This window comes from Phocoena sinus, chromosome 15 (assembly GCF_008692025.1).
Source record: "Phocoena sinus isolate mPhoSin1 chromosome 15, mPhoSin1.pri, whole genome shotgun sequence".
Taxonomy (NCBI): domain Eukaryota; kingdom Metazoa; phylum Chordata; class Mammalia; order Artiodactyla; family Phocoenidae; genus Phocoena; species Phocoena sinus.
The window spans coordinates 27,092,999-27,237,177 of NC_045777.1; the positions used below are offsets into that span (position 1 = coordinate 27,092,999).

Here is a 144,179-nt window from a genome sequence, read left to right on the forward strand (position 1 = left end):
GGAGCACCAAGGGTTTTGCCCTTGCGGACGTCTCATTCCTGTGGGGGAGGCAGACAGCAAACGTGTGAGTACATGAGTGTATGCTACAAGCTCAGATTCGATCCCTTTATGTTACAGATGGGAAAACTGAGGCCCAAGAAGGGAAGAGAGTTTCCTAAAGTTCTCCAGTGTCTTAATAGGGCAAATACTCCCAAGCGAGTCTTCACGGTCTCAAAATATCTTACCCTAAACAAACTCTGGTTTCCCTAATGTTTTAAGATGTGATAGCAGGAACCAGCATTTCCTGAATCTTCCTAGACACAGAAACTGTTATAAGTACTTGACACATCTTAAGTCATTTAATCCTCACATCAATCCTGAGGGAGGGAATTGTCATGAATCCCATTTTATAGATGGGGAAACTAAGGCACAGAGAGATGGTTGAATACTGACCCCCTGGTTTAGGGCCCATGCCCTCCACCACTGTGCCGTCTTGCTGTGTTGGCTGCATACTCACCCCTGCATCTAGTCTGCACTATTTCTTTCTTTCTTCCCTCCCCTGCCTTCCCCCAATCCCGGTCTCAATGATTTCTTCCACAATCTGAGTAGCTTTGGGTACTCCCTTTCTGGCCCTCAATTTCCCCATCTGTGAATTAAGAGGATTATTTTCATGACCACCCTGATTTTTAGCACCCTATCAGTTTGTAATTATTTTAATCATATACGTGTTTTCTAGTCTGTTTTCCCCACCAGACTGTGAGCTCCAGGGAGCAACACCCTACTCCTTCTTCACCACTATGTCCCTAGAACCTGGCACTGTGCTCTGCACTTAGTAGGCCCTCAGTTAATATTTGCGGATGAAGAAAGGAAGGAATCACGCTGATTGTCCCCAGGTTTTTCCAAACCAGCTCCTGCGCTCTCTCCCTGGCCCTCTTCCTTTCTCAGCCTGTGGGGCCTCCTCCCTCCCTCCCTCTCACCTCCCAGGGCCGGCTTGGGCCCTCCATCCGGCCTGCATTTTTCTGGGTTTGATATCATTTTTTCCACTCTCCCGGGCTGCTGCCGGCTGCCTCTGCCAACTTTCCACAACTATAGCCCCTCCCCCATGACCACAGGCCTCCAGAGACAGCTTAGGGTGGGGGAGACCCTCCTCCTTTTCCCTTCCCCGGGCTGGAGTTGGGATAGGAAAGTAAGTGCCATCAGTGCCCTGCTGGCAAGACTGGGGGGTCACAGCTGGAGGATGGCTCGCCTGCTTGGGCTCTGGTGTTCCTGGCAGCAGGGACATGGCCGATGTGGGGGGCTGAGGCATCTGGGCAGGCAGCTGGCTGGGGGCAGGGGTGTCAGGCATCAGGGACACAATGGTCCAAACTGTTCGCATCATGTTCTCCTCTCAAAGTAGTGACACCACTTCCCCTTATGCTGGAAACTCCTGACCTGACCCCCAAGGCCCATCCCCAGCCACAGTGCCTCACTACCTCCTACTTCCCAACAGACATAGGAGGAGGCTGGGCCCTGAGGTCTGGTCCTTACCCTTACTGGCTGGGCGACTCTGGGGTGCTCACTTCCCCTCTCTGGGCTTCAATTTCCAAAGCTAGAAAACGGAATGAGTCGGACTAAATCGGGGGTCCATCCTGGGGATTAATGGATTGAGTTTCATGGAGTCCACCTGCCCCCTTTCAACTGTGTGCAAAATTGTGTTTGAAAGTCCATTTCCCTGGGAGTCTATAGTTTTTTGTTACATTCTCCAAGAGAACTGTGGATAAGCTGGCCACAGACTCTAGCCTCACAAGCCTGGGCTGGAATCCTGGCGACTTCACTTATAGCTGCTGTGTGATCTGGAGCACAAGGCTTCACTGTTCTACGCCTCTGTTTTCTAACTAGTTAAACGTGGGTCGTGAAGATTAATAGTTGTGACAGCTTAGCACCCAGTCAGCTCCCAACAAACACCAGCTATTATATTGCTAAGATGAGGGCGAAGATTTTTTTTTTCAGAGAATATTTTGTGAATTTATAATCTAAAAAAACGAGTTAATGAGAGAATAGGAGGTCATCACACTAAACTGTGGTTGCTTGCGCTCCACTGTGTCTCCCTCAAAGTCGTGGCGCAGGGGCTGTGCCCAGTGGTTCAGAGAAGGGCCTGAATGCATAATTGGTCCAGTGATTTTACTGACTAACCCTGACACCCAAGTCAGCAGGCCAACCCAGTCTGCAGCCCATGTAGATGGAAAAGCGGGAGGTGGAGACGCCTAGAAGAGCCCAAAAGAAGAGATCTGGGCACTCAGACAGGACATCCTTCTGGTCCGGTTTATTGTGGGGGAATTTCTGAGGGTTGGCCAGAGCCCAAGGACAAGGAAGACTTTTTACAAAAAGACACGCACTGCATGAAAACCCCAATTTAGGCTTTGGCCCCATGGTCTGTCCATCACTTGCCCAGGGCAGAGAGGTCCGTGAAGTTGCGACTGGGGAGATGCTCTGTACGTTGGGGGAGTGGGCGGCCAAGGCCCACGATGCAGACTGCAAGCCACAGAGACTCTGCCTCTCCGTGGCCCTGGTGGGGATTAGAATGCACCCCAGTGCCCCCCACCCAGAGAGTGGGTGGGTGGCCTCAGAGCACGGCCAGGTTGTGGCAGGACTTGGAGCGGGCCTTGAGTGCCCGGCGGCGGGCGCTGCGGGCAGTTAAGCGTGCCAGGAAGTGTCGAGCCCGCTGGCCTAGGCTTGCCCGCCGTCGGGGGGCCGGTGGCTCCCGGCCCGCGCAGTTCCTGCGGCGCAAGCGCAGTTGGCGCACTACGCCTTCGAAGAGCTCCGCCACGTTGTGCTGCAGCGTGGCTGACGTCTCGATGAATTTGCAGTCGAACACCACAGCGCAGGCGCGGCCCTCTGAGGGGGCGGGGTCAGTGAGCCAGGGCGGAGCCACAACCGGAAAAAGGAGATAAAGGTAGCAGGAGGTGTGTTCAATCTCAACCGGAAGCACGATTTTTCCTTTCCCCATACCTTGTGCTGCGTGCCAGGGGACTCAGAGATAAATCTGGCTTTGAGGAGTTAGTTCACAGGTTAGTGATTGATAGTGATAGCAGAATGAGCCTGGGAAGACCGGGAGGTCCCCCGGAAGGGTCTTGACCGCCAGGGAAGGGGTCTAATCTGTGCATCAGAATTGTCTGGGGGAGCATGTTAAAATGCAGGTTGCTGAGCCCACCCGCAGATATTCCGATTCGGTAGGTGAGGCCTGGGAACTAGCGATTAAACAAAATCTCCTGGGGATCATGTTGCAGAATTTTGGGACGTCTGCTCATAACGCATATGGTCTTTCGTCTCCAGGATGCCACTGGGCTGGATGCAGGGGCCTGGGTTCTAGTCCTCAGTGGCTGGTGACCCTGTAGAACTGGCCTCCCCACTCTGGGTCTCAGTTTCCATATTTTTTAGATTTCGCCCTGTGAGTAGGGCCATTTTTAGATCGTTATGGGTCCCACCTGATACATCAATTGTATTAAAATATTCCCCATCCCACTTTAAATACAATTTAAGTATAACTTTAAACATTTTGGTTCGCAGTTGCTGGCTGACACAATATTATGTTTTGTACACAAAGCTCTGTGAAATTTGAATTTATCATTTTCTCACTGTATTTTGGAGTCAATAATTGTCTTTTTCAGGTCTCAGATGTAAGCCCTTGGAAAGCTTACAGGCACTGAGCCTATCATGCCTGGTGAATAAAGTGTCTCAGACTAAGGGCGTTGGGGCACATAGGGGCATTTTTAGGCAAAGAAGTGACAAGGTCAGCTCTGGTTCGGGAAAACTCTGGCAGCTGGTGAGGAGAACCGATTGAGTGGGGATAGAGAAGTACCGGGGTTGGCCCAGGCTAAAGTGGAGATGCCAGGGTGGGGCAGAGGCTCTGGGCATGGGGACAGGAAGGGAATGCGGGGTTAAGGGAGGTGGACCCGACAAGGTCTGGGGACTGGTCTGAGGGAATGAGAGAGGAGGCAAGCCAAGAATGGTTTCTAGCTTTCAGGCTTAGGCAAGTAGATGCAGGATGGAGGTGGCCGGGGTGGGGGTGGGGGGGCACGAGTCACTGAGATGGAGGAGCACTGGAGGAGACGCAGTGACAACAGGGCTAAGAGAAAGGTGGAGGAGGAGGGTGGAGTGGAGGGCTCACCTTCCACGGAGACTTCCCGGCAGCGTGCCAGGTCCGCCTTGTTGCCCACCAGGATGATGGGCACGTGGTCCGCCTGATATGTGCGCCGCAGCTGAATGCGGAGCTCAGAGGCACTCTCGAAGCTGCCCCTGTCTGCGATGGAGTACACGATAACGTAGGCGCTGCCCACCTGCAGGCACGACTCCTGGCTCCAGCTTTCATCCTGTAGGGGAGGGAACCCAGGCCCATCCTCAGACGGTACCTAGGCCCTGGCTGAGAAAGGAGGGGCTGGGATGGTCTGATGGGTGGGATGGGACTGAAGTTGATACTTTGGACAGGTTGGGGGACATTCTGCCAAAATTCCCTGTGTCACCCTGGGAGACCACCGATCTTCTCTGAGCCACAGTTTCTCTGCTTGAAAAATCGGGCTAATGACACTACCTCACTCCATTCTCTCATTCATTGGTTCCTTCTGTAGGCCGGGCACCGGAGACAAAAGATTTATTGGGTTCTGCTAAGGAGAGTTCGGGCTTTGCCTTTTCAGCACTTTTGTCTGGTTTGAGGAGGGTTTGGTCTTGCTAGACAGTCCTTTTGGCTTTTTGCAGTCCAGAGTTAAGAAAAAAAAAAGGAAGGGAGAGAAGCAGGGACAGGAGGCTGTCTTCTGGGGAGGTTTTTTTCTGGATACTCTTGAAGAGAGAGTTGAAGGAGCAACTGTGGCGTGTAAGGGAAGGGGGCATTTTAAGAAGTGGAGTCCATTCAAGATGTTTGACAAGGAAAGGAAAGAACTGGAGTAATTTTGATATTGTTTTGGATGACGCTCTTTTGTCAGGGACAGCACTCCGAGACTGAACCACCTAGGTAACAGCTTTCTAAGTGTTTCTAAGTGTTTAAGGAGACACAGTACCTGCCCTCCAAAAGCTCATGATTAGGAAGGGATGCTATGAAAATGGAGAGATATAATGCGGTGTGATAAGTACCATTAAGAGGGGCATATGCAGGGACGTCCCTGGCAGTCCAGCGGTTAAGACTCGTGCTTCCAATGCAGGGGGTGCGGGTTCGATCCCTGGTCAGGGAACTAAGCTCCCACATGCTGTGCAGCTCAGCCAAAAAAAAGAGAGCCATATGCAAGTGGCTGGAGGACCCATGGGGCTTGGGGTGGGGGTAGACCAGGAGAACTCAACTGGGCAGAGTGTGGGAGGGCTTCATAGTGGACTGGTGAGTGGGGTTAGAAAGGATGAGCAGGCTGAGTAGGGGGGAAGAGAGTGGGCAAGAGTGGGAAATGCCGAGCGTGGTGGAAGTATTGTTTGTGAGGGGAAAAGAAGCCAGAAAAGTTTTCTGATAACTAAATAAGGTAGATAAGTAGGAAAGCATTAGATCCATGGTCAACATCATTGTCAAAAGGGGTAAGTTCTGAACAGCTGGACTGATCCTTCCCCGGGGCCAAATAACCCTGAACTGAGTCAGACAGATGTGGGTTCTTATTCTGGGTTCTTAGCTGTGACTATGGACAGGTTCCTTCCTCCCTCGGAGTCTGTTTTCTCATTTGTAGAATGAGAGGGTGGGTCTTGACCATTCATTCATTCATTGCACAAATATTTATGGAAGATTTGCCATGTGTTAGCATCACAAAAGCTGGTTGGTACATGGATTGGTGGGTAAGAACCCTTTGGGGGTGTGATTAAAAATATAGATTCCAGAACTCCACTTTTATAGGTTCTATTTCATTAGGCCTGGGGTGAGACTTGAGAATCTGATTTCTAATACTCTTCAGGTGACCCTGATGGTCAGCGAGGCTGGGGTACTACTGGATGAACCAAAGGCCCTCCCAGTTCTGTCAGATTTTGCCTCTCGGACATCAACATGGACCCTCTCTGCATGGACCCTCTTTGGGAACTGCCTTCATAGACACTGGCCAGGGAAACTGTAGGGAAATCAAGGGCCAGAGAAGAGAACCCTTTCTCAAGGCCACTTAGCCAGCTGGGCACAGAATTCCAATTCCTGCCTTCTAGTCTAGTCCCCAAATGGGACTTCCAGTCTGATCGCTCTTCTTAATTCACTGGACTCTGTCCCATAGGATTCTCAACTGCATCCAAAAAGTAGACCCTCCTTCACCAGTCTGTGAGCTCCATGAGGTCAGGAGGCATGTCTGCCTTAATCACTGATGGGTCTTCAGTGTCCTGGCCCATTATAAATATCCAGCCAGTGTTTCTTTTTTCTTCCTTCCTTTCTTTTTTTAAAAATAAAGCTTGGGTGTGACCTGGCCACTGGATCCCCAAGGCCTTCCGCTGGCCCTAGGATGTGGGACCCTCAAGGCTGCCACCCTCAGGCTGGCCCTGAGGCTGGCTGTGTGTGATTGGCCTGCAGGGACCTGATGTCGGACCCCCGGGCAGACCTTGCATATCTGGGTTTGGTCATGGTGCCCTCCCTTCACCCTGGCTGAGGTGGGGACTAGCCAGCCAGTGTTTTTTTTTTTTTTTTTTGCGGTACACGGCCTCTCACTGTTGGGGCCTCTCCCGTTGCGGAGCACAGGCTCCGGACACGCAGGCTCAGCGGCCGTGGCTCACGGGCCCAGCCGCTCCGCGGCATGTGGGATCTTCCCAGACCGGGGCACAAACCCGCGTCCCCTGCATCGGCAGGCGGACTCTCAACCACTGCGCCACCAGGGAAGCCCCAGCCAGTGTTTCTTAATAAACAAGTGAGTGAAGGAGTGGAACCTCAGATGGAGGTTCAGAAGGTGATGCTCCCAGTGGGGATGGTCCTAGTGCATAAGAGTATAAGCTTTGGGCTATTATAAATCTGGGTTTGAATCCCACTTGCTATCTGAGAACTTGGGACACATAACCTCTCTGAGCTTTGATTTCCTCATTGGTAGGATGGGAATCAGAAATACACTCATTGTATAGTTTTTGTCTTGACTGAATGTCAAAATATATGTCTAGTGTTCAGCACAGGGGCTGACACTGAGGAAGAAGGTGCTCCATAAATGTCAGCTGCTCTTAGGAGAACCATCATCATTATTCTGATGCTCATTTGGACCTGGGTTTCCTTTTATGCTAGTTAAAAGGAATTGGTCTCATAGCTCCTTCATCCCTAGATTTGGGCCTATCTCTGGAGCTGTCAGCCATTCTTGTCAATCACCCAACATTGCCCTCCTAAGCCCCACCCTGTGGGCAGGGCCTCCCTGAGTGTTAGGGGAGGGGCCTACCCCCTAGAGCGATGGGAGCCCAGGTGATTTTTAGATCCTTTTTGCTTAGTTGCATTTCTTCAAAGTTCTACAATGAGCATGTGTTACCTGTATAGCAAGAAAAAAGACTCAACAAGATAAACAAAGGTAAGAAAACTCAAGCAAGATAAGAAAAGCATAATGGGGACATGTCCCTGCCCAATGCTCTCTTCCTGCTTTGGAATGGGCTAGGGAAGGACATCTTTGGTGTCCTCTTTTTACTAGCTACGAAGTCATGATCGGTAAGAATTATCATTATTTACAATTCTTCACTCACGTTCAGCATTTTTTCATGCTCCAAACTGTGCTTATCTCTGTGAAACTGCATAAGAAGTTTAAAAAAACTAGCTGGTAAGGAAGGCAGGAATGATCCACCCATTTATTAGGTGAGAAAACTGAAGCTCAGCGTGGGTAATTCAGTTGCACAAAGCCAACTGGTAAGACAGAGGAGGAGGGGGTTCAACCTCAGGCTAAATCTGGTGTTCCTTTTTCTGTACAATGTGGGTGGGTGGAATGGGATAAGGGTGCTCATGCGGGGAAGATTTGCAGGGGGAGAAGCACATCTTGGGGGGTGGCTGTGAGGAGAGGATGAATGGAGTGAGAAAGGGGGGTCAGGGTCATGAGGTTCTCCTGGCTTTCGTTGGAAAGGCTGCTTAGGAGCTGTGGGTTTGGGGAGGTGCTGAGGATGGGCCCTGCCCTGTCCCTCCTCTGTAGTGTCCTAGGAGGGGACAGGAATCTGGTACTAGCCTCAGCACCCCTCCCCCCAAATCCTGCTTGTTGTGCCATACCAGTTTCTCAGCCTCCCAGGTGTCCATGACCAGCAGTGTGGTATCCTCTCCATCCACCGTGAGGGTCCTCTCGTACACATCTTCTGCAACTGAGGAAAGACACGGATTTCAGGGAGGAGATGCAGGGCTGGGGAGGATGCAGGCCTCCCTAACCCCTCTTTCCGCCCCCTCCACTTCTCCTTGAAGTGCTCACCATATTTGTTAGATGTCTGTCTCTCCTGATAGGCCAAGAAACACCATGAGGAGCCCCTGTCCCACCAGCTGCCAGCACAGTACCTGGCACACAGTAGGTGCTGAGAAAGGTTTTGTTGGTTTGTTTGATTGAATGAGTGTGGGGCGGTGGGGTTAAATTTGGGCTGGGAGTTCTCCCTGGCTTAGTGTATGCTTCAGGCAGGTCCCGTTACCCTCTCTGGAACTCTGTCTCCCTATCTGTCATACATACCGGTGTACGTGTGTACCTATGGGTTCACACTCTGAGCAGTCAGGGCTGGAGAAAGGGCGTGGTCAGAGTGTCCCCACCTCCTCTCTGCCTTTAACCTCCCCTCTCCCCCCCACTCACCCTGGGTCCTCTCTGCCAAGTCCTGCAGGGACTCATCTTCATTTCCTCTGTCCAGTCCCTGATCCCCATCATTCTGGGACCCCAGGCCCTCTCAGCTCACTGCACCTCTTGGGAATAAAGGAACCCAGGGCCCAACTTAAGAGTCTGGGAGTCTCCATTTTGGGTAGGATGTTAGTTCGGCTGCAGGTCATGGTGGGCATGGATGGTTGTCTGTGGGGCAGGGTCTGAGAGTTGGGAGGAAGATCACCATTTCTTTATACTTGGGACTTGTGGAACTCAGAATTGCTTCCCTTACGACATGAAAATGAATCACACACCTCTCACCCATGAGAAATTAGCACAATTCTCATTCACTATTCAAGGAATTTCCCTCCTGTGGATCTTTGTGCAGGCTGTGCCCTGCACAACTCCAGGGGGTGATCACTCACTTCATAGTCTATGTGAAAGATGCCCCTCAGGGTTGAGCAGTGCATGAGTCGTACAACCGTTCTTGGCAGCGCCATGCCCCAGATAACAGGGATTTCACTCCATCGACCGCATCCCTTCCCAGCCCACAGGGTCCCTACCTCCCAGCTGTTCATGGAGATCCCGCTCTTGTTTTCCTGCAAAGAGGTTGGCCAGGCTGGTCTTCCCTACACCAGGATCTCCAAGCAGTACCACACGGTAGAGGGCCTCCCAGGAGCCTTCAGAGTCGCTGGATTCAGAGGACCACCCACTGGGGGCAGATGAAGGTTGCCGGGTGGGGGTGTTGAGGGAGGCTGATTGGCCCAGTCGGGGATGCTGGGACTGTGTAGAAGGTGCTGTGCCCAGGAGGCCAGGCTGCTGGCCCCGGGTGGACAGGGGCAGTGGAGTACTGGCTCGGCGACGCAGGGGGGTCTTTGCCTCTTGCTGAGTATTTAGTGTCATCCTTGGGAAGGGGGGTTTCCTTCTTTCCTTCGGCAGGAAGGGGGAGTGGGTGGTGAGCCAGGTGCTTTGAGCCCCTTCTCCTGTAGAGTCCTGATGAGCTGCTGCGACGGCTTTCTAGTCCTTCTAGCAGTCCTTCCTTCCTTTGAGTTCAAATGGGAGGAGGAGGTGCCTCAGATCCTCCCTGTGGGGGCTTTCTGGCTTCAGGCCCAGAGAGAACCTGGGTCAGGCTGGGAGGGGTGAGTGCGTGTGAACACACACATGCATGCACGCCCAGAGGCCATTTCCTATGCCTTGAGGATAACCCACTCCCCCGTGATACACAGATAGGCAGAGGGGCAGCAGCCAGATAGGATGTCCACACAAGCATGCACACAGAGCTGCCCCAGCCATTCAGAACATGAGATCCACGTTCACGAAAGACACCCGAATTGCCCCCTTCTCTTCTTCCCCACAGATCTCTTCCCCACGGTTCGGTTCGGGGTTGGGAGGTACGGAGGAGGGTTGAGAGCCCCGGGGGTATTCACTTCCGCTGCCCGATCCCACGAGAGCTGAGGAAGAGGCAGGACGGGCAACTTGGTCCTGCTAAAGGCTAGGGGGTCTGGGGGTTCCCTCCAGCTGAAACCTGAGAGCCCCGGTGCCATGGGAACAGCGTGTCCGGCCCGCCCCCTCGGTGAAAAATTCAGAAGCGGCTGGCACTACGGCCTCCAGCTGCTGTGGGGGCGCGGGGGCTTCGAGGCAGCCGGACACCAGATTTGGTGACAGGAAGGGGTCCCGGTGGTGAGGCGGGTGGAGAGGAGACCTACAGGGCCCAGGAGGGCATGCCATTCCCGAAGTCCGAGCTTCCCCGGCCCGGGGGTCCTGGGTGTGAGTCCCCAGATCCCGGGAGGGTTCCCTGTCTCAGGGAACAGCCCTCCGGGCCCGAGATCCGGGGGCCCTCACCCCGGGACGCGGGTTCGAGGCCCCCCTCTTCCCTGCCTGTGCCGCAGAACCCCCCGCCCCCCGTCCCCCGTCGCCCCATACGGGCGCCTGGCGAACCCCGCACCAACTTGACTAAGTTGGTGGCGGGCTGCGCGGGCCTTTACCTCGGTGTGGGGAGGGGTCCAGGGTCCCCGGCCGCCAAAGCTGCCGGGCGCACCAGGCTGTACCACTGCCTCGCAGCATTGCCCCTCAGGCCAGTCCCGCCCCAACGCCCGGGCCGGGGGAGGAGCCGCGACCCCGCCCCGTCCAGCCCCGCCCCATTAGGGCAGCCCCGGGGTCTCCGCCCCAAGGCCTTGGCCGCTGAATGACTTTTCGCAGAGCTCAGCTGACCCGCCACTTCAAGTACTTAGCCAGGGGTGGGGGGCGAGAGAGGGGGAGGATACGGGTTCCGAATTCCTGAGCCTGGATCCCCTCTGCGTCTGCATCTATCCACTCCGGCGATGGGGCACACCAACTTTAGCCTTCACAAAAACCGCTTGAGGAACTTGTTAACTCTTCAGATTCCAGGTCCCACCCTGCGAGAGAGGCAGATTCAGCAGTCCTGGCAGAGAGGATGGGGAATCTGCATTTTAAACAAGTGTCTACGTGAGCCTGACCCAGAGTTCATAGACCCCGCTTTGAGAAACTCTGCTTCGGATTGAGAATTAATTTTGGGAAGTGGCTTGAGGGGCGGAGGGAGCCCAGGAAGTCTGCACTGACGCGTTCTGAATGTCTTGTTTTGGCAGCGGTCATTCATTCTTTCAGCAGATTCTAGGATAAGCGCCCTTTATGCAGCTAGGGCTGCTCTGTGCCTGGAAGAATGGCTGTCCCCTACTTGATGAATACCTACTGGACTCCTGTGCTGTGCCTGGCATGGTTGAGCACTTTGCCTGGATTATTAGCTCATTTAATCCTGATACCACACTAAGAGGATGAGCAAACTGCGGCTTACCTGGGCTTGGCACTCAGGTCTCTGCCTATTGTCCCTTTCTATCACGGTCTGTGCTTCGCCCGCCACCGCCGCCCCCCCCCCCCCCGCCCCCTCAAGTCTTCCTAGGCCTGCAGGAGGAGAAAAGAGACACTGTGAACTTGGTACAGAAGAGAAGCTGGCTGTAGGGAACTTGTGATTTTGGCCATCCATGGGTCTTTGAGCAAGGTGCTTCCTTTTAGGTCATGATGGACTGGGGCAGGCATGTATGTGGGCCCCATGGCGACCAGCCTGTACCTGTGGTTGGAGCTCATTGTCATGGCTGAGGGGGTCCAAGTGTCCAGCTCACAGCAACTCCCACAGCAGCCTGGTAGACTAGCTCAGCCCCTGCAGGTCTTTGGGCAGATGCTAAACCCCCTCACGCGTGGTTTCCTTCTGTGGCTTGGCCCTCTAAGCTTTCCTTTGCCACCTACAAGATGGGCTGTGAGTGGCGCAGCACTGTCTGGGAGTGAGACACTCAATTGCTGTATGGCCTTCGGCAAGTCACCTCCCTTCTTTGGGTTTCAGTTTCTCTATCCAAAACTGAAATCTGAACAGTTTACATCCTTGCTACAAAACTTACAGTTGTCTACAATACAAAAGCCTGAACTTGGCATTCAAGACCCATTGTGCTCTGGCTTTGGTCCTCTACAAGGTCATTTCCAATCTCTTCCAACAAACTCCTTGCTCTAGCCAATACCCTACTCTTTCAGGCACATTCTGTTCCTTCGGCCTGAATACCCTCCCTGCTACTCATCTTTCAAGATGCAACTCAGATGCCTGTGTACCAGACACCGTTCTAAGCTCTGTACCCATATTATCGCAGTGGCCTCAAACTTTAGTGGTGCATTAGAATGACCTGGAGGGCTTGTTAAACCATAGCTTGCTGGGATCCACCCCCAGAACTTTTGATTCAGTGCGTTTGGATTGAGCTTGAGAATTTGCATTTCTAACAAGCCCCAGGTATTGCTGCTGCTTGCTCGTCTGGGTACCACACTTTGAGAACCATTGTATTATTTCCTTTAATCCTCTAAATGAGCTAGGCATCCATTACTTTCTGTGCGGTTTGCATTATTACTCTTCTCATTTTCTGAGTAAGCCTAAATACAGTTGGCCCTTGAACAGCACAGGTTTGAAGTGCGCAGGTCCGGTTAAGTTTTGTTTTCAGTACTAAATACTGCAGTACTACATGATCTGAGGTTGGTTGAATCTGCAGAGGCAGAACCTCGGATATGAAGAACTGCAGATACAGAGGGCCAACTATAAGTTATAGGTGGATTGTTGACTGCCGTTGAGGGTTGGCGCCCCTAACCCCTGTGTTGTTCAAGGGTCAACTGTACGTGCTTGTTTGAACGCGTCCGTGAGTTCTGGTTCCGTGTCTTCGGCACGGGAAGGGAACCTCCATGTATTTAGTCTTGCAAGGGAGGCTTGTCATCATTTCCTAGATGACAACCTGGAGCTCAGAGAGGCTAAGTGACTTGTCCAAGGTATCATAGTGATTAGAGGGAGATGCTGGCATTGAACCAGGTCTCTCTGAAACCAAGCCTTTCCCCACCCTCTCAGGTGGGGAAGAGGTACAGTTTCTGACCCCAAGCATTGCTTCAGGACATTCTGTCCCCAGCTTCAGAGCTCAGCAACCTCCAGATGGTATGGCTGATCAGTTCCCCACGTAGCTGGCTGAGATCCACTGTATCCTTGGGGCCACAGGGCCTCAGGCTCCCACTTAGGTCTCCTGCTGCCCACACTCCTGCCTTGATCTGCAGCCCAATAAAGCCTGGGCCATAGGCAGCAAGACTCGGTGTGCTTGGTTCCTCTTCTCTTATGTTCTCCCCAGTGGCCCCCTGCCCCGCTCTAGAGCCCTGTGGCCATGACACAGCTGCTTCTGCTTTTTGTGGCTTTCCTGGTCCTGGTTCATGTGCCACCAGGTAACATCACCTGTGTATACGCGTGTGTGTGCGTGTGTGTGTGCGTGCATGTGCGTGTGTGTGCGTGCGTGTGTATATGTGTATGTGTAGAAATGAAGGATAGGTTCTCAGCTTCTGGGGGACAGAGGAGGCCTAGGCCAGCGTTTAAGTTCTGGCCTCACCACTGACTTACTGGGCAGCTTAGAGTGTGTTGCTGAATCAGCCCATATACCTCTGGTTCCTCATTTTTAAAATGGGATTCACTCAACAAATATTCATTATAAAGATATTTTCTGTGTTCCAGGCACTATTACAATGTCCGGGGATCAAGCAGTGAAAGCAAACAAGGTTCTTGCTTTCATGGAGCTGATATTTTAGTCAGTAGAGACAGAAAATCACCAAATAAACATGTAATATGTTAGAGATAAGTATTGGTACTACGAAGAATAAAAGCAAGACAAGACGCTAGTGTGTCAGGTGCATGTGGGAAGTGATGGAAGAGCTGATGGGGATGGTTGAAAAAGACCTCTGATACTTTTTTTTTTTTTGCGGTACGCGGGCCTCTCACTGTTGTGGCCTCTCCCGTTGCGGAGCACAGGCTCCGGATGCGCAGGCTCAGCGGCCATGGCTCACGGGCCCAGCCGCTCCGCGGCATGTGGGATCTTCCCGGACCCGGGGCACGAACCCGTGTCCCCTGCATCGGCAGGCGGACTCTCAACCACTGCGCCACCAGGGAAGCCCCTTGGGATCTCTTTTAATCCAGAGTGAGGCAGGGAAGCTTTTTCCCTCCATCTCCTACTCAGTCCCAGTTCTTCCGAGTTGCTGGGTATATATATATAGAAATATCATATATCTAGAAATATCACTGTGACAGGCCTAAGTGGTCCTCCTCTCTCCTCACTTCCCACACCTGCCCTAATTGCATCACAGCACCCTGATCACTTATTTCAGGGCACTTACCGCAACTCTACTTATTGTATTTATTTGCTTGGGTTTTAACCCCCTTCCCTGTCAGGTGGAAGCTCCTTGAGGGCATGGACCATGGCCACCTTGTTCACTGTGATACTCCCAGTGCCCCATGTTTACTGAATGAATAAATGAAGGAGGTGCCCCACACCATGCTGTGACCAAAGACCCTTGAAGGGGACATTGACCCAAAGCCTCACCTTTTTCATGGCCCATGGTTGGAAATTTCTTCACTAAATCGTAACATTAAACAGGTCCCTATGTGTGCAATGCAGTTTGAATAATGGTTACAATTCTGGGCTCTGGAGCCAGGTGGCCTGGATTTGAAGGCTGGCTCTGCTCCTTTAATGGCTGTGTGACCTCGGGCAAATTTGTTAATCTTTCCGTGCCTTGGTTTCCTTAACCCATATACTGGGATTATAATAAGACGAACTATAATCGAATATTGTTTTTACGAAAGGTGCTTAGAGTGTACTTGGGGTGTGGGTTAAACTGACTGAGAAATTCATCTCTGATTTGTAACCAGTGGTTTAAATTATGATGTGTGGGTTAACCTCGACTGAGACCTGTGGTCTAAATTATAACTGATTGTATTATTTATGGCTAGTGGTCTAGCCTGTTACCTCTAGTCTAACCCTTGACCTGTGGTCATAGCTCTTGTTCTGTGGCCTAACTTATGACCTGAGGGCTGCTCTATGACCAGAGTCTATCTAACAAATGACTACAGAGCTAATTGGTAGCTTGTAGTCTAACTTGTGGTCAGTGGTCTAATCTGTGACCTTGATCTCTTGTTAAATCTGTGACCAGTGATATAACCTGCAACCCCTGGATGGCTCTGTGACCCGGAGTCTTCCCCTGCATAGGGAGAAGTGAATTCAAACGGTGCTGGAAGGGCCACGGGGCCTGCCGGCCTTACCGCACGAAGTACGAAACCTACATGCACCTGTGCCCAGATGCCTCCCTGTGCTGTCTCCCCTATGGACTTAAGCCTCTGGCCTCCAAGCCTGAAAATGTTTAGCTGGTTCTGGGGCTGACATCCTTGCTCTCCAGTAAAGCACAAGCTGCCAGCTGTCTCCTCTTGTCATTGCCTCGCCACCCCTGGGGCTGGGGTGAGGGGCGGGGGAGGTCCAGAATGTGGGAGGGACGGAGGGATGGTTGATGGAGGGAAGTGAGGTATCCGAGGAGAGTGGGCATTAATGACCATTGTAAATGGTTCCGGTCCAGCCTGTATCACTTTCACTCTATCTATCTAACTCTGGAAAAATTACTTTACTTCCATAAGCCTTCCCAGTCTCCTCATCTGTAAAATGGGGATAATGATAATATCAGGAGATTAGGAGTTTATAGAAGGAATGCAAAAAGAAAGATAGAGTTAATAGTAATGATAACAAGTTAATAATGATAATAATTAACTTAATAATGGTAATAATTAATAATAATAGAGTTAATAATAAGCCCCTGGTATTCAGAATGAGATGGTACATTTGGCTTGAAAGGCAGGGCCTGTTGAGAGTGAAAGGATTTTTCTATGTTCATTTATCCTCTACGTTAGTATTTCAAGAGGCTGTCCAGGTAGAAAGGACCATGAGGATTTTATGAAAGCGAAGTTTTCACATATGCAGGGAGGGGTGACAGAGGAAAAGTCTGCTTCTCCCAGGACCAAGGAACTGGGAACAGCAAGGCAGGGAGAAAACGTGAGCAGAGTCCAGGAAGTGGGTAGACAGACATGCATTCTAATTACCCCGTATCAGGATTGTGTTTGGCTGAAAAAAATAGGAAACTCAACTTGTAAGGGCTTATGATTCTTACATCAAGAGAAATCTGGGAGTAGGCAGCAACCATGTTACCTCCAGATTCAGGGCAAACATCTGGGATCCTCTTGGGTAACAAACGGCTACCAAAACCTCAGGCCTAACGTCCTTGTTTAAAGCAGGAAGTGGGGGAGGGTTGGCATGGGCTAGTTTCTCACTTGCACCAGAAAAGCAAAAACTTTCCCTGGAATCCCCCTCAGCAGACTTCTGCTTACTTCTCATGGGCCAGAGCTGTGTCACATGGCTACTCCGGATGTAAAGGGAGGCTGGGAAAGAAATTATCCAGCTGTTTTAGCCTCTATAGTAAACTTGAGCTTGGGAGAAAAGGAGTTGGAGAAGACCCTCGGTGTTTGCCCACCTTCTCTCTGGGACTGAGCCCGGAAAGGGGCAGGCACGTTGCATAAGTTGAGGGGAAGGCCAAGGGCAGAAGGGCTCTTGTCCACTGTCCTTTCAGAGTTTTTGGAGAGGATCAGGGTAGCCTTGGAATAGGAGAATGGACCTTGCATGGCCAGGCTAAGAGAGGAGTGGTGAGTTTCAAAGTACTTAACCTCAGAAGGGATGCTGAGCCTGAGGCTGGAGCACAGTCTTGGAGGCTGCCTGCTGTGCCAGGTGTTAACTCTTTAGGTTCTGATATGAGAGGGATCTGGGGGTCCCTAGGTCAGACAGAAGCAGCTGGAGTGGAGGAGGAGACACCCAAGGGCTTGGGGCAGCACCTTTTACCAACCAGGAGGGAAGCACTGCAGTATTTAATAACAAAGCATACCACCGGAATATCAGTCCTGCCTCCGTACCTTCCTTAGTTTCTGGGTGGCCTAGACATTGAACTGATTGCCAGTGGGCCTGTTTTAGGACCCAGTGTGGTGGGGGCGAGGTGAGCTTGATGTTTAGAGCCTCGAAAGAGGATAAGAACCCCAGACAAGGCCACAGAATCACAGAAAGCTGACATGAAGTGACATGTCAGTCTCCTGTCCCACTAGGCCTCAGTGAGTCTGAGGGATGCCAAGACCAGTTCACCAGCGATTTGACCTTAGCTGGAAGCAGTGGGTGTTCTCAGTGACAGACTCAACCTACCCAGACTCCAGCAGATGCCAGCCAGCACTGGACCATCGCACCTCCTCATTCCTGGCCACCATAATTGGGAGGAGCAGGGAGAGGAGAGGAGGAATCCGAAACTCTGAGCAATTTTACCGAACAGATTAAGTCCCTCAGAACTCAGGAAACCTCAAGAGACTATTTAAATTGTTGGATTAAGTTGGATTGAACTAAATTTAGTTCTGTACTCAGACCCCTTCCCCCTCAGTTGTTTTACAATGGATAAAGAAGCTGTGTTTTCTTTGTATATTCCCAGATGTAGTGCAAGGGAATTTGTGACCTTCATGCGGTAGAGATGGCAATGATTTCTAGGAGTGAGGAGTCAGACAGACTCAAGTTCATACTCCGACATGTTCCGGCCACAGACCCTGTGATTGGGACAAGTCACTTCCCCTGTCTGATGCCAGGATCCTGCTCTTCAAAATGGGCATAATGACAGGTCTTTGCAGGGTAGCTGTGGGGTCAGATGGGAGCATCTGGCACATTATAAGTGCTCAGCAAGTGAAAGCTGCTGCAATCGCTATCACTTCTGTGGAGCAAGAGGCACGCTGCTGGCCTTCTCCATGGAATTTCAGACCTACCGAAAATCTGCAGGAATAGCGCAACGAATTCCTGTAGACCTTTCACGCAGTTTTTCCAAATATGAATATTTTACCACTGTAACCTTTTCATTTCCTCCCCCACATATATATACATATGTACACATACATATATAATTATATGCGAATATAGTTTCATATATATATATGAACACATATATATACATATGCACACATACATATGTAATTATACATGAATATAGTTTCATATATATATATATGGCAGATATGATACCCTTTATACCTAAATAGCTCAGTGGATTTTTCCTAAAAACCAAAGGCATTTTCTTATATAACCACAGTACAATTATAAAGATCAGGACATTAACATTGACAAATTTCTATTGTCTGATCTTTAGATTAGCTGCAGAAAATCCCTGGATCGCATATTCCATTCAGTTGTCATGTTTCTTTGATCTCTTTTAATCTGGAATAGTTCTTTAGTCTTTCATGACATTGACGGTTTTGAGGCATCCAGGCCAGTTGCTTTGTGAAATGTCCCTCAGTTTGAGTTTGTCTGATGTTTCCTCATGATTGGCTCTAGCTTTGGCATTTTTGGTGGTAATTCTACAGAAGTGATGCTGAGTTTCTCTCAGTCACGTCAGAGGCAGCCATTGTCCTTCTGAAGGTTGAAACAAGACAAAACAGACGAGATAGTTTTCTGAAGCTTACACATTTGCAGGGCTATTTCCCACCCAGTATCCTAATAGACACTCATCTAAGCCTATGACCAACCTTCTAAATCCTAAGAATACACCTAAGAAGCCAAGGGAAACAAGGCAATTCTGGGGTGGAAGATTCCTTAAGATAATTTACAGATGAGGCTCCCAAGCCCAGAGAGGGAAAGTAACTTGTCTAAGGCCACGGAGCTCCCAAGGCACAGAGCTAGGACTTGGACTTAAAGCTTTGGACCTCAAGCCAAGACCAGTTCTGACACAAAAGACCCTGAATAGACAAAGCAATCTTGAGAAAGAAAAACGGAGCTGGAGGAATCAGGCTCTCCTGACTTCAACCTATACTACAAAGCTATAGTAATCAAGACAGTATGGTACTGGCACAAAAACAGAAATATAGATCAATGGAACAGGATAGAAAGCCCAGAGATAAACCCACGCACATATGGTCACCTTATCTTTGATAAAGGAGGCAAGAATATACAATGGAGAAAAGACAGCCTCTTCAATAAGTGGTTCTGGGAAAACTGGACAGCCACGTGTAAAAGAATGAAATTAGAACACTTCCTAATACCATACACAAAAATAAACTCAAAATGGATTAAAGACCTAAATGTAAGGCCAGGCGCTATAAAACTCTTAGAGGAAAACATAGGCAGAACGCTCTATGACATAATTCACAGCAAGATCTTTTTTGACCCACCTCCTAGGGAATGGAAATAAAAACAAAAATAAACAAATGGAACCTAATGAAACTTCAAAGCTTTTGCACAGCAAAGGAAACCATAAACATGACGAAAAGACAACCCTCAGAATGGGAGAAAATATTTGCAAATGAAGCAACTGACAAAGGATTAATCTCCAAAATTTACAAGCAGCTCATGCAGCTCAATATCAAAAAAACAAACAACCCAATCCAAAAATGGCCAGAAGACCTAAATAGACATTTCTCCAAAGAAGATATACAGATTGCCAACAAACACATGAAAGAATGCTCAACATCACTAATCACTAGAGAAATGCAAATCAAAACTACAATGAGACATCATCTCACACCAGTCGGAATGGCCATCATCAAAAAATCTACAAACAATAAATACTGGGAGGGTGTGGTGAAAAGGGAACCCTCTTGCACTGTTGGTGGGAATGTGAATTGATACAGCCACTATGGAGAACAGTATGGACATTCCTTAAAAAACTAAAAATAGAACAACCGTACGACCCAGCAATCCCACTACTGGGCATATACCCTGAGAAAGCCACAATTCAAAAAGAGTCATGTACCACAGTGTTCATTGAAGCTCTAATTACAATAGCCAGGACATGGAAGCAACCTAAGTGTCCATGGACAGATGAATGGATAAAGAAGATGTGGCACATATATACAATGGAATATTACTCAGCCATAAAGAGAAACGAAATTGAGTTATTTGTAGTGAGTGGATGGGCCTAGAGTCTGTCATACAAAGTGAAGTAAATCAGAAAGGGAAAAACAAATACCGTATGCTAACATATATATGGAATCTTTTTTTTTTTTTTATGGAATCTTAAAAAAAAAAAAAAAGGTCATGAAGAACCTAGGGGTAAGACGGGAATAAAGACGCAGACCTACTAGAGAATGGTCTTGAGGACACGGGGAGGGGGAAGGGTAAGTTGGGACAAAATGAGAGAGTGGCGTGGACATATATACACTACCAAACGTAAAATAGATAGCTAGTGGGAAGCAGCCGCATAGCACAGGGAGATCAGCTCAGTGCTTTGTGACCACCTAGAAGGGTGGGATAGGGAGGGTGGGAGGGAGGGAGACACAAGAGGGAAGAGATATGGGGATATATATATATGTATAGCTGATTCACTTTGTTATAAAGCAGAAACTAACACACCATTGTAAAGTAATTATACTCCAATAAAGATGTTAAAAAAAAGAAAAAAAGAAGAAGAAAGACTAGTTCTGAAGTAGAACAAGAGCCACCCATTTGTAGGACAGGCCAGAGTGAAGGGGAAGCTTTGGGAGGAAGGGAGCTCCATGGCACTGGAGATGTGCAAGGTGAGCCAAGTGGATGGGGGATGCTAGAGAGGAATTTTTGCTCTGTACAGGTGCTTAGAAGTACTACTTAGAGCATAGACATTCCCCAGAGAATCACTGAATGGCTGAGCTAATGATAATACATCAGTTTAGTAAGTACCAACAGCTTTACTTACATCATCTCACTTAATTCTTACAGTCGTAGGATATTATTATCCCCTCTTTTTCTATAAGGCAACTGAAGCTCTTAGTTAAGCAAGTTGCCCAGGTTGTACACCCAGTAAGTGGTGGAGCTGGCACTCCACCCTGGTCCTCTGGACTTGATTTTGTCTTCCATGCTCATCCTTTTTGTACTTTTTTTTTTGCGGTACGCGGGCTTCTCACTGTTGTGGCCTCTCCTGTTGCGGAGCACAGGCTCCGGACGCGCAGGCACAGCAGCCATGGCTCACGGTCCCAGCCGCTCCGCGGCATGTGGGATCCTCCCGGACCGGGACACGAACCCACAACCCCTGCATCAGCAGGCGGACTCTCAACCACTGCGCCACCAGGGAAGCCCTTTTTGTACTTTTAAAATAACATTTTTCTTCTAATTGTAAAAGTAATACACGTTCAATGGAGAAAACTTAGAAAACAGAGAAGCACAAATAAGAAGGCAAAAGTCATCAGTATTTTTGCTATACATAAATACCCACAAATAAAAAAATACATAAAATGTGATTTACAAATAAAATGGAATCAAGCTGTACATTTTTTTGTGTCTTGGTTTTTTTTTAGTTACCAGTGTATCATGAACATTTTCCGTATGTGCTTAGTCTTCCAAAATAAGATTTTTAGTGCTAAAACGCCTCCTGAAAATTTTTAAAATTTTCCAATTTTTATAACTTGAGTAATATGCTTAGAACACATTATGGGAAAATAAAACATAGATGAGCTTCAAAATATTCACCACTTTTTCATAATCCCTGTTAGCTTTTGTTACATATTTTGTCAGAATGGATATATACATTTTTATATAACTTTAAAAATGTTATATGTATATTTTAAACAGTTACAATATGTTTGTGTATATATAGTGCTCATATATAAAATATGCAATATTCATATATATGTGTATTTTCACATGCTTCAGAGTTTCTTCAGTTAGAATAGATGTTAGAGGAGTTTCTCATCCTGCTGATCAGCTGGATCCCTTTGGGCTTACAAGAAAGGAAAGGACAAAGTTACAATGATCGATAGTGTAGGAGGTTCAGGGCGGGTTTTTGTGACTCCCCACCCCCTTCCCCACCTGGGTTTTGATGGCAGAGCGCTGAGTGGAATTTTTTATTGTGCCAGAGCTACATTTAAGTCTGAGAGCCAGGCGACAATCACATATGGCCCAAATTACTCTTGAAAATGGTTCAGGAAGTTGCCTTTCTGGAGACTGACATAGAGAGATTTCCTCCATCAATGGAGCACATTGTGTTTCTCTGGTGATAACACCAAAGGAAGTAATAGTTTATGTTTAGGGGCCATTTTTATGAAAGATAAATATCTCTGTGCAGTGGAATCACACAATGAAGTGTGATGTCTTCATTGACAGGTACCTTCTTTGTGTAGGGATTGAGACAATTCCCTTCTCCCACTCATGCAGCCACTGGCTCAAGGAGGGATTCTCCTGGTTTATTTGGACTGCTATTGTTCATATTTGCAAAACATTTATCTGACAAAGGACTCATTTCCAGAATATTAAAGAATGCCTACAAATCTGTAAGAAAAAGGCAATCTAATAATGGAGTGGCCAATATTTAAACAGACATTTTACAAAAGAAGATATACAAATGGCCAATAAGCCCATGAAAAGATACTCAAAATCAGTAGGCATCAGGGAAATGAAAATTAAATGGGATGCCATTACATACCACCAGAATGATTAATATAAACAAGGCTGGCCATAGAGAGTGTTGGTGAGGATATGGAGCAACTGGAATGCTAATATATTGCTGATGGGAATGTAACGTGGACAACCACTTTGGAAAAATAGTTTCAGAGTTACTGACAAGAATAGAAATATGTATATACAAAGACTTCCCTAATGTTTGTAGTGGTTATATTTATAATATCCCATAACTGGAAATAACCCAAATGGATTGTTTTTATTTATAATATCTCATAACTGGAAACAACACATGAATAGATAAATTGAGTTACATCCATATGGTACGATAGCAGTAAACAACAATAACAATACACTGAAACATACAACATGAGTTAATCTCAAAAAATATTATGTTAAGCAAAAGAAGCCAGATACAAAGGTGTACATTCTGAATGATTCCATTTATGTGAATATTTGAAAATCTCCCAAGTGCCCATCAACAAATGATTGGATTAGGAAGATATGATATATATCAATGGATTATTACTCAGCCATGAAAAAGAACAAAATACTGCCATTTGCAGCAACATGGGTGGACCTAGAGAATATCATGCTTAGTGAAATAAGTCAGACAGAGAAAAACAAATATTATATGATATCACTTACATGTGGAATCTAAAAATTAATACAAATGGATGTACATACTAAACAGAAACAGACTCACAGACATAGAAAACAAAATTGTGATTACCCAAGGGGAGAGGGAAGGGGGGAGGAACAGATTAGGGGTATGGGATTAACAGATACAAACTACCATATTTAAAATAGATAAGCAACAAGGACTTACTGTATAGCACATGGAATTATACCCATTATCTTGTAACAACCTATAACAGAATTTAATCTGCAAAAATACTGAATCACTATGCTGTACACATGAAACTAACACAATATTGTAATCATTTCTACTTCAATTAAAAAAGAATTCTGCTTGAAGGGTCAGGTAGACAAAGGAAAAAAAAAGAAGGCAAAATTAATTTGATTTAAAAAGTAAGAAAATATCAGTAAGTTGAATAAAAAATCAAAACCCCCCTTGTCTCTTTCTCTCTGAGCACGCGTAGTTGAATTTGGGTAAGTTATCTTGTTTATGATGCAGCTCCATTTGTCTCAAAAGAATAGACGATCCTGGGAGAGAGGACTCTGTTAATGGCTAGATTCTCAATGGGGAGGTACTGCCCTCTAGGGGTTACTTTGGGAATTTTCCGGGGGCATTTTTTGATCATCCAAATTAATGGATCCCCTACTGGAATTCGTAGATTGGGGACCCGGGAAGCCAAACGGAGGGGGAAGGGTAAGCTGTGACAAAGTGAGAGAGTGGCATGGACATATATACATTACCAAACGTAAAATAGATAGCTAGTGGGAAGCAACCGCATAGCACGGGGAGATCAGCTCGGTGCTTTGTGACCACCTAGAGGGGTGGGATAGGGAGGGTGGGAGGGAGGGAGACGCAAGAGGGAAGAGATATGGGAACATATGTATATGTATAACTGATTCACTTTGTTATAAAGCAGAAACTAACACACCATTGTAAAGTAATTATACTCCAATAAAGATGTTAAAAAAAACAAAAACAAACGGCATGCAACATGCGTGACTGTCCTGGAAAATGAAGTATTGATCCATTTCCTCCCCAAAATTCAAATGTCCTGTTAGATACTTATGTAGGTGAGAGCCCATTTGTAATTCTCTGAGCCCAGAATCTAAGGCTGTTTTGCAAGTATTTTTGCACATTGAATTTTTCTGGAATGAAATTACGGTGTAAATCAAGGAATAATTATATTCTGTTTGGGTTAGAACTTTACCGTTTTGGAAAGCTGTTCACCGTTTTGGAAAATCAGGACACGGATAGCAAGCACTTTAGGTTGTATTTGAATTTGCACACGTAACACACCCATTGGGGCCTGCATTTGTGTTATTTTTTTGTTTGTTTGGGTTATTTTGCGGTACGCGGGCCTCTCACTGTTGTGGCCTCTCCCGTTGCGGAGCACAGGCTCCGGACGCGCAGCCTCAGCGGCCATGGCTCACGGGCCCAGCCGCTCCGCGGCATGTGGGATCTTCCCGGACCGGGGGCACGAACCCGTGTCCCCTGCATCGGCAGGTAGACTCTCAACCACTGTGCCACCAGGGAAGCCCGGGGGCTTGAATTTGTAGTTGTTGCACTCACGCTATGCACAAGATCTGACTACTTCATTACATTTTTAAGTGTATGTACACAGTGAAATACATATTATTATAAAATAAGTTCTTTTCTCTCTTTTATTTTATTTTATTATTTTTTTTTGCGGTACGTGGGTCTCTCACTGCTATGGCCTCTCCCGTTGCGGAGCACAGGCTCCGGACGCGCAGGCTCAGCGGCCATGGCTCACGGGCCTAGCCGCTCCGCGGCACGTGGGATCTTCCCGGACCAGGGCACAAACTCGTGTCCCCTGCATCGGCAGGCGGACTCTCAACCACTGCGCCACCAGGGAAGCCCTCTCCTTTTATATTATAGTTTATTTTTCTTGAAATTTTGTGAGTAGATAGGTTACAATATTTATGAATTTTATTTTTTAGGACAGAAAATATTTATTATAAACAGGAGCACTGGGTTGAAGAGGAGTGAATGTCAAGCTCTTACTTAGTGGGATTTCATGAGGGGGATGAAGAGAGGGGCTATCCCCTTCCTCAGAACTCCATCAAGAATCCCATGTTTCATTGATGTTCATTTCTCTCTAAGCATAGGGACTCACTGTTTCATGGGGAGAGGGGCAGACATACGTATTCCTCCCTATAGAAGTCATTGCAAGGATACAGGGAAATGTGAAGATATGGGACACTGTGCATGTGCCAGCCATTTATACTCTTCTCTGCTCAAAGCCTTGGCTGAAGTGACAGTCACAAGTATAACACAAGGTCCCCTTCCCCTTGCTCCAGACACAGTTGATTGGACATGAGATGTGCAAGCCAAGCTAATCCCATAGGCTGGCCAGTGACCTATGAGATGGGTTGGTACAAAATGATCAACTGGATCAATCAGATTCTCTGTTACAAGAATTTTAATTGGGAAATACAGAGAATAAAGCAGTTTATAAATGGAGTTGAAGCTGAAAAGATGCCTTGGGAAAAGTCAAGACTGAAGAGTAGGGCGGGTAGTGGGAGGAGGGATGGGGTAAAGCATATATGAGGAAGCAGAAACTGTGAGTAAATACAAGTGATTGGAGGGAAGGCAGACAGTTCTCTACTTTAAAACGTAAGTTTGTTCCTGAACTTGTCTTTTAAATCCAGATATCAAAGTATTGTGTGATCTACCACACTGCCTGCCTCTCAGATCTCATTTTGTATTTCTCTTCCCTTGTACACCTTTAGCCACACAGCCATTCTTTCAGTTTCTGGAACAAGCCACCCTTCCCTCAATGGCCTGAGCACATGCTGCTCTACCTGAAATACTCTTCTGCAAATCCCCTCCCAACTCTTTGCAAGCACGATTTCTCATCCTACAGATCACAGGTGAAATGCCGCGTCCTCAGAGAGGGTTATACTCGTTGCTCATGGAGATCCACCTCCCCCCCTTATTCTCGATCACTATACTCTTCATAGCCTTTACCACCATATGTAATTTGAATTTATTTCTTGTCTCATGTCTTTTTCTCCCACAGGTTGTAGACTCCATGATGGCAAAGACCATGTTTGTCTTATTTACCAACATGGTGCCTGGCAAATCGTGGGTGATCAGTAAATATTTGTTATACGACTAAATGAACAAATGAGTATATGTTTTATGGAGATCATGGTTCAGTAGATCTAAGACATGGTTAAAAAAATCCTTAGTTTGCCAACATTTTAGATGCAATTTTCAATGATATATTTCAGCAGTATGTACATGTTCATTAATTTTGCTTTACTTTTTCCTAATTTGAACCCACAGTCCGATGAACATCTGGTTGAGGCTAAGGCTCCCCTGAGTTTGGCATGCCTAATGATTTCCATTGTCCCAGTTGTATTAAGCTTATGATTCCAATCTTTTTTTTTTTTTTTTTTTTTTTTTTTTTCGGTACGCGGGCCTCTCACCGTTGTGGCCTCTCCCACCGCAGAGCACAGGCTCCGGACGCGCAGGCTCAGCGGTCATGGCTCACGGGCCCAGCCGCTCTGCGGCATGTGGGATCTTCCCGGACGGGGGCACGAACCCGAGTCCCCTGCATCGGCAGGCGGACTCTCAACCACTGCGCCGCCAGGGAAGCCCGATTCCAATCTTTCATATCACTAGCATTAGCACTCTATTTTTTCTGTTTTCCATTAATTCAACCAATATTTATCGAATACCTACTGTGTGCCAGGCATTATTCTAGCTACTGAGGATTCAGCAGTGGACAAAACAGACAAATTTCTGCTCTGATGGGAAAAATCCCTTACTGATTTGCCTCAATAGAGAATCATGGCTTCTCCCTTAAATTCACAAACCAAGAGGCCCTTGGCTGAAGTGGAGACTGGTCCCTTAGAGGAAGGAAGGACTCTGTAACAATGCTACAAGTATATACTGAAAATCTTCCTTCAGGCTAAAGCACCTGTGGCCATCTACCAGGGTGATTTTATACTCGGGAAAGGCAGTGCTGTTTCTGAGTTGACACTAATAACTAGGGACCCAAAATGCCATGTGTCAAAATTGGAGGATGTATGGAGGTCAGATGATACATACATTTTTGGACCAAGAATATCTCACAATTGAACCATTGAATGCCCCTGAACCCTTCGGTGAGTCCACTCCATCTCTGAATGTATAATTAGAATAGATATATTTTGCAGTTGGCAGAATTTCACATTGGCTCCCTGACCTATGGAGTGAGGGCTACTATTGTAGAAATGGACAAGTGGAAGCCACTGAAACTTTCCCTACATACTATAGTAGAGAACCAACAGCAATATTGTTTCCCTGCGGAATTGCAGCGATTAGAGCCACCATCAAACACTTGAAGATGCAAGGGTATTGATTCTTATCACATTCACATTTTATTTTTCCCATTTGCCCTGTGCAGAAGGTAGATGGAGCTCAGAAAATGACTGTGAAACGTATCTATATATCTACCTATATCTAGATATCTAGATCTATCTATCTATCATCTAGCCGTCTATCATTTATCTATCTCTCTAAACAAAAAATGATTTATTTGCAACATAGCTCAGTCCTCATCACTTCAATACAGCACAGGAGTAGAAAAGAGTCACACTGCAAGGATGATAGTTAACTAATTCAGAGACAGAAGTGGTAAATACCTGGACTTCACTCTCTCCTCCAAAAATCTTGCTGAGATCACCCTACTCCTTAAACCAAACGGGAGGCCAAAGGCAGGAGATTCTATTGATGCAGTCCTTCCAGGGGGTCAGACAGCTGGGTGGAGAAAGGTGGGGGATGGAACTGGAAGAACTGGAGGGCAGAGGGAAGGGTCTCCCGGCCTCAGGAGTTGTGGCCCCTTCCTGTAGTTACTAACACCTGCATAACTTCAACTTCATTTTTGGCTTCAAGTGTTCCAACAAATGTGTGACCAATTTCCCTTATTAAATCCCTTTTTTGGAAACACCTACTCTGTTTTTTGTTTTCCTGACTGTACCCTATCTTTAGGTAAAATAAAATATTTATTTTAATGCTCGGGTCTTTGACAGATAACCGTAACGTATATTCAGTGTACCTTTATCACATTCTCATGGGGGGTAATAAACACAATAAAGAAAAAAATATGGTAGATACTGACACATACTGGGGAGAAATTCAAGCCCAAAAGAAGCAAGGGAGAGCAGGTTTTGAAGAAAAATTTAAAATAAGGTATTTAGGAGAAGGCTGCAGTGAGAAGGTGATATTTGAACAGAGACCCAAAAGATGTTAGAAAGAGTTATTCATAGGATGGGGGATGAGAGTGCCAGTGAGAGGGAACAGCAACTACAAAGGCTGTGAGTTGGTGAAATGGAGCAGGACCCTATGGTCCTTGGCCCCCATGTCCTCAACCTGTCTTTTGTCTGTGGAAAAACTTTAGCCAAAGGATAAGCTTAATCAGAGAAGTGAGAAAATGCAGAAACAAAGGAAAACAGTCCAACAAGACTAAATAATAATAGTTTCATCATTAAGCATAGTCAAGGACCTTTAGTTCCTCCTCAAGGGCTGTAGATAATATTCTGAGCCATATCCTGTGAGCTATCTTGAAAATACTGAAACCCCCCAGTAGCCAGCATCCGAAATAAAATAAACTTTCCTTTCTGCCAAGCTTGCTCTTTATTAGCTGTACTGGCTTTTGAGCGGCGAACAGCCGGACCCCACTTATGGTTACATTTGGACGATGCCTGCTGTGTCTGAGGAATAGCAAAGAGGCCAGGATGGCTTGAGTGGAGTGAACCAGTGGAAGAGTAATCGAAGATGAGGTCAGAGAAATAATGGAGTCCAGACTGCGGGGGTGCCTTGTAGGCTATTGTAAGGGCTCTGGCTATACTCTGTGTGAGATGAGAAATCACAGGAGGGTTTTGAGGAGAGGAGAGCCAGAATCACTCTGGTTGCTCTATTGAGAATAGACTGAACATGGATAAAGGCAGAAGGAAGGAAATCTGTTGGAGGCCAATGTAACAATCCAGGTCAGAAATGATGGTGGTTTGGACCAGGGTAGTAGCAATGGAAGTGGTGAGAAATGGTTGAAGACTGGATGTGCAGTAAACTGCTATAATGTGACAAGTGGGGTTCCATAAACGTCAGCAGGTAAAATATGGGTCTCATCATTGAAATGAGGAGTGTCTGTGCAGCTAGCAGGCTGGAGTTCTCGTCCTGTGTGTGAGGTCCAAATCTGTCTTTGTGATAGCTGGCATATCAAGTCATCATGAGACGGTGTGGCTTCAGTTTAAATATTGATGGTGAGGATCCTGAGTGAGGGCAGCAGGGGAGTGGGGGGAGTGGAAGGGAAGGACTGGGTGAACCTTCCAGGATATCAGCAGTGATTCCAGGAGTCTTCCAGTTAGATGGTGCCCAATTACCAAATGGGCAATAGCTATCAGAGAAGATTGGGCTGAAGGAACACCAAAGATTTGGGGTTGATCTGTTGCCTGAAATGGGTTGTCTGCCATTTGTATCTATATTTGCAAAATAACTTTTAACTTGGGAAGTCCTCTAAGATCTAGCCCTTGTCCACCTCTTTGGTTTCATCACATACAATTCAGTTACTCTATCTCTTTTTAAAAATATCTATTTTCCTTTAGCCTTTTTTTCTCCTAAAAAACATTGTTTGTTTATTTCTTTATTTACTTTATTGAGGTATAACTGACATATAATAAACTGTACTAATTTAAAGTGTGCAATTTGATGTTTTATCATACATGTGCACCCATATGAAACTATCACCAAAATCAAGATAATGGACACATCCATCATTCCCAAAAGTTTCCTTGTGCATCTTTGTAATCCCTTCTTAATACCACTCCCTGTTTCTCCTCCTCTTGCCCTGTTCTAGTACTGATGTACTTTCACTACATATTAACAGTTTCTAGAGATTTTTACAAATGGAATAATACAATATATGCTCATTTTTGTCTGTTTCCTTTCACTTGGCGTAATTATTTGGAGAATCATCCATAATCATTCATGTTTTTCAGAGTTTCAATAGTTAATTGCTTTTATGGCTGAGTAGGATTCCACTATATGGATACACCACAATTTGTTTATCCATTCACTTGTCAATGGACGTTTGGATTTTTTCCAGTTTTTGGCTACCACAAATAAAGCTGCTGTGCACATTTACTTATAAGTCCTCGTGTAGACATGTTTTCACTTCTTCTAGGTAAATACCTAGGTGTGGAGTGGTTGGATCCTGTGGTGTATTAAACTTTTTAAGAAACTGCCCAATTGTTTCCAAAGGGGTTGTATTACCATTTTACATTCCCACCAGCAGTGTACAATAGCTTCAGCTGCCAACCCTTGTTCCTCATCAGCAATCATTATGGTCAGTCGTTTTAGACACTCTGATATGTGTGTAGCAGTATTTTATTGTGATTTTAATGTGCATTTCTCTAATATCTATCCATTTTCTTGTGCCTATTTGTTACATGTGTAACTTTTTTAGTGAAGTGTCAGTTCAAATCTTTTGCTCATTTTGTTATCAGGTTGTTTTGTTTCTTTTTATTGAGTTTTGAGAGTTCTTTACATATTCTGAAAAAATATTTTATATGATATGTAATTTTCAAATATTTTACTTTCTAGGATTTTTAGCTGATTTAGTTTTTGCTTTTTTTCTGTTCATAACTTTTAGCTCCTTTTAAAAAAGCTTGATTTTATTATATATTGAGAAAGCAAAATAATATTTTAAAAATATATAAAAGTATAAAAAGCAATAAGACAACAAACATCTCTATAACTACCATCCAGATAAAAAAATAGAATATTAGCATTACCTTTTGCAATTCCTATATTCTTAGAGTAACCTATATTTGTGCTTTATTGATATTTTTGTCATCTACGTCTATGTCCCTAATAAAATATTTGTTTATATGTGCACAATTTTGAACAGATTCTGGAAAAAATTTTGTTAGCTTTTTTACTGGAATTTCAATGAATTTAGGAAACAATTAGTGTAGAATTGACACCTTTAAGATACTGAGTTATCTAAGTTGTGAAATATTATGTCTCTATTAATTTAGGTTTTTTATAGTGCCTTTCAATAAGGGCTTCTAATTTTCTCCATTAAATTCCTGAACATGTTTTGTTTGAAACATTCACAGTTATCAGGAAGTACTTTTTCTTTTGGTTGTTAACAGTTTGATTATGCTATGCTATTTTGATTTTCTTTGTGTCTATCCTGCTTGGAGTTCCCTAAGTTTCTTGAGTCTGTGGGTTAATGTCTTTCGACAATTTTGGAAAATTTTCAGCCATTATCTTTAAAAAATATTTCTTCCCCATTCTCTCTTTCTTTTTGTTCTGAGACTCCAACTATATATATGTTAGACCATTTGATATTGTCCCATAAGTCTCTCATGCTCTGTTCTAGTCTGTATTTCTTTCTTCTCTCTGTGCTTTGACTGTATTTCCTATTGATCTGTCTTTGAGTTACTGATTCTTTCTTCTACTATGTTCAGTCTGCTGTCAAGCGTAACCAATAAATCCTTAATTTTAGATTTGGTATGTTTCAGTTTAGAATGCCCGGTTTATTCTTAGAGATTCCATTTGTGGTAGACTGATACACCAATGACCCCCAGTGATTCATGCCTGCAGTATTCATGTCCCTGTGCAGTTTTTTTTCCATATTGACCCTGGGTCACATGATTTACTTTGGCCAATAGGACTTAAGAAGACATAATAATAGAAGTTTGATAAATGATGCATATTGGGGCTTACCCTCTTAGACCTAGCCATCATATTAGAAGCCAAGGTTAACTTCCTTGAAATGGGGAGGCCATATGGAGAGATGTAGTTACATCAGTGACCCCAGATGAGAATATCAGAACCACTTAATTAACACACATAATTCTGAGAAATAATGAATAGTTGTTATTTTAATCCACTGAGTTTTAGAGTGCTTTGTAATGCACTGATAGAAAACTGATACACTATTTTTCTATGTATTGGTTTAAATTTTCCTTTCAGTCAATCTTCTCCTCTAATTTCCTTGAAATATTTATAATGGTTATTTAAAGGTTGTCTGTTGCTTCTACAACTAAAGATATAAAGAAGGAAACACAATGAGATGGGTAGGAGGGGTGGAGTCATGGTAGAGTCAAGACCCATAGCCCCTGGGGTGGGCGATCCACCAATAGGAGGGTAATTACCACTGCAAGGTTCTCCCCAAGGAGCAAGGGATCTGAGTCTCACATCAGGTTCCCCAGCCCAGCAGTCCTTCATCAGGAACATGAGCCCCCAGAAAGTTTGGCTTTGAAGGCCAGTGGGATTTACTTTGGGGACAGCCAGAGCACTGTGGGAAATAGAGACTCCAGTCTTAAAGTGTACACACAAAATCTCACACACTCTGGGACCTGTGGCAGAAGCAGTAATTTGAAAGGAGCCTGGGTCAGACCCACCTGCTGATCTGAGAGAGCCTCCTGGAGCTCACCCTGGGACACAGACACTGGTGGCAGCCATTTTTGTGAGTTAATCCTAGCATGTGGACACGTGCTGGCGAGTGTCATTTTGGAATCCTCCTTCTAGCTCATTAGTTCTTGGAGACCTGGCTCCACCCACTAGCCTTTTGGTACTAGTACTGGGACACCTCAGGTCACGCAACTAGCTGGGCAGGGACACAGCCCCACCCCAGCAGGTCTAAGTGCCCTAAGGCTCCCTGAGCCCACAGCTGCCTTGGGACATGGCTCTGTCCATGGACCCAACCCTGCACACCAGTGCACTAGCACTAACCGTAGGACCCCAAGAGCCCTGCAGCCAGAGACCCTGGGATCCTGCTCCACTCACCAGTGGGTGGGCACTAACCCTAGGACCCCAGCCCTGGGACTCCCAGATCCCGCAGACAACAAAATGTTTTTAGTTTTTGTTGTTTCCACATAGGTAAAAGGAAAATTTTGGGATTTCAGAGCAGTGATTTATTGGATGATAACGAGGTTCCAGAGATTAATAATATAGCTAAAGATAGCTGATAAGAGTACCATAGAATTACTGAGAACAACCTGAGTTAATCTCTGAAAATGAACACATTTATACCTTAAGGTTCTATCTTAAAAAATTCTAAAAACGTGAGGATCCATAAGCACACCTTTCATTAGCTGCCAGAATGATGATATTATTGTGTGTCATGTAGATTCCAGAAAATTTCACACTTGTGAGAAAGTGAGATAAAATGGCAAATAATGTCTTATTATTATAATGAAAATAGTTTTGACTTAATGGACCATCTATAAGAGGACTTCCTGAGAACCGCTGGATAGACTAACAGGCAAACATAGGGGTCAGCCAGAAGTGTTTATTGACAGAGATTGAGGATCCACTGTGGTCAGACTCAGCGTAGCTTCACCTGCCTTTTGATGACTTTAGGTTTCAAGGAACTTAAACTTTCCATGGAAGGTGTTTTGGCTGGTACTTGGGCTTCACACAGCACATCTTATTATTTGTGCAGTAAACATAGACCCTTTCCTTCCTGAAACATTTCTGGCGGCATTTGCCACGAAGATTCCAGCATTTTCGGGTGCTACCTGAAAAGAAAGAAGAACAGAGACCGTGTCGGTCCTAAGAAGAGGTAGATTCTGGATTTGAAATGTCTGTAAAAGGATTAAAACAGACGTGATAGAGGGTGCTCAGTTTCCTTTGACTCTGGCCCTGGTCCTCTCTTTTGTTCCCTTCTTCTCCCTTTCGAAAAGTTGTGGTAAAATACAAATAATATACAGTTTATCAGTTTAAGTATTTTAAAGCGTACAGTCCAGAGGCATTAATTACACTCACAATGTTGTGCAACCATCATCACCGTCTAGTTCCAGAACTTTTTAATCATCTCAAACAGAAACATTAAGCATTTTCATTTCTCCTCTCCTCATCCCTGAGCAACCACCAATATGCCCTCCTCGCTATAGACTTGCCTAATCTAGATATTTTATGCCAATGGAATCATATAATGTGCAGCATTTTGGGCCTGGCTTCTTTTTACTTAGCATAATATTTTCAGCATTCATCTGTACTGTTTTTTTAAATTAAAAAAATTGAAGTAGATTTGATTTACAATATTGTGTTAGTTTCAGGTGTACAGCACAGTGCTAGATATTCTTTTCAGATTCTTTTCTCTTATAGGTTATTACAAAATATTGAGTATAGGGCTTCCCTGGTGGTGCAGTGGTTGAGAGTCCGCCTGCCGATGCAGGGGACGCGGGTTCCTGCCCCGGTCCGGGAAGATCCCATGTGCTGCGGAGCGGCTGGGCCCGTGAGCCATGGCCGCTGAGCCTGCGCGTCTGGAGCCTGCGCTGCCGGAGCCTGTGCTCCACAACGGGAGAGGCCACAACAGTGAGAGGCCCGCGTACCGCAAAAAAAAAAAAAAAAAAAAAAAAATATATATATATATATATTGAGTATAGTTCCCTGTGCTATACTGTAGGTCCTTGTTGGTTATCTATTTTATATATAGTAGAGCATATATGTTATTCCCAACCTCCTAATTTATCTCTCTCCCCACTCCCCTTTCCCCTTTGGTAACCATAAGTTTGTTTTGGAAGTCTGTGAGTCTGTTTCTGTTTTGTAAATAAGTTCATTTGTATCATATTTTAGATTCCACGTATAAGTGATATTATATGATATTTGTCTTTCCCTATATGGCTTCACTTAGTATGATCATCTCCAGGTCCATCCATGTTGCTGCAGATGGAATTATTTCATTCTTTTTTATGGCTTAGTAGTATTTCATCGTGTATGTATATATATATACACACACACTATACATATATATATATATGGCTAAAATTCCATTAATTTCTTCATATCCTTATTTTTGTTTTGTTTTGTCTTTGCCAAGGCCTATCATCAAGAAGGTGGCTGTGCTTACATTTTTTCAAATGGTGGTGAAATACACATGACATAAAATTTATGTTAACTATCTTAAAGTGCACAGCTCCGTGGTATTAAATATGTTCATATTGTTGTGTAACCATCACCACCATCCATTCCCATAATGCTTTTCATCTTGTAAAACTGAAATTCTATTCCCATTAAACAATAACTCCCCATTCTCCCCTCCTCCTAGCCCCTGGCAACAACCATCCATATTTTTTTTTCTTTTTTTTTTTGCGGTAAGCGGGCCTCTCACTGTTGTGGCCTCTCCTGTTACGGAGCACAGGCTCCGGACGCGCAGCCTCAGCGGCCATGGCTCACGGGCCCAGCCGCTCCGCGGCATGTGGGATCTTCCCGGACCGGGGCACGAACCCGTGTCCCCTGCATCGGCAGGCGGACTCTCAACCACTGCGCCACCAGGGAAGCCCCCATATTGTTTTTGATACCTTTCCTGCCCCAGAATCTTGACTAACTGACAAACTCAAGACTTGCAAAAACAGCTCTCAAAAGAACTGCTCTGACAGTTTTGGGGATGGGATTGCACCAATGGCCTCAAGCAAGAGGCACAAAAATCTGGAAGAGTTTCTCATTATTCCAAACACAAGTTTTGCAGCAGTTAAAGATGAAATCTGCTACTTGACCCAAATAAGAACATGCACCCCTCTCTTCTCTTTATTCTATCAAAACTCTAAGCTGCCCTGATTTGGGTCTTCAGCTGCTCCCTGATGTCCATCAGCTGAATAAAGTCTGTAACCTCTATCTGTGTCAGTGAAACTACTTTCTTTAGGCAGTTTGGTGCCGTGACTATTCTTTATTTCATTCATTTTTTTGTTTACTATTTCCTTCTTTCTGTTGTAGGTTTAGATCAAGTTTATTTTGTGATTAGGAATAAGTTTTCTTTGAGATTATTTTTTTGACCAGTATGGGGGAGACTAGGGAAAATTCGTGCTTTAGAGGAAAACTTGGCTCAAATAGGGAAATTTTGCTCACCAGGGGATGTTTGTCAATGAAATGTTTGGAGACGTTTTTAGTTGTCACAACTGGTGTGGGGTGCTACTGACGATTAATGAGGCCGAAGGTTCTGCTAAATATCTTGCAATGCACAGGACAGCCACAATAAAGAACTGTCTAGCCCCAAATGCCAACAGTGCCAAAATGTCAATCATTGCCAATCGTGTCAGAAGTCCCTGGTCTAGACAGATTACAGACCTGAGAGTTATCTGATTCTGATTATGTGGGAGTTTTACATCTCTATGAGCTCTTGATTGATGATTGTAATGCAAAAATAATTATTTCCTACATATTCAAGTAAATTCTGTTCCAGAGGGGTTCAATTGACTCCCTCCCTTCCCCTGCCCCATGGGGGAAAAAAGAATCAGTTTCTGTCTTGTAAATTCATTTCGAGAATCCCTTACTCCACTAATACCTTTATGCTTTTTTAAATTTTTCTAAAAAATATTTTATTAGAGTATAGTTGAGTTATAATGTTGTGTTAGTTTCAGGTGTACAGTAAAGTGATTCAGTTATACCTATACATATATTCATTCTTTTTCAGATTCTTTTCTCATATAGGTTATCATAGAATACTGACTAGAGTTCCCTGTGCTATACAGTAGGTACTTGTTGGTTATCTATTATATATAGTAGTGTGTGTGTACCTTTATGCTTTAAACCAGTTACAAAATCTGCCTTGTTCTCTCATTATGAGTTAAATAAAATCTTTAACATGTGGTTCATTTTTATATCTGTATGAGAATCATTAGTTTACTTAAAAAAATTATCTTTTACAACTTCTCTGGAACCTTGAGCAAACTGTCATCACAAGCACCAGATCCTGAAAAAATAAACGGAGAGAAATCTGGGGTTTTACTTCAGTCAGATGGATTATGGAGACACTAAGATGGCTATGGGGGTATTTCTCAACTGCCTGAAATGAAGCTTGGTAAAAAATTTGACCCATCACAGTCTTTAAGTTTCTTTAAAACTTAAAAGCTATTCTAAGACAATATTGGTATGGAGCTTTTAATTTGATAGTGGGGATTGCTCCAGGAACTGTCCCACCTATTGAAACCCCCAAAGTCTGGATTTGAAAGCTGGCTCCACCACATGTAAACTGGGAGATATTGAGCAAGTTACTTCCCTTCACAGAGCTTCATTTTTCTCTTTTGAAAACTAAAGACATAATAGCACCTATTTTAGAGAGCTGTATGTAGTAAATAAGATATTATAAAATCCACTAGCATTAAAGATTTCAGAAGTGCAGTGACAGATATAATTAGGAATTCAAGAAAATTCTTTTCAGAAAAAAGTCTAACTTGAAAGGGATACAAAAGCAAATAATCTCAACGGATAATATTTTAAGAGAAATAGAAGAGAAAAAAGAGAAAAAATGTAAAAATTTTAAAAAAGAAATGGGATTTCTTCTTCAGGCTGAGATGGAGTGACAGGAGCCATATTGATTTTCCTGCTTTAAACAACAAGATAATTGGACAAAATGTATAGGAAACAATGATTTTCAAACACGATCCCGGAGAGAAGGGAAACAAACAAGATGAGCCCTCTGGTTGCACCAGTTTACGGACTAGAAGCAGTTTCTGGGCTGTAGTGCAGGAAGAGGAATTCAAACAAGGCCTGGTGATCTTACTGAATGGAGGATATAGAAATTGAGGTTCAAGGAGGTCAAGGAGGTCAAGTCAGCTAGAATCTGTGGGTCACAGAATCAAAGAAGAGGGGGCTATACACAGACAGAGAGAGACACACACACAAAGGGGGCATACTACAGAGCTCTGCAGAGCACTCCTCTAGTCTTTAGGTATTATCTGTGCAAGTGTAAGAGGAAACTACCAAAGGCCTAGGAAAGAACCACCAAAAACAAGTAGGCAAAACAATTCCCAGCGATCACACAGGGCTGGGAATATCTTGTGTCCCCACCTGCCTGAGTGGAAAGACCTTGTAAAATCTGCAGCATGGTGGGGCTAAATTAGCCCTAGATTAAGGGATGTCCCATACCCATCCTAAAAAGATTAAATGTCAATCTTGAAAGGATTCATCTGATTCCAACTAACTTACTGCATACCAGAACAAAAACCAATACTCTTTAAAGGAAAAAAAAAATTCCAGTAACCAAAAGTATAAAATCCACAGTGCAAAGAATCCAAATAATTTTCCAGGCATTAAAAAAAAAAAAAGCAGGAAAGTATGAACGACAACCAGGATAAAATCAATCAACAGACCCAGAAATGACAAAGATTATGGAACTAGCAGACAAGAATGATGAAACGACTATTATAAATATACTCCATAAGCTCAAGAAGATTGAGGAAAACATGAACCTTATGAGGAGAGAAATAAAGATGTAAAAAATTCACATGAAAATATTTGGCAGATATATACTACTGTATGTAAACTAGATAAACAACAAGAACCTACTGTATAGCACAGGGAATTACATTCAATATCTTGTAATAACCTATAATGGAAATAATCTGAAAAGTTACATATATAGTTATATATATAAAACTGAATCACTTTGCTGTACACCTGAAGCATTGCAAATCAACTATACTTCAATAAAAAATATTGGAAAAAAAGAAGAAAAATTTTCTAGTTTATCCAATGGTAAATTTGTTCAAATGATACCTATAAGTAGTAAAAATCAGACAAACAAAACTGAAATAAACCCCTAAATGATTTAAAAAACTTGAAATGAAACATTAAATATTAAATGAAAAACATACTTAGTGATGTTAACAATAGAGTAGACACTGCAGAAGTAAAGATAAATGAACTTGAAGACATAGCAACAGAAACTATCCAAAAGGAAGTAGAAAGAAAAAATATTGAGGAAAAAAACCCAAAACAGGACATCAGTGACCCATGGGACAATAATAAGCAGTATAATTTACATACAATCAGATTACCAAAAGGAGAGGAAAGGGGAGGGACAGAAACTTTTCTTTTTTTTTCTAAATTTTTGAATTTTATTTTATTTATCTTTTTATACAGCAGGTTCTTATTAGTCATCAATTTTATACACATCAGTGTATACATGTCAATCCCAATTGCCCAATTCATCACACCACCACCCCCAGCCCTCCGCCGCTTTCCCTGCTTGGTGTCCATACGTCTGTTCTCTGTATCTGTGTCTCAATTTCTGCCCTGCAAACCGGTTCATCTGTACCATTTTTCTAGGTTCCACATATGTGAGTTAATATACAATATTTGTTTTTCTCTTTCTGACTTACTTCACTCTGTATGACAGTCTCTAGATCCATCCACGTCTCTACAAACGACCCAATTTCATTCCTTTTTATGGCTGAGTAATATTCCATTGTATATATGTACCACATCTTCTTTATCCATTTGTCTGTCGATGGCATTTAGGTTGCTTCCATGTCCTGGCTACTGTAAATAGTGCTGCAATGAGCATTGAGGTGCATGTGTCTTTTTGGGTTTTTTTTTTGTGTGTGTGGTACATAGGCCTCTCACTGTTGTGGCCTCTTCCATTGCGGAGCACAGGCTCTGGAAGCGCAGTCTCAGTGGCCATGGCTCATAGGCCCAGCCGCTCTGTGGCATGTGGGATCTTCCCAGACCGGGGCACAAATCCGTGTCCCTTGCATTGGCAGGCGGACTCCCAACCACTGCACCACCAGGGAAGCCCTGCATGTGTCTTTTTGAATTATGGTTTTCTCTGGGTATATGCCCAGTAGTGGGATTGCTGGGTCATATGGTAATTCTATTTTTAGTTTTTTAAGGAACCTCCATACTGTTCTCCATAGTGGCTGTATCAATTTACATTCCCACCAACAGTGCAAGAGGGTTCCCTTTTCTCCACACCCTCTCTAGCATTTGTTGTTTGTAGATTTTCTGATGACGCCCATTCTAACTGGTGTGAGGTGGTACCTCATGGTAGTTTTGATTTGCATTTCTCTACTAATTAGTGATGTTGAGCAGCTTTTCATGTGCTTCTTGGCCATCTGTGTGTCTTCTTTGGAGAAATGTCTATTTAGGTTTTCTGCCCATTTTTGGATTGGGTTGTTTGTTTTTTTAATAGTGAGCTGCATGAGCTGTTTATATATTTTGGAGATTAATCCTTTGTCTGTTGATTCGTTTGCAAATATTTTCTCCCATTCTGAGGCAGAAACAGTTTTTAAAGAAATACTGGTTGAAAAGTTTCAAGTTTGATGAAAATTATAAACCCATAGACTCCAGAACCTCAGTGAACCCCAAGCAGAATAAAATCTAAAGAAAGCTATGTGGGCTTCCCTGGTGGCACAGTGGTTGGGAGTCCGCCTGCCGATGCAGGGGACACGGGTTCGTGCCCTGGTCCGGGAAGATCCCACATGCCGTGGAGCGGCTGGGCCCGTGAGTCATGGCCGCTGAGCCTGCGGGTCCGGAGCCTGTGCTCCGCGACGGGAGAGGCCACAGCAGTGGGAGGCCCGCGTACCGCATAAAAAAAAAAAAAAAAAAAAAAAGCTATGCAAAGCCATAATGTAATCAAATTTTTGAAAATCATGTTAAAAATCTTAAAACCAGCTAGAGGAAAAGACACATTAAGTACGTGGGAAAAACGGTAACAATAATAGAAGACTTCTTATCAGAAACCATACACAAGAAGACAGTAGAAAGATATCTTTAAAACAACAAAAGGAAAAAAGACAATCCAGAATTCTTTACACAGCAAAAATCCCCCCCAAATGGAGAAATAGACTTTTTCAGATTTTTAAAAACTAAGAAGATTTGGGGAGTAATGTCAGCAACATTACTACTCTCCTCCTACAAAAACACCAATTCGGCAACCATCCAAACATGAAGATATAAAACTTAGAGCAACCATTAAAAAAAAAGAGGTATAACTGTTAAGGCAATCCTGGATACAGATTGGAATCATAAAAAAAGTCAAGTAATCTGAAAGAGGGGAAGCAAAGAAGATAAAGTGAACAAAGAAAGGATAGGCAGATAGAAAACAAATAGACGGTAGGTTAAATGCAACCATATTGATAATTATATTAAGCATAAATGATCTGCACATCTCAATTAAAAGGCAGAAATTGTCAGATTGGATGAAAAAGCAAGACCTAATCACATGCTGTCTATAAGAAATTCATTCTAAATGTAGAGACATAGCTATATTAAAAGTAGAAGGATAAAAAAAATACCATGAAATCACTAATCAAAGGAAAGCTGGAGTATTATTAACATATTAGCTATGCTAATATTTAAAAAGTAGATTTCAGAACCAGCTAAATTACTAAGTATAAACAGGTCATTTCATGATGACAGTCTCAATTTATCAAAAAGACATATTAATCCTAAATCAAATACACCAAAAAGCAGAGCTTGAAAATACATGAAACAAAAAGCTGAAAGAGCTGAAAGGAGAAATAGACAAATTCACAATTATAATTTCAGATTTCAACATTCCTTTCTCAACAATTGATAGAACAAGTTAATAGAAGATATAGAATACTTGAACTAATGAGTTTATCAACTAACTTGACTTAATATTTACAGAACACTCCAAGTGCTCACAGAATATTCACCAAGATATACCATTGGTGGTATATCTCGAGATATACCAAGATATATCATTGGTGGTATATCTCAAGATGTACCAAGATATACCATGTATTCTGGGTAATACAGGGTCTCAATAAAAATGGAAGGACTGAAGTCTTACAAAGGTGATGTCTGTCCACAATAGAGTTAAACTAAAAACCAATAATAGATATGCACCTGGAAAATCCTTAAATACTAGAAAATTGAACAATGTACTGGTAAATAACTAATGGGTAAAAGAGAAATCAGAAGAGAAATTCGAGAAGTTTGAATTGACTAAAATTAAAAGTACAATACATAAAAATATTTGTGGAACCAAGATAAAGTAGTAATTAGAGGGAGATTTATACTTAAAAAGTGTATTTTAGATAGAATGGTCTTAAATCAATGATCAATACTTATATCTTAAGAAGTGAGAAAAATAAGAGCAAGTGATACCTCATTGTAGTTTTTTTTTTTTTACATCTTTATTGGAGTATAATTGCTTTACAATGGTGTGTTAGTTTCTGCTTTATAACAAAGTGAATCAGTTATACATATACATATGTTCCCATATCTCTTCCCTCTTGCGTCTCCCTCCCTCCCACCCTCCTTATCCCACCCCTCTAGGTGGTCACAAACCACCAAGCTTATCTCCCTGTGCTGTGTGACTGCTTCCCACTAGCTATCTATTTTACGTTTGGTAGTGCATATATGTCCATGCCACTCTCTCACTTTGTCACAGCTTACTCTTCCCCCTCCCCATATCCTCAAGTCCATTCTCTAGTAGGTCTGTGTCTTTATTCCTGTCTTACCCCTAGGTTCTTCATGACATTTTTTTCCCTTAAATTCCATATATATGTGTTAGCATACAGTATTGGTTTTTCTCTTTCTGACTTACTTCACTCTGTATGACAGACTCTAAGTCCATCCACCTCACTACAAATATCTCAATTTTGTTTCTTTTTATGGCTGAGTAATATTCCATTGCATATATGTGCCACATCTTCCTTATCCATTCATCTGTCGATGGACACTTAGGTTGATTCCATGTTCTGGTTATTGTAAATAGAGCTGCAATGAACACTTTGGTACATGACTCTTTTTTTTTTTTTTTTCATGACTCTTTTTGAATTATGGTTTTCTCAGGGTATATGCCAAGTAGTGGGATTGCTGGGTTGTATGGTAGTTTTTTTTTAGTTTTTTAAGGAATGTCCATACTGTTCTCCATAGTGGCTGTATCAATTTACATTCCCACCAACAGTGTAGGAGTGTTCTCTTTTCTCCACACCCTCTCTAGCATTTATTATTTCTAGACATTTTAATGATGGTAATTCTGACCAGTTTGAGGTGGTACCTCTTTAGAGTTTTGATTTGCATTTCTCTAATAATTAGTGATGTTGAGCATCTTTTCATGTCCCTACTGGCCATCTGTATGTCTTCTTTGGAGAATTGTCTGTTAAGGTCTTATGCCCATTTTTTTTTATTGGGCATATACCCAGACAAAACTATAATTCAAAAAGATACATGCACCCCTGTGTTCATAGCAGCACTATTCACAATAGCCAAAACATGGAAACAACCTAAATGTCCATCAACAGATGAGTGGATAAAGAAAATGTGCTACATATATACAGTGGAATACTACTCAGCCATAAAAAAGAATGAACTAACGCCATTTGCATCAACATGGATACAGCTAGAGATTGTATCCATGATCATACTAAGTGAAGTAAGTCAGAAAGAGAACGACAAATACCATATAATATCACTTATATGTGGAATCTAAAATATGGCACAAATGAACCAATCTACAAAACAGAAACAGACTCACAGACATAGAGAACAGACTTGTGGTTGTCAAGGGAGGGGGTGGTGGGGGAGGGATGGACTAGGAGTGTGGGATTAGTAGATGCAAACTATTATATACAGTATGGATAAACAACAAGGTCCTACTGTATAGCACTGGGAACTATATTCAATATCCTGTGATAAACAATAATGGGAAGGAATATAAAAAAAGAGAATGTCTGTATGTGTATAACTGAGTCACTTTCCTGTAGAGCAGAGATTGGCACAACATTGTAAATCAACTCTACTTCAATAAAGAAGACTGTATTTCAATACACTAGCAACAAACAACTGAACCTTTAAAAATATCATTTACAACAGCTTAAAAATACATAACAGTGATGAATTTAACAAAATATATGTGTATTAGTTTCATATCGTATTTGCTGCTGTAGCAAAATTACCACAAACTTAGTGCCTTAAAACAACACAAATTTATTGTTTCACTGGGCTAAAGTCAAGGTGCCAGCAGGGCTGGTTCCTTCTGGAGACTCTTAGGGCAGAAGCTATTTTCTTCCCCTTTTCACTTTCTAACAACTACCTGTAATTCTTTGCTTATAACCACTTCCTTACATTACTACAACCATTTTCTTATCTTCTCCTCCACAATCTGATCTCCTGCTGCCCTCTTATTAGGTCCCTTGTGATTACATTGAGTCCACCCAGAAAACCCAAGATAATCTCCCCATCTCAAGACACATGCAAAATCTCTTTTACCATGTAAGGTAACATATTCATGGGTTTTGGGGATTAGGACTTGGACATCTCTGAGGAGTCATTATTCAGCCTACTACAATATGCAAAATATAAAAACCACAAAACATTTCAGAGAAAGAAAGGAAGACATAAAGAAATGGAGAGAGATACCATGTTCATGGATTCAAAGACTTAATTTTGATAAGATCTCAATTCTCCTTAAATTGATCAATGCAGTCCCAAGAATATTTCCAGCAGGCTATTTTGTAGAATTGAAAAGCTGATTCTAAAATTTATATGAAAATGCAATTGACCTAAAACAGATAAAACAATCTGAAAAAGAATGAAGTTGGAAGACTCATAGTACCTGATTTTAAGGTTTACTGCAAAGTCATAGTAACCAAAACAATGTGGTATTGGCATAAGAATAGACATGTAGGTCAGTGGAATGGCAGAGAGAGTCCATAAACAAATCCCAACCTATATGGTCAACTGATTTTCAATACAAAGGTGCCAAGGTGGGCTTTCCTGGTGGCGCAGGGGTTGAGAGTCCGCCTGCCGATGCAGGGGACACGGGTTCGTGCCCCGGTCCGGGAAGATCCCACATGATGCGGAGTGGCTGGGCCCATGAGCCATGGACGCTGAGCCTGTGCATCTGGAGCCTGTGCTCCACAACAGGAGAGGCCACAACAGTGAGAGGCCCGCGTACCGCAAAAAAACAAACAAACAAACAAACAAAAAAACAAAGGTGCCAAGGTAATTCAAAGGGGGAAAAGGAAATTCTTTTCATTAAATGATGCCGCACATCCATATGTAAATGAGTGAAACTCAACCCTTACCCCACACTGTACACAAAATGAATCATGGACCTAAAATGTAAGAGCTAAAACAATAGAACACCTGGAAGAAACCATAGGAGAAAATGTTTCTGACCTTGTGTCAAGCAAGATTTTTTTTAGATAAGATACAAAAACATGAGCCACAAAAGAAAAAATGAACACATTGGACTTCTTCAAAACTAAAAGTTCTTACCTTTCAAAAGACACTGTTAAGTAAATCAAAAGGTAATTTACAGTCTGGAAGAAAATATTTACAAAGCATACATCTTTTAAAAAATTTTTATCTAGAATATGTAGGACACACAACTCAACAAAAAACCTGATTAAACATGGGCACTACACCAAAGAAGACATATACATGGCAAATAAGCACATCAAAGTGTGTTTAATATGATTAGTCATTAAGTATTTTAGCCATCAGTAAAACAACAGTTAAAACGACATACCCACTAGAATGGCTAAAATTAAAAGACAGACAATACCATGTGTTGACAATGATGTGAAGCAACTGTACATCTCTTATTGCGAATGGAAATGCAAAATAGTATAGCCACTTTGGAAAACAGTTTGCAGTTTTTTATAAATTTTATCATAGCCTTATCATATAACCCAGCAACTCCCCCCTTAGGTATTTACTCTAGAGAAATGAAAACTTCACTGGACCATTCATAGTAGCTCTATTTATAATAGCTAAAAACTGGAAACTTCTCAAATATCTAACAGCTAGGTAATTGATAAACAAATTGTGGCATGTATTCATACAATGGAATACTAGTCAGCAACACAGGGTAACAAGATATCGATACATGAACAACACGGATGAATTGCAAAATCATTATGCTAAGTTAAAGAATCCAGGCACAAAAGCCTTCCTGTTGTTTAATTCTAAGAAGCCAAACTAAAGTGACACAATGTAGATTAGTCATAGCTGGTGGCTGGGGGACTGGGGAGGCGACTGCAAAGGGGCATGAGGGATCTTTTTGGGGTAACGGAAGTGTATTATACTACAACTGTGGTAGTGGCTACATGGATGTATACATTTGTTGAAACTCATGTTGTATACTTAAAATGTGGACATTTAGGGCTTCCCTGGTGGTGCAGCTGTTGAGAATCTGCCTGCCAATGCAGGGGACATGGGGTCAAGCCCTGGTCCGGGAAGATCCCACATGACGCGGAGCTACTAAGCCCGTGAGCCACAACTACCGAGCCTGCGCTCTAGAGCCCGCGAGCCACAACTACTGAAGCCTGCGTGCATAGAACCCGTGCTCCAACAAGAGAGGCCACCACAATGAGAAGCCCACACACCACAACAGAGTGGCCCCCGCTCGCTGCAACTAGGAAAAGCACGCGTGCAGCCAAAAATAAATAAATAAAATAAATAAATTTTTTAAAATGTAGACATTTAATCTTATGTAAATGATAACTCAATAAAACTGGTGAAAAAGAAATGATAAGGAAAAAAATTCGATAGAAGGTGAGAAAAATCGATAGAAGGTGACAAATACTGAGGATAGGGAGAGGAGATTCAACAGAGACAAGGTGAGGCCTTGAGAAAGAAAATCAGAGCAAGATGTCAGAAAAAATACTACAAACTATAATTCAAGAAAACCTTCTTCAAATAAAAGATGACTTGAAAATGCCGAAGAAGTACACAGTATATCTGAGAATACTGGTGCGGAAGAAAGAACATACAGAAGAAATATGGAATATTTAAGTACAAATCCTGAAGTCCTCACTTTGAATAGGAATTATCAATATGAAATCATGAGGTATTTCACATATTCAATGTGTTGATTTTCTCACCTGCTCTGAAAAGATATAGAAAGAAGGGCTAATTTAGTAGCATTAATGTCTCTAGCATCTAGATCACAGTTTTTAAATACCATTTTCCTACTTAAAAAATTAGGGCTTTTTGAAGAAATGGCCAATTCAAGGTCTGGTGCGGGAGTTGTACAAGATAAGCCCAGAATATCTTGTCACACCAGATAACCAGTTGTGTACCAGTGAAACTGCTTTTGTAAATTAATAAAAGGACGAAGTGCTAAGAAATCCTGTTTTCTCAAATCACTTATCAGAATCTTTGTACCTGAAATCATATCGGCAAGGCTGGAACGTTACATTTTTCCCTGAGGAATCAAGTCTTTTTATACAGAACAACCTTGATTTCAGAGCCAGGGACAGAGTGTCAGAGAAAGAGTTTGGGGATGTAAAATTCCACATCTCTCTTAATTTTGTACTTCCCATGGAAATGGGACCTAGAATAGATGTTAACCTCTTTACACACCATCCTGTGGCCCTTGAAGTCTATCAAACTCTGCTTCATTTACATTTTATCTAAAACTCTGCTATTCTCCTTAATCCTATAATAACCTTATTTGTTCCTTCATTTGATGAGATGTTCCACAGTTCCTTTGGCGTGTATCTTCCTTTGCTTCAGTAAGTTAATATGTGTAATTTTGTCAGACTGCAGGTGTGTCCCTCGTGGTGTTTATAAGATGGACTTTATCACAAGGAAACTACCAAAGACTAACAGGGTTATGTAAAATAAGGCTTAGGCTTCCACTGGCTGAGTTTCAATAAGAATAAAGACTGCAGTGGGGACTTCCTTGGGGGTGCAGAGGTTAAGAATCTGCCTGCCAATGCAGGGGACACGGTTCGATCCCTGGTCCGGGAAGACAAATAAGCCCGTGCGCCACAACTACTGAGGCTGCATGCCACAACTACTGAAGCCCACGTACCTAGAGCCCGTGCTTCGCAACAAGAGAAGCCACTGCAACGAGAAGTCCACGAACCACAACACAGTGGCCCCCGCTCGCCGCAACTAGAAAAAGCCCGCGTTTAGCAATGAAGACCCAAAGCAGCCAAAAATAAAATAAATAAAATAAAATAAAATAAATAACTTATGAAAAAAAGACTGCAATGAATGAAAAGTCATCAAATATATTTAAATCTATGAGTTTATGATGATATTAAAAACTATTTTGTCACATTTGGTGGATGATAGGAAAAGAAATCATTACCTTGCAGATTCATATGTAAAGAAAAATCACCAAGCATTTATTCTGTCTTTCTTATATGAACTGTACTGCTGAGTAACCAAATAGTAGATGGTGAGGAATGTCTTGATTATATTAGTAGTCCAGCTAACTAGTGAAAATCACATAATAGAATATCACCGTTTTGCAATAGGCAAAGAATTAATGCATCTCAGCTTTGAGCATTAATTTGTCACCAAAAGAGAGATAACAAACATATTATTTGCCTTCTGATGAAAAAGGCAAATACCATCCCCCAACGTTTTGCCAAAAAGCCTAGAACTTGAGCCTGATCAAACCTCTGGATCCAGTCACCAATTTGCAGGAAATACAGAGGTCCGAGGAACACGTTGAATTCACTTTGAATATGCGGTTAGCAAAATCTGTACTGTGGGAAGCTATGGGTCAAATGACCCAACAGATAAATTATAGAGACAAGAAAGGGAAGAAGATATAACCAGTAAATTAAAAAATCTTAAGAAATGTTAGATTTTAAAAGTGGGCATGGCAAAAATAGGGTTTCTAGGGATGCAGCCCTGGCAATGAAACTATAAAGATGCGCAAATAGTTGATCGCTATAAAAGTCAAGATAGTACTTAATTTGGGGAGAGAGACAGTTGTGATGGGGCATAGGTAGAGGGGTTTTTGAGGTGACTGTCAATGTTCTGTTTATTGACCTGGATGGTGTTACAAGGGTGTGCGCTTTATAACAGTTCATTAAGCTGCACATTTGTTTTATGTGGTTTTCAGTATCTGTAATTGTGTTTCATTTTACAAAAAAATCCCCACCATTTAACAATGAAATCTCAATTTTGTTTTTTGCGGTACGCAGGCCTCTCACTGTTGTGGCCTCTCCCGTTGCGGAGCACAGGCTCCGGACGCGCAGGATCAGCAGCCATGGCTCACGGGCCCAGCTGCTCCGCGGCATGTGGGATCTTCCCGGACCGGGGCACGAACCTGTGTCCCCTGCATCGGCAGGTGGACTCTCAACCACTGCACCACCAGGGAAGCCCACAAGATAATACTTTTAAGAACCGAAATTTATCTAGAAAGGTCAGGGATTTCCAAATTTCAAACAGCTCCTCAGCTATTTGAGTTCAGCCTGGTGGATTCAGATAATACCACCTCACCATAAGCCACAGGAGGCAAAGGCTTGAGGGTCCGGCCAAAGAAACTTCCATTTAACATCCTTTACCATCACCACACCCAATAGGAAGTAGAGGGAAATACTCTCCCTAGGGGAAACTGGGGTGCTTAAATCCACTTCCTGCAGCAGCAGCAGGAGGAGGCCTTAGAGCTCCACAAGAGCCCACACCTTGCCTCTGCCAGCCAGGATGATGATGGACCCACCAGCAAGCTAGAGACAGAGGCCTTCCTCCCCTCCCTCACTAAGGCCTGCTGGTCAACCTGAACATCTAGGAAGTAGAGATAAGTAATGTGAGAAGGACAGGGGCAAGAGAATCTCTTGCTACAAACACCCAGATTGGTCTGGAGAAACTGCCAGAGAAGAGGGCATTTACTTTTTGCCCTCAGACCGCAGCCCAGGAAAATTGCTAACAGCATCGGCACGGCACATTATGGTGCCACCTGGAGGGGGATTTAGAAATGGCTGAGGGAAGTGGCTGAGACCCAGAAGGTCCCCAAGTTCCCTCGTGTCTCTAGTGAAGATAGGAAAACCAGTGATGAGCTGCGAGCCTGAGAGATCTGTCAGGAGTAGATCCCTATGCAGAAGGCAGTAGGAGGGGCTGTGTGTGAACAGCCTAAACCTAGGGATCAGATGGAAGATTTGGCTGAGATGAAGGGCTGAGTCAGTGGGGCTCTCGACAGGACCAAGAGGTTTCATCAGTCACGGGATCACACACAATGAGGGACATCGTCCTAGAAGTCAGTGAAGGTCCAGCGCCGAGCCCTACCTCCTCACGCTCCTGCCCCAGGATCTTTGCACTTCACGTTCCCTCCAGCTTGAATGTTCTTCTCCACAAATCCACATGGATCACCCCTTATTCTCCCTCAGGTCACAGTGACCCATTCCACGAGCACCCCTTTAAAACAGCAAATCCACATCCCCCTGGTATTTGTTATCCCCTTTCTCACCTATTCTGCTTATTATACTCACCACCTGACATTTTGTATGTTTCAGTTATTTAAAAATTTTTTTCTGTTTCTCTCAGTAGAATGTAAACTCCGAGAGGCTGAAGACTTTGCTTACCTTGTTTTGTTCTGATATGTTCACTGTGCTACCTCCTGCACCTATCAGAGTGCCTAGAACATGAAATCCATTCAATCATGTTTACTGAATGAACCAATAAATTAAATCATGACATATCAAGTTACCTACTCCTGAACCCAGGGGCTATCCTGGGAAGGAGCAGGGGAGCAGAAGGAGAAATGCTCAAAGACTGAGTATTTATTCAAAAGAGACTGAATTAACTTGAAATGGTTTTAAACCAGGACTGATGAATATTTATTTAACTGCTGAGTTTAGGCAGAGTCCCTAAGTGCCCTCCACCACCCCTCCCCCTAAACTGTCCCATAAGCCGGATGGAAGTTCCTGGGAAAATTTAGATGAATTATATAAAATGAAGAAGTTACACTTGTTTTTGCATACCAAAATTTCAGTGTGTTCAATGTTGTTCCCCCAAACTGATATTACTATACACACGCCTTTGTTGCAGCAGACTGAGAAGTGAGGAAATTGCAATTCTTAGCCGCTGAGCTGCTTGCTGGAGGTCACAGAGTTAGAAAATGGTTGAGCAGCTTCTAACCTGGGTTCTAAGGCTTTCCTGTCTATCCCCAGCTGAGTGGTGTTTCAGGCATTTGCCAAAGGCAAGATACAAGGGCCGAGGTGAGGAAATACACACCTTCTGACCCTGTGGACAGGTGAGCTGAAAGTCTTGGCTGGGCAGAAATTTCTGCCAGGTGAGCAAGAGGGACCAGGTAGGTATGCTAGAGTTGGTGGAATGGGCAAGTCTGACCATGGCCCTCCTCTGCTTCAGCCTTCCCATGGTTCCCCCACCTGGCATTCAAGGCTCATCAAGACCTGGACCTTGAGTGCTTCCTCAGCCTTACCCCTTGCCACACCCTTAACCCACCCCTCCATTCTGTGCCAGCTCACTGAAGGCACGGTGCTGTCTCCCACATCCGGACTTTTGCATTAGAGGATTTCTGCCCAGGACACCCTTCCTACTTCCACCTCTTCTCCTTCCCCTTCTAATTTCTAACCACTTTTCAGGACTCAAGAGTATCCCTCCGGGAGGACTCTCTTGGCCCTCAGCCTGGGCTGGTCCCTCCCATGTGCACCCCAGGACCCTAGATCCCCTCTATCACAGCTCACAGCACTCTGGGTTGTAAATGCTATTTCATCCCCCCCCCCCACCCCGCCCGTGGGATTCCTTGACCAGGTCTCACTCTCCACACTCTCCACAAACCCCCCTCCCCTGAAGAGGTCCAGGTTACCTGGAGTGAGCTGGGACAAGAGCAGCAGTGCGGCCAGAGTCAGCAAAAGGAGCTTCATGCCTGGAACTGGCCAAGTGAAGCTGCAAGTCCGATGCGATGGCAGTGCTAACGGGGGAGAGCTCTGGCCTCTCTGGCTCCCGTTCCCTTGGTCCAACCGGAACAGATGTCATCCGCACGTGCCCTCAGCCGCCCGTGGGTACAGCCCCCGCGCCCCCTGAGCCCCACAGAGTGCAGCCACACGCCCTGAAGTGGCACGCTTTCTTTTCTTCATTTAGGTCAAGCAACAAGGTCCGACCTCCAACCAAGGGACCACAAGGGGGCGCCACGCACACGGAGTCCGGAAGGTGCGGAAAAACTTCGCCGAGAAGATGACACTGAACCGCGCTTTGAGGAGTAAATACCAAAACGCCAGGCAGATGAGCCTAAATGGTGTTCCAGGCAAAGGAAAGTCTGTACAAAGGCTTCTGTTGGTGTTGAATATGAGAAGTATGATGTAACTGGGGCGAAAACCGGCAGGGGAACGGTAGTAAGAGATGAAGCTCCCCTGACCAGCCTGGCTGTGCCGTCTCAGAAGTACGAGCAGCCACAGTCCCCTGTCATCTGAGGGCTACCCATGGGGTCAGGCCTCCTGGGCGCCAGGCTGTGCCCCTTCCTCGGAGGTCCAAGAACCAGCTACTTGGGGGTCCCTCCTCTGAACTCTTAGATTTTGAAAATCCGTTCTCTTCCCTCCATTCCTGCAGCCTGAGGGTGCTAGCTGCATTCTGTGGTTACTAATATCTGTTTCCTCAGGGTCCTCTTTTTGCTGTTTCTGCCTTCCGACAACAGTGTAACCAATTCCCTATATTAAATAGCCTACGTGGCTTCCGTTTCCTGATTGGACCCTATTTGATACAGAGGTCAAGGGTATAAAATCATATATAGAGCTTACAAGACAAAATAACATTGAAAACCATTTCTGTAAGGGCAGAAAACAGATTGAGGAGGTTGAAGACCGAAAGGTAAGTGAAAGAGAGAAGTGTAAACAACTCTTTCTAAAAGCTTTACAATGAAGAGGAGACAGTAGCTAGGAAGGGACTCAGTGCCTAAGGCCTAGAAATCCATGACTGTCGTTCACTTCCGTTAAGGAGGCTCATTTTTTCAAACATAATTAAGGCTCGATCAGGGAAGCAGCAGAACTGCTATCAGCATTATGGAACAAGGAATTTATTATAAGGATGAGATTCTATTCAATTGTGGGAGGAGCTGGGAAAGTAAAGATCTTTCTGGGTGGTAGTGGGGTCACTGAAGGAGCTGGTGTAGTAGTCCGTGAAAGGTTGTTTGCTCTTCAAAACTACTGCCTGTTTAAGTTCATAGAGAAGTGTTTAGTGGAGGGTCTGGGCCCTGGTCGCTTGGTCAACAGGGCTGACAGTTGGGAAGGAGAGTAGACACGCAGCAGAGAACAGCAAGGATAGACTGAAACCCGCAGACACCCCTCACCACCTCTAACCAATGACAACCTTCAGAGCATAAGGATGCTGCTTCGTGTCCACCTCCCCAATCTCTTGCAAAAAAAAAAAAAAAGAAAAAGAAAAGTGTTTGTGGCAAAGCTTAACTCAATTCCATACAGGGAAAGGAATTGTAAAATGTAATTTCATCCTAGCTTGGGCTGTCTGAGTACCCGTCAGGCTGTGCTACAAAAACATCACCAAATGCATATGTTCAAACTCATTGAATTGTATACATTCAATATATGCAGGTTTTTGTCTACTCAACAAAGCTATAAAAAAGTGCAAATGAAATTTTCTATTCTGGTGGCTAGGGAATGGGGCAGAAATGTATCTGTTGGAGTCTTTCCTCCCTGAGAGAAGAGACTCTACTGTCTAAAATGTCTGGATAGCAGACTTTCCTGGTGGTCCAGTGGGTAAGACTCCGTGATCCCAGTGCAGGGGCCCCAGGTTTGATCCCTGGTCGGGGAACTAGATCCCACATGCCGCAACTAAGAGTTGGCGTGCTGCAACTATGAGCCCACATACCACAACTAAAAGATGCCACATGCCTCAACGAAGACCCGGCGCAGCCAAACTAAATAAATACATAAAATAAGCATTTTTAAAAAAAGCCTGGATATATATAGGATTTTGGTGTGGAGGGTGGGGAAGGCAGAGCTGAAAATATACAGTCCTGACTCTGTGACTAACTTTCTGTGTCATCTTTTTTTTTCTGGGCCTCAGTCTCTTTGGTCATGTATTTGGGGCAGATCTGCAGTAGGGAATCATCACGTATACCTCTCTAGATCCTGAAATGACATAAAAAGTAAGAGAATGTGGGAATCTATGTTTTAAACACCCAAACAGGGCAAGGTAATTGGGTTTGCACCTGAGGGTAGTCTGGGTTGCCTTCAGTCTCCAAATTTCTGAAACAGTTAGGTCAGAGGTCTTTTCCCTTGACCCCAACTCCCAAATACACTGTGTGACTCTTGCAAAAACCACAGTTTGCCTCTGGGCCTGCTTCTTGCATAGTCAACGTACTACTTTAGCTCTGGTTTTGAAGCCTTTGTTAGCCTCCTGAGGACCCCAAAATAGGTGTAACCACAGTGAGCATCTTAGTCACAGAGGACGAGGGAGGAGGGGAAGGCTCTACCACGTGCGTTCCCCTAGGCACACCTCTGACATCATAGCCTGTCCGTGGTGAGTCAGGAAGACCAACTTCCCAATCTAACCAGGAATCGAAGAAAAACAAATTCAAATGACAGTGAGGTATCATTTCTCCAAATTGGCAAGAATTCAATTTTATTAACAATTCCAGAATTTTCTATGATGTAGGGAAAGAGTAATATCCTGATCGTGAAAATGCACACTGGTGCAACTTTTTTGGAAGCGTGTTTGCCAATACCCAAATCCTTAAAATGTGCATGCCCTGCAATCCAGCAGCTTCACTTCCCGGACTGTGTAGTGGCCACCTGCGTGCTCAGCAGTGATGTCCCTTTCTTCCAGTCACAGCCCCTTGATTTTCCTTTAGGGAACCACCCCTCCTTCACTCTCATATTCAGGCAGGGCTTCTAATCTTGCTTTTGGACATTCCATTCTCCACCGATCAGAATCATCATTTAAAAATATAAATTAGATAATGTTTGTTTATCTGATGACTATCCTTTGTCATTTAGGATAAAATTCAAATTCTTCTCACTGGTCTGCCTGATACAGCTGCTGTGTACCTCTCTGGGTTTATCTCATACAAATTCCCACTCACTCCCTGCTCTTCAGCCATGCTGGCCTTTATTCTTTCCATTGAACACACTAAACCTATTTGTGCTTGCTATTCCCTTCAGCTGAAATGTTCTTCCTGATTCTCTTGTGATTGGTTCCTTTGTTCCACTCATGTCACTCTATTTTGAATTTATCGAGCCCCTACTGTATACTAGTCCAGGATCATGAACTTTTCTTTTCTTTAATTAATTAATTAATTTTGCAGTACGTGGGCCTCTCACTGTTGTGGCCTCTCCCGTTGCGGAGCACAGGCTCCGGACACGCAGGCTCAGCGGCCATGGCTCACGGGCTTAGCCGCTCCATGACATGTGGGATCTTCCCAGACCGGGGCACGAACCTGTGTCCCCTGCCTCGGCAGGCGGACTCTCAACCACTGCACCACCAGGGAAGCCCAGGATCATGAACTTTTAAGTCCGATAGACTTAGGTTGAGTCCCTGACCTTCAAATTGTAAGCTTTCTGATATTGTATAAATAACTTAACCTCTATGGGCTTAAGGTTTTCACAGATAAAAAGAGATCTTAATGTTATCTAGCTCACTGAATTGTTAAAAAGATTAAACGATTAAATACATAAAGCTCTTAGGACAATACTTGAAAAAGAGTAACTTCTCAGTAATTGTTAATGACCATTCTATCACATATCATAATCACTTAATTAATCCCAAACTGTAGAGAAAACATCATCTAATAAAAATGCCTGGGGCTTCATCTGGAAAGACTCGAAGCTTTTCCACTCACATCTGGCACCTGAAGGCTAGGCTCACCTGGGAATGTCAACCAAAGCATCTATGTGATCATTCCATATGATTGGGCTTCACTGAAGTCCTACATGGGACCTCAGGGGTCCAAGAGTAAATGCTCCAGCAAACTGGCAGTAGGTTTTATGGCCTTTTATAACTGAGTCTTGGAAGCATCACTTTTGCAGAACTATATATATGTTGAGATTCAAGGAGATGGAAATTTCTTCTCTTGATGGGAGGCATTTCAAAAAACTTTCAATTATATTTTAAAAGCAACTTATGCACGTTAGACTTTCAAGTGGACATGTCAGGTTAGAAACATTATGAGTCAAAAGAGGTTGGAGAAGAGCTTAAGGCTATCAGGACAACTTTTGGAGTTTTCAGGTTATGGTTGGGGAAACTGAGGCTCAGGCTGTTGAAGTGATTTACCCAATGCCAGTTACATAACTAACATGAGGAGGTGATGGGATTACATACTAGCCTGAATATAGGCTTGCAAATAACTCCCTGCCTCCTGGACCATCATGAATATTAATACAAATGCATATTGTATTTATTTGAATCTCTCTAATAGAAAACTGGGGGTAGACAGCATTATAATGGGGTCCTATTTTCTGGGATTGTTAAAGAAACTGTTAAGCAGGAAAATTAATCCTCGGGCCAAATTCTCACTCCATTGTTTCTCTCTTTTTTATATTTAGTTTAAATTTTCATCAAAGTCATACATCCACATGATTTAAAAAATTCAATTTATTTAAACTAAAAACAAAACCAAAAACATTCATCCACGTGATTTTGAGTCAACTTTGAATAAGAAATTATAATAAAATATAGAAGTCACCCATTTCCCTTTCTCCATTTCTTGCTCTCCAAAGAAAACCACTTTCACATCTTTTGTTTGTTTCTTTGGATTCTATTTCCATATTTATAAGTAATATGCTTACCTGTATCGCTACTTATTATTTCTTTTTTCAGTTTCAGATATTATCCATTGAATTCCTGCTATGAAAGATGAGAATTTAGCTTTCATCTCTTTTGAATACTTTCAGAATCATTAGTTATTTATTTCGTCAATTTTATCTTCCTGGCAGCCTCTCTCCCTGGGCACTTGGACCTGCTCTACTCTGAATGGATTGATTCTATATCTGGTGACCTGCTGCCATCCTGGATCTCCATTTACATCGTCCTGGGGTTCTCTTTGAGAACCCATGGATGAATGCCCTGCTTTTTGGATTCAAGGTCTTTCTTGTTATACTCCTTTATTTTGGCAGAGCATCTCCTGGTAGCTTCCTGAAAATGTCTGACTTCATGTACTAATCTCACATTTGGTTAGTAATTTGGCTGCTCATTTCATACTGGAAGTGTTTTTCTCTCTGAATTTTGAAGGCATTGCTCCACTCGCTTTCTGCTGAGTACTCAATGGGCCCTGTCAATCTGGAAACTCATGAACTTGAATTCTAGGACACTTTTTTCCTTGACTTATTTCTTTGATGATTTCCCACCCTTTGTTTTCCTGCTCCCTATTCTGGAATTGTTATTTTTCAAATGTACAGTTCCCTGATTCTCTAATTTTCTTATATTTTTCTCCATTGCTTTTTTCTCTGCCACTTTATTCTTATCTCTAGACATTTCTTTGTATGTTGTCTTTGTATGTTGATTCTCTAAAGTTTTATTCTCATTTTTTTTTTTTTTTTTTTTTTTGCCGTACGCGGGCCTCTCAGTGTTGTGGCCTCTCCCGTTGCGGAGCACAGGCTCCGGACGCGCAGGCTCAGCGGCCATGGCTCACGGGCCCAGCCGCTCCGCGGCACGTGGGATCTTCCCGGACCGGGGCATGAACCCGTGTCCCCTGCATCGGCAGGCGGACTCTCAACCACTGTGCCACCAGGGAAGCCCTCTCATTCCTTCTTTTTTCTTCTTTAAAAAGTAGCATCCTGTTCTTGTTTCATGGTTTCTCTCTTGTACTGGCCAGATTTCCCTGGGAAGAATCCTCTACAATCCTGATACATTGAATGTGTCCCCCTCTAAATTCATATATTGAAGTCCCAACTTCCAGTGTGATAGTATTAGGGGGCAGGGCCTTTCGGGAGGTGATTAGGTCATGAGGGTACATCCCTTATGAATGAGGTTAGTACTCTTTTGAAAGAGACCCCAGAGAGCTCTCTTGCCCCTTCTGCCAAGTGAAGACACTGAGGAGCCCATCTATGAACCAGATGCTGAATCTGCTGATGCATCGATCTTGGACCTCCCAGGCTCCAGAACTGTGAGAAATAAATGTTTATCGTTTAAACCACCCAGTCTGTGGTAGCTTGTCATAGCAGCCTGAACAGATTAAGAAACACGGTATCTGTGTCTTCAGGTTTTTTCTCTGAGATTGTGCCAATTTCCCTGGGAAGAATCCTCCACAATCCTGCTCAGAAGGTATACGTTTGCCTGTCACTATCCTCAAGGTTGAGATGGCGAAGAAAGCTGGGTTTTAACTTTATATATAAAATTTTACTTGACTCTCCTGGGTTCAGTATGATACCCTTGCTCTCAACTGGCATTGTGTCCCCTGTGCCTCTAACCAGACACTCTGTATTAGCCTCCTCAGACAGTAACACTCTAGGTTTCTGCTGGGATAGTAGAGGGATAGTCATCACTCTAGTATCCCAGCAGAGATAAGCAGATCACCGAGGTAATCTGCAGAGCTTGCCTACAGGGGATCAGATAGAGATGGAGAAGGGAGGCAGGGCTTACAGCAACCAGTGCTCAGATCTTGGTGGACCACATTCTTGCTTGCAGCAGAGGCTGGGCAGGGATCCCAGCCAGCAGCTTTGCTCAGCTGCAGAGCCAAGCATGTGACCCCATGTGGCCAGGGAGCTCAGCTGCCAGTTCTGCCTGATTTGGGTCCCCAGCCAAGTAGCCATAACAGCCGTGAGCTCATTCTATTACCACCCAGGCAAGGAAGCAAATTCACACCCCTGCCCAAATGCTGAGCGCAGCCTCCAGTCCCCCTGATCAGGAAGCATGGCCAGAGATCCTGGGAAGCCACAGAGCCCGTTCTACAGTCATGCTAGGGCAGGGAGCCAATCCAGCAGCTCTGCCCAACTGTTAAGCATAGCCTCTGGGCCCATATAACCAGGGAGACTGAACAGTGACCCTGGGCAGCCTTGGAATTCAACTTAGGGCAGAGTCTAGCCTACAGCTCTGCCCTGCAGCCCTGCCCAGCCTATGGCCTTACCCAATTGCTGAACACAGCCTGTGGCCTTACCCAGAGGGAATCTAACCAGTGACACCACCCAATCATGGAGCATAGCATGTACCTCCACCCAAACAAGAAGCACTGCCTCTAGTCTCATCCAACTGTGGGATACATCTGTAGGCCCCTCCTGACCAGAGGGCTGACCAGCAGCCTTGCCCAACAGCAGAGCACACCCTGTGGCTTACCTGATGGTGAAGCCCAGGCCCGTGGCCCTGCTTAACTTTGGGACACAGCTTATAGACTTACCTGACTGCAGAGCACAGCCTGAGGCCTCCTCGGACCACAAAGCTCTGCCTGTAACCCCACCTGAACACAGAGTCCAGCCAGTGACACCACCTGGTTGAGGACCCCAGCTTGAGACCCCACCTGACCAGGAGGAATTGTGGAGCCTAGTCTGTAGCCATTCCCAATTGTGGAGTACAGCCCGTGACACCTCCCTGCCAGGGAACACAGCGTGAGAACTCGTACAATCAGAAGTAATTGCAGAGCCCTCCCAGTGGTCTCACCTTACCACAGAGCACAGCCATCAGCCCTGCTTGAATGCAGAGCCTGGCCAGCAGGTCCATCTAACCATGGAGTCTAGCCTGATGCAATCCCTCCATCCTGCCAACCACAGAACATGTCACACTCAGTTGTTAAAAGTTGAAAGCTTTTCCTCTAAGATCAGGAACAATAAAAGGGTGCCCACCTTCACCACTTCTATTCAACATAGTACTGGAAGTCTTAGCCAGAGCCACCTGACGAGGGCAAGAAATAAAAGGGATCCAAGTTGGAAAGAAGTAAAATTTTCTCTGTCTGCAGTTGACATGATCTATAGCAAATCCTAAAGATGCCACCAAAAAACTGTTAAAACTAATAAATGATTTGAGCAAAGCTGCAGGATACAAAACAAATATACAAAAATTGGTTGTGTTTCTATACATTAAGAATGAATTATCTGAAAAAGAAATAAAGAAAAATAATTCCATTTACAATAGTATCAAAAGCAATAGAATACTTAAGAATAAATTTAACAAAGGTTGTGAAAGATCTGTACACTGAAAACTACAAGACTTTGCTAAAAGAAGTTGAAGAAGATACAAACAAATGGAAAGATATCTTTTGTTCATGATCAGAAGAATAAATATCATAACAGTGTCCATACTACCCAAAGCCATAGAGTCAATGCAGTCTCTATCAAGATTCCAATGTCTCGGGAGATTGGGATTGACATATATACACCGCTATGTATAAAACAGATAACTAATGAGAACCTACTGCATAGCACAGGGAACTCAACTCAATGCTTTGTGGTGACCTAAAGGGAAGGAAATCTAAAAAAGATTGGTTATATGTATAACTGATTCACTTTGCTGCACAGCAGAAACTAATGCAACATTGTAAACTGTATTCCAATAAAAATTAATTTAAAGAAGATTCCAGGGCTTCCCTCGTGGCTCAGTGGTTGAGAGTCCGCCTGCCGATGCAGCGGACATGGGTTCGTGCCCCGGTCAGGGAAGATCCCACATGCCGCGGGGCGACTGGGCCCGTGAGCCATGGCCACTGAGCCTGCGCGTCCGGAGCCTGTGCTCCGCAGCGGGAGAGGCCACAACAGTGAGAGGCCCGCGTACCGCAAAAAAAAAAAAAAAAAGTCTGGCTTTCGGCATTCTAGGCTCATGGTAGGATTCACTTTTTGGCCCTCTTGTGGTTGTATGGGGCCATGTCACTGTTGTAGGCAGTGAGTTATGAACTATGCATTACTTCCAAGGTCAGGGCCTATAACGGCCAGTGCAAGGCCCTCCAGAACTCTCTTTCCATCTGCCATGGTGATCAGCAACATTTGAGTGGCTATTCAATCAGTTTGGGTTTCAGAGTGAGAAGATTTGGAGAAGTGTCACTAGCAAACCTGCAATGGATAGGCAGCATGAGTGAAAATTAAACCTTTGCTCCTATAAGCCACCAAGATTCTTTTTTCGGTTACTGCATCATAACCTAGTTTATCCTAATATATTGGATATTAGGGGACACTAACCTATACAGCTCTGTACTTCTGGTGCTCAATAGAGGACCCTAATACCTCGTATATGCTTAATCGAGATTCAATTTATGTGGCAAACATTTCTTGAATGTTTTTGAAAGGATATGAAGTTCATTTAAAAATGTTTGCTTTCCTTTTCCTAAAAAAGCTGTAAGCATTTTAAGGACAGGAACCCTCTTAGACAGTTCTTCTCCCATCACCTCCCCAGCGCCTTAGTCCTTAGTCCACAAGAAACTCAAAATGGCCTGGGTAGTTTTGGATGGGGTGAAGTTAAAGAAGGACATTCTAGGAGGGATGAAAATATGACCTGACATGGAGAGATCAGTGTATGGTTCCTGGGAAAGAAGACAGTGAAATGAAGTATTGAGGGAAAGAGCAACTTCTAGAAAATTTAGGCAACAGTAAAGATAAGAAACCAGGGAAGACATCCTGGGAGGAACAAGGAGAGCTGGAACAGGGATAAGCTTGGAAACACTCTGATAAAATGTTGGGAACCTTCCTTATCATCTTTCACTAGAGCTCAAACAGAGTTACATCGTATACACTCCAGACACAGAGGAGAGGTCTGTCCTTGAGCTTGGATTCTAAGTAATCACTTAGACTTGAGACCCAAAGTTTTGATAATTTCAACCTTGATTTGGAAAAGCACAGCGAGCAGAGAGGTCTCTGAATCACTGACAATCCTTGTCCCTTTTACTGAATATTGACTATGTTCACAAGAAGGAGAACCAGGGGAGCTTCAGGGAGGAAAGAAGTCAAGTCAGATGCTTCAAGAAATCAAAAAGGTGAACTTTCAGAGTAAATAACATTGAGGGCTTCCTGTATACCAAGTACTGCTCTGTGTGCTTTACAGACATTACCTCTTAATCTTCACAACAAACCTCCTGAGGTCAGTAATATTGTCTCCTTATCAGAGGTGACAAAACTGAGGTTCAGATACACTAATTGGCTTGTTCAGCATCACATGGCTAGTAAGTGGCAAAGTGAGAATTTGAACCCAAACTTGTCTGTCTCCAAAGCTCATGTTATTTTCATTACCCCACACAGCCTCTGGTGATGGATCGTCAAACATCATTTCAAGTAACTTGAACCACGCCCATCCCCCAAGCCCAGCCTATCTATTGCCATTGCTAATTATATTTAGTACCAGGAGTCAGAGATTGGAATGTAATAGAAAGTGAGAAAATTTCTAAGCCTTATTTGGACCAGTTAGTTTCATTTTCTTTCATCACTCCCCTCCAATATCCCCCACCCCTAAAAACTAAAGAAGTGAAATGTAGATAATTTACTTTCCTTCGATGCAGTGATAGAAGCGGGAAAAACCAGGGGCTGGCGGCAGAAATCTGAGAAAGGAGTGGAAGCGTCCTGGGCAAGATGTGATGAATCCACTGAAAACATAAGAAAGTTCATTTTCTAGGCTAGGCCCGCTCCAACTAGGGAGGCTTATGGTTTATGCTGGGCCAAAGCAAGAGTCAATGGCCAGGGAGGGAACAGATGCAGAGTTTTCTGAATCTCAGACACACTCACTAGGCCAGAGATGGCAACAGTACCCACTTAAGGCTCAGGAAGAGGTAAATTGTGTTGAGTGAAGGCCACAGCACTGCAGGAGCATATTTAAAGAGGTCAAGCATGTTCAATTGGCCTCAGGGCCAGGTTTCTGACTACACCTTCAGTATGGGGACTTTGGGCTCCTGAACATTTCATAGCAAAGTCCACTCATCAGCGTGAACCCCTTCCTGCTGAATGTCTCCTACTTTTCCACACCCTCAGATAATCTTCTCAATGGACCATTTATAGACTCATTTTTTTTGGCTGTGCCGCATGGTCTGTGGGATCTTAGTTCCCTGACCAGGGATTGAACCCAGTCCCTCAGCACTGAAAGCATGGAGTCCTAACCACCGGACAGCCAGGGAATTTCCTAGACTCCTTCTTTCTAATTCCATAATTTTATCTGGAAAGCACACATTCTCACAAAGATTACCTCTAATCTTTATTCATTTCTCTCTCTTTTTTTCACTTTGCTTCCATAATTTTCTTTGCTCCTTTTCTTTTCTTACTGACAAGCATTCACCTCACTCATCAAGTACATATGACTTCATGTTTGCCAAAAAAGAAAAGCTCAGATTTGCAGATATCAGTAAGGGAGGCGGTTCTATTATTTTCTGTCCTTTCACAATAGTTTATCTCTATTAACTAATAAATCAGATTCTTTATAGCCAGTCAGATTATTTTCTTGGAGAGCTTTGAATGAGAGCCATGGCAAAATAGTTGGTTATCGGTAGAAATGAGGAAGTGGAGATGCTGAAGCTTAAGAATGCTGGACACCCCAGAGATGGAGATGAATATAGCTCAGGTGTGGGGGAGTTCCTTTTTAGCCTGTGGAGAAATCAGGCATTTTGTCTTACAGTACCATACTCCAGATGGGGAAGGGTTTGTTATAAGAGTCTCCTCTATTGCTGAAAACCAGTGTTGATTCTGTTAAATAATGCACATAATGGATTCAGGTCATCCCTTCATTAGGCCACCTTATTCTGCTAATCAGCGGTCACAAGAACAAACATTCAGGGCTATGATGGAGTTCTTTACCGGAGGAGAAGTAGACATCAAAACAGTGGTTCAGTGTTAGGGGAAACTCTGTGCCACTAAGCGTTCTTTGGATGTACAAAGGAAGTCCTTTCTAGACTAAAGCTTCTGTAAGAATGGTCCCCCCATGAGTTTCCCCTCTTCTCTCTCTCCAGTCCTTCAAGACTCTCAGCTGGGTACCCTACCCGTCTAACTAGAAACAACTTCGCTCCTCAAGAATGGAGGAATTTGTGCCCTTTGGTCTTGTAAACTCAAATGGCACCTCGGGTTTCTTTTCTACAGCCCTTTCTGGAATGGGAGGAAATGAGTTGCAGGGCTGATTTCCTCACTACTAATCCTTAGAAGTAAGCCCCTTGTCAATAGAGCATTTTCTCCTTTCTTTTAGTCCTCTTTTCCCAAGGGTTGAGTTAATTATTATGGCAAATTTGTCATCATTGGTCTTATACAAAGCCTTTCTCTTGTTTTATTTTACTGATTTATTGATTTTTACCCCCATAATCAACTCCCACCCATGTTCTGCATAGGCATCTCTTCCTATGTTTTATTATGTGTATCTCTTTATTTTACACGTGTGGTTTTCTGTCATATATCTCATTCTTATTTTTTTTAATTGCTTGTTTTTTAAAAAACCAGCTCTAGTTTTTAAAGAAGTCAACTTTACTGAGGTATCATTTACATAAAATAAAACGCACCCCCCTCATTTTAAGTGTAAAGTTTGATGAGTTTTGACACCTGTGTTTAGAACATTTTCATCATCCTAAAAGTTCTCTCATAACGGTTTATTAGTCACCAAAAGGGAAGAGGCAAAATGTGGAGGGGAGGGCAAAATGTGTAAAGTGGGTCAAGTGTATGGTGATGATGGAAACAAAACTTTTGGTGGTAAGCACAGTGTAGTGTATACAGAAGTTAAAATACACGTGAAACTTATGTAATGTTATAAACCAATGTTACCTCACAAAAAAGATTTGGGGAACCAGACCCAGAAAGACAAATACTGCATGATATCACTTATATGTGGAATCTGAAAAAAATTTTTTTATCTTTTAAAGTCCAACTCATAGAAACAGGGAATAGAATGGTGGTTGCCAAGGGCTGGGGGTGGGGTAGTGGGTCAAATAAAGAGAAGTTGGTAAAAGGGACACATTTCAGTTATAAGATAAATAAGGCCTGAAGAGCTAATGTGTAACATGGTGGCTATAGTTGATAATACTGCATTGTATAATTGAAATTTGCTAAGAGAGTAGAACTTAAATGTTTGTACCAAAAAAAAAAAAAAAATGGTAAAGATGTGAGGTGTTGAGATGTGAGGTGATGGGTGAATGTGTTAATTAACTGGATTGTAGGAATTCTTTCATAAGGTATATGTATATCAAATCATCACTGTGTACACTTTGAATAAAAATTGACAGTTTTGTCAATTATACCTCAATAAATCTGAAAAAGATAAGCTCTCTCATGACCCATCCTACTCAATGTCCATCTCCTCTCACCAGCTCCAGGCAACCACTGATACATTTTCTTATAACTGTAGATTAGATTTGTCTTTTCTAGAGTTTTACACAAATGGACTTATTCAGTATACAGCAAGTCCCCAACATATGAACGAGCTCCGTTCTGAGAGTGTGTTTGTAAGTCCAATTTGTTCGTAAGTCCAACAAAGTTAGCCTAGGTACCCAACTCACACAATTGGCTATTGTAATAGGTTTATAATACTTTTCACACAAATAGTACATAAAAAACAACCACAAAAATAAAGAAAACGTTTTAAATCTTACAGTCCAATACCTTGAAAAGTACAGTAGTGCAGTACAACAGCTGGCACACAGGGGCTGGCATCTAGTGATAAGGCAAGAAAAGTTACTGACTGGAGGAGGGAGAGGAGGTGGGAGATGGTAGAGCTGAAGAATCGTCAGCAATAAGAGACGGAGGGCAAGTTGCAATTTCACTCACGTCTGACACTGATGGTACAGGTTCTGGTTCCTTGCTGGATTCAATTCTTTCTACGTTCTTGAAAAAATGATCCAGCGATATCTGGGTAGTAGCTCTTTTTTTTCTCATCATAGATGACATGGTAACACTGGATTGCATTCTGAACAGCAGCTGCAACCTTTGTGTACCGTTCTATGTTTGGGTTCTGTGCCTCAAAAACTAACAATCCCTCCTCAAATAAAGAAAATCCCCTTGTCATTTCCTGCATGGTGAATCTCTTCAGTTCTTCAGTTACTTCTTCTCTTGTCTCTCTTTGTCCTTTCTCTGAGCCTCCGATTCCATCAGGTCTTCATTAGTAAGCCCATCGTGTTGCACAGCAAGGAATTCAACAAAGTCGTCCTCTTGCAGATCTAGCTCCAGCTTCTCGCTGAGGGTCACTAAGTTGCTGAAGACCTCTTTGAACTCCTCATCCACCTTCACAAATCCATGAAAATCTTGAATGTGGACAAATGTTCTTCCAAACCCCACTCATAGTGACGACCGTAACCTCATGCCTAACGAAGTCAATGTGTTTTTTTGTTTGTTTGTTTGTTTTGCGGTACGCGGGCCTCTCACTGTTGTGGCCTCTCCCGTTGTGGAGCACAGGCTCTGGACGCGCAGGCTCAGCAGCCATGGCTCACAGGCCCAGCCGCTCCGCGGCACATGGGATCTTCCCGGACCGGGGCACAAACCCGTGTCCCCTGCATCGGCAGGCGGACTCTCAACCACTGCGCCACCAGGGAAGCCCAAAGTCAATGATTTTTATGGCCTTGTAGATGTTATAGTCCTTCCAAAATTGTTGCAAGGTTTTCCCTGATTCGTCACTCACCTTTACTGCCTGACAAAAAGTGTGATGTAAATAATATTTCTTGAAAGTCGCTATAACTCCCTGGTCCATAATTTGGATGAGTGATGTAGTATATAGTGGCAGATGCACTACTTTGATGTTGGGATGAAAGTTGTCCATGAATGGGGGGTGGCCCAGAGAACTGTTGAGCAGCAAAAGAATGTTTTGAATTGGATGTCCATCTCCAAGAAATATTTCTCTACCTCCGGGATAAAGTGGTGGAAAAATCAGTCCTGGAGAACGGCCTGTGTAACCCAGGCTGTGCGGTTACTCTTCCACACAACGGGAAGAGAGCCCTTGGCTATGCTTTTAAGGACTCTTGAGTTCTCTAAATGGTAAACTAAGAGAGGATTCAGCATCATATTGCTGGGAGCATTGTCAACAAGCAACACAGCCTATCCTTTGCTGCTTGGTAGCCTGGCGTCAACTTTTCCTCCTTACTGATGTAACTTTGGTCTGGCATCCTCCTCTAGTACAGTCCTATCTCATCCACATTAAAAACCTGCTCAGGTAAATAAGTACCTTCATCAAGAATTTCTTGGAGTGTTTCAGGAAATTCCTGGGCAGCTACCATATCTGCACTCACTGCCTCACCACTTATTTTACATTGTGAGAGTTGGTTCTAGCCTTGAACCTATGAAACCAGCCATGGTTGGCATTAAGAGATGTGCCCTCTGATTCTTCACCGTGTTTCTTCTTCAAGTCTTCATAAGGGCTTTTAGTTTTCTCTTGAATCAGCATTAAGCTGAGCGGGACTCGACACTGACGCTGATCCTGTATCCACACACTGAGAAGTTTCTCCATCTCCTCCATCACTTTTCCATGCTTCTTCGATATTATTGTCGACGTCATCGCACAGCAGACTTCACGTGTTCCGTGATCTTGTCCTGTTCTTTAGAATTGTGCTGATGGTTTAATGATTCATGTTATAAGAATAAGCAGTGTCTACCATCTTTTCACCTTGCTCCACTTTCTCACTTATTTTCACTTTTGTTCCCATCGTTATCACTTGGCGCTTCTTAGCAGTACCTGCTACATCACCACTGCTCTTAAGCTTGCTTTCGGACATACTGGGCTTGAAATAAAGATACTGTACTCTATACAGTACTGTACAGTAAAGTACACTAAAGCACAACTACTTGTCGAGGATGCACTCATGTGACAACATACGCCAGACACATGAACTAACTTACGTGATTGGACATGCCAACGCACGTTCGCATCTTTGAATGTTTGCATCTTGAAGGTTCGTATGTAGGGGACTTACTGTATTCCCTTTTCATCTGGCTTCTTTACTCAGTCAAATGCTTTTTAGATTCCTCCAGATCGTGTGTAGCAGCAGTTAATTCTTTTTATTGCTGAGCAGTATTCTATTGTATGGCTATAGCATCATTTATTGTTTACTACTTGATGAATATTTAGGTTGTTTCTACTTATGATGGATAAAGCTGCTATGAAAATTCATGTGTCTGGACACATGAGTTGATTTATCTGGAATAAATACCTAGGAATGAATTGCTGGGTTTATGATAAGTGTATGTTTAACTTTGTAAGAAATTGTCAAACTGTGTTCCAAGTGGTGATGCCATTACAGTCAGCACTAGTTTTAAACATCCATCCATATTTATTTGTATACACACTATTTTCTAACTTACGACTGCTACATAACACTCTATGGAGTGTGTCCATCACATTTTACCTTTCAACTCTCCCAGTGATGGAGTCCAGATTATCTACAAATCCCTGTCACCATGAACCTTTCTTTAACAGAAGTCCTGTGCATATTCTCTTATGGACATGTGTGTAGCCTTCTTTGGGACATGTACCCAGGAGTAGAATTTTTAGGTTAGAACAAATGCTTACACTTAATTGGACTGAAGGTCATTAGATTCCTACCCAGAATGGCTGCCTCTATCTCAGAGGAAGATCTAGGTTTTGTGGGGCCTTATACCTTTACAATTTGGGGATTCTTTTTAAGAAGAACACAAAATTAAAAATTCCAAGTTAGGTCCAAAAGTTAATATTTATTTAGAAGAAGCTAAGAAATTACAATAGATTATTGGGATCTCTTAAGATAATTTACCTGAAATGCTTACTTACCGATGTTTCCTGATTGCAACCTGGTTTTCCTTCCTTACCTAGAATATTTTAGAATTCCCATCACTCACATGGGTCCAAGCAAGTGAGGGGTCCTAAACCTTCACAGTTGTTTTGTCTCTGATCTACATCCCACCAGCAGCATGTGAGTATTCCTCTATCCCATGTCCCTGACATTATTTGGCATTATTCATCTTTCTAATGTTTGCCAGTCGACATCTAGCTGGCTGCCTGATTTTGCATGGCCCATGAGCTAGGACTGGTTTTTACATTTGTAAGTAGTTGAATAAAAATCAAAAGAATAATAATTTTTTTTTTTTTTTTGCGGTACGCGGGCCTCTCACTGTTGTGGCCTCTCCCGCTGCGGAGCACAGGCTCCGGACTGATACGCAGGCTCAGCGGCCATGGCTCAGGGGCCCAGCCGCTCTGCGGCATGTGGGATCTTCCCGGACTGGGCACGAACCCGTGTCCCCTGCATCGGCAGGCGGACTCTCAACCGCTGCGCCACCAGGGAAGCCCAAGAATAATAATTTTTGACATGAAAATTATGTGAAATTCAAATTTCAGTGTCTATAAATAAAGTCTGATTGGAACAGAGCCACACCCATTTATTTACATACTGTGTATGGTTGCTTTTGTGCTATAAATGCAGAGTTGAGTAGCTGTGACAGACTGTGTGCCCTATAAACTCTAAAATATTTACTACCTGGGCCTTGACAGAAAATGTCTGAAGACCCCTAGTCTAGAGCATTAATTTTTCTTGGAGACGACAATCCTATTCTATATCGGAAGGAATAGTTTCTGATATAGTTTGTTAGTTTGTCTTTGTTTCTACCCATTTTGAAATGATAGACCCTGCCATCATTGTGCTAAAAAGCATTTGGCTCTTTTCTGATCTAACTTCTGACCTTATGGATTAGGACGCCATTTCTATGTAACACTCCACTCCAAAACTTTGGCTTAAAACAGCAATCCTTTATTATTGCTCGTATGTCAGCAGCTAGCTGGAGTTTGGCTGGATTACTCTGCTTGAGGCTGGAGTGACAGGGGCAGCTCTATTTCTCACTGTAGATCTGTGGGTCATCTGGAATGCCTTTGCTCTCTGCTCCATGTATCTCTCACTGTCTTTGCACCATCAGTGCATATTCTTCTCATGGTGATGGCAGAAGCACGAAAGGGCAAGTGAAAACATTCATCACCTCTTAAAGCCTGGGCTCAGAACTGGCATACTGTCACTTCTGCCCATACTTCATTGACTAAAGCAAGTCACACAGCCAGGATAAAAATGAAGGGACAGGGAGTACCTTCCTTTTAGGATGAGACCTTGACAAAAGTGTGGATTCAAGTAGGGGTGAAGGATTGGGGTCAATAATGCAATTTGCAATACATTATAAGAAATACCACAATAGTGGTAAATGGCTTTTCTTTGCTACCTACAAGGATGCTACTTGTTCTTATTAAACTTATGCTGTTAAAAGTAAGGTCTGTGATCTTCCTGCTTATCCCACTTCACAAATGTTGACATTTTAGTTTCCAGTGGTGACGGCCATGGAGCTATCAAGGTATTTCCTTCTGCTTCTGCCCTTCTTTCAGTGTCCTTAAAATGAACCATTAACATATGGGACATCCTAAGATGTCCTATTGCTGGAAAGACCCCAAGGAACATAGAAGTACCATTTCTCTCTCTCTCTCTTCTCATTACCAGAAATGAATTAATAGTAAAAACAAACATATATAAATAGCTCATACAACTCAACATCAAAAAACAAACAACCAAATTGAAAAATGGGCAGAAAAACTGAAAAGACATTTTTTTCCAAAGAGGCAATGCAGATGGCCAAGAGGCATATGAAAAGATGCTCAACATTGCTAATCATCAGGGAAATGCAAATCAAAACCACAATATCACCTCACAATTGTCAGAATGGCTACATTAAAAAGAACACAAACAACAAATGTTAGCAAGGATGTGGAGAAAAGAGAACCCTCGTACACTGTTGGTGGGAATGTAAATTGCCTTACAGCCTGCTACCCTGGGACCTGGTTCCACCAACCAGTGGGTTGGCAACAGCTCCAGGTATCCCTGGCCCCCCAAACAAGCTGTACTCGGGCCCATCTCCACCCACCAGCAGGCTAGCACCAGCCATGGGCCCCAAGGGCCAGGAAGCCAGCCACACTAGGACTTGTTCCAACTCACTAGTGGGCGAGCACCAGCTTCAGACACTCCAGCTGTGCTGGGACCAAGCCCCACATACCAGTGGGCCAGCAACAACCCTGGTCACCCCAAGCCACAGAGCCAGTCAAACCAGGAGTTGACCCCACGCATCAGTGGGCTGGCAGCCTCCACATGAGACAAAGCATGACAGCCAACCAGGCCAGGGGCCTACCATCATGCCCACAGTTGTCAGCCCTCCTGCAGCAGAATGGCCAATGCAGCCCACATAGAAGGCATCCCTAGAGCATATACCACTGTTAACCAGAGGAAAATGTGCTGCTGAGTCCCATAGGATATCTCTTACACAGGGCCACTTCTCCAAATTCAGGAAATGTAACTGACCTACCTAATACATAGAAATAAAATCAGAGAATTAAGCAAAATGAGGAGACAGAGAACTATTTTCCAAAAGAAAAAACAAGACGAAAACCTCAGAATAAGAACTTTATGGAGATAAGGAGTCTACCTGAATAGAGCTCAAGGTAATGATCATAAAGATGCTCAATGAACTCAGGATAAAAATGGATGAAAACAGTGAGAAGTCTAGGGGTACTGAGCAGAGGCCAGTGAGTCCTGTGGCTGAAGCTGGCCCAATAGTGGGCAGGTAAGCCCCCAGCACTAATAGGTTAGGAGGGAGACTCAAAAATGGTGATGCTAGAACCAGTGTCTCTGTGGTAAAATGACTTCCCAAAATGGCTGCCACCACCATCTGTGTCCCCAGGGGGAGTCCAAATTGCCTCCTGCCCCTCTGGGAGGTTCTCCAAGTGGGTCTGACCCAGGCTCCTTTCAAATTCTTTCCTCTGTGCCAGGACTTGGAGTCTGTGAGATTTTGTCTGTGCCCTTCAAAAGCGTAGTATTTGTTTCTTACAGCTATCCAGTTCTCCCATATGCAAGTCCCATTGGCTTTCAAAACTAGATATTCTAGGGGCTCATCTTGCCAGTGCAGGAACCCCAGGCTGAGGAGCCTGACATAAGGCTTGGACCCTTCAGTCCTTGGGAATACCTCTGCAATTGTGATTATACTCCCATTTTTGTGGGTCATCTACCTGGGATCAGGCATCTTGACTACACTGTATCCCTGCCCTTCCACTCATCTTGCTGTGGTTCCCTTTTTAAATCTTTAGTTGTGGAAAATCTTTTCTGTTAGTCTCCAGGTCTGTCTCATAGATGGTTATTCTGTAAACAGTTGTGATTCTGATGTGCCCACTGGAAGAGATGAGCTCAGGGTCTTCCTACTCTCCCATCTTGGGCACACCTTCTCTATCAGTAATTACATTAAATGTGAATGGCTTAAATTCTCAAACACACACACACACACAGACTGGCTGAGTGGATTGAAAAACAAGATCCAACTAAATGCTGTCTATAAGAGGCTCACTTTAGCTTTAAGAACACACATAGGCTGAAAGTGAAAGGACGGAAAAAGATATTTTATGCAAGTGGTAACCAAAGAGAGTAGAACTGGCTCTATTTATATCAGAAAAATTAGATTTTAGTAAAAATTAGTCAAACGAAAGAAAGGTAGTCACTACATAATGATAAGGGATCAATTAAAGGGATATAACAATTATAAATATATACACTTAAAATTGTATTACACAAATATATAAAACAAATACTATCACGACTGAAGGAGAAATATACAACAATACAATAATAGTAGAGGTCTTAAATACCTCACTTTTAAAAATAGATGGATCATGCAGATGGAAAATCAATAAGAAAACTGGATTTTAATAATATGATAGACCAGATGGAACTAACAGACATTAACAGAACATTCCACTCAGCAGCAACAAAATAAATATTCTTTTAAAGTACATGTGGAAATTTCCCATGACAGATCAATTATATGTTGGGCCACAAAACAAGGTTCAACAAATTCAAGAAGATAGAAATTATATCATGTAGCTTTCCTGACAACAATGGAATAAAACTAGAAATAAGTAACAGGAAAAAAAAACTATAAAATCCACAAATATGTGGAAATTAAATACACATTCCAGAAGAACCAATGGATCAAAGAAGAAACCAAAAGGGAAATTGAAAAGTACTTGAGACAACCAAAAATGAAAACTAAACATACTCAAAGTCTTGGGATGCAGCAAAAGCAGTTCTAAGATGGAAGTTTTTAGTGCCAACTATTTATATTAAGAAAAAAGACAGATCTCAAATCAATAACCTACTTTATGGCTCATGGAACTGGGAAAAGAACAAACTAAGCCCCAAGTTATCAGAAAGAAGGAAATAATAAAGATTACAGCAGAAATAAAAAGAGACTAGCAAGACAATAGGAAACGTCAACAAAACTGAGTTGAGTTTTTAAAAACATAAACAAAATAACAAAGCTTTAGCTAAACTTAACCAAGGGGGGAAAAAAAGACATATTACACCATACACAAAATCAACTCAAAACTGATTAATGACTTAAATGTAAGACCTGAAACCATAAAACTCTTAGAAGAAAACATAGTGGAAAGCTATGTGAAATTAGTCCTGCAATGTTTTTTTTTAATTTGACTCTAAAAGTACAGGCAACTAATGCAAAATTAAACATGTGACTACATCAAACTAAGGAAACAATCAACCAAGTTAAAAGGCAATCTCCAGAAATATTTGAAAACCATACAACTGATAAGTAGTTAATATCCAAAATATATAAAAAACTCATACAACTCAATATCAAAAAGCAAACAAGACAATCAAAAAAATGGGCAGAAGACCTAAATAGACATTTTTCCAAAAAAGTCATACAGATGACCAAAAGGCACATGAAAAGATGCTCAACATCACTAATTATCAGAGAAAGGCAAATCAAAAGAAAAATGGTACAGCTGGACCTATTTGCAGGGCAAGAATAGAGATGCAGATGTAAAGAATGGACATGTGGACATGGTGGGGAAGGGGTGTGGGATGAATTGGGAGATTGGGATGACATATATACACTACCATGTGTAAAATAGATAGCTAGTGGAAACCTGCGCTATATGTATAATGGAATGTTACTCATAAAAAAAAGAATGAAATATTGCTATTTGTAGCAACATGGGTGGACCTGGAGATACTAAGTGAAGTAAGTCAGAAAAAGAAAGACAAATAACATATGATATCAGTTATACGTGGAATCTAAAACATGATACAAATGAACTTATTTGCAAAACAGAAACAGACTCACAGACATAGAAAACAAACTTATGGTTACCAAGGAGAAAGAGGGTAGGGGAGGGATAAATTAGGAATATGGGATTAGCAGATACACTCTACTATGTATAAAATAGATAAAGAACAAAGCCCTACTGTATAACACAGGGAACTCTATTCAATATCCTGTAATGAACTATAATGGAAAAGAATATACATATGTATAACTGAATCACTTCACTATACACCAGAAACTAACACAACATTGTAAATCAACTATACCTCAAGAAAAAAAAATTTTAAAGGGCAACAATATGAGGTGGTGGCTGTGTTAATTAAGTCGATTATGTATACATATATCAAATCATCATGATGTTATCTTAAACATATATACAATTTTTATTTGTAAAAATGTAAATAAAGATTCCTCTTGAGGAAAAAAATGAATGAATATATATGGCTTAGGGAAGGTAGAAGAACTGTTTGGGTGTTGCTTACAGAGAAGCATAAGTCTGGTTTGCAAGAAGAACCTTCTCAGCAAAAGGGGACATGTATAAAAAAGGGCAAGAAATATATTAATTCCCAAGAACACAAGTTGCTTGTGAGGTCCATGGTGGGCATTGAAAGAGACACTACTGAGGTGAGCAGGGGATTATCATAAAGGGAGTTTAGAATTGATTCCTGTAATCACTGTACAGCTTTTGAAGGGTTTGGGAGGAAAAACAAAAATGTCAGATTTGGGTTTTAGAAATGATCCCCTGGCAACTGTATGGAAAGATTGGAGTGAGTCAAAGGCATAAAGAGAGACAAAGAGGTCAATAGGATGCAAATGTTATAGTATGTGTGCATTAATCTGATAGGGTTGCCATAATAAAGTACCACAGACTGGGTGGTTTAAACAGCAGAGCTTAATTTTCTCACAATTCTGGAAACTAGAAGTCAAGGTGCTGGTGAGATTGATTTCTTCAGAGGTCTCTCTCCTTGATTTGTAGATGTCCATCTCCTCTGTGTCTTCTCATGGGTTTCCTTCTGTGGTGTGTCTGTTTCCTAATCTCTTCTTATAAAAATGTCAGTCATTTGGATTAGGACTCACCCTAATGATCTCATTTTAACTTATTTACCTCTTTAAATTACCTGTTTATCCTATCTCCGAATGCAGTCCCATTCTGAGGTACTGGGGATTAGGACTTCAACATATGAATTTTAAGGGATCACAATTCAGCCCATAACAATGGTCAAGGAAAGATGATGGCTGAATTAGAATAGTAGAGGTAGGGATGGAGAATAGGTGCTATGGAGGCAGACTTGGAAGCTCTTTGTGGCTGACATGATGAGTGGGGGCAGGGAGCAGTGAGGAAGAAGAAGGTATCTAGGATGTATTTTAGGATTACGGTTTGAGTATTTATGTTGAGAGCACTCTCCTCTTTCTCAGTCTCTTTTCATTCTTCATGCCTTTGCTATCTAAGATGGCATCTTCTGAGGTCATAGGTGAAGAATGGATCTTCACCATAATTTAAAGAGTGAAAATGGCTTTAAGAGTTGAAAGGCATATAGATTTTATAATCTAATACTTCCATTTTGGGGCTGGACAAAGTAAGTAGTAAGGTGACTTAGTCCCATCCTATTAACATATCTGTATTTCCCCTGCATCCTTTTCACTTCTTTGGGACTGTGGACATGGAGTCATGTTTATGAAACTCTCTAAGACTCCTGGGTCTACTTGTGGGCATAATTCCTCTAGCCAAAAAATACATTAAAACACTTAGTTCAAGAACAGGTAGGCTTGTAGGTACTATCTGCCGCCATTGGTGTAGTCTGGGTTGGAATTGAAGTGTTAATTGGAATCACTGTGCCTAGGTAATCTGAGATCCAGTCTCTAAGCCACTCCCCAGATATCCCAAGGACATCCTTCAAGGTTTGGGACGTGAATGTTACCGCATATTATCACAGTGGGAAAAAACTAGAGAACTGAAGTGAAAGTACTTTGAGAAATGGGTTGAAGGGTTAGAAATTGCCATTATTTGATGATTTATGTACCTTGTCTTCAGTGTACATTCTCCAGTTATTATGTCAACAGAGGCTAGAGATAATATTCAACTTTAGACCTGACTGGCATTGGCCTCTAAACCAAGACTGTCTGCTAAATGGGAACAACTTCCTCCTTAACTGCAACTGGGATAATTTCTACTTGTGCCTGGATATACCATTTAGTGCTGGGTTTGTTACACATTTTAACCACAAGGAGGCTCACAAAACTTTCCCTTTCACTACACCTTCCACATTAAGGAAGTAGATGCTGGGTGGGAAGAGTAGAGGGAAGCTTTTATTACTGCAGCAATCATTTTTCCACCTTAAGGAAGAATAATGTCTGAGCTCAGTCATCATGGGTTCAAAGTCCTGCTACTGAGCTAGATATTTGCACCACTTGGGGCAAGTCACTTAAACTCTCTGTGACTTGGTTTCCTCTTCTGACCAAAAGACACAATACTATTTCCTACCTCATGGAGCTATTGTCAGGGCAAAATGAACTTACATATGTAAAGTGCTTAAGACAAGGCCTTGCACACAGTAAGTTCTCAGTAAAATTTGAGGGTTTTTTTGTTGTTTAGTTAGTTAGTTTTCTTGTTTTACTGTTTTCCCCTTCTACTTGTTTGGGACTGGTAATTGTTTTTGTTTTTGTTTTTTTTTTAACATCTTTATTGGGGTATAATTGCTCCACAATGGTGTGTTAGTTTCTGCTTTATAACAAAGTGAATCAGTTATACATATACATATGTTCCCATAATTCTTCCCTCTTGCATCTCCCTCCCTCCCACCCTCCCTATCCCACCCCTCCAGGCGTTCACAAAGCACCGAGCTGATATCCCTGTGCTATGCGGCTGCTTCCCACTAGCTATCTACCTTACGTTTGGTAGTGTATATATGTCCATGCCTCTCTCTCGCTTTGTCACAGCTCACCCTTCCCCCTCCCCATATCCTCAAGTCCGTTCTCCGGTAGGTCTGTGTCTTTATTCCTGTGGGACAGGTAATTGTTGTCTCCTGGTCAGAAGGCATGCCAATCTTTTAACAGCCAAGAGTGATCAAGGGGTTGGGGTAAGGGGCAAATTCCAAGAGTGAGACAATAAGGCAGAGCCTTGGGGTAAACCTTGAGCCAAAGAGGCAAAAAAAGATTTCTGGATCACACTGGCCTGTCTCAACAATCCAGGATGAGACAATAGATAAGAATGTGTGACCACGGTGGAATTTGCATTAGCCTGGAAAACTTCCACATTCAGAGACTTACAGCATCTAGTTAGAGGCTTAGGAATTCAGGATTCAGATTCTATAAAACTGGTTTACCATGAGAACTGATATCCCAGTCATACCCTGGGACAACCTAGGGATGTTAAGCTATAGAGGACTGGAGAGACAAGAAAGAATGATAGCCGGAATGAGCATATATATATATATATATATATATATATATATATATATATATATATATTTTTTTTTTTTTTTAAAGAAGATGCTGGGGGTAGGAGTTTATTAATTAATTAATTAATTTTTGCTGTGTTGGGTCTTCGTTTCTGTGCGAGGGCTTTCTCTAGTTGTGACAAGCGGGGGCCACTCTTCATCGCGGTACGTGGGCCTCTCACTATCGCGGCCTCTCTTTTTGCGGAGCACAGGCTCCAGACGCGCAGGCTCAGTAGTTGTGGCTCACGGGCCTAATTGCTCTGCGGCATGTGGGATCTTCCCATACCAGGGCTCGAACCCGTGTCCCCTGCATTAGCAGGCAGATTCTCAACCACTGCACCACCAGGGAAGCCCGAGCATATATTTTTTAATGGATCGTGTAAGGACCCAGTATCCTTAGCTACTAAAGATCTAAGGACCATGCAGGTGACCTGGATGGCAACCTTACTGACTCATTACAGTAACTGCCAAAACTCTCTTGTCAGAAGTCTTAAGTTGATACTTAGCTATACTTGCCATAGCCCTGTAGGTCATCTCTTCTTTCTTGGCAGGTTCTGATGGTTTATGCTTTGCAGGGATGCAACAAAGCTTTCTTAACCCACATTTTCCTTTCTTCTTCTCATTTTCTTTGCAATGCTTCCTGCACCTGCCAGTTCCATAACCACACTTTCTGGCCCATCCATCTATCAAAATAAACAAATACATGAAAAAGTAAAGACAATTATACTAAAGACATTGGTAATTGTCGTAATAATGGTTAGAACAAACTACTGGAGTGTAATGGCATTCTTGGGAATATCAAATAAAGCTGTGCATGTAGGATGCTTACTGCTGGTCTTGATATGTATTAGATATGAGTAGTTATTGCCCTTCCTCCAACCAGATCTAATTGGACTTTATTTTTATGCTTAGGCTATTTCCATCTCCGTCATTTTTCAGTCTCACCAACACTGGTTCTTCCTTGTTCCCAAATCTACATGCTTGCCAAGGAATGAGACTATGCCTTCAATTACCTGTTTTTTCCCTCTGCATTCATTATTCACTCAACAGTGATTTTTTGAGCACCTACCATGTGCCAGGCACTGTTCTAGGTGCATGCCCCAGATGATGTCTGGAGCAGTACTTTGAACACTGAGTGATCAATTTGTATTGCTGATTGGCAGGCAGATGTTCTAAGCTCTACATAGGTCAATAGAACACAGAGTATAGACCCAGGTTCCTCAGCCCATTAAGTTCAGTTGAGAGACCATAATACCTTGGTTTAAATTATGATTACCTTTACTTTTTTTTTCCTCCAAACTCCCCTCCTGGGAGATAACTCCCAATTTTTTCTTTCTCACTAGGATATCTGGACTGGAAAAAGATCAGAGTCAGGATGACTGCACTCCCTCATCTATTCCAATTGCCCTCACTGTAGTTTAAGGCAGGCTGAAGCCAACTCAGGGTTAGCCCATGATTATCTTCTTTTGCTTCTTTTGCTTCATGGCTCAGCAGCCATGGCTCATGAGCCCAGCCGCTCCGCGGCATGTGGGATCCTTCCGGACCGGGGCACAAACCCATGTCCCCTGCATCGGCAGGCGGACTCTCAACCACTGCACCACCAGGGAAGCCCTAGAAGATCATTTCTGAAGGAACTTCAAATGACAGAGGAGTAAGACGTGGAGATCACCTTCCTTCCCACAAATACATCAAAAATACATCTACATGTGGAACAACTCCTAGAGAACACCTACTGAATGCTGGCAGAAGACCTCAGACTTCCCAAAAGGCAAGAAACTCCCCACATACCTGGGTAAGGCAAAGGAAAAATGAAAAAAAACAGACACAAAAGAATAGGGATGAGACCTACACCTGTGGGAGGGAGCTGTGAAGGAGGAAAAGTTTCCACACACTAGGAAGCCCCTTCACTGGTGGAAACGGGGTGGGCAGGGAGGGGAAGCTTCGGAGCCATGGAAGAGAGTGCAGCAACGGGGGTGCAGAGGGCAAAGCGGAGAGATGCTTGCACAGAGGATCAGTGCCGACCAGCATCACCAGCCTGAGAGGCTTGTTTGCTCACCTGCTGGGGCGGGTAGGGGTTGGGAGCTGAGGATCAGGCTTCAGAGTTCAGATCCCAGGGAGAGGACTTCGTGAACACAGCCTGAAGGGGGCTAGTGCACCAAAGCTAACTGGGAGGGTGTCCGGGAAAAAGTCTGGAACTGCCTAAGAGTCAAGAGACCATTAATTTGGGGTGGGCGAGGAGAGGGGATTCAGAATACCACCTAAACAAACTTCAGAACACCACCTAAATGAGCTTCAAAGATGGACGGGGGCCGTGGCTATCAGCGTGGATACCAGAGACTGGCATGAAATGCTAAGGTTGCTGCTTCAGCCACCATAAAGCCTGTGTGCAAGCACAGGTCACTATCCATAACCCTCCCAGGAGCCTGTGCAGCCCACCACTGCCAGGGTCCCTTGATCAAGAGACAACTTCCCCAGGAGAACACACTGCATGTTTCAGGCTGTTGCAACATCACATCAGCCTCTGCCACAGCAGGCTCTCTCCGTGTTCCATACCCCTCCCTCCCCACAGCCTGAGTGAGCCAGAACTACCTACTCAGCTGCTCCTTTAACCCCCTCCTGTCTGGGCAAAAACAGACGCCATAGGGTAACCTAGATGCAGAGGCAGGGCCAAATCCAAAGCTGAACACAGGAGCTGTGCGAACAAAGAAAAGAAAGGGAACCTTTTCCATGCAGGCTCAGAAGCAGCAGATTAAATCTCCACAATCAACTTGCTGTACCTTGCATCTGTGGAATACCTGAATAGACAACTAATAATCCCAAAATTGAGGTGATGGACTTTGGGAGCAACTGTAGACTTGGGGTTTGTTGTATATGACTGATCAGTTTCTGATTTTTATGTTTATCTTAGTATAGTTTTTAGCACTTGTTATCATTGGTGGATTTGTTTATTGGTGTGGTTGCTCTCTTTTTTATTACTTTTTAAATTTTTTAATTTTAATAATTTAATTTCTTTTTCATTTTAATAACTTTATTTTACTGTATTTTCTTTCTTTCTTTCTTTCTCTTCTCACTTTTCTTCTGAGCCATGTGGCTGACAGGGTCTTAGTGCTCCGGCTGGGTGTCAGGCCTGAGTCTCTGAGGTGGGAGAGCCGAGTTCAGGACATTGGTCCACCAGAGACAACCCGGTCCCATGTAATATCAATTGGTGAAAGCTCTCCCAGAGATCTCTGTCTCAACGTTAAGACCCAGCTTCACTAAACATCCAGCAGGCTTCAGTGCTGGACACCACATGCCAAATAACTAGCAAGACAGGAATACAACCCCACCCATTAGCAGAGGGGCTGCCTAAAATCATAATAAGTTCACAGACACCCCAAAGCACACCACCAGATGTGGTCCTGCCCACCAGAAAGACAAGATCCAGCCTCATACATCAGAACACAGGTATAAGTCCTCTCCACCAGGAAGCCTACGAAACCCACTGAACCAATCTTATCAACTGGGGGCAGACACCAAAAACAATGGGAACTACGAACCCGCAGATGGCAAAAAGGAGACCCAAAAACACAGTAAGTGAAGCAAAATGAGGAAACAGAGAAATACACAGCAGATGAAGGAGCAAAGTAAAAACACACCAGACCAAACAAATGAAGAGGAAATAGGGAGTTTTGTAGCAATACAATTCTACCTCAAGAAACAAGAAAAATCTCAAATAAACAACTTAATCTTACACCTAAAGCAATTAGAGAAAGACAAAAAACAACAACAAAGTTAGCAAAGGAAAAGAAATCATAAAGATCAGATAAGAAATAAATGAAAAAGAAATGAAGAAAACAATAGCAAAGATCAATAAATCTAAAACCTGATTCTTTGAGAAGATAAACAAAATTGAAAAACCATTAGCCAGAGTCATCAAGAAAAAAAGGGAGAGGATTCAAATCGAGAGAATAAGAAATAAAAAATGAGAAGTAACAACTGACACTGCAGGAATATAAAAGTCCATGAGAGATTACTACAAGCAACTATATGCCAATAAAATGGACAACCTGGAAGAAATGAACAAATTCTTAGAAAAGCACAACCTTCCGAGATTGAATCAGAAAGTTATACATAATATAAACTGACAAATCACTAGCACTGAAATTGAAACTGTGATTAAAAATCTTCCAACAAACAAAAGCCCAGGACCAGATGGCTTCATAGGTGAATTCTATCAAATACTTAGAGAAGACCTAACACCTATCCTTCTCAAACTCTTCCAAAATGTAGCAGAGGGAGGAACACTCCCAAACTCATTCTACGAGGCCACCATTACCCTGATACCAAAACAGAACAAACATGTCACAAAAAGAAAACTACAAGCCAATATCACTGATAAACATAGATGCAAATTCCTCATCAAAATACTAGCAAACAGAATACAACAGCACATTGAAAGGATCATACACCATGATCAAGTGGGGTTTACCCCAGGGATGCAAAGATTCTTCAATATATGCAAATCAATCAATGTGATACAACATATTAACAAATTGAAGGAGAAAAACCATATGATCATCTCAATAGATGTAGAAAAAGCTTTCAACAAAATTCAGCACCGATTTATGATAAAAACCCTCCAGAAAGTAGGCACAGAGGGAACTTACCTCAACATAATAAAGACCATATATGACAAATCCACAGCCAACATTGTTCTCAATGGTGAAAAACTGAAATCATTTCCTCTAAGATCAGGAACAAGACAAGGTTGTCCACTCGCACCACTATTATTCAACATAGTTTTAGAAGTTCTAGCCTCAGCAATCAGAGAAGAAAAAGAAATAAAAGGAATCCAAATCAGAAAAGAAGAAGAAAAGCTGTCACTCTTTGTAGATGACATGATACTATACATAGAGAAACCTAAAGATGCTACCAGAAAACTAATAGAGCTAATCAATGAATTTGGTAAAGTAGCAGGATACAAAATTAATGCACAGAAATCTCTGGCACTCTTATACACTAATGATGAAAAATCTGAAAGTGAAATTAAGAAAACACTCCTATTTACCATTGCAACAAAATGAATAAAAAATCTAGGAATAAACATACCTAAGGAGACAAAAGGCCTGTATGCAGAAAATTATAAGACACTGATGAAAGAAATTAAAGATGATGTAAATAGATGGAGAGATATACCATGTTCTTGGATTGGTAGAATCAACATTGTGAAAATGACTCTACTACCCAAAACAATCTACAGATTCAATGCAATCCTTATCAAACTACAAATGGCACTTTTCACAGAAGTAGAACAAATAATTTCACAATTTCTATGGAAACACAAAACACCCCGAATGGCCAAAGCAATCTTGAGAACGAAAAATGGAGCTGGAGGAATCAGGCTCCCTGACTTCAGACTATACTACAAATCTACAGTAATCAAGACAGTATGGTACTGACACAAAAACAGAAAGATAGATCAATGGAACAAGATAGAAAGCCCAGAGATAAACCCACACATATATGGCCATCTTATCTTTGATAAAGGAGGCAAGAATATACAGTGGAGAAAAGAGCGCTTCTTCAATAAGTGGTGCTGGGGAAACTGGACAGGTACATGTAAGAGTATGAAATTAGGGGCTTCCCTGGTGGTGCAGTGGTTGAGAGTCCGCCTGCCAATGCAGGGGACACAGGTTCGTGCCCCAGTCCAGGAAGATCCCACATGCCGTGGAGCAGCTGGGCCCATGAGCCATGGCAGCTGATCCTGTGCGTCTGGAGCCTGTGCTCTGCAACGGGAGAGGCCACAACAGTGAGAGGTCCGCGTACTGCAAAAAAAAAAAAAAAAAAAAAAAAAAAAGTATGAAATTAGAACACTCCCTAACACCATACACAGAAATAAACTCAAAATCGATTAAAGACCTAAATGTAAGGCCAGACACTATCAAACTCTTAGAGGAAAGCATAGGCAGAACACTCTATGACATAAATCACAGCAAGATCCTTTTTGACCCACCTCTAAGAGAAATGGAAATAAAAACAAACAAATGGGACCTAATGAAACTTAAAAGATTTTGCACAGCAAAGGAAACCATAAAGAAGACCAGAAGACAACCCTCAGAATGGGAGAAAATATTTGCAAATGAAGCAACTGACAAAGGATTAATCTCCAAGATTTACAAGCAGCTCATGCAGCTCAATAACAAAAAAATAAACAACCCAATCTAAAAATGGACAGAAGACCTAAGTAGACATTTCTCCAAAGAAGATATACAGATTGCCAACAAACACATGAAAGAATGCTCAACATCATTAATCCTTAGAAAAATGCAAGTCAAAACTACCATGAGATATCATCTCACACCTGTCAGAATGGCCATCATCAAAAAATCTACAAACAATGAATGCTGGAGAGGGTGTGGAGAAAAGGGAACACTCTTCCACTGTTGGTGGGAATGTAAATTGATACAGCCACTATGGAGAACAGTATGGACCTTCCTTAAAAACTACAAATAGAACTACCATACAACCCAGCAATCCCACTACTGAGCATATACCCTGAGAAAACCATAATTCAAAAATAGTCATGTACCAAAATGTTCATTGTAGCTCTATTTACAATAGCCAGGATATGGAAGCAACCTAAGTGTCCATCAAGAGATGAATGGATCAAGAAGAAGTGACACAAGTATACAATGGAATATTACTCAGCCATAAAAAGAAATGAAATTGAGTTATTTGTAGTGAGGTGGATGGGCCTAGAGTCTGTCATACAGAGTGAAGTAAGTCAGAAAGAGAAAAACAAATACTGTACGCTAAAACATATATATGGAATCGAAGAAAAAAAAAAAGGTCATGAAGAACCTAGGGGTAAGATGGGAATAAAGACACAGATCTACTAGAGAATGGACTTGAGGATAGGGGAAGGGGGAAGGATAAGCTGTGACAAAGTGAGAGAGTGGCATGGACATATATACACTACCAAACGTAAAATAGATAGCTAGTGGGAAGCAGCCGCATAGCACAGGGAGATAAGCTTGGTGGTTTGTGACCACCTAGAGGGGTGGGATATGGACGGTGGGAGGGAGGGAGATGCAAGAGAGAAGAGATATGGGAACATATGTATATGTATAACTGATTCACTTTGTTATAAAGCAGAAACTAACACACCATTGTAAAGCAATTACACTCTAATAAAGATGTTAAAAAAATTTTAAATGTATCTAACTTTTGACTCAGTAATCCACTTAGGGAATATCTACTACAGAAATAAAATTATCAGCCTGTAAGAAAGTTAAAAAAAAAAAAAAGAAAGAAAAGAAGTATAGCTGTCACTGTTTGCAGATGGCATGATACTATACATAGAGAATCCTAAGGATGCTACCAGAAAACTAATAGAGCTAATCAATGAATTTCGTAAAGTAGCAGGATACAAAATGAATGCACAGAAATGTCTTGCATTCCTATACACTAATGACGAAAAATCTGAAAGAGAATTTAAGGAAACACTCCCATTCACCACTGCAACAAAAAGAAGAAAATACTTAGGAATAAAGCTATCTAAGGAGACAAAAGACCTGTATGCAGAAAACTACAAGACACTGATGAAAGAAATTAAAGATGATACAAGTAGATGGAGAGATATACCATGTTTTTGGATTGGAGGAATCAACATTGTGAAAATGACTATACTACCTAATGCAATCTACAGATTCAGTGCAATCCCTATCAAACTACCAATGGCCTTTTCCACAGAACTAGAACAAAAAATTCCACAATTTGTATGGAAACACCAAAGACCCCAAATAGCCAAAGCAATCTTGAGAAAGAAAAACGGAGCTGAAGGAATCAGGCAGCTGGACCTCAGACTATACTACAAAGCTACAGTAATCAAGACAGTATGGTACTGGCACAAAAAACAAAAATATAGATAAATGGAACAGGATAGAAAGACCAGAGATAAACCCATGCACATATGGTCACCTTATCTTTGATAAAGGAGGCAAGAATATACAATGGAGAAAAGACAGCCTCATCAATAAGTGGTCCTGGGAAAACTGGACAGCTACATGTAAAAGAATGAAATTAGAACACTTCCTAATATTGTACACAAAAATAAACTCAAAATGGATTAAAGACCTAAATGTAAGGCCAGACACTCTCAAACTCTTAGAGGAAAACATAGGCAGAACACTCAATGATGTAAATCACAGCAAGATCCTTTTAGACCCATCTCCTAGAGAAATGGAAATAAAAACAAAAATAAACAAATGGGACCTAATGAAACTTAAAAGTTTTTGCACAGCAAAGGAAACCATAAACAAGATAAAAAGACAACCCTGAGAAATGGGGAAAATATTTCCAAACGAAGCAACTGACAAAGGATTAATCTGCAAATTATACAAGCAGCTCACGCAGCTCAATACCAAAAAACCAACAACCCAATCCAAAAATGGGCAGAAGACCTAAATAGACATTTCTCCAAAGAAGATACACAGATTGCCAACAAACACATGAAAGGATGCTCAACATCACTAATCATTAGAGAAATGCAAATCAAAAGTACAGTCAGGTATCACTTTACCACTCAGAATGGCCATCATTTAAAAAATCTACAAACAATAAATGCTGTAGAGAGTGTGGGGAAAAGGGAACCCTCTTGCACTGTTGGTGGGAATGTGAATTGATACAGCCACTATGGAGAACAGTTTGGAGGTTACTTAAAAATCTAAAAATAAAGCTACCATATGACCCAGCAATCCCACTCTTGGGCATATACCCTGAAAAAATCATAATTCTAAATGAGTCTTGTATCACAATGTTCATTGCAGCTCTATTTGCAATGTCTAGGACATGGAAGTAACCTAAGTGTCCATCGACACATGAATGGATAAAGAAGATATGGCACCTATATACAATGGAATATTAGCCATAAAAAGAAATGAAATTGAGTTATTTGTTTTGAGGTGGTTGGACCTAGAGTCTGTCATACAGAATGAAGTAAGTCAGAAAGCGAAAAGCAAATATCATATGCTAACACATATATATGGAATCTAAATAAAACAAAATGGTTCTGAAGAACCTAGGGGCCAGACAGGAATAAAGACGCAGATGTAGAGAATGGACTTGACACAGGGAGGGTAAGCTGGGACAAAGTGAGAGAGTGGCATTGACGTATGTACAATACCAAAGGTAAAATAAATAACTAGTGGGAAGCGGCCACATAGCACAGGGAGATCAGTTCAGTGCTTTGTGACCACCTAGAGCTGTGGGATAGGGAAGGTGGGAGGGAGATGCAAGAGGGAGGGGATATGGGGATATATGTATACGCATAGCTGATTAACTTTGTTATACAGCAGAAACTAACACAACATTGTAAAGAAATTATACTCCAATTTAAAAAAAAAAGAAAAGAAATCCTGGACTCTGCTGATGTTTACCAGGTTCTCCTATGAGAAGCACCATCATGGTCAAGGTTACAGTCTGCCTTTACAATGGGGCATATTCATTATAAGGCTTTTCACCAGATCTGTACCATCCCTCTGAGCTGTTCTCATTCCCATACATGTTTAGTTTTCCAATGATTCTATGAGTTGAACCCCATTGTTACTCCTTTTTCCCTCCTCTCCATGATCTCGTTACCTGGGGAAGCCTGAGTCAGGACCACAAGGACAGCTAAGGCCAGGAACAAGAGTTTGCTATATCCAGAGAGGGGTGAGGAACCATCCAGCAGCATACTGATTGTGCTAGGGAGGGTAGGTTTTCACTCTGTGTTTTATTGACTTGGGTAGGGCTGAGTCACAGACAATAAATCAGAGAAGGACAGAATGTTCCACTACCCAGGACATCAACCTATAGGTCAGCAATGTAAATTGATCATCCAGTATTGAGTCCTTCTCTTGACATCATCTGGGAAGGTGGAAGGCATTAGCAGAGGACATACAAGTCCTGCAAGTCTGTGGCATTGTGGAGAGAATGGACCCACTTTCCAAGAAGCCTTTCCCACTCCTCTCCTTGGGCAGTTGAGCCCCCTCCCTTATATTCTCACAGCCTCTGTGCTTCCTTTTTTCTGTCATAATGTTTATCATGATAAGTTGGAACTAAGCATTTTTCTAATTTATCTCCTCTATTGGATGACACTGGCAACTTTTACAGACCACGAGACCTCTGAAAGTAGGGACTGGCTATGATTTCTTTACATCCAGACTGTGCAGTGAACACTTGTTGAAAACAATGAATGAATAAATGCATTATGGTATTCCCTTATAGCCACATAGATCTTAGAATTGGCATTTCTCAGTTAAGAAAATGCAGGCCCACAGGGTGGAAGAGAATTGTCTAGAGTTACACTATGGGCAAGAAAGAAAAGACTGAGAGCCCTCATAACCCAACTCGTAGTCCAGCTCTTTTTAACTGCATTTTTCTCCTTATTACCTACTCCAAATCCTTGATATTAGTGCTTTGAGGCCTTTCTTGGACTCTGGCTCCGAAGAAGGGAGCAACAAAGACGGTATAGAAGGGGGCATCCCTTGGCTCCTTCAGGACGTCTGTCTGTGAGTCCACTGGATTTTCTTTTTTGACTCCTTGGTATGTCTTATGGCTGTTTTACATCTTTTAATACGTCCAGTGTTCTTCTATTATACTCTCTTCTTTGTGAAGTTGGCAGGTGTTAGGGGCAGCATGGTGGGGTTCATGAAGTCTTTTTCCCTTGATATCCAGATAGCATGTTGTCCAGGAAAGCAGTGAGCATCGAGCCACCCACTGAATCTCACTGTCTCTCAGTAACTGTGATAAAAACTTTACATACTTGACCCCTTAGAATCCTCACAGGATCCCTGACAGGTAGATGCGATATGCTCAGGGTTTCATAGTGTTTAGAGTGAAGTATGGATTTAGATCTGGTTTACCTGTCCCCAGAGCATATGTTCTTTCTATCATCCCAGAGGATCAATGTCTGAGTAATGAAGGAAGAAGAGGCCCATTTAACCTGAAAAGCAGTAATGGGCTGAAGAGAGTTATAGTTGTTATCTTCTGAAAAGGCATGTTCTGTGCAAGCCTAGAGGGCAGAACTAAAAGTTCTGGGTGGAAACTGCGGGGGAGCAGGTTTAAGCTAATTGGAAAGACCTCTGATGATCGAAGTCATCCAGAAACAATTGGACAGTCTGGGAGAAGTGGTGGCTCCCAATGTCCAAATGCTGCAAACTGAGTCTGTGTGACCACTTCTCTCAGATTCTGTAGGAAGCACTGCTGTGTTCGCTGGATATGGATCTATTTACTAGGCACAGTTCTAGGCACTGGGTCTAAAAGGAGAAGAGAGCAATGTCCTGCCACTCTGGTTAGGGAGAGAGACAACAAACATATAATGCCAGATGGTGACGTGTACTATAAAGAAAAATAAAGCAGGATAAGGGATACAGAATAATATGATATATGGTGTGTGTGTGTATTTTGAACAGGTTGTGCAGGGAAGGACTCTCTGAGGAAGTGATATTGAGTAGAAAACTACATGTACTGAGGAAGTGAGCCACATGGATATCTAGAATCTCCAGGCAGAGAGAACAGCAAGAGCAAAGGCTCTAAGGAAAGAAAGTGCTAGATGTGTCAGAAAGAGCAAAAGTCAAGTGTACCTGCAGTAGAATGAGTTGAGGGGATGAATAAAAGAAGCAAGAATCATACAGGCAGGCAGAACTATAGTATGTCAGATCTTGTAGGTCTCTATTAAGTACTTTGTAATTTATTTGATATATGATAGGGAATTGTGACTTACATTTTAAGAGATCATTTAAATCTGAAAGTTTGTTTTTGTCTTTTTGCCTGTAAGACATCACTTTCTCCATCTGTGAAAGTAAAGTATTTGGGCTAAACAAGTGTTTTCTGGAATGTGCCACTGCCCATGTCACTGGCAGTATGTGTTTTTCATAACTTTTATTTTAATGCTTATTTGAGAAAAAAAATCACTAGACCTTGATCTGGTGATTTTACAGATAACATCACTTAGGATGTGATCAAATACAGATTTAAGAAAATGGTCTGTGGTTTCTATAAAAAATATTAAGTAAATAATTCTACAGCTTATAGATGATAATGCAAAAAAATTGTAAGATGATATATAAATGGCTAAAGTTTGGGCTACAAAATTGAAAAAGATCATTCTTTGGAAGAGAAAACTGAAGGCCAGAGAGGTCAGTCAACTTTCTGAAGGCCACACAGCTGGTAAGCCATGGAGTCAGGAATGGGACTTTAGTCCACCTGACTCCAAAGCCATTGCTCCTTACAACAGAGAATATTGTCTCACCAAACACATAAGTCTCTTGGCTGTAATTATGTCTTTATTTATTTATTTTATTAATTTTGGAATTATTATAGATTAACAAGAAGTTGCAAAGATAGTAAAGAAAATCTGTGTACATTTTACCCAGTTTCCCCAAATATTACATTTTGAATAACTATAGTACAATGTCAAAACAAGGAAACTGACATTGGTACAATTCATATGTATATTTCAATGTCATTTTTCACAGGTGTTGATTAATGTAAGCAATCAGTATGCAAAACTATTCAATCACCACAAAGATTTTCTTTGTGCTGCCCCTTTATAGTAACACTCAACCCCCTACTTCCTTAGCATCCCTAACCCCTGGCAGCAAACTATCTTTTCTCCATCTTTCTAATTTTGTCATTTTGAGAATGTTATATAAATAGAATCATACAGAATATGACTTTTGAGATCACTGTGCATATCAATAGTTTGTTCCTTTTATTGCTGCATAATATTCCATAGTATGGATGTACCGCAGTTTATCTAACCATTAACATATTATAGAACATTTTGGTTGTTTCCAGATTTTGGTTATTACAAATAAAGCTGCTATAAACATTTGCATACAGGTTTGTTTGTGAACATATGTTTTCATTTCTCTGGATAAATGCCTAGGGGTTTGATTGATGGATTCCATGATATTTGTAAATTTAGCTTTTTAAAAGACTGCCAAACTGTTTTTCAGAGTGCCTGCACCACTTAACATTCTCACCAGCAATGTGTGAGATTCAGTTTCTCCTCATCACTGTGTGATACTGTCATGGTTTTTAATTCTAGCTATTGCAATAGATATGTAGTACTATCTCATCTTGTTCTTAAATTGCATTTCCCTGATTGCCAGTGATGTTAAACATCTTTTCATGTACTTATTTGCCATCCACATATCATCTTTGGTGAAATGTCTTTTCATTTCCCCACTTTCTAAATGTCATAAACTCTATATATGAGTTCTTTGTTGGATATTTTTTTGTAAATAATATCTCTCAGTCTATGCTTTTTCTTTTAATCCATTTCATATTTTTTTAATTCATTGCCTCACATAGTTATTTGTTTCTTTTTTGTGGTGAAAACAAGATCTACTCTTTTAGCAAATTTGAAGAATACAACATTGTTAACTATAGAAACATTGTTGTACAATAGATCTTCAGCACTTATTCATCTTGCATAACTGAAGCTTTGTACCACTGGCTGACATCTCCCCATTTCCCCCTCCACACAGACCCTGGTAACCACTGTCTACTCTCAGCTTCTATGAGTTTAAATATAGGGATTCCTCATACAAATGAAATCATAAAGTGTTTTTCTTTCTTCATCTGACTTATTTAAGTTAGCATAATGTTTTTCAGGTCCATATATGTTGTCACAAAAGGCAGACTTCTTTCTTTTTAAAATGCTGATTAGTATGCCACGGTGTGTGTGTGTGTGCGCATGTGTGTATACATACGTCTTCTCTTTCCATTCACCTGTCGACAGACATTTGGGTTGTTTCTATATCTTGGCTATTGTGATAAATACTGCAATGAACATAAGAGTGCAAATATCTCTTCAAGATAGTGATTTTATTACATCCACCAGTGGGATTGCTGTATCATATGGTAGCTCTGTTTTTAATTTTTTGAGGAAACTCCATACTGTTTTCCATAGTGGCTGTACAATATTTAATAATACTGCTTTCCATCAATGAACACAGAGTATCTTTCCATTTATTTGTGTCTTCAATTTCTTTCCACAGTGTTTTATAGGAAAAATATTCTCTGACATAAATTGTAGCAATGTTTTCTTAGGTCAGTCTCCCAAGGCAATAGAAATAAAAGAAAAAACAAACAAAGGAGATCTAATCAAACTTATAGCCTTTCACACAGCAAAGAAAACCACAAATGAAACAAAAATTCAACCTGTGGACTGGGAGAAAATATTTGCAAATGATACAACTGACAAGGGCTTAGTTTGCAAAATATACAAACAGCTCATACAACTCAAAAAAAAAAAAACAATCAAGAAGTGGGCAGAAGACCTAAGTAGACATTTCTTCAAAGAAGACATAAAGATGGCCAATAGGCACATGAAAAGATGATCAACATCGCTAATTATCAGAGAAATGCAAATAAAACCTACAATGAAGTATCACTTCACACTCGTCAGAATGACCATCATTAAAAAGTCCACGAACAATAAATGCTGGAGAGGATGTGGAGAAAAGGGAACACTTCTACACTGTTGGTGGGAATATAAATTTGTGCAACTACTATGGAGAACAGTATGGAGGTTCCTTAAAAAACTAAAAATAGAACTACCATATGATCCAGCAATCCCACTCTTGGGCATATATCCAGAAAAGATGAAAACTCTAATTCAAAAAGGTACATGCACACCAATGTTCATGACAGAAATATGTACAATAGCCAAGACATGGAAGGAACCTAAATGTCCATCAACAGATGAATGGATAAAGAAATTGTGGCTCATATATACAATGAAATACTACTCAGCCATAAAGAAGGAATGAAATAATGCCATTTGCAGCAACATGGGTAGACCTAGAGATCATTATACTAAGTGAAGTAAGTAAGACAGTGAAAGACAAAAATCATATTGATTTTGGGTGCTTGCAGCAGTGAGTAGTATCTGGAAGCGAGACCTTAGTTTCCTGATCAGGAGTCCTAATCACTAGACCACAGGGGCCAGCAGCTAGGGCCTAAATCCCCAGTCCTTGCCTACCTTGACAAGAAAAAATTCTGATGAGGAGGCAGAAGGTAAAGAGAAAAGTAAAATGTTTATTGGAAAAGCAGAGTAGATGCGGAAATATGCACGGGTGAACTTTTTTATTATGGCCTGGCATCCCCTGAATTTTGACCTGCAAGGAGGCTTTCTGTGCATGTGTAGTGTCTCCCTTGCCCCAAGGAGGGGAAATATGTGTTCTCTTGATCCTTTACTCAAGCAGGGTTTAGCCCCTCTTTGTTCCTGCCATGACAGCTATCTTAAGGTGTCCATAGGAGATGAAACCTGGCTATGTTTCATCATAGCCAGGTTTCATCAACAGAAACCCTGTTTCTGTTGTTACTTCCATTTCGGAGAGCAAACAGGAGGCTGATTGTAAATGCCTAACCTGGAGCCCACCTATCTCTTGTCTCAGGCAATGCAAACAGGAGGCTAGTTTTAAGTGTCCAGCCTGAAGCACACACTTTTCCTACCCCATGAAATGTAAACAGGAGGCCAGTTGTACATGCTTAACCTGGAACCCTTCTATCTCCTGCCTCAATATGATGTCACTTATATATGGAACCTAAAATATGATACAAATGAACTTATTTACAAAACAGAAACAGACACACAGAAAACAAACATACATAACTGAGTCACTTTGCTGTACAACAGAAAATAACACCACATTGTGAATCAACTAGTTCAATTTTTAAAATGTCTTACAGTGTTCAGGGTACAGGTCTTTCACCTCTTTGGTTAAATTCATTCCTAAGTATTTTATTCTCTTTGTTATAATTGTATATGAGATAGTCACTCGTGGCTCTGCCCAACAATAAACTAATTTCTATACTAAGTAGTTCTGCACACATTTATCATAAGGTAAAATGGTAGATCAAGGGGGAAACAAGTAATCAAATTATAATGTAGGGCTTCCTTGGTGGTGCAGTGGTTGAGAATCTGCCTGCTAATGCAGGGGACACGGGTTCGAGCCCTGGTCTGGGAGGATCCCACATGCCGCGGAGCAACTGGGCCCGTGAGCCACAACTACTGAGCCTGCGCGTCTGGAGCCTGTGCTCCGCAACAACAGAGGCCGCGACAGTGAGAGGCCCGTGCACCGCGATGAAGAGTGGCCTCCGCCTGTCACAACTAGAGAAAGCCCTCGCACAGAAACGAAGACCCAACACAGCAAAAATAAATTAATTAATTAATAAACTCCTACCCCTAACATCTTCTTTAAAAAAAAAATTATAATGTAAAAAAACATGTAAAATGTATATAATGGCTTTATATAGTAGATAAGTTTTCTTGAAGTCTATTCCTACCCGACACTGGCTTCTCCAAAAGTTATGCATATTCACCCTGATACTATTGCTATATATGTTACGTAAATGTTATACTAAATGCAAATGCTCAATCAGGATCATTTTTCTCTAAGAGAACCTAGGCAAAAGGCCATGGGTGTAAACTATGAAATAAATCACTAACAGCAGACTTGTGGTTGACCAAATCTACACATTTCAAAAATCATCAGAATTGTTCGATGACCAGCATCTGGCAAATAACCTCTGAACCCTTAAAATATCCCACCTGAGAAAGTGTCTTTGCATACCTGACTTGGACCATGCCAGATATTTTGTCCTAACCATGCGATATACAGTGAATACCTGGTTTATATGATTTTAGGCTAAGCTGTATCAGTTTGAACTCTAGAAGCAGGATTTGAAGATGGGTAGTTAATTTCATGCATGTGAGTGCTCCATGCCTACATGATTGATCCCCAATAAAAACCCTAGACACCAAGGGTCCAGTAAGCTTCCTTGGCTGGCAGCACTGTGCATATGTTATCACACATCATGGCTGGGAGAATTAAGCTGGGTCCATGTGACCCAACTAGGAACCTTATACTTGGTTTCTTCTAGACTCCTTCTATGTCTTTTTCCTTTGCTGATTTCAGTCTGTGTCCTTTAAAGGTAATAAATTGTACACATGAGCTTATCTAGGTCTGGTGAATCATCAGACCTGAGAGGTGATGGAGACACTCCAAAATAGCTAGACATATGTAACAATGGAATAGAATTGAGAGTCTAGAAATGAATCTTAATACTTATGTCAAATGATTTTCTATAAGGGTTTCAAGACAATTCAATGAAGAATCATCTTTTTAATGAATAGATTTGAGAAAACTGGAGAACCACACACAAAAGAACAAATTAAGACTCGTGTTATATCATACACAAATTAAATTAAAATGGATCAAAGAGCTAAATGTAAGAGTTAGAATTAAAACTCTCAGAAGAAAACACAAGAGTAAATCTTCATAAAAAAAAAAAGAGTAAATCTTCATGATCTTGAATTAAGCAATGATATTTCAGATATGATACCAAAAGCAAAAGCGACAACAAAAGGAAGTTCATAGAAATTTAAAACGTACACATTAAAAGATACCATCAGGGCTTCCCTGGTGGCGCAGTGGTTGAGAGTCCGCCTGCCGATGCAGGGGACGTGGGTTCGTGCCCCGGTCCAGGAAGATCCCACCTGCTGTGGAGCGGCTGGACCTGTGAGCCATGGCCGCTGAGCCTGCACATCCGGAGCCTGTGCTCCGCAACGGGAGAGGCCACAACAGTGAGAGGCCCGCGTACCGCAAAAAGAAAGAAAGAAAGAAAAAATCCTAAAGCAAAAAAAATTAAAATAGATTTACCATATGACCCAGCAACCCCACTACTGGGCATATACCCAGAGAGAACTATAATTCAAACATACACATTCACCCCAGTGTTCACTGCAGCACTATTTACAACAGCCAAGTCATGGAAGCAACCTAAATGCCCACGGACAGACAAATGGGTAAAGAAGACGTGGTACAGATACCACTATATTCAATGGAATATTAGCCATAAAAGGGAACAAAACTGGGTCATTTATAGAGATGTGGATGGACCTAGTGACTGTCATACAGAGTGAAGTAAGTCAGAAAGAGGAAAATAAATATCATAAATTAACTTATATATATGGAGTCTAAAAAAATGGTACAGATGAACCTGTTTGCTAGGCAGAAATAGAGACACAGACGTAGAGAACAAACATATGGACACCAAGGTGGGGGTGGGATGAATTAGGAGATAGAGATTGACATATATACGCTAATACGTATAAAATAGATAACTAATGAGAACTTGCTGTATAGCACAGGGAACTCCACTTTGCTGTACAGTAGAAACAAACACATTTTAAAACAACAATACCCCAATAAAAGAAAAAGAACAATTTTGAATCCTCACAAGACCCCTGAAAAGTAGATACTGTTCCAACTTTAGAGATCAGAAAACTGTGGCTCATATAGATGTGTAACTCACCCCAAATTAGGTCACTTCTAAGTGGTAGACTTGAAAGTCAAAGTCACATCTGTTTAATTTCATCTGTGCTCTTCCTCCCTGTGCTTTCCCTTTTCTTCTGTTCTCTGTCTTGTCCTTTATAACCATGAGGTCCTGAACAAGTGTCTTCTGTCTGAGCTTTTGATTAAAAATTAGCAGTTCACATAGGTATAATAAACATTTATTAAAAAATAATTTTAAAAAAGAAAGCAAAAGCTATCATGCTGCATGATGGTGAAACCTATAATCATGGAAACGGAATATACAGGAATTTTTTAAAAAAACATAATGATCAGAGTATTGGAAAAACAATCATCAGTCTGAACCTGAATTTTTTGGATTTTGAGGGTGTGTTTTTTCTTACACAATTTTAAATTGAGATATAAAATATTTCATCATAAATTTATATGATAAGATGATGTGATTACTGGTGTGTTATAAAAATTGACACATAAAAAATTACAATTTAAATTTTCAATTCAATCTGAATGCATAGAATTTGTTATTGACAGTAATCCATTTAATAAATATGCAAGGAATCATTTCCTTAACAATTAGCAATATTACATCATTTTTCTCTTTAAACTTTTATTCCAGCTGTTTGTTTTTATTCCGACATACCCATAAAATTAGACCTTAATGTAATATATTTTAGTCTTTGAAACTCTACTGTTGATAATTCTATCATATTTCTCTGCAAAAATGTGGATATATATTGTAATTTTTATTGTGAAATCTGTGTAAATATAAGGCTCTAAATATTTAACAGCATATTCAAGACTGAGTCATTATTGCAATATTTGGAACAAAATTGATTAAAACCACATAACTGTATTATAAAATGTGAAAAATATTTATTTATGAAGAATAACATTTTTTTGTACTACAAATGCATCCTCTTAGTAAATACATATTGCTTTCTCTCAATTAGCTTATGTGTAGGTAGACGAATATTATTTTTTACTGAGATGAGAGTCAGTACCAAATTTCTTCCCAGTTTTTATTTTTTTAAATGTAATCACTGAGACATCTTATTCACATGAAAATGTAAATGTGAAAGTTTAAAGATTAGGTGGTAGATAGATAAATGATAGATACATGGGGAGAGAGAGAGAGTACACAGTTCTTTTAAGTCCTTGCAATTTATATGCCCAAAATCCCATAGTAATCTATTACTAAATTTTATTTACAAAGATCTATCACCCACCAGGTGATTTGCCCTGCTGTCATTGCTATGGTAAATGAAAAATGCAAAGTCACTTGAATTTCTAAAGGATTTGTTATCCAAAGTCTATGATTACCTACTTTCTGAATACCAGCACCAATCTTTCAATTATCGACTGGTTTGACACGTGGACCTTTTTCCACTCTGAGCAATCCATGATTGGCAGAAAAAGAAGAGGTGAGAGGTAAGTTTTCTTTCAAAGTTAAAGAACAAAAATTTACAAAGTGGAGATAGAAGAGCCTGTTAAGTGATATGGAAGCAACCTAAATGTCCATCAACAGATGAATGGATAAAGATGTGGTACATGGGCTTCCCTGGTGGTGTAGTGGTTGAGAGTCTGCCTGCCGATGCAGGGGACACAGATTCGTGCCCCGGTCTGGGAAGATCCCACATGCCGCAGAGTGGCTGGGCCCATGAGCCATGGCTGCTGAGCCTGTGCGTCCGGAGCCTGTGCTCTGCAATGGGAGAGGCCACAACAGTGAGAGGCCTGCGTACGGCAAAAAAAAAAAAAAAAAAAAAAAAAAAAAAAGATGTGGTACATATATACAATGGAATATTACTCAGCCATAAAAAAGAACAAATGGGGTCATCTCTAGAGATGTGGATGGACGTAGAGACTGTCATACAGAGTAATGTAAGTCAGAAGGAGAAAAACAAATACCATATATTAATGCTTACATGTGGAATCTAGACAAATGGTACAGATGAATTAATTTGCAAAGCAGTAATAGTGACACAGACATAGAAAACAAACATATGAACATGAAAAGGGGGTGGTTGGGATGAATTGGGAGATTGGGATTGACATACATACACTACTATGTATAAACAGATAACTAAAGAGAACCTGCTATATAGCACAAGGGACTAGTCTCGATGCTCTGTGGTGACCTAAATGGGAAGGAAATCCAAAAAAGGGGGGATATATGTATACATAAAGCTGATTCACTTCAGTGTACAGCAGAACCTAACACAACACTATACTACAATAAACACTTTACTATAGTAAAGCAACTATAACCAAATTAAAAAAAAAAAGAATGCTCTGAGTATCACAAGATATTAAAAACTTGAGGGTCAAAAAATATTTCCCTTAAATTATCAACATGCATATCTTGGGAAAAAATGTTGTAACCAGTATTCCAGTTTGAAGATTACTATTTTATTTATTTATTTATTTATTTTGTGGTAGGCGGGCCTCTCACTGTAGTGGCCTCTCCCGTTGCGGCGCACAGGCTCCGGACGTGCAGGTTCAGCGGCCATGGCCCACGGGGCCAGCCACTCCGTGGCACGTGGGATCTTCCCGGACCGGGGCACGAACCCGTGTCCCCTGCATCGGGCAGGCGGACTCTCAACCACTGCGCCACCAGGGAAGCCCGAAGATTACTACTTTATATTGTCAGATCTCCTCATATTGATTGAGATGATTTCATGAACAAGTGCAAAAATTTTTATTGAGCATCCACCATGTGCAAGGCACTGGTCTAGCAGCTTGGGACGCAGCCATGAACAGGACCACAGTGTTAGGACTCTAGGTACATTATAGTAGTGATGACAGGCTATATGTAAGTAAATGATAAAATAATTCAGAAGGAGAGCAAAGAAATCTACAAAATAATTTCAAAGAATTTAAGTGATTGGAAGAAAATAATGCAGAGTAGCGTGAGGAGTGGTCTTGTGGCCAAGGACTATTTTTAAGGAGGTGACATTTAAGGCAAAGGTATACAAGAAGAGTACTCTAGGCTGAGGCAGACTTGTGGCCTAGGGATGTCTTTATGGTGAAAGAATGCCTCCGTGAAGAGGTGTCAGCCATACAAAGAAATATGGAGAAGAGCAATTTAGGCCAAGGTACACTAGAAAGAAGTCGATCACCTTGTCCAGGTTTGCTAAAGACTTTCTTGGTTTTGGCACTCTAATTCCCATGTTCTGGGAAGACCCTCAGTCCCAAGCAAAGTAGGATAGTTTGTCAGCCAACAAGAGACCCAAGATCTATTGGAATATGAGGCCTACTTAAAGGTCAGTGGCCTGATGGCCAATATCGAATCTACAGCTGGGGTCACTGACAGCTTGACCCTAAGAAAATAAAAAGAATTAGAGAAAAAACCTTCTTGATTCTGAGACATTTAGGCATCTGGGACTGTGGCTCTTAGTAACGCACCAGCCTCAGTTCAGCACATTAACAATTAGTCAACCTTAGAGTGAGTAACTACTTCTCTGTGATATCAGAGAGTAAAGTCGCTGATCCACCAGTTGCTGTGCAAACAGCACTCACACGCACAGAGACAGAAAAAGCATAGACCCCCTACACACAACTAGTATTTGTGGACAAAATGAACATCTGGAGAGGCACGCAATGAGACCACCAGAGCTGGAAGTTTTGAGTAGACTTTTGAGTGGAAAGAGCATTGGAAAGATAAGTAGAATTTGTGACGTAGCTCTTAATTTAATATGATGTACTCTTAAGGCAAGTCCCATGTGCACCTCTATCTAGTTAAATCAGTGTTTGTGGTGAATGAGGTAGTTTCTAACTAAAACTGGGTTTGTTTCCGGTTGAAGTATTAAACAAAATTCGACCTCATGATACAAACAGGGATTTAAAGTCAGCACTTACAATAAATGTTGGTGAGGACAGAGGGACAGGAAAGGGAGGACTTGTCTGGAACTTTTTATGTGCCTTCATAGGTTCTTCCATATATGATAGTAAGTGTTTCAGGTATTACTAAAATCAAAATTTCAGTCTCAACTATACAGGCAACTTCAAACTGTGGTATTTATTTATGTGTTTGTTTGTTTATTATGGAAAAATACACACACAAATATCACCTGAGGCCAAATATTAGCACATGTATATTAGTATATCAGAGGAAAACAAAGAAAAAATTTAAGCCCAAAATAAAGAATCCCTATATCTTCTATACACTTCTCTTTATACATTTCTAATTGTGAGATAACTCTCTCAGTTCTTGCCTTGGCAGTAGCATTATGTCCACCTCTATGTCATCCAATTCTCGATTGAACTGTCCCCGGTGAAATAACATCTGTAGAATTGGCTCCCAGGATATTAGTCCCAATGCTTATATAGATCTGCTGTCTCAGGCTCATGAGAAAATGTTGTACCCTCAACGCTCTGAGGAACAGTTGTTAAAGTCCAGGTAGAATTTCTCTCGGAAGCAGTCGTCCCAGTTACTGTGGTTTCTTGAGTCTTAGTTGTTTTAATTGTTACCTCATCATCCAACCCAGATACGGGAGAAAAAGGAAAACCATCGTGAGTACCAAATCCAAAAGTTACATCTTCACTGAATGTGGGATGTATTGGCCATTGAGTGTAAGGATTGTCACTGCTTAGGGGAATGCAGCATGACAGCTTGTTCATACAAAGAAGTTTGTACCTTTCGAGATGTAAACATCGTTTTCTGCAGTATCCTACATCATTCTTCCAGCATCTTTCAACAAACCAGCCAGCTGCAGGGTTAAACAAGCAGTCAATTTTTAAATTCTAGCCACAAGACAACAAACATTAATTCCAAAGTTTGACAACTACTACTATTGCCATCTAAAGTAATATGATAACAAATACCACAAGCCATTTGTAGAGACAAAGAAGAAAACTAAAACTGTATATTAAAAACTGTGACATGTGCCATCAAGGAAATTGCTGGTGGTGGGGAGAGGAGAGAGAGAAGGAGAGGGGAGGGGGCAGGAGAAAGACCGGAGAAGAAGGAAAGAGGAGGAGGAGGAAGAAAACGAGACAGAGAGGATAGACATATGTAAAGCTAATAGTTAAGCCACGGCAAGGCAAGAAGGATGAAAGGAAGCTACAGGATACACAGGAGGCAAAGATTATTTCAGGAAAGGACCATCAAATGCTCAGTCCCAGTGTGGAGAAACAGCATCGTGTCTTTAAGGTATTAAGAGAAGGCTGAAGAGTCTGAAGTATAATGTGCAAAGAACAAAGGAGCACGAGATAAAATGAGCTTGAAGTAACCATGCCATTGCCTAGTCAATTTGGCCATTATTAAGCATTTTTATTTATTTCAAACCATTATGTGAGTTAGTTTACTTCAGTTAGCTGGGATTTCACATGGAAATTAGATAAGGGAAAAGGAAGAATAGAATCTGGGAGACACGTTAGAAGCTTTGGCCAAGTAAAACATGAAGATGGCTGGAACCAGGGCTGTGAGAGTTGTAAAGAAGAGAACAGATTAAAGACATCGATTGTTTGGATATAAGTCAGCGGAGGATGGAGAAATCCAAGTACATTAGTACATTTCTGAGCTGATACAGGGGAGATTCGTGATACTTGCTATTCATAGAATAGTAAACAGAGGAAAGAACACGATTTGGAGGGAAGAGAAAAAGGTGGTTACAAGTACTTGTTTTGGGGTATATAGCACAATGTACCTCAGATGTCCAGAGGGCAGTAGGATATAGCTGTAGCAACTCGGTAGACAAGTTTGGACTGTAGATGTAAATTGTGGAATCATTGCTATGGATAGTATTTAAAACTACAGTTATAGATAAAGTACATATAGTGTTGGAATAATGTGAGATAAAAGGGGGCCATAGTTAAATTCTGGGGAGTGTCAATATTGAGAGCTCAGATAGGAGGAGAAGGCTCAGAAGGAACAGCCAGATACTTAGAGCAAAACAGAATGAGACACTAGAGAATTAGATTAGCTTTCCCAAAAGCAGACCTTGGGATAAATTTTGACTACTGTATAATAAATGAGTTGAGGGCATTCAGCCCTCCCCACATCGCCAAATCAGTTTGGAAATGGGGAAGTTATGGAAATAAGGCAGCCAAAAAGAGGAGAGCTATACAGTTAGTTACCACTGTGATTGACTAGAGCATGACCCCATGGGGAAATCTGGCAATTAATGTATGGCTAGGATAAAGGTCCAAGTTATCCTTCTTGAGGGTCAGAGGAGCTGGAATATTTTTCCACAATCCAGTAGTTGATAGATGATACCAGAGTGAGCTGACAATTCCCTGTCATTTCTGGACTGCCGCGTACAGGACTAATTTGCAAGCAATCAACCATGCTTTGAGGATACTGCCAGGTGCGGGTCAGGCTGGTGTGCATGAAAATGGCAAATGCCAAAGGGATACAAAGAAAGTTGTATCAGGTATGACTAGATTACGCAAGTGAGGAAAACGTTTCCTAAAGGAACTCATGGACACTTGTAGGCAAATACTGCTGTGAGGTTGAGCGAGATAACGCAGGAGCTAGAGCCTCCATTGCATTTAACATGATGAGTGTCACTGGTAATCTTCAGAGTGGTAAGAAGAGGAGAAACAGAAGTGAAGTGGTTGACATGTGAATGAGAAGTGGAAATAGCACCTGGAGAGCAAACTCTTAGGAAGTTTAGCTGTGAGGAAGAGCAGAGAAATAGAGAAGTACTTAGAGGACAATATGGAGTCAAGGGAAGGTTTTTCAGGTTTGTTTTGAAGGCTGGGAAATATGAGCGCATGTTTGCAAATATTAAGAAGGAACAAGTAGAAAGGGAGAGATTAACGTAGAAGAGGGAAATGAGGCAAAAGAAGGGCATAGTCCTTGATTAGGTGACAAGGATTAAGAACACACACAGCATCTGACTGTATGTGATATGGAGAAGCACACTTCCTCAGCTACGTCAAGAAGGAAAGAGAAGATGGGTGAAAAGCCATACTGGTATGAGTGTTGGCAGCGGTAAAAAGTGCCATTTGAATTTTTAAAATCTTGAGATGTGGGGTAAAGTCCTAAGCTGGGAGGGAACATCACAGACAGGAGTGGAGCAGGAGAATTGAAAAGAAAGAAAGGTCAGTGCAAAAAGGTGGTCTAGGAAAGAGGAAAGATGAGCTCACACAAGAAATACAGTAGGATTACGAAGCAGCGTGATAATTCATTGGAGGAGGGAGGATAGGCATCTACCGTGAAACTAGTCTGTTCCATTGTATGATCATTTATCAAGCAACTATATGACCATCTTTCTCAGCAAACCACCCGAGAAGCACCAAGGTTGGTGTATTCTAGGAAACAGCTAGTGCAAAGGCTCTATGTTGGAGGAAGCCAAGGATGTATGAAGAAGGTCAAGTAATTCTCAAAACAACCCTTTTTGCATTTAACTTGATAAAGTATGAAAAGTACCTTTCATGAGTTGAGATAGAGAGAGAGAGAGCACAATGAAAACTTGGCTCCTGTTTCCTCCCCTGGGGATGTTGGCTTTATCTCAACTTCTCCAATGATTCATTGTTCTTTTATTATTTTACTGGCTCCAATTCTATTGCCCTTGGTAGAATTTTCTGTAAGTTTTGAGGGTAGCCGTACCACTTATTTCATCCTGGACAAAGTCTAACATTGCTTCCTCATTCCTAACTTCTACAAAGATTACCTCTCTATGTATTTTTTTTTTCCTCCAGGGTACCCATCCTCGAAATCTGAGTCCTGTCAGCATTTTTCTTCCATTCCCAAACACGTTAAATCATCTTGTTCTGTCAATTCTTCTTTAAACTTGCCTCTCACTTGCATTGCTCACTACTCCTTTTCAACTATTCCCCCCCAGAGTTAAAATTTCGGGTACAGCCCATCACTCAACAGAGGTTTGAGCCCCTAACTATGGTACAGACTCTGTTCTAGGTGCTTGGGGTACATTTGTGAACTAAGCAGACAAAATCGCATGGAGCTTACTTTCTAGCAGGGGAAAACAGTAAAGAAAACGAGTAAATTATCCTGTATGTGAGAGGATGATAAGTAGTTTTCAGAAATAAGAGAGAATAGATTTAAGTGGAATCTATTTGGTGTGTCATGGGGACAGATGACAGTTTCTTAAACAGCAGTTAGCAGAGGTCTTGAGAGAAGGTGACGATTAAACGATGACTTGAAGGTGGTGAAGGAATTAGTCACACCAGTACGTAGGGCAAGTGCATTCTAAGCAGAGGAAAAAACAGAACTCTGTGGGTTGAGCAAGCCTGGCATGTTTGAGGAAGGGCACTGTGGAAAGCCACACTTTGCCAGTGTGGCTCTGGCAAAGTGAGCGAGGACTAGAGGACTAGAGTAGTGGGAGATGAGGTGAGAGAGGTCATAAGCACCAGATCATGGAGGGCCTGGTGGGCCACTGTAAGGACCCTGGTTATTGTTCTGAGTGAAGAGGGGACCACTGCAGAGATTTGAGCAGAAGAGGTACATGGTATGACTTCCAGTGTGAGCAGATCACACTCTATGCTGTCTTGACAGAAGACAGCAGGAGGCAAGAGTAGAAGGACGGAGACCTGTGAGGAAGCTATAAGAAGCAGTAACAGGTGAGAGAGGATAGTGACTTGAATCAGAGCGGTAGCAGTGGATGGAGGCGGTGAGATCAGTTGGTTCTAGACATAATTTGCAGGTAGATGTAATAGATTTCCTGGTAGATATGGCTATCACAGCTTAGAATATCAAAGATAGTTCCAAGAATATGGCTTAAGCAATACAAGGATGGTGACTGGGAATAATCTATAACAATGTATTTTTTTTTTTTTAGAATGACAGCCATCACTTATTTCAAAGCTCCTCAGTCTGGAATTATGATGTCATTAGGACTTGTGACCTCCATCACCAATATTTCAAAATCATAAATCTAAAAATTATGAATTACAGTGGTATTAATTCAGGCACATAAGCCATCTAGCCAAAATATTATCCCTTGTGTGAATTCTCTCTGAAAAAAAAAAAGAAGAAAAAGAAAGAAAACAGATACGGAATCAGAGAGCATCAACTTAAATACAGCTATCAACAGCACTCCACTGATGGACAGTTCGGCTTGGTAAAATGTTTCTTTACAAAACCCTCAGGTGCCATCTCAATTTAAAACAGAAAAATACACTCAAAACATTAAATTGTAAGTTGAAAAATAGAACCTATAAGCAAAAATTTATAAATCAGCAGGAAACAAATCTACTGCCCTCACAATAAAAGAGGAAAATAAGCAGAACCACACACTTTATAGAAAATTTGAAATACATGATAAATATATATTTGAAGTTTGACTTCTCCATAGTCAAAGAAATAGAAAATATTATAAACTTAGATATGTTCCTTCATTTTAAACATTTGCAATATTCAGAATTTGACAATGCACTAAGCAGACAGGAATAAGGTGCATGTCTAGGAATTTTATGTTGAATGGTTTATGTCTATGAATGGTTGTATAGAATATACTTGTATATGAAACATAAATACACTTCTTAGCAAAAATGATAAGTACATAAATGTCCAAATATGAAATTGGATAAAAAAGGTACAGAGGGACTTCCCTAGTGGCGCAGTGGTTAAGAATCCGCTTGTCAGTGCAGGGAACACGGTTTCGAGCCCTGGTCTGGAAAGATCCCACATGCCACGGAGCAACTAAGCCTGTGTGCCACACCACCGAGCCTGCACTCTAGAGCCCGCGAGCCAGAACTACTGAGCCTGTACGCCACAAATACTGAAGCTCACACGCCCAGAGCCCATGCTCCACAACAAGAGAAGCCACCACAATGAGAAGCCCGCGGGCTGCAACGAAGAGTAGCCCCCCGCTCGGCGCAACTAGAGAAACCCCGCGCGCAGCAATGAAGATTCAATGCAGCCATTAAATTAATTTAAATTAATTGATTTTTAAAAAGGTACAGAGCACCCACTGCATGAAATTCTATGCAATAATTAAAAGTTCAGTTTTTGGAGAATATTTAATATGTGGGAGAATACTCATCATGTTTTAGAAAATTTTAAAGGAGGATATACATTTTTTCCCCACATGTTATCCAGGAATCTCAGGGAGAGCAAAAGAGCAAAACCGTATTGTTATTTATTATTTCAAAACTTTCCAAAATTTCGGTGAATAGTTCATAATCAGAATTGAGTGTAGGTGATAATTCTTTACGTCACTTACATGTGTCCATGTGAATCAAGATATAGACACATAGGCACATGTATGTCCATCTCACAGTAGTGATTACCTTTCTAAGCAAGATACAACGTCTCCAAGTTTGGAGTCCATTTTCTTAGTACATAAAAACTCTTAAAAATCAATAAGAAAGAGTTCAGAAATACAATGGAACAGTTTGAACATCTGTTCAAACTCATTTATAATTGAAGCGTGATGAATTCAAACAAAGATGAGGCAACATTTTCACACATTGAAATGTAATACATGAAAGAATGTGACAAAAAAATGGAGTGATCAGTGTGTGGGAAGCTGACACTATCACACACAAGTGATAAGAGTGCGCATACTGTAGTCCATTCGGTCAGTTGTTTGCCAATCTTGCGTGTGTGTGTGTGTGTTTGTGTGTGTGTGTGGCCATAAGGGGAAAGATATACATTTGTTTACTAATTTTCCTAGCTGAATTTTTTCTGATAATTAAAAATTTCCTGCTTAGCAGACCAATTAAATTAAGAAAGGAAATTCACAACCTCACCCCCATATATTCTACGTATACATTAAAAATAATGAAGTAGGATCAGGCACTGATAAGAAGTCTCTGAGATATTGTGCTAGTACATTTGGAAGAATCCGTATGATTGATTTACATTGTTTTTTTTTTTTTTAACATCTTTATTGGAGTATAATTGCTTTACAATTGTGTGTTAATTTCTGCTGTATAACAAAGTGAATCAGTTATACATATACATATGTTTCCATATCTCTTTACATTGGGTTTTTAAAAATCTAAGGTATATAAATATTTGGATCTACTAGGATATACAACTAATTGGTAAGATTACTTCATTGAATGATTCAGAGATTCTGAAAGAGAAGACTGAAGAACTGTTATTCCAGGGTATGAGAGTCCTTTTCCTTAAACTCACATAAGCCTATCGATTGCTTGATACTTTTTAATCAATTGCAAATATTATTTTCCAATAAAAGTAGATAAGTTTCCAAAGTAACATTATTAAAAAGAGGGAGTAAGCTAATTCATTACTGATCTATTAGCAGAAGGTCCCTATTGGTCACTTATCTTTTTACTCTGTCTTAACTTATCCCCACTTCTAACTTAAATTTGTGTTATCTTTCTCATGACGGCTCTGCAGATCCTACAAAAAGTGTGATGAACTTGCTCACCATACCTCAGAACATAAACAAATGAGCACCTTCCTTGAAAGCACTTTCACGACAAAAGAGAATTCAAGATGGTAGTGAGAGTTGGACTAATGAGACACAACAATAAAACAGGTGCAGCAATGAAATTGTTAAAATAGAAACAAAGCCAGGCTGAGTTAACAGTGGTTAGTTATAGAGAGAGACAGAGAGAGTTGCTCAGAAGACTGAGGAAATTCTTCCTTTGGAGAAATGTTTCAGAAGACACCCCAGTTTCATAGGTGCCTCTAATAGATTCTTAGAGAGCAGGAACATGGAGCTGCCAGCATGCCATCATAAGAGCACTTGTGCTGCTCTTTATTGGCCCAAGGCTTTTCCTGTGGACCCTCTTTCCCCCTCAAGACAACTGGGAGCCCAGGGTCAACAACTCATCCTAGTTCCATCATCTCTCCATTGTAGGGTTCCATTACCTTTGGTCACCAGATTTAGTAACCCACATATCATGAAGGTCAGCATCAGGAGATTCATGGCTTCTGGGAGAGAGGGAGCCCTGTGTCCTGAGGAACGCAGAACACTTTGCACAGTTAGGACTCTGAGTGGTCACCTTTACTGGCCTATCATGGGTGATGAACCAGAGAGGAGGAGAACGCTATGCCACCCAGAACACCAGATGATTAACTTGCACCATTGAGTGTGCATGACAAAATAATGCTCTGTTCTAGAAACTGTTATAGGAAGCTGAGGCCTTATGAAATGAAGTATAATCCTAAGGATGTGTAGGGTCTGATGGAAAGAAACAACTCCCCAATAAAGTCCTCCTTAACCTTGGATGGGACCAATTACTTCTCCTCTCTCTGTATGCAACACTGTGTATATACCCATGATAGCAGAATGCTATATCATGATCCAACTTGTTTCGGACCAGTAAGCTTATGACATCGAGTAGATTACCCCCTCTCCATCTGAGTGATGCCCCAATCCATTGTGTATAATTTTTTTATAAGTTGTGAAGTTTGCTTTGAATGGATTTTTTTTTTTTTTTTTTGCTATGGATATTCAATTTTTGCAGTAACCATTTGTTGGAAGTACTATCCTTCCTCCATTGAATTGCTTTGGCAGGTTTGTCAAAAATTAGTTGGCCATACTTGGTGCTCTATTCTATTGCATGGATTATGTACCTATTCCTCTGCCAGTACAACACATTCTTGATTACTGTAGCTGTATAATATGTCTTGAGATAACGTAGGGATACCTCCTGCTTTATTCTGCTTTCTGAAAATTGTTGTAGCTCCCCCAGTTCCACTGCCTTTCAATAAAAATTTTATAATAGTCTTGGGTATATCTACAAAAGATCTTGTTGGGAATATGAAAGCAATTGAGTTACAGCTGTGTTGTAGTTTGAAGAGAAATGACTTCTTTACTATGTTGAGTCTTCCTATCCATAGACATGTGTGCCCATGCCACCTCATTTAAGTCTTTTTTCTTATTTTTAACATCTTTATTGGAGTATAATTGCTTTACAATGTTGTGTTAGTTTCTGCTGTATAACAAAGTGAGTGAGCTATACGTATACATATATCCCCATATCCCTTCTCTCTCACTGGTCCCTCCCACTCTCCTTATCCCACCCTTTTAGGTGATCCCAAAGCACCAAGCTGATCTCCCTGTGCTATGCAGCTGCTTCCCACTAGCTATCTATTTTACATTTGGTAGTGTATATATGTCCATGTCACTCTCTCATTTCGTCTCAGCTTTCCCTTCCCCTCCCTGGGTCCTCAAGTCCATTCTCTACGCCTGCATCTTTATTCCTATCCTGCCCCTGGGTTCATCAGAAACTTTTTTTTTTTTTTTTAGATTCCATATATATGTATTAGCATACAGTATTTATTTTTCTGTTTCTGATTTACTTCACTCTGTATGACAGAGTCTATGTCCATCTACCTCCCTACAAATAACTCAATTTCATTTCTTTTTATGGCGGAGTAATACTCCGCTGTATATATGTGCAACATCTTCTTTATCCATTCATCTCTCAATGGACACTTAGGTTGCATTCATGAAAGAAAAAAAGAGCTGGAGGAATCAGGCTCCCTGACTTCAGACTATACTACAAAGCTACAGTAATCAATACAGTATGTTACTGGCACAAAAATAGAAATATAGATCAATGGAACAGGATAGATAGCCCAGAGATAAACTCATGCATATATGGTCAACTTATCTTTGATGAAGGAGGCAAGACTATTCAATGGAGAAAAGACAGCCTCTTCAATAAGTGGTCCTGGGAAAACTGGACAGCTACATGTAACAGAATGTAATTAGAACACTTACTAACACATACACAAAAATAAAAACAAAATGGATTAAAGAGCTAGATGTAAGACCAGAAACTATAAAACTCTTAGAGGAAAACATTGGCAGAGCACTCTATGACATAAATCACAGCAAGATCCTTTTTGACCCACCTCTTAGAGAAGTGGAAATAAAAATAAACAAATGGAACCTAAGGAAACTTAAAAGTATTGCACAGCAAAGGAAATCATAAACAATATAAAAAGACAAGCCTCAGAACGGTAGAAAATATTTGCAAAGGAAGCAACAGACAAAGGATTAATCTCCAAAATTTACAAGCAGCTCATGCAGCTCAATATCAGAAAGACAAACAACCTAATTCAAAAATGTGCGGAAGACCTAAAGAGACGTTTCTCCAAAGAAGATATACAGATCGCCAACAAACACATGAAAGGATGCTCAACATCAGTAATCATTAGAGAAACACAAGTCAAAACTAAAATGAGATATCACCTCACACTGGTGAGAATGGCCATCATCAAAAAATCTAGAAACAATAAATGCTGGAGAGGGTATGTAGAAAAGGGAACCCTCTTGCACTGTTGGTGGGAATGTAAATTGATACAGTCACTATGGAGAACAGTATGGAGGTTCCTTAAAAAGCTAAAAACAGAACTACCAAAGGACCCAACAATCCCACTACTGGGCATATACCCTGAGAAAACCATAATTCAAAAAGTGTCATGTACCCAAATGTTCATTGCAGCACTATTTACAATAGCCAGGACATGGAAGCAACCTAAGTGTACATCAACAGATGAATGGATAAAGAAGAAAGGCACATTTATACAGTGGAATATTACTCAGCCATAAAGAGAAACAAAATTGAATTATTTGTAGCAAGATGGACGGACATAGAGTCTGTCATACAGAGTGAAGTAAGCCAGATAGTGAAAAACAAATACCATATGCTACCACATATATATGGAATCTAAAAAAAAAAAAAATTCTGAGGAACCTAGGGGCAGGACAGGAATAAAGGCACAGACATAGAGGATGTACTTGAGGACAAGAGGAGGGGAAAGGATAAGCTGGGATGAAGTGAGAGAGTGGCATGGACATATATACACTACCAAATGTAAAATAGATAGCTAGTGGGAAGAAGCCACATAGCACAGGGAGATCAGCTTGGTGCTTTGTGACCACCTAGAGGGCTGGGAAATGGAGGGTGGGAGGGAGAGGCAAGAGGGAGGATATATGAGGATGTATGTATATGTATAGCTGAATCACTGTTATAAAGCACAAACTAACAAACCTTTGTAAAGCAATTATACTTCAATAAAGAGGTTAAAAATTAATTAATTAATTATTTTTAAAAAGCTAATGGGTACACATGACTTGAATCTTTTCCCCCTCCCATTTAAAGTATCTTACCAGATACTCCGCCAAAAATATTCTGCTTAATATCATTGGCTATAATCACATCACATTCTACTGCCGTGTGTTTGCAAATGTTGGAAAAGAAGTTTACGTGACCATATTGTTGCACTGAGCTATGATTCAGACACAATATGATGTAATAAGGAGCAAATAAATGGAAATGCCCAGAGAACACTCACTCCTCATCAGATCTCAGGTAGCACACTCAGTTCTCCAAGAACGTTGGCACAACCTGCAGGGCCAAACTAATGATCCTTTTCTTCGAACATCAAGATCTAATTGAGCTGATAGCTTGCAGGCATACCACGAGTTTTGTGGAACATCACAGAGGGTCAGGGGAGGAACTGCATGTTCAGACCACAACCTATGAAAGGAGCAGGCTAGAGATGGGGCAAATAGAAGAGCTCAGTTGACAGGTGACCAGTGCCAGTATATTGTTCTAAATCAGTGGACAAAATAAAAAACAGAGAGAGAGAGAAATTTAAAGATATATACAGAAAAATGAGTTCTGTAATTGAAGGTGACCACAAGGAGTGTGATAGGAAAAAGCAAAACAAAAATAAATAAATAAAATTGATTTCCAATTCAACCAAGTTGGAGTATCCCATTCCTCTTTCTTTCATCCAAAACCTCTGGACTTAATATAACAACCACGCCTCACCAGAGTCTGGGGTGGTGAGGGGACCTTCAAGATGGCAGAGGAGTAACACATGGAGATCACCTTCCTTCCTACAAATATATCAGAAAGACATCTACATGTGGAACAACTCCTACAGAACACCTACTGAACATGGGTAGAAGACCCCAGACTTCCCAAAAGGCAAGAGACTCCCCACGTACCCACGTAGAGCAAAAAAAAAAAAAAGAATAAACAGAGACAAAAGGATAGGGATGGGACCTGTACCTCAGGAAGGGAGCTGTGAAGGAGGAAAAGTTTCCACACACTAAGAAGCCCCTTCACTGGCGGAGATGGGGGCCGGGCAGGGGAGGAAGCTTTGAACCATGGAGGAGAGCACAGCAACAGGGATGCAGAGGGCAAAGTGGAGAGATTCCCACAAAGACGATCGGTGCCGACAAGCAATCACCAGTCTGAGAGGCTTGTCTGCTCACCCACTGGGGTGGGTGGGGGCTGTGAACTGAAGCTCGGGCTTTGGAGGTCAGATCCCAGGGAGACGACTGTGTGAACACAGCCTAAAGGGAGCTAGTGCATCACAGCTAGCTTGGAGGGAGTCCAGGAAAAAGTCTGGAACTGCCTAAGAGGCAAGAGACCATTGTTTTGGGGTGCACGAGGAGAGGGGATTCAGAGCACTGCCTAAACTAGCTCCAGAGATGGGCGTTAGCAGCGGCTATCAGTGCGGACAAAAGAGACGGGCATGAGACACTAAGGCTGGTACTGCAGCCAACAAGAAGCCTGTGTACAAGCACAAGTCACTATCCACACCTCCCCTCCCAGGAGCCTGTGCAGCCTGCCACTGCCAGGGTCCCGTGATTCAGGGACAACTTCCCCAGAAAGACACATGGCGCACCTTAGGCTGTTGCAATATCATGCCGGCCTCTGCCACTGCATGCCTGCCATTCATTCCATACCCCTCTCTTCCCTCAGCCTGAATCAGCCAGAACCCCCTAATCAGCTGCTACTTTGACTCTGTCCTGTCTGGGCGGGAACAGATGCCATCAGGCAACCTACACGCAGAGGCAGGGCCAAATCTAAACCAGAGCCCTAGGAGCTGTGCGAACAAAGAAGAGAAAGGGAAATTTCTCTGTGGAGCTTCAGGAGCAGCAGATTAAATCTCCACAATAAACTTGATGTACCCTGCAGTTGTGGAATGCCTGAATAGACAACAAATCATCCCAAAATTGAGGTGATGGGCTTTGGGAGCAACTATAGACTTGGGGTATCCCTTCTGCATCTAATTTGTTTCTGGTTTTATGTTTATCTTAGTTTAATGTTTAGAGCTTATTATCATTGGTAGATTTGTTTATTGATTTGGTTGCTGTCTTCCTTTATATATCTATATATCTATATATATATAGATTGGGCTTCCCTGGTGGCACAGTGGTTGAGAGTCCGCCTGCTGATGCAGGGGACACGGGTTCATGCCCCAGTACGGGAAGATCCCGGCTGCGCCCGTGAGCCATGGCCGCTGAGCCTGTCCGAAGCCGGTGCTCCGCAACGGGAGAGGTCACAACAGTGAGACGCCCGCGTACCGCAAAAAAAAAACCAAAAAAATCAGCAGAAGAGCTAAATAGACACTTCTCCATAGAAGATATACAGATTGCCAACAAACACATGAAAGAATGCTCAACATCACTAATCATAAGAGAAATGCAAATCAAAACTATGAGCTATCACCTCACACGGGTGAGAATGGCCATGATAAAAAATCTGCAAACAATAAATGCTGGAGAGGGTGTGGAGAAAAGGGAACACTCTTGCACTGTTGGTGGGAATGTAAATTGATACAGCAACTATGGAGAACAGTATGGAGGTCCCTTAAAAATCTAAAAATAGAACTACGATATGAACCAGCAATCCCACTACTGGGCATATACCCTGAGAAAAGCATAATTCAAAAAGAGACATGTACCACAATGTTCACTGCAGCACTATTTACAGTAGCCAGGACATGGAAGCAACCTAAGTGTCCATCAAGAGATGAATGGACAAAGAAGATGTGACACATATATACAATGGAATATTAATCAGTCATAAAAAGAAACGAAATTGAGTTATTTATAGGGAGTTAGATGGACTTAGAGTCTGTCATAAGTAAGTCATAAAGAGAAAAACTAATACCGTATGCTAACATATATATATGGAATCAAAAAAAAAATGTTCTGATGAATCTTGGGGTAGGACAGGAATAAAGACACAGACATAGAGAATGGACTTGAGGACACGAGGAGGGGGAAAGGTAAACTGGGACGAAGTGAGAGAGTAGAATTGACATATATACATTACCAAATGTAAAATAGCTAGCTGGTGGGAAGCAGTTGCATAGCACAGGGAGATCACCTCAGTGCTTTGTGACCACCTAGATGGGTCGGATAGGAGGGTGAGAGGGAGACGCAAGTGGGAGGGGATATGGAGATATATGTATACATATAGTTGGTTCACTTCGTTATACAGTAGAAACTAAAACAACATTTTAAAGCAATTATACTCCAATAAAGATGTTAAAATAAAAAATATCTGGCCCAAAGTGGCAAACTAGATTTTGAGAAAGAACTTCCTAATAGAAAGAGAGTTGTTCAATAACCTACAGCCTGCATCTAGAGATCGATTTTTTTCTCTTATAATAGAAGACTGTTCAGATTGATGGATAAGAGAAAATTAATAATAGTATGAAAGTTGCCTCAGAATATGCTTCTGGTCTACAGTATCTTTGAAATTCTATAAGTTTAGATTACATGATTTCTCTCTCTGCCTCTGGGACATTGATGACATACATCACATACACACAGGGTGTTCTACTTCTAAACTGAAGGCCCTGAGAACACTCAGGTTCCCTTTCTAGACAAATACAAGCAATTCACAATTATTCTCTGAGATTAACCAATCCATCCAAGATCTGGTAGCATTAGAAATGGAATGCTGGGACTTCCCTGGTGGTCCTGTGGCTAAGACTCAACACTCCCAATGCAGGGGGTGTGGGTTTCATCCCTGGTCAGGGAACTAGATCCCACATACAGCAACTGAAAGATGCCACCTGCCACAACTAAAGATCCTACATGCCACAACAAAGATTCCCGCATGCGGCAAAGAAGACCCGGCACAGCTAAATAAATAAATATTAAAATAAATAAATGAGCCTTTTAAGAAAAATAAATGGAATGCTTAGGAAGGATATATGGGAGAAAAAAACTCAACAAAACCCAAAAAAATGTGGAACATTAGGAGTGGAAAGACAGAAAATATAGACTTGATCTTAGATCTCCATCCAGATTTCCCAGCTGAGGAAAGACACTTGAGTGTCACATTCATGGAGATGTTTGTGACAGTGAGGAAAAAGTGGATAACAGATGGAGCAGCTGGAAAGGAACTTTTAAGTCCAAGGACCACTGTGGGGAGCCTTGAAGCGTGCAGAAGAATGTGAAGAGGAAGAAGAAGAGTCATTAGAACAACAGTTCAACAAATACATCAAGCTTTTCACCAGCTCATGGCCTTGCAAATACAAAAGCCCTTTGTTTTTAACAATCTTCTTCTAACTCTTCACATAGCTGGATCCTTTTCATCTCTCAAGTCTAACCTTGAATGTCACTCCCTCAGGGATAATTTCCTATATCACCCTGTCAGTAGTAGCTCTACTTGGTTACTCTGTGTTACATCACATTATTTCTTTCCATAATTATATTTATATCAATCTGTAGTTATTTATTTTCTTGTTTATTTTCTTTCTCCTCCTCTCTAATGTAAGTGCCTGGCCTTGTCTGTCCTGCTCAGTAGGGATTGATTTCATATATATATTGAATAAAAGAATAAATGGACTCAACATAGAGAAAGGCAAGAAGAGCTCCAACATCTCTTGAAGCCCTTCTATATGTTAAGCCAAGTGACGGGAGATTTTATATATGTATACAGTATATATATATATTTACAGGCACTGTAAGAGTGTCTCTCTGATTAATATATTCCTAGTAAAATGCCTCTTGTATATTTTATTCCTAAAATTACCAAAAATGTGTATATATCTCAATATTATATATAATCAATGTTTATACATAAAAAGTTTATATGTACTTGTCTATCATTCAATACATTTTAATATAATATATAAGGCAAGCATAGAGTTACATTCCAAATGTAATTTGTAAGACCTCACGAACATGTAAAGACATTTTGAAACTCCCACCAAGTGTCAAAATAAGCCATGTGTGTTTTGGATAATGCTAAGAATCGTTACAACAATAATTTAAACATTTCATATTTTAAGATGATAGCTTGTGAGTTCTATCTAGATGTATAAGTGTGTTTTGGTTACAGTTTAGGAAATTGGTTGGGGATTTTGTGTTGATGTGTAATGATGTGTTATATTTTTCCCATGTGGTTTAAAAAAAAAAAAAGAGAGAGAGAAATAGGATTCTGGTGAAAGCTGGAATGCAGAATTCTGATTTCAGGAGTGGTAAGTCCATACATACATATATCTACATGTTTATGTGTGGGTAAAATCTCATTTATTCCTCAGAGGAGGTTTTCACTATTAGAACAAATATAAGAAAGCAACTGGTAAAGACTTGAATAGTCAATGCTCAAAAAAGCTTGTTGGGCTTCCCTGGTGGCGCAGTGGTTGAGAGTCTGTCTGCCGATGCAGGGGACGTGGGTTCGTGCCCCGGTCCGCGAAGATCCCACATGCCGCGGAGAGGCCCTTGAGCCACAGCCGCGGAGCCTGTGCTCCGCAACGGGAGAGGCCACAACAGTGAGAGGCCCGCGGACCGCAAAAAAAAAAAAGCTTGCTGTTTTAAATTTATTTTGATAAATATCTTTGGCTTAATGATTTATATAATTCCTTCATGCAGAGAATTTACTTTTGAGAAAGTGTGAAAACAAAATCAGATATTGCAAGAAGAAATGCAAAAGTGGAGAGTTTCAGAAAGATCATTTTAAAGGGAAATGTGGCAAGCAGAAGGTGAGCTCTGTTCTGGCTATCAACCACAACTTTAAACCCTCAGCTTCCAGTAATAAAACATCTGCCCCACTGTTAGAATCAATTATCAACTAGGAAATGAACCAAAGGATGCCTGGTTCATTAAAGCAAAGGAGCTTAATCTGGGGTCAGTCTTCTCTCTATAACCTCTTTCCCGTTGTCTCTCCATTCAACAATGTTTGGAAGAGCATCATATCTCCATAGCACCAGCAGTTCCAGGGTAGGGATGAAAATAAAATAGAGTGAAGGTGAATCCGAAACACTCATTAAGACTAATGGACAGAAATGGTGTCAACCTTGAAAACAGTTCCCAGCCCATAGGCTCCCAACCTGCCTTAGCAGTATTACCAAACTTTAAAATGCATCAGAAACATCTGTAGGGCCTGCTTTAAAAAAAAAAAAAAGATTTCTGGTCCTCATTTCCAGTTTCTGATTCCACGGTGGAGCCTGAGAATTAGCATTACTCACTAGCTCCCAGGTGATGCTGATGTTGCTGATCAAAGGACCACACTTTGAGAACCACTGATCTGTAATATAGAATGATTGAAGGTCTCCTCCTACAGATTGAAGGCATTCGCTACATACTTTTGAAGTGGCTAGTAAAACAAAAGCATTTCTACAGAGTGCCTTCATATCCATTCTCTTATTGGATTTCCTACAACAAACTTAGGGTGTAGATATTGGGACCTCAACTCCAGAGGAGAGAAATATCGATTTTTAGCTATTAGAACTGAGACAGACTTAATTGACTATTAAGAGCACTTTGATATTATGCAATTCTCTTTCTTCCCTGGAAATCTACATTCATATAAATTGCAAACTTAAAGAGGATAGAAGGGAGATCAAGAGTTCTGTACTGTGACTTAAAAGCCATAGGACTTTTCTCGTAAGAACTCTCCCCACATAAGTCAGAGAAGGTAATCAGAATGAAATATCACCTTCATTTATTCTATCTTCACCAGGAAACAAGCCCTACAGATGTTTCTGATGCATCTCCTTCAAGAGATACATCTATGATATATCATTATCTAGTAGAAGAGATTCGAGGAATGGATTATCTCAACTAGTAGGACATCATGGTCTTTTACACTCATGGCTATCACTGTAGGTAGAACTTCTGAACTCACACAGGGAGGTGGGAGAACAGAGGCAGGTCATTTCAGCAAAGGAGGGTAGTAGAAAAAATCATGAGCTTTACGGTCAGACATATATGAGGTCATTCATGGTCCCACCATGTATTCAGTCTTGAACTATGGACAATTGATTTCTCATCTTTGAGCCTAAGTTTATGAACTTGAAGAATAGAGAAAACATTTACTCCCACTCAGGGTACTTTGAGATACTAAGTTAGTATATTCAAATTTACTCACATTATAGGGACTTCGGCTGTAACAAGTTGATGATTCCTGGATGAAAAGCAAAAAGGCAAGTTTCCTGAGGGCCCTGCCCATCTTTGCTCTGCATGGTTATGGGTGATTATAAGCCATTTTTCACCTGTGGGAAAGTTCATTACTATGCAGAGAAGAGTGTGACAGAGATTCGGCTCATAGGATCTCTTTGAACAGCCAGATGGTGTTTTAAAGGTTCCTGGTAGAACTCACTGTGCTTTCTCCCCAGTAATCACCTTGATCACTACCTTGAAATCATCATACAGCTATGATCACTGAGATTATAGAAGAAGAATATAATCTTAGAGCTATATCTTTACTCTCCTGTCTTCTTGTCTTGTACCATTCTTCTTCATCTCATCCTTGAACTTAGGTGGGAAATAACCTTTCCCTGATTTACAGTTTGGGGGAGAAAAGGAAACTACATTGTATTAGAACCCACAATGTGCCAAGCAAATTGACGCACAATCTCTTTATACAAAAATATTATATAATAATTATGATCACATGATTAAGTCTGACAAAACTGGGCAAAACATATCTAGGTTCACTCTACTACTTTTACTTATCATGTGGTCTCTACTGCAATTTCTTCAATGGTGAAACAGGTATAATCACACGCATACCTCCTAGAATGATTCTAACAATTAAATAAAATAAGGCATATTGAACACCGAGCACAGTCTCTGGCACCTGTGAAACGCTAAGAAATGTAGGCTTTAAAAAGGTATGTGAGGGACTTCCCTGGTGGTGCAGTGGTTAAGAGTCCGCCTGCCAATGCAGGGGACACGGGTTCGAGCCCTGGGCCAGGAAGGTCCCACATGCCACAGAGCAACTAAGCCCGTGCGCCACAACTACTGAAGCCCAGCGCCTAGAGCCCGTGCTCCACAACAGGAGAAGCCACCGCAACGAGAAGCTCACGCACCGCAATGAAGAGTAGCCCCTGCTCTCCGCAACTAGAGAGAGCCTGTGCGCAGCAACGAAGACCCAACGCAGCCAAAAATAAAAAATAAAATAAAAAGGTATGTGAGGTATAGGTTATTACCATTTAAAATATCTAAAATATGAATTCGTGGAGGAAAGGATTTTGAACAAGAAGGGACGACCACATTTGGGAAGTGGTTCTGCCTGCTTCAAGGCCACATATGTCTAATTCATCTCATGCTAATCCTGAAGATATATTCAAAGCTGACTTCTAGCTGTTAGCTTTTCATCTTGCATAGCCATATAGTCCTCAAGAATAAGCTCTGCAAACAGAGAGTAGAGGACCGTTACCCAGGGTGGGAGGATGGCGGGGGAAGGGTACAAACTTTCAGTTATAAGATGGACAAGTTCTGGGGATGTAATGTACAGCATGGTGACTTTAGTTAAGAATACTGTATTGGGGCTTCCCTGGTGGCGCAGTGGTTGGGAGTCCGCCTGCCAATCCAGGAGACACGGGTTCAAGCCCTGGTCTGGGAAGATCCCACATGCTGCGGAGCAGCTAAGCCAGTGCGCAACAACTGCTGAGCCTGTGCTCTGGAGCCCGTGTGCCACAGCTACTGAAGCCCATGTGCCTAGAGCCCGTGCTCTGCAACGAGAGAGGCCATCGCAATGAGAGGCCCGTGCACTGCAACGAAGAGTGGCCCCCGCTCACCGCAACTGGAGAAAGCCCGTGCACAGCAACAAAAGACCCAACACAGCCTAAATAAATAAATAAATAATAAAATAAATAAATTTATTAAAAAAAAAAAAAAAGAATACTGTATTGTACACTTGAAAGTTGCTAAGAAAGTAAATATTAAAAGTTCTCACCACAAAGGAGCTGTGAGGTGATGGATGTGGTAAGTAACATTACTGTGGTAATTCTTTTGCAATATATGCATATATCAAATTATCACATTGTACAACTTAAACTTATACAATGTTATATGTCAATTATGTCTCAGTAAACTTGGAAAAAGGAAGAAAAGAATGAGCTCTGCAAATGTGCATTCATATCTGTGTGCATGCAGGCTCTAGTGCCTTTGAATAAGTTTTTGCCTTAAATAAATTAAATTCAATTTCAATGTTCATTGGTATTTGATCCTAATATGATATTTAAAAGTTTGACTCCAAGCCTCATGACAACCACAAAGCAAAAACCTATAGTAGAAAATACACAAAATATAAAGAGAAAGGAATCAAAGGATACCACTAGAGAAAATCATCAAATCACAAAAGAGGAAAAAAGGAACAAAAGATCTTCAAAACACCCAGAAAACAATGAACAAAAAGGGCAATAGTAAGAACCTAATTATTCAGCCTTTAAAAAGAAGGAAATTCTGCCATTTGCAACAATCTGAATGAAACTGGAGGACATTATGATAAGTGAAATAAGCCAGACACAGAAAGACAAATATCACATGATCTCACTTATATGTGGAATCTTAAAAAAAAAAAAAAGTTGAATGCTGTAGAATAGAATAGTGGTTGCCAGAGGCTGGATGTGGGGGGAAAGGAAAATAATCAAAGGGTACAAATCTTCTGTTATAAGATTAATAAGTTCTGGAGGTCTAATGTACAGCATGGTAACTATAGTTAATAATAGTACATTTTATACTTGAAACTTGTTAATAGAGTCGATCTCAAGTGTTCTCATCAGACACACACACACAAATGGTAAGTATGTGTAGTGATGGTTTTGTTCATTAATTTGATTTTGGTAATCACTGCACAGTGTATATATGTATCAAAACATCATGTTTTATACCTTAATAAGAGCAATTTTTATTTATCAATCATACCCAACAAAGCTGATAAGATAAAATCTTCTGAACTAAATTATATTAGAGATATAACATATCAACTAGAGTTCTTTTTTAATTAATTAATTAATTTTTGGCTGCGTTGGGTCTTTTGCTGCTGTGCATGGGCTTTCTCTAGTTGCAGCAAGCGGGGGTTACTCTTTGTTGCGATGTGAGGGCTTCTCATTGCAGTGGCTTCTCTTGTTGCAGAGCACAGGCTCTAGGTGTGCAGGCTTCACTAGTTGTGGCGTGCAGTCTTTAGTAGTTGTGGCACACTGGCTCAGTAGTCGTGGCTTAGTTGCTCCACAGCACATGAGATCTTCCTAGACCAGGGCTTGAACCCGTGTCCCTTGCATTGGCAGGTGGATTCTTAACCACTGTGCAACCGGGGAAGTCCCTCAACTGGAGTTCTTAGAGGAAAATTTATACCATTCAATCCATATATTAGACAAGGACATAAGTTTAAAATAAATTGTTAGAGATTCATATTGAAAGAGTAGAGAAAATTTGGCACGTCAAACTTAAATACAGCAAATAAGATAAATAGTAAAAATAAAGAGAAGAAATCAAAATACAACACAAATTTTCAATAAAGCAAGTTTTTTATTAAGAAAGAGATGAGGGACTTCCCTCGTGGTGCAGTGGTTAAGAATCCGCCTGCCAATGCAGGGGACATGGATTTGATCCCTGGTCAGGGAAGACCCACATGCCACAGAGCAACTAAGCCTGTGTGTCACAACTACTGAGCCCACGCTACACAACTCCTAAAGCCCGCGTGCCCTAGAGCCTGCGTGCTGCAACTACTGAGCCTGCGTGTTGCAGCTACTGAAGCCCTTGCACCTAGAGCCTGTGCTCCACAACCAGAGAAGTCACCGCAATGAGAAGCCCACGCACTACAACAAAAAGTAGCCCTCGCTTGCCGCAACTAGAGAAAGCCCGAGTGCAGCAATGAAGACCCAACACAGCCAAAATAATAATAATAATAATAATAAAGTTTTAAAAAGAAAGAGATGAGACGAGAATAGAATATCTAAGCAAACAGAAATTACAGAGACAAAAAAATGGTCAATACACAAGTTAATTCACAATGGCTAATAGAAAAGCAGGACAAGTATATAAAAATACATGAATATATATATGGTCTTTATTCAACTAAACTTTAAGTTATATAATATCCCTTATGTCACTCTGTCTTGCTACAATGTCACATTCAAAGAAAAACAGACAGGTAATCAAAAGTAAACAAAATCCAATCTGGTCTTAACTGAGCCTGTGTTGGCCAAATACTTTATCCCATTAAATTTCATTATGTAACTATTTCACAAAGAGTTATTAATTCTAAGCCATAGATGTATGTGATGAAACATTTTCAAATATTATTGAATGAAATAAAATATGAAGTAAAAATCCCCTGAAACATACCTCAAAAGGAAGATTTCCGAAGTCTGATATTCTAATAGTTCTCTTCATGTCTGAATAGTATAAAACCTTTTCTTTACTTATGAAGTTAAAATTGTACCTAGAGCTCCTTGTTTTCACTTATGTAAGAGGTTTTAACTTAGTCCCACTTTTTGTTAGTAATATTATTCTTTAGTTCTCCTATTAGTTAGCTTTATAATATGAAATTATATATGCAAATATTTTATTACCATCTATTAACTTTAGACGTCACTTTGGATTCCTCATGATGTTAAATACACCTCATCTCCTCAACCCAACATCTCTACCTACTTTGTCAATTATTCATTATGCTTACATGGTCAGGGCTGTCATTTCTGTTGTAATGTTAGAAGACATGTCTCAAGGGGTTCTTGGAAGTTGGTGACCTGACTTTCATTCCTTGCTCCTCTACTCTGAATTTCAATGTATCTAATTCTCCTGTGTCAAGGAGCTGTTAATACTTCTGGGCAGGTGCACAGGTAAAGACTTAGCTCTACTGGGCTACAGGCAAAGAGAAATGCTGTGAGGTTTTTTCCCTTGACTGAGGTAGAGAAATTCCTGGCAGTCCTTAAGAATTTCCCAGTCTTCAGAGACCTGTGAAGGCTGTGGAGAGGCAACTTTGGCCCCACATGAGTGTATGAGGCTTATGTCCACCAAGGAGATTTAAAAAAGAGTTGAATGAGTATACCGACCTCTCCCTGATTTTAGCCTGAGAATGCATAGGTTCAGGTAAGCTGTAAAGGTTTCTAACAACAACAACAAAAAATCCACAAAAAACTGGCAGACAGTTTACTCATACATTGCCAAATGGAATAGAAGGCTGCTTCAAATTCACATGCAGAGAAAAGATTAACTTAATTTTAAAACCATGATTTCCCAAATGAAATATTCAAGGCAAAAATGTATGACCACTACTCAGACCCAATTTAGTAACCTGGATAACAAAGTGCTAAAAATGCCTTAAAGCATCAACAAAACCCAAAGGATGGAAATAATGAGGGAGTAGATGAGAACCTGGAGGAGTCATCCAAAAAACTTCAACAGTTTCAGAAGAATGCATAAAGGATAAAAAATTAAATTGAGAAAAAATTTTAACAAAATAATTCCGAAATTTAAAAATAAGACTTAAGTCTGCAGATTTAAATGTCATTGGATCCAGGATAGGTTGATGATATGCCACTTTCCTAAGCAAATCCAGGTAAAATTCCTGAAGTCTAGGGTAAGAGAAGAACGTCCAAGCCTCTAATTAGAAAAAACAAATTATTAACAAAGGAAAAAAGTAATTAGACCAACATCTCACACCTTATAGCTAAAATATAGGAGAATACACAGACTTCTGTGAGGAAGTGTTGCACCCAATTATTATATGCCAAGCTGGATCTCCTATTTCAGCCTTAACGTGAAAGGAGCTTGGAGGTTGTCACTCCAACATTAAAACAAGAAAAGGAACTTTTCTGGGCATGTGTCCTTCCCTCTGCATGTATGTAGCTTCCTGAATTCCCAGTATACACATGGATTTTTGAACTTAATTTGTCAAAGCAACTTTTCCTGCTAGGCTTTCAACACCTAAATAAAGGTAGCCTCAACTGTAACTTCTGCCACCAGGAGGCAGCAAAGTGTTCATTTTCCTTTCAAAGTTTTCAGTGAGTGCCCGCAGTTTCTGCCTTGAGTGGGTTCTGAGTTAAGTAAAATAATGGTGAATACATTGTGCCAGTTGAGGTATCCCCCTGATAGGTTAGAACAAATAAACATAATGCTTTGAGAATGAGGTCTGCCCTGCTCTCTCTGGAACCAGACGCTGGCTCACACACTACAAATATAGGCTGCCATCTTTCAGACCACTGCTGAGTAAGGAGTTACTGGAAAGACAAGTAAAAATGCTGCAAAGTTTTCCTAATATGTTAACATTTCCTTTTTCTTGATTCAGTGTTCACTTGGTTGCTGTTAACCTTTGACTATGTTCCAGAGTTCTGACAAAGTTAATTCTGACACTTTTTGCTTGATTTTTCAATGTGTCGATGTAGGGATGGGCACTTGGAACTACCCACTCCATTATTTTCACTGATAAGACCCATCTTTCCTTTTTCATGAGTGATAGCATATATTTACTGCTGAGTAATTTTATCACCTTGTTCTCTGCCCATAGAATTTTGGGAGTCCAAAGATCTTCTTTCATTTGTTTCTGTCTCTATGACTTTCAGTACAATACATACATACATATGTATATGTATAACTGATTCACTTTGTTATAAAGCAGAAACTGACACACCATTGTAAAGCAATTATACTCCAATAAAGACGTTAAAAAAAGAGAAATTAATGGCAGAAAGCAAATTGTTAAAGTCATGAATTTGTGAAAATTAAACAACACACTCTTGAGCAAGGGTCAAAGAGGAAATCAAAAGAAAAATTAGAAAATATATTGAGGCAAATGAAAATAAAAACACAACACACCAAAACTTATCAAACATAGCTAAAGCCATACTAAGAGGGAAGTTTAGAACAATAGACACTTACATTTAAAAAGAAGAAAGGTCTCAAATAAACACTTAACTTTACACCTCAAGAAACTAGAAAATAAGTACACATTAAGCCCAAATTTAGCAGGAAGAAAGAAATAACAAAGATCAAGCAGAAATAAATGAACAAGAAAAGAGAAAAAAAACCAATTCAAAAATCAGTGAAATTAAGAGATGATTTTTGAAAAGACTCATTTTTTTAAAATGAAAGAAAAGGGATTACATCTGATGCCAGAGAAATAAAAGTGATCAGAAGAGACTACTATGAACAATTATATGTCAGTAAACTAATAACCTGGAGGAAATAGATAATATTCCTAGAAACATAAACCTACAAATTGAATCATGAAAAAATAAAAAGTCTGAGTGGACCTATAACTTGTGTAGAGATTGACTCAGTAACTGAAAAACTCTTAACAAAGGAAAGTTCAGGACCAACTGGCTTCACTGGTGAAGTCTACCAAATTTTCAAGAAGAATAAATACTAATCATTCTCAAACTCTTCCAAAAAAATTGAAGAAAAGGAAACCATTCCAAACTCATTTTAAGGCCAGCATTACCTTGATACCAAAGCCAGTAAAAGAAAAAGTACAGGCCAATATCCCTAACAAACATGGATGCAGAGATCTTCAACAATACTGCCAAACTAAGTTCAACAGACAATAAAGAGCTGTGCAGCATGATAAAGTGGAACTTATCACTGAGATGCAAGGATGGCGCAACATACAAAAATCAATCAATGGGATACACCACATTAGCAAACAAAAGATAAAATCACATGATTCATGGGGCTTCCCTGGTGGCGCAGTGGTTGAGAGTCCGCCTGCCGATGCAGGGGACACGGGTTCGTGCCCTGGTCCAGGAGGATCCCACGTGCCGTGGAGCGGCTGGGCGCGTGAGCCACGGCCGCTGAGCCTGCACGTCCAGAGCCTGTGCTCCGCAATGGGAGAGGTCGCGTCGGTGAGAGGCCCGCATACCACACACACACACACCAAAAAAAAATCACACGATTCTATCTCTAGATGCATAAAATTCATCTAACAAAGTACAACAAACTTTCATGATTAAAATCACTCCACAAAATAGAAATAGAAGGAAATTATCTCAGTAAAATACAGGGATTTGTGACAAAGTAAGGCTATTGGAAATCAGGACTTTCACTACCTCTCAGCCATGATGAAACCACTCACACCATGGTATCAGTAGACAATGTTAAGAGCCTGAACTTTCACCCTTATCTGACAGTAAGGAGGCACCCTTCCTACCCACTGCTGTCAGAAAATTTCAGTTAGTACTTTCACCACTACTCAGGGGTAATGAGACAAACACACACAGACAAACACACACAGAGTCAAAGTCAGTTAAATCAGGCCATGTTTGAATAAGTAATGAGATATTTTCCCCCCTCTCAGCCAGAGTTGTATCAGTGGAAGCTTTGTGGGAAGCCTGAAATCCCTCCATTTCCCAACAGTAATGAGGAGTTCCTCCTGTCCTTCATGTTGACAGAATCCAAGTGAAGAACCTGGACTTCCACCCTCACCAGGTAGAAATGAGACTATGCCAGTGCAGTTGTATCAGAGGAGGCCTGATTTGAAAAAAATATATTATTAAGATCCAGGACCTCATGATATAATACCCAAATTGTCCAAGTTTCAATCTAAAAAATTATTCAAAATACTAATAATCAGGAAGATCTCAACTTGAATGAAAATAGAATCAATGAATACCAACACAGAGTTGAACAGATGTTTGAATTATTTGACAAGAATTTTAAAGTAGCCATCATAAAAATGCTTCAACAAACAATTATTAACACATTAAAAAGGAAAGACTGTAAACAAATAGAAAGCTTCAGCAAAGAAATAGAAAATACAGGCATACCACATTTTATTGCAGTTCACTTTATTGCATTTTGCAGACACTGAATTTTTTTTTTTTTTTTTGCGGTATGTGGGGTTCTCACTGTTGTGGCCTCTCCCGTTGCGGAGCACAGGCTCTGGACGTGCAGGCTCAACGGCCATGGCTCACGGGCCTAGCCGCTCCACGGCATGTGGGATCTTCCCGGACCGAGGCACGAATCCGTGTCCCCTGCATCGGCAGGCGGACTCTCAACCACTGCACCACCAGGGAAGCCCAGACACTGAATTTTTTTTATAATTTAAAGGTTTGTATCAACCCTGCATCAAGCAAGACTATTGGCACCATTTTTTTCCAACAGCATTTGTTCACTTTGTATCTCTGTATCACATTTTGGTAATTCTCATAATATTTCAAACTTTTAATAATTATTATATTTGTTACGGTGATCTGTGATCAGTGATCATTGATGTTACTATTGTCATTATTTGGGGGCACCAAAAATCATGCCCATATAAGACAGCAAATTTAATCAGTAAATGTTATGTGTATGTTCTGACTGCCTCACTAATTGGTCATTCCCCCATCTCTCCCCTTCTCCTTGGGCCTCCCTACTCCCTGAGACACAACAATATGGAAATTAGGCCAACAAATCACCTTACAATGGACTCTAAGTGTTCTAATGAAAAGAAGTGTCAATCAATGCCGCAAACTTTATTGTTGTCTTGTTTTAAAAAATCGCCACAACCACCCCAACCTTCAGCAACCACCACCCTGTTCAGTCAGCAGCCATAAACACTGAGGCAAGACTCTCAATCAGCAAAAATATCATGATTTGCTGAAGCCTCAGATGAGGGTTAACATATTTTAGCAATAAAGTACTTTTTAATTAAGGTACATATGTTGTTTTTTAAATGTAATGCTACTGAACATTTAGTAGACTATAGTATAGTATAAACATAACTTTTATGTATACTGGGAAACAAAAAAAAATTGTATGATTCACCTTATTGCAATATTCATTTTATTACAGTGTTCTGGATCCAAACCCAGAATATCTTTTATGTGTGCCTGTATAAAGAATCAAATGCAAATTTTAGAACTGAAAAAAATCAATATGTATCCAAAATAAATAACTCAATAGACAGTTTCAATAGCAGAATGAAGGGAACAGAGGAAAAACTCAATAAACTTGAAGACAGAACAGCAGAAAATTATCAGAATATCTTTTATGTGTGCCTGTATAAAGAATCAAATGCAAATTTTAGAACTGAAAAAAATCAATATGTATCCAAAATAAATAACTCAATAGACAGTTTCAATAGCAGAATGAAGGGAACAGAGGATAAACTCAATAAACTTGAAGATAGAACAGAAGAAAGAGAGAAAATAGACTGAAAAATAAATGAACTAAGCCTCAGTAGCCTATGAGATTATAACAAGAGATATAACATTTGTGTCATGGAAATTCCGGAAGAAAAAAAGTGCAAAAGTGTGGGGCTATAAAATGATTCAAGGAAATGGTCAAAAGTCTTCCAGTTTGAAAAAAGATAAACCTACATATTCAAGAAGATGACTAAAGTAGTTATCTTAAAAATATGCACCTCAAGACTTATCAAATTAACTTTTCTGAAACTGAAAACAAAGAAAAAAGTCTTTAAAACTGCTGGAGAGAAAACACTCATACCGAAAGAAGAAAAGCAATTCAAAGGACAGAAGATTTCTCACATGAAACTACAGAGGCCAGAAGAAAGTGGTGCAACATTTTTAAAGTGCTGAAAGAACATTGTCGACCCAGATATCTATATCTAAGAAAATATCATTCAAGAATAAAGAGCAAATAAATACATTCTCAGTTGAAGAAAAAAATGATCACAAGTAGACCAACCTAAAAGAATGAATAGAGGAAGTTCTCCACCTAGAAAGGAAGTAAAAAAAGGAAATCTTGGTATATCAGTAAGGAAGATAGAACAGAAAGAACAAAAATATTGATAAATACCATAGACTTTCCTTCTACTTTTCAGTTTTCCTAATTATGTTTGAGAGTTGAAGCAAAAATTCTAACACTCTATTGTGGTTCTCAATGTATGTAGAGAAATATTTGTCGATTGTTTTAAATGGGGAAGGTCAAAGAGACATAAGGGATATAGTGTTTTAAAATCCACATGAACTGGTAAAATGATGCACCAGTAGGCTGATTAACTGTGGATATAAATGTAATACTGAGAGCAAACCCTATAAAACCTATGTTAAGATGTACACTAAAAAATACTTTAGATATATCAAAATGATATTATAAATAATGTCCAAGTAACTCACAGGAAAAAGAAGACAGAGGAAAAAAGGGAAACAAAATAATACAAAAATATTTAATCCTTAACATATAATTACATTTAAATTATTATATTTAAATTTAAATGATCTAAATACACAGAAATGGAGATTGTCAGAGAGTATTTAACACCAAATATAAGTTGTCTGCAAGATACTCACATTAAATATAATGATATAAGTAGGTTGTAAGTAAAAGAATGGGGAAAATATACCATGCAGACATTAATCAAAAGATAGCAGGAGTGACTGTATTAATATCAGATAAAGTAGACTTCAGAGCAAAGAAAATTATCAGGATTATAGACGTCATTACTTAATGATAAAAGGGCAAATACACCAAGAAGACAGAGTAATCCTAATATGTGTGCTCCAAACAACAAAGTTGCAAGTGCCTTTATAGGGCACTCTACCCAACTACAGCAGAATAAGAATTTCTTTCAAGTTCCCATGAACCTTATATCAAGATAGACTATATCCTAGGCCATAAAACAAGCCTCAACTAATTAAAAAGAATTGAAAATTATACAGAGTTTGTTCCATGTATGATTGGCCATAATGGAATCTGACTAGAAATCAATAACAGGAAAATCTCCAAACACTTAGAAACTACACAACACACTTCTAGGAAAAGAGAAAATCTCAAGGGAAATAAAATACACATTTACGTGAACAAAAATGAAAATTCAACTTGTTCAGAATTTGTTCTAAATAGGTGCTCAGGGGGAAATTTAGAGTACGAAATGCTTATATTAGAAAAGAGGAAACGTGTCAAATCATTCATCTACACTCTCATCTGAAGAGATTAGGAAAAGTAGAGCAAATTAAACCTAGAGCAAGGAGAATAAAGGATGTAATAAAGACAGGAGTAGAAATCAATGAAATTGAAAACAGAAAAACTGTAAAGAAAATCAATGGAACAAAAAGCTGCTTTTTTGAAAAGATCAATACAATTGGCAAACTTCTAGCAATTTCAACACAAATTTTCAATATGAGGAATGGAACAAGAGATAGCACTATAGAAACTGCAGAGAGCAAAATGAGAAGGAAATGTTATAAACAATTCTATATCCTTGCCTTCCTAGCAAAAAACCTACTAAGCATTGGTGCATTGTATTATTTCCATATTGCTTGAATTTATTTACTAATACCAGTTTAAGATGACTGTCTATGATTATAAGGGATATTTATCTGTAGTTTTCATGTTGTCTTTGTCAGATTTTGGTATATGTTATGATGGCTACATGAAATAAGTTAAGAAGTGTTTCCTCTTCTTATCTTTTCTTTAAAATTTCGTGAGAAAGTCTTCCTTAAATGTTTGATATGAATCACTAGTTGAATTATCTGGGGCTAGAGTTTTTTTTTTTTTTTTTTTTTTTTTTTTTTTTTTTTTCGGTACGTGGGCCTCTCACTGTTGTGGCCTCTCCCGTTGCGGAGCACAGGCTCCGGACACGCAGGCTCAGCGGCCATGGCTCACGGGCCCAGTCGCTCCGCGGCATGTGGGATCTTCCTGGACCGGGGCACGAACCCGTGTCCCCTGCATCGGCAGGCGGACTCTCAACCACTGCGCCACCAGGGAAGCCCTAGAGTTTTATTTTTGAGATTTTGGATAATTTACTCATATTCTTAAACAGATATGAACTGTTCTGATTTTCTATTTAATCTTTTTCTGGTCATAGTTGTCTTTCAAACAACTTGACATTTCATCTCATGTCAAATGTGTTGACATAAAGTGATTAATAATACTTTCAGTATCCTTTTAATGTTGATATGATCTATAATAATAACCCTTCTTTAATTCCTGAAACAAGAAATTTTTCTTGATCAGTCTTGCTAGGGCAATGTTAATTTTCTTAATTTGCTCAAAGCAAATTAAGCTTAATTTTCTTAATTTCTCTTTTGCTAATTTTCTTATTTTTCTGTTTTCTATTTCATTGATTTATGGCCATGTATTTATTAGTTCCTTCCTTCAATTTACCTTGAATGTAATTTAGTTGTCTTTTTTCTTCATTCTTTAGGTAGAAAAATTAGATCTTTGTTTTTAAACCGTTCTTTGATGATACATGCATCTACAGTTATAAATTTCCCTCTAAGCACAGTAATAGCTATATTCTACACATTTTAATAAGTTGTTTATGTTTGATATTTCATTATCATTTAGTTCAAAACATACATAAATTATCCTTATGATAATTTATATTATATTTATATATATATTTATATAAATATAAAATATATTTATATTATATTTATTATGATATATTTAACACATGGCTTACTTAGAAGTGTGTTGGTTTTTTGGGGTTTTTTTTGTTTTGTTTTGTTTTTTATTATTTATTTGTTTATTTATCTTGGCTGCGTTGGGTCTTTTGTTGCTGTGCACGGGCTTTCTCTAGTTGTGGTGAGCGGAGGCTACTCTTCGTTGCAGTGCACGGGCTTCTCATTGCGATGACTTCTCTTGTTGCAGAGCACGGGCTCTAGGCACACGGGCTTCAGTAGTTGTGGCGCACGGGCTTAGCTGCTCCGCAGCATGTGGGATCTTCCCGGACCAGGGCTTGAACCCATGTCCCCTGCATTGGCAGGTGGATTCTTAACTACTGCGCCACCAGGGAAGCCCAGAAGTATGTTGTTTTGTTTCAAAATATTTTGTGTTTTTCTTACCTTATTTTTATTGATTTCCAACTTAATTATGAAATTTTTTCTGGATAACATTTTTAACTTATTTCTACTGCAATACATTGCAATATTTCACTATTTTTACACTTAAAGAACTTAGTTTAAGGATCACCATCTGTCTGTTTCCATGAAGATTCCATGTGTACGTGAAAAGAATGTGTATTCTGCAGCTGTTTGATGTAAAGTTCAATAAATATTAATTAGGTTGAGGTGGCTAATAGTATTATTCAGATTTGTTATGTTCTTATTGAATTTTTGTCTAATTATTCTATCAGTAATTGTCAGTGAATGATAAAGTTTCCAACCATGAACTTGGATTTGTCTATTTTCAATTTAGTTTTGTCAATTTCTACTTCATGTATTTTTCGGATCTGTTATCAGCTACTTCATGTCTGTCTGATGGATTTCATCAATAGTAAATGGTTTTCATTATCTCTAGTAAACACTCGTTGTCTTAGAGTCAATTATGTCTGATATTAATATAGCCACTCCAGCTTTCTAATTCTTACTCTTTGCATAGTATAGCTTTTTCCATGCAAAACTGTTTCTCTCCAATTGTTCTCTATCTTGATAAGATACATCTATGTTCTTTTAGACAGTACATAATAGGATCATGCCTTTTTATGAAATTCAAATATTTACTTTTCAGGTGGAGTGCTTAATCCACTAAAATGTAATGTAAATATGAATATTACTGAAATTATGGTCACCACTTGCTATTTGTTTTTGTGTAATATTGGGCTTTGGTTTTTATTTTTCTATTTCTCTTTATTCCTGAACAACCATTTTCCCTCTCTCTCTCTCTCTCTCTCTCCCCACAATGTCTTTCACACACACACACACACACACACACACACACACACAATAAGACAAGTCCATTTGAATAACTTATCTTTGCAATACTGAATGCTTTAATTCATGAACAAATGATATACCAAATTTTGGGGGGTCTTTTTATATTCCTCTCAAAATAATTGTTGTTTTCAGTATGTAAATTTAGAACACATCTTGTTAGATTTGTTCTTGGGAATTTCATGGTTTTGAAGCCATTATAAATTGTGTTTTTATAAAAAATTCATTTTCTATTTTTTGTTGCTGATACGTAAAACAAGTTGATTATTTTATAATGATCTTATATCTAGCAACCCTACAAAATTCACTTTTAAATTCTAATAATTTCAAATTCTTTTGTATTTTCTATATATATAACCATGTTGTTAAAGAAACTATGAAAGATTTGTCTCTATCTTTTCAAACATATGCTTTTAAATTATTTTTATTGTATTATTACATAACATAGTATCCCCAATATAATTCTTGAATGATCTTGATATCAAGGAAAAACTTTGAGTAGTTAACCATGAAGTATTATGCCTTACATTATTTTAAGCTACTCCTTACCAGACTAAAAAGTTCCCCTTCTATTCTTAGTTTAAGAGACATTTCATCATGAATTGCTATTGAAATTTTTTAATGCTTGAGCTACATCTTTTGAGATAATCACAACACTTTTCTCTTTTTTCATTTAAAGTATTGAATTGTATTAATTAATTTTTAAATATTAAGTGATATACTCAAGGAATAAGCCCTTTTTAATGATGATGTATTATTCTTTTTATATACAGGTTGTTTTGATTTGTCAATATTTTGTTTACAACCTTTGGTCCTAGGTTGATAAAAAATGAGTTTTAAATGGCCTATTCTTATAATATTATTGACAGGTTTTAGTATTAATATTATGCTGTCCTCATAAAGAAGTTAGAGAATACTTCCTCTTTTCATAGTCTGTGAAACTCTTTGTGTGAGATTAGCAATATTGCTTCCTTAAAGATTTTTTAAAAATTAACTGGCCGGGCTTCCCTGGTGGCACAGTGGTTGAGAGTCTGCCTGCCGATGCAGGGGACACGGGTTTGTGCCCCGGTCTGGGAGGATCCCACATGCCGCAGAGTGGCTGGGCCCGTGAGCCATGGCCGCTGAGCCTGTGCGTCCGGAGCCTGTGCTCTGCAACGGAAGAGGCCACAACAGGGAGAGGCCCGCGTACCACAAAAAAAAAAAAAAAAAAAAAAAATTAACTGGCCATCTTGGATTAGGTTATCTCTTTGGAAAAGGTCTCGATAATGCATTTAATTTATTTAAAATACATTGGCGTATTAAGATTTTATATTTTCCTTCTCACAGTTTTCTTAAATTGTTTTTTTGAAGAAATTACCTATTTCATCTAAATTGTCAGTTTCTTAATGTAAAATTTTTCTTAAATTTGTTTTAAATCTTCAAATGTTTGAAGTATCTTTACTGAGACCCTAATTTTCATTATACTTATTTGAAATTTTTTTTTTTTTTTTTTTTAATTTTTGGCTGTGTTGGGTCTTTGTTTCTGTGCGTGGGCTTTCTCTAGTTGCGGCGAGCGGGGGCCACTCTTCATCGCGGTGCATGGGCCTCTCACTGTCGCGGCCTCTCTTGTTGCGGAGCGCAAGCTCCAGACGCGCAGGCTCAGTAGTAGTGGCTCACGGGCCTAGTTGCTCCGCGGCATGTGGGATCTTCCCAGACCAGGGCTCGAACCCGTGTCCCCTGCATTGGCAGGCAGATTCTCAACCACTGCACCACCAGGGAAGCCCCTTATTTGAAATTTTATCCCTGTTTTATAATCAGTCTTACTAAGGAACTATCAATTTTATTCTTTGTTTAAAAAATTGACTTTATTGATTATTCTCAGTTGTGTTTCTGCTATTTCTTCATTTCTAATTTTATCTTTTTTCCCCCCCACATTTCGTGAATTTAATTTGCTGCAGTTTTTTTTTTTTTTTTTCTGGCCCCTTGAAAAGGAAACTCAGATTATTGATTTTTCCACCTTTTCTTCAGGATTTGCATTTAATAAAAGCTTTTAATTTCCCTCTAAGGTACTCTTTTAGCTGTGTTCTGCAAGTTTTTATGTGTTGTGGATTCATTAGTACTCAGTACAAAATGTTTCTTTTATCAATTGTAAATTCTTTAGCACATGAATTATGTAGAAATAAATTTTTCATTTCCAGGTAATGGGTATTTTCTAGTTATTTTTTTATTTCAAACATCATTCCATTTTGACAGAGAATACACAGATGATGTACATCCTTTAAACCACTTAGCTTTTTATTTAATTTTTTTTTTTTTTTTTTTTGCGGTACACGGGTCTCTCACTGTTGTGGCCTCTCCCATTGTGGAGCACAGGCTCCAGACATGCAAGCTCAGTGGCCATGGCTCACGGGCCTAGCCGCTCCACAGTATGTGGGATCTTCCCAGACCGGGGCATGAACCTGTGTCCCCTGCATCGGCAGGCGGACTCTCACACTGTGCCACCAGGGAAGCCCGCTTTTTATTTAATTTTAATCACTGGAAATTGTTGAGATTGGCTTAATATATGGCCAAGCATATGGTCACTTGATAATGTACCATATGTCCTTCAATAAAAGATTAATTATATCATTACTGAGTGTTTTATATGCCAGTTAGGTAAAGTTTCTTAATCACATTGTTCAGATCTACTGTGCTTTTCTACCTTAATTATTCTATCAACTGTAGAGAGATGTACTAAAAACTCATTATAATTTTGAATTTTCTACTTCTCCTTTTGGTTCTTGTGGGGTTTTCTATAGATATTTTACAGCCATATTGTTAGATACATATGGACTTTAAATTGTGATAGAGTCTAGTTTATTTTCCCCATTTATATTAATGCTTTTTTCCTCTTTTTATCACAAATAATGTTTTGTGGCTTAAAGTGTACTTTGTTCTGGCATTAACATAGATACACCAGAGTATTCTTTTCTTTTGTTTTACTTTCAAAGTTTTCTTTAAGGTATGTCTCTTAAGCAGTATAGAGTTTTGTCTTTATTCAACCTTATAGACATAGCCTCTTTATAGGAATATTTATTCTACTTACCTTTGATGTAAGAATTGATACAGTTGATTTATAACTACTATACTACTGGTTTTTTCTATTTGACTTACTTGTTTTTATTCCTCTTATCATCTTACTTCTTTTAGATTGCTCTTTTAAGATATTTTTCCATTTTCCCTTGTATTAACTAATTAGTTATATAACCTTTTAGTATTCTTTAAATATTTACCCTGTGAGTATAACATGTATCCATGACTTATAAGCAACTGATAAAATACCTTTACACCTTCCCATATAAAACAACATTAGGACACCTTAATTGTAGTCTTATTGTTATTCTATATTGTAAGTTTAATATACTTAAACACTAGTATTCTTGTACATTCTATATTTATTAACACAGTATTCTTATTCTTTCCTGTATTTCTATGTCTCTTTTTTCTCTATTTCTTACTACCTAAAGAATTCCCTTAAATATTTCTTTTTATGCAGGGTCACAGGTAATGAATTCTCTCATTTTTTGTTGATACAAAAATTCATGAATTCACACTCACTTTTAATTCTTTGTTGAAGTATAATACATGTACAGACAAGTGAAGTACGATTACTTGATATTTTACTAAATTTTGACACACTAGATGCTAACAGCTATAAAGGGAAAATTGACAGTAACACAATAATAGTGGGGGACCTTAACCCCCCAGTTACACCAACGGATAGATCATCCAGACAGAAAAGCAATAAAGAAACACAAGTCTTAAATGACACATTAGCCAGATAGACTTAATTGATATTTATAGGACATTCCCTCTGAAAGCAGCAGAATACACATTCTTCTCAAGTGTGCATGGAACATTCTCCAAAATAGATCACATCTTGGGCCACTAATCAAGTCTTTGTAAATTTAAGAAAACTTAAATACTATCAAACATCTTTTCCAACAACAATGATATGACATTAAAAAACAATTAAAGGAAAAAAACTATGTAAAAAACCAAACACATGGAGGCTACAAAATATGTTACTAAACAATCAATGGAACACAGAAGAAATCAAAAAATACATAGAGACAAACAAAATGAGAACACAATGATCCAAAATCTATGGGATGCAACAAAAGCAGTTCTAAGAGGGAAGTTTATAGCTATAAAATCTTGCCTCAGGAAACAAGAAAAATTTCAAATAAACAACCTAACCTTATACCTAAAGCAACTAGAGAAACAAAAACAAACAAAACCCAAAGTTATTAGAAGGAAAGAAATCATAAAAATCAGAGCAGAAATAAATGAAATAGAGATGAAGAAAGCATTAGCAAAAAACAATGAAATTAAAAGTTGGTTCTTTGAGAAGATAAACAAAATTGATAAACCTTTAGCCAGACTCATCAAGAAAAAAAAGGAAGAGGACTCAATTCAATAAAATTAGAAATGAAAAAGGAGAAGTTACAACTGACAAAACAGAAATTCAATGGACCATAAGAGACTATTGCAAGCAAATATTCACTAATAAAATGGACCACCTAGAAAATGGACAAATACTTAGAAAGATACAATCTTCCAAGACTGAACTGGGAAGAAATAGAAAATATGAACAGACAATTCACAAGAACTGAAATTAAAACTGTAATTAAGAAACTTCCAACAAACAAAAGTCCAGGAACAGATGGCTTCACAGGCAAATTCTATCAAACATTTAAAAAGTTAACACCTATCCTTCTGAAACTATTCCAAAAAATTGCAGAGGAAGGAACACTCCCAAGTGCATTCTATGAGGCTACCATCACCCAGATACCAAAACCAGACAAAGACATTACAAAAAAAAGAAAATTACAGACCAATATCACTGATGAAAATAGAAGCAAAAATCTTTTTTTTTTTTTTTGCGGTACACGGGTCTCTCACTGTTGTGGCCTCTCCCATTGTGGAGCACAGGCTCCAAACGTGCAGGCTCAGTGGCCATGGCTCACGGGTCTAGCCCGTGAAGCAAACGAATAGAAGCAAACCGAATCCAACAACATGTTAAAAAGATCATACACTGGGCTTCCCTGGTGGTGCAGTGGTTGAGAGTCCACCTGCCGATGCAGGGGATGCAGGTTCGTGCTCTGGTCCAGGAAGATCACACCTACCGCAGAGCGGCTGGGCCTGTGAGCCATGGCCACTGAGCCTGCGTGTTCCGAGCCTGTGCTCTGCAATGGGAGAGGCCACAACAGTGAGAGACCCGCATACGGCAAAAAAAGGAAAAAAAAAAAGATCATACACTTTACTTTGGTAAAGTAGGAAGATACAAAATTAGTGCACAGAAAACTTTTGCATTCCTATACACTAATGATGAAAAGTCTGAAAGAGAAATTATGGAAACACTCCCATTTACTATTGCAACAAAAAGAATAAAATACCTAGGAATAAACCTACCGAAGGAAGTAAAAGTTTTTGCACTCAGTTTTTGCACTCAGAAAACTATAATGGGATGTTTTTGCACTCAGTTTTTGCACTCAGAAAACTATAAGACACTGATGAAAGAAATTAAAGATGATACAAACAGATGGAGGGATATAAAATGTTCTTGGATTGGAGGATTCAACATTGTGAAAATGACTATACTATTCAAAGCAATCTACAGATTCAAAGCAATCCTTATCAAATTACCAATTGCATTTTTCACAGAATTAGAACAAAAAAATATTACAATTTGTATGGAAACACAAAAGACCCTGAATAGCCAAAGCAATCTTGAGAAAGAAAAATGTATCTGGAGGAATCAGGCTCCTGGACTTCAGACAATACTACAAAGCTACAGTAATCAAGACAGTATGGTACTGGCACAAAAACAGAAATATAGATCAATGGAACAGGTTAGAAAGCCCAGAGATAAACCCATGCACATATGGTCACCTTATTTTTCATAAAGGAGGCAACCATATACAATGGAGAAAAGACAGCCTCTTCAAAAAGTGGTGCTGGGAAAACTGGACAGCTACATGTAAAAGAATGAAATTAGAATACTCCCTAACACCATACACAAAAATAAATTCAAAATGGATTAAAAACCTAAATGTAAGGTCAGACACTATAAAACTCTTAGAGGAAAATATAAGCAGAACACTCTATGACATAAATCACAGCAAGATCCTTTTTGACCCACCTCCTAGAGAAATGGAAATAAAAACAAAAATAAACAAATGGGACCTAATGAAACTTAAAAGCTTTTGCACAGGAAAGGAAACCATAAACAAGACGAAAAGACAATCCTCAGAAAGGGAGAAAATATTTGCAAATGAAGCAACTGACAAAGGATTAATCTCCAAAATTTACAAGAAGGTCATACAGCTCAATATCAAAAAAACAAACAACCCAATCCACAAATGGGCAGAAGACCTAAACAGACATTTCTCCAAAGAAGATATACAGATTGCCAATAAACACATGAAAGAATGCTCAACATCATTAATCATTAGAGAAAAGCAAGTCAAAACTACAATGAGATATCATCTCACACCAGTCAGAATGGCCATCATCAAAAAATCTACAGGACTTCCCTGGTGGCGCAGTGGTTAAGAATCCACCTGCCAGTGCAGGGGACATGGGTTCAAGCCCTGGTCCGGGAGGATCCCACATGCCACAGAGCAGCTGGACCCGTGTGCCACAGCTACTGAGCCTGCACTCTGGAGCCCGCGAGCCACAACTACTGAGCCCGTGGGCCATGACTGCTGAGCCTGCATGCCTAGAGCCCACACTCTGAGGCAGGAGATGCCACTGCAATGAGAAGCCTGTTGCACTGCCCCCGCTTGCCGCAACTGGAGGGAGCCTGCATGCAGCAGCAAAGACCCAATGCAGCCAAAAATAAATAAATTTTAAAATCTACAAACAATAAATGCTGGAGAGGGTGTGGAGAAAAGGGAACACTCTTGCACTGTTGGTGGGAATGTCAATTTATACAGCCACTATGGAGAACAGTATGGAAGTTCCTTAAAAACCTAAAAACAGAATTGCCATATGATCCAGCAATCCCACTACTGGACATATACCCTAAGAACACCATAATTCAAAAAGAATCATGTACCACAATATTCATTGCAGCTCTATTTACAATAGCCAGGATATGGAAGCAACCTAAGTATCCATCAACAGATGAATGGATAAAGAAGATGTGGCACATATATGCAATGGAATATTACTCAGCCATAAAAAGATATGAAATTGAATTATTTGTAGTGAGGTGGATGGACCTAGAGTCTGTCATACAGAGTGAAGTAAGTCAGAAAGAGAAAAACAAATACCATATGCTAACACATATATATGGAATCTAAAAAAATAAATAAAAAGCTCATGAAGAACCTAGGGGCAGGGCAGGAATAAAGACGCACATGTAAGAACAGGCTTGAGGACACAGGGAGGGGTAAAGGTAAGCTGGGACGAAGTGAGAGAGTGGCATGGACATATATACACTACCAAATGTAAAATAGATAGCTAGTGGGAAGTAGCTGCATAGCACAGGGAGATCAGCTTGGTGCTTTTTGTCCACCTAGAGGGGTGTGATAGGGAGGGTGGGAGGGAGATGCAAGAGGGAGGAGAAATTGGAATATATGTATATGTATAGCTGATTCACTTTGTTATACAGCAGAAACTAACACATCATTGTAAACCAACTATATTCCAATAAAGATGTTTAAAAAATAAAAATAAAAACAAAATTGGAACCTAAAAAAAAGATATTGTTGAAAGAAATTAAGAGGACAAAAACAAATGAAAAGATATTGTTGAAAGAAATTAAGAGGACAAAAATAAATGAAAATATATTCCATGCACATGGATGCGAAGAGTTAACAGGATAAAAATGTCCATATTACCTAAAGCAATCTACAGAGTCAATGAAATCCCTATCAAAATCCCAAGGACTTTTTTCACAAAACTAGAACAAAAAATTCTAGAATGTATATGGAACCACAGTAGTCCCCCAAAGCCAAAGCAATCCTGAGAAAAAAGAACAAAGCTGATGGTATCCCACTTCCTGATTTAAAACTCCTATATTACAAAGTTATAGTAATCAAAACAGCATGTTAGAGCTTCCCTGGTGGCGCAGTGGTTGAGAGTCCGCCAGCTGATGCAGGGGACGCGGGTTTGTGCCCCTGTCTGGGAAGATCCCACATGCCGCAGAGCGGCTGGGCCCGTGAGCCGTGGCCGCTGAGCCTGCGCATCTGGAGGCTGTGCTCTGCAACGGGAGAGGCCGCAACAGTGAGAGGCCCACATACCGCAAAAAAAAAAAGTAACAAAAAAACCAGCATGGTATTGGCAGAGAGAAATACAGATGCCTAGGTCAATGGAACCGAGTTGTTATCCCATAAATAAATCCACAAATATATGGACAATTTATTTATGACAAAGGAGCACAGAACATACTATGGAGCAAGAATAGTCTCTTCAACAAATGGTGTTTGGAAAACTGGACAGTCATAAAAGAATGAAACTATAGAAACGCTATCTCACACCATATTTTAAAAATGTACTCAAAATGAAGGCTTGAATGTAAACCTGAAACTATGAAACTCCTGGAAGAAAACATAGGCGGTACTCTCTTTGGCATTGGTCTTAGCAATAATTTCTGGATATGTCTCCTCAGGCAAGGGAAACAAAAGTAAAAATAAACAAATGGGACTACATCAAACTAAAAATCTCCTGCACTGCAAAGGAAACTATCAACAAAACAAAAGGACAACCTACCCGATTGGATAAGATATTTACAAATCATATATCCAATAAGGGATTAACTTTCAAAATATATAAAGAACTCATATAACTCAACCAAAAAAAAAAAAAAAACTGATTAAAAATTGAGCAGAGGACCTGAATAGACACTTTCCCAAAGAAAACATACAGATGGCCAACAGACACAGGAAAATATGCTTAACAACGCTATCATCAGGGAAATGCAAATCGAAACCACAATAAGACACCAGATGTCAGAAAGGGTATTATCAAATAGACAATAATGAATGTCGGCTAAGATATGGAGTAAAGGGAACCCTTGTTTCCTATTGGTGGGAATATAAATTTGTGTAGCCACTATGGAAAACAGTATGGAGATTCCTCAAAAATTAAAAATAGAACTACCATACAATCCAGCAATTCCACTTCTGGGCATTTTTAAAAGGAAAAAAAACACTAATTCAAAAAGATATATGCACCCCTATTTTCATTATTTGCAAAATTATTTACAATAGCCAAGATATAGAAGCAACTTAAGTGTTTATTAATAAATCGATGGATAAAGAAGATGTGGTATATCTATACAAAGGAATATTACTCAGCCATAATAAGGAATGAAATCTTACCATTTGCAACAAGCCAGATGGGCCTAGAGGGTATTACGCTAAGTGAAATAAATCAGACAGAGAAAGACAAATACCTATGATTTTGCTCATATGTGGAATCTAAAAAACAAAACAAATGAACAAACCTAACAAAACAGAAACAAACGCAGATACAAAGAACAAACTATTGGTTGCCAGAGGGGGAGAGAGTTGAGGTGATTAGTGAAATCGGTGAGGGAGATTAAGAGGTACAAACTTCCGGGCTTCCCTGGTGGTGCAGTGGTTGAGAGTCCACCTGCCGATGCAGGGGACGCGGGTTCGTGCCCCAGTCCAGGGAGATCCCACATGCCGCGGAGTGCCTGGGCCCGTGAGCCATGGCTGCTGAGCCTGCACGTCCGGAGCCTGTGCTCCGCAGTGGGAGAGGCCACAGCAGTGAGGCCCGCATACCACACACACACAAAAAAAGAGGTACAGACTTCCAATTATAAAATAAGTAAGTCACAGGGATGTAATGTAGAGACTAGAGAATAATATGGTAATAACTTTGGTGCCAAATGGTAACTAAACTTATCACAGTGATCATTTTGTAATGTACAAAAATATCAAATCACTATGTTGTACACCTGAAACTAATATAATATTGTAAGTCAATTATACTTCAATAAGAAAGAAGGGAAAGAAAGAAAGAAAGAGGAAGGAAGGAAGGAAGAGGGAGGGAGGAGGAGGGAAGGAATGAAAGAAGGAAGGAAGGAAGGATGGAGGAAGGAAGGAAGGAAGGAAGAGCTTCATAAATTTTTTTAAATTAAAAAATAACAATAAAGCTGTCAGGTTAAAAAAATAGTTCAATGATGTCTTCTGGTCCTATTGAAAGTTATTTGTGTTACTGCCAAGTGATCACCTTCTCAGTAGCCCTGCTTCTTAAAGTCTTGTATAAATTCTGCTAGGGGGCTTCCCTGGTGGTGCAGTGGTTGAGAATCTGCCTGCCAATGCAGGGGACACGGGTTCGAGCCCTGGTCGGGGAAGATCCCACATGCCGCGGAGCAACTAGGCCCGTGAGCCACAACTACTGAGCCTGCGCGTCTGGAGCTTGTGCTCCGCAACAAGAGAGGCCGCAACAGTGAGAGGCCCGCGCACCGCGATGAAGAGTGGCCCCCGCTCGCCGCAACTAGAGAAAGCCCACGCGCAGAAGCGAAGACCCAACACAGCCAAAAATAAATTAATTAATTAATTTTAAAAAAAATTTTAAAAAAAAATTCTGCTAAATTTCAAAATGCTTAATATATGATTTGATTTTTGTTAGAAGTTAAAGGAGAGTTTTGCATGAGGGAGGGTGGATATTGTGCAAATCAGAGTTAACCTATGAAGACAGAATTCTGAAGGCCAGTGTATCCCTGACAATGTAAACATCTCTGAAATTAGCAAAGGTTTGAAAGACCCTAGGCTTTCAAAAGTCATGCAATTGGTGGAAGTTTGAGACAGTTTTACTCCAACCTTCCTATTAATCAGGAAAATCCCATAAGCGGATATCTGGGATAAACAATAAAGCAATTTTAATTCAGCTAAAGAAAAAATTTAGAATAGTATACAACGTGTTCCCAGATGTTTTCTTTAGATAGTAGTAAGGCTACTCGTTATTTTGTTCCTTCTCTTTTGTTTTGTATTTCCAGATTCTTGTTAATAGTGTTAACAAGTTATATGATAAAACTATTTTTAAATACTGTTTTTAGTTGACATAAAAAGGAAAATAAAACAAAAGACTTTCAAATAAACATGCTTCCTGGCTGACCCACTTAAATAAATAATTTGCTCTCAACTCCTCAACTCAATAGAGCCTGGTGGGTGAGTTATCCAGAAATTTATCACACTTACATCCTTTTATAAGTAGTATACTAAAACAATCTGTACTTTTAAAACTCCCGGTGGACTTTGAGGTCCTTAGATTTAGCAATAAGTACTGATTAGTGATTTCTTCCTCTTTAAGAAACATCATGTTCTTTATTCATCCATCTAACTCATGAAAACACCTACTCCCTACTTTATGGGATCAATCTAGGAGATTTTCCAGGCTCATAGACTCTATGGCAGCAGGGGATAGAATAGACATACACATATACATATGCATGCACACATGCAAACACACACACATTACTGAAGTGGGAGCAAATAGACACAATTTTTTCTAAGATGTTCTTTTAATGTTATCTGTGGGACAAAGGAATGTGAGTTTTCTAATCAAAGAGTTGGTGAAGAAGACAGTGCAGGTTAGATATAGAATGTTCTCCTCATTGTAGAGGCAATACATTTTGTTAATATAAATAAACTCTTTCATCTTCAAAACTCAAAGATCAATTTTTCAGCCCTACCCTCTTTGTAGTTCTCATCCTATCTAGAATAGAGTCCATGATTTACTTCAATAACTAGAACTCTTTTGTTCCTCTTCTTTTAGTCATTTAAGTCCTTGGGCACACCACAAACCTGTATTGACCTGACTATCTGTTGTGTACATTTCTGTATTTAGATAGACAAGTGTTGCTGGTGGCATTACACAAAAAATACATTGATACTATGTAAATTTATGGTAATCAATCTCAACTAGTTCATCTACACTGTCCAGAGGCTATTGTATTGAACTGCTCACAGCCAGAGCCAGAGTGAGAGGTTGTTAAACTAAGATGATAGAGACAGTATAATCTCCAAAACCTTATTCCATAGATGATATTAGTATCCTGGTTTGGATCTAAAATGAACTGCCTTGATTCAAACGGATTTCTGGATTGGTCTTAGACATGAAAATGACTGAAAGCAATTCAAAGGAAAGTCTATTAATCTTCCGATAATCTTTCAAAAGGGGTATAATGCCATAGAAATCAAAGCCTGAGTAACAAAATCATTCACATAGTTTCCTAAACCTGCATTAATAAGAAATGTGTTGTCAAAGTAGAACAATCCCCAGAAGAATTTTCTCCCAACCTCCTCCAAGATATGTCCACTGAAATCAATGGACAAGCAAATCTTCCCAGAGAGCAGACCAGAGAGATACAAACTAACTAAAGAATTCTCTACACTGGCAGGAAATAAATCATTGCT

The 144,179-nt window shown here is 40.9% G+C and overlaps 5 protein-coding genes across 7 annotated transcripts; 1 reads left to right on the forward strand and 4 right to left on the reverse strand.

Moving 5' to 3' along the window:
- Window positions 1-2,266: 2,266 nt before the first annotated feature.
- Window positions 2,267-10,765, reverse strand: REM1 (RRAD and GEM like GTPase 1). 3 transcript variants are annotated; one of them, XM_032606920.1, is made up of 5 exons: window positions 10,664-10,765; window positions 9,242-9,808; window positions 8,117-8,205; window positions 4,127-4,328; window positions 2,267-2,853 (listed from the first exon to the last, which is right to left on the reverse strand). In XM_032606920.1, the coding sequence occupies exons 2-5, from the start codon at window positions 9,579-9,581 to the stop codon at window positions 2,582-2,584; spliced, it is 903 nt and encodes a 300-aa protein (XP_032462811.1). In that variant the 5' UTR covers window positions 9,582-9,808; window positions 10,664-10,765; the 3' UTR covers window positions 2,267-2,581. The 3 variants fall into 3 exon arrangements, with proteins under 3 accessions (XP_032462811.1, XP_032462813.1, XP_032462814.1); XM_032606922.1 differs by having other exon boundaries at window positions 9,242-9,779; window positions 10,664-10,759; XM_032606923.1 differs by having other exon boundaries at window positions 9,242-9,721; window positions 10,664-10,746.
- A 2,381-nt stretch (window positions 10,766-13,146) lies between these two features.
- Window positions 13,147-15,442, forward strand: DEFB124 (defensin beta 124). The gene is made up of 2 exons (XM_032606924.1): window positions 13,147-13,430; window positions 15,239-15,442. The coding sequence occupies exons 1-2, from the start codon at window positions 13,373-13,375 to the stop codon at window positions 15,391-15,393; spliced, it is 213 nt and encodes a 70-aa protein (XP_032462815.1). The 5' UTR covers window positions 13,147-13,372; the 3' UTR covers window positions 15,394-15,442.
- An 18,040-nt stretch (window positions 15,443-33,482) lies between these two features.
- Window positions 33,483-51,439, reverse strand: LOC116740887 (beta-defensin 36-like). The gene is made up of 2 exons (XM_032606925.1): window positions 51,382-51,439; window positions 33,483-33,628 (listed from the first exon to the last, which is right to left on the reverse strand). Exons 1-2 carry the CDS (start codon window positions 51,437-51,439, stop codon window positions 33,483-33,485), a joined length of 204 nt encoding a protein of 67 aa, XP_032462816.1.
- A 20,270-nt stretch (window positions 51,440-71,709) lies between these two features.
- LOC116740423 (beta-defensin 115-like) lies at window positions 71,710-86,641 on the reverse strand. Its single transcript, XM_032606073.1, has 3 exons — window positions 86,548-86,641; window positions 77,446-77,612; window positions 71,710-71,718 (listed from the first exon to the last, which is right to left on the reverse strand). Exons 1-3 carry the CDS (start codon window positions 86,639-86,641, stop codon window positions 71,710-71,712), a joined length of 270 nt encoding a protein of 89 aa, XP_032461964.1.
- Window positions 86,642-99,584: 12,943 nt separating this feature from the next.
- DEFB125 (defensin beta 125) lies at window positions 99,585-107,086 on the reverse strand. The gene is made up of 2 exons (XM_032606074.1): window positions 107,029-107,086; window positions 99,585-99,985 (listed from the first exon to the last, which is right to left on the reverse strand). The coding sequence occupies exons 1-2, from the start codon at window positions 107,084-107,086 to the stop codon at window positions 99,585-99,587; spliced, it is 459 nt and encodes a 152-aa protein (XP_032461965.1).
- Window positions 107,087-144,179: the final 37,093 nt, after the last annotated feature.

What these genes read in the sequence shown, in the direction of transcription:
- REM1 (XM_032606920.1), bottom strand. Translation starts at nt 9,581, where the DNA reads ATGACACTAAATACTCAGCAAGAGGCAAAGACCCCCCTGCGTCGCCGA. An exon ending in TCTCCATGAACAGCTGGGAG is followed by an intron (nt 8,206 to 9,241) that starts GTAGGGACCCTG and finishes GTCTTTCCTCAG; the next exon opens with TTGCAGAAGATGTGTACGAG. An exon ending in CCTGGGAGGCTGAGAAACTG is followed by an intron (nt 4,329 to 8,116) that starts GTATGGCACAAC and finishes CCTCCCCTACAG; the next exon opens with GATGAAAGCTGGAGCCAGGA.
- DEFB124 (XM_032606924.1), top strand. Translation starts at nt 13,373, where the DNA reads ATGACACAGCTGCTTCTGCTTTTTGTGGCTTTCCTGGTCCTGGTTCAT. An exon ending in CCTGGTTCATGTGCCACCAG is followed by an intron (nt 13,431 to 15,238) that starts GTAACATCACCT and finishes TCCCCTGCATAG; the next exon opens with GGAGAAGTGAATTCAAACGG.
- LOC116740887 (XM_032606925.1), bottom strand. Translation starts at nt 51,439, where the DNA reads ATGAAGCTCCTTTTGCTGACTCTGGCCGCACTGCTGCTCTTGTCCCAG. An exon ending in CTTGTCCCAGCTCACTCCAG is followed by an intron (nt 33,629 to 51,381) that starts GTAACCTGGACC and finishes CTTTCTTTTCAG; the next exon opens with GTAGCACCCGAAAATGCTGG.
- LOC116740423 (XM_032606073.1), bottom strand. Translation starts at nt 86,641, where the DNA reads ATGCTGCTGGATGGTTCCTCACCCCTCTCTGGATATAGCAAACTCTTG. An exon ending in CCTGACTCAGGCTTCCCCAG is followed by an intron (nt 77,613 to 86,547) that starts GTAACGAGATCA and finishes TTATTTTGATAG; the next exon opens with ATGGATGGGCCAGAAAGTGT.
- DEFB125 (XM_032606074.1), bottom strand. Translation starts at nt 107,086, where the DNA reads ATGAATCTCCTGATGCTGACCTTCATGATATGTGGGTTACTAAATCTG. An exon ending in ACTAAATCTGGTGACCAAAG is followed by an intron (nt 99,986 to 107,028) that starts GTAATGGAACCC and finishes TTAACCCTGCAG; the next exon opens with CTGGCTGGTTTGTTGAAAGA.